This window comes from Garra rufa, chromosome 17 (assembly GCF_049309525.1).
Source record: "Garra rufa chromosome 17, GarRuf1.0, whole genome shotgun sequence".
Taxonomy (NCBI): domain Eukaryota; kingdom Metazoa; phylum Chordata; class Actinopteri; order Cypriniformes; family Cyprinidae; genus Garra; species Garra rufa.
In genome coordinates, this window is record NC_133377.1 from 38,230,265 (window position 1) to 38,345,321 (window position 115,057).

General features: G+C 34.7%; 1 protein-coding gene across 1 annotated transcript; it reads right to left on the minus strand.

Annotated features, from left to right (window-relative positions):
• Positions 1 to 11,944: 11,944 nt before the first annotated feature.
• Positions 11,945 to 76,279, minus strand: atp1a3a (ATPase Na+/K+ transporting subunit alpha 3a). The gene is made up of 21 exons (XM_073821609.1): positions 75,926 to 76,279; positions 50,061 to 50,177; positions 49,715 to 49,774; positions 45,731 to 45,934; positions 45,199 to 45,312; positions 44,729 to 44,863; positions 42,737 to 42,854; positions 40,370 to 40,638; positions 32,700 to 32,898; positions 29,770 to 30,014; positions 27,313 to 27,505; positions 24,670 to 24,982; positions 22,622 to 22,772; positions 22,325 to 22,493; positions 20,480 to 20,634; positions 20,206 to 20,329; positions 17,162 to 17,307; positions 16,931 to 17,061; positions 15,332 to 15,433; positions 14,463 to 14,554; positions 11,945 to 13,023 (listed from the first exon to the last, which is right to left on the minus strand). The coding sequence occupies exons 1-21, from the start codon at positions 75,929 to 75,931 to the stop codon at positions 12,995 to 12,997; spliced, it is 3,072 nt and encodes a 1,023-aa protein (XP_073677710.1). The 5' UTR covers positions 75,932 to 76,279; the 3' UTR covers positions 11,945 to 12,994.
• Positions 76,280 to 115,057: the final 38,778 nt, after the last annotated feature.

The window sequence follows — 115,057 nt, forward strand, 5'->3', positions numbered from 1 at the left end:
ACAATGAGTGTTTCATGGCAAAAACATAAGAATCACACCGATCTATCTTCAGTTTAATCGTAAAATGCGAACGTTATACCAATATTAATATTTGTTAAATATCTGGATAAGTCAGCCTGAAGTGAATAAATGTACTAATCAAGTAATTTATTATGCAATAATTTCACGTGGATTTTTACATTAATAATTAGGATAAATATCAAAATACGAATTTATTTTGTAGCATATGCATGCATATTATAATAAATTATTACATTAATTATATTTCAATCCTAAAACACTACGTGACACCACAGAAAAATGATCAAAAGCTTTGCAGTGAACAGATTTCACATCTTCCATTTCGAGTTTTTACCAACACCTGCACCTTCAGGTGTCAAAAATGGTTTTCCTTTTAGTTAGTTATTTGATATGGGCACATTTATCATAAAACTAAATAAACATTAAAATTAAACAAATGTATTCATAACATAAATTATCAACATGCATTTCTACAACTCTTTCTACGCAGACGCGTTTGTCTGTAACTTGCATGCATTTATGCAAAGAATGCATATTTGCATCCTTAAACTGTAATATCTAAATATTCCTTTAGTTCTTACATAAATACTATGTATTAAAGATTATTTTAGTTCTTAATCGAAATTTAACGACTGAAGTCAAATGCATTATGCGACTGAAATTAATATTCACGTTTTTACATAAATTTGCGTTTATTTTAAATTCAAGATTGTAATCTGTTCGTTACATTAAAGTCTTATGCGTAGCACAATTGCATTTTGAATATGCAAAAATGCAAACATGTCAATGCATAATTAAACATTAAATGCAAATGTTGCCATATTATATATTTTAACCATTTAGCAATAAATGAATTAAACGTTAGGGTATTTCGTGAACACCACACATTACAGCAGTAAATATATTTGAAGCAATGCAAGACTAATACATAAACTAAATCCGGATTGTAAATTCGACAATCCAGTTATTAAAACGAAAAGCACGGCACTAAATGCCACAGCAGCCAAGTTGGTTTAACATACGGGAAATTACAAAAATAAAACCTTCAGCAAACATTAGACTAAACACTAAGATAATCGGACTTATTGAAATATAAGCTAAGACAGAATCATACGAATATTTATTACGCTTTTAAATAAACGAGTGAACACAAGAAAAGTTTGCGTATTGCATTTGCTGAATAACAATGAAGCTTAGGAATCATAAAAACCTATACACACAAAGGCTAAATAAGCTCTAACATATATACACGTGTGTGTGAATGTTTCTTTTTCTTTTGACAAACCAGCAACGGAAATGTCTTATTGCTAATTTTAATATTCGTTTAACGGCGGCAAACCTACAGTTAAGCACTAAAAAATTAAAAGGGTAACACCAATCTTATACCCGTGTTTTTCAGTTCTCAAATTATGCTTAAAACTAATTTCACGACTAAACCTTTAAAACTTTAACAAATTGGAGGATTTTGCCAAAAGGAATAGTGAAAGAATAAGAAGGGGAGGAAAAAAGGTTCAACTTATTTTAAGCATTTGCGTAGGATAGTAAAAGTGGATCATTTTAAGCATTGTAATATCTATACACAGTTTTTTTAAATTTCTAGCACTTCCAAAAGACAGCCCTATTTAAATAGTTTAATAATATCTTAATACGTTTCATCGTGATGCATTTTACGCTGCCAATACAGCTTCCTGAAGACAGACAGATGGAGTTTAAACCTGGAAGATTTTCACTGCATCTTTGTAGTTGGTGTCAGCACGTCTTTCTCTCTCTCTTTCTCTGTCTGTCTGTCTCACCCTCCGTCTCTCTAGTCTAGATAGAGAGATACTAGCCGCGCGCTCGAGACTTCAAACGCGCGCGCGACGGGAGGAAGTGTCTCTCGCTCCCCTCTCGACCTGTCGATATCCCGATGGCAGTTCGCTCTTTATAAAAGTCACAATTCCATCCTTTTAATTGATTTCTCATAATTAACTCAGTGTGTTCATCGATTTCCACTCGACGGCGCATCGGCCTCTCTATCCGGGAACACACCGGTCGCGAACATAAGGCCTTATTATTTTCGCGTTAACTGAAGCCGAATAAATATTGACCACATTCAATATCAATTAAACCCTAACGGTACTAAATAACCACACTGTTTCTGCCACCGGGGTCCCGCCGACAGGTGGAGAGGTCGACAAAATGGAGGGAAAACGTGTATTTTAACTGAACTGTGCATTTTGGTCGTAGTTACAGGTTTACAATGTTCTGTCATTTGATATAAATACAATCTTCGGAAATGTAAACATACATTATGCTAATTACATAAACATTTTCATAACAAATGAATAAAACATGCATATGCATATGTACACACCTTTGTCTGACTAGCCATTTTCAGAGGAAATAAAGTAGGTAAAGAATTTATTTCACTGATGTTCAGTGATATTTAATATTAAGCACAAAATTTCAGAATAACTTATTTGAATAATTTAATGGAGCCTTTTCTAAATGTCAGTGACTTGTCTTTGATTTTTGTGGATCTTTTAAATCTTAAGCATCATTTGAATGCTTTGATTTCTATTCAAGCTATTAAAAAATATTTATCTGTGACCAGCGAAGTAGCAGTAGAAACATGGGAACGTTTTCAGCAGCTCCAAATTTCTACATTTCATTTCTAAAAAGGTAAGAAGCCCAAAATCCCAAGCTTTTGGAGAAAAGCGGCTCTAAAATTTAAGAACAGAGAAAGACAGTGAGAGAGCAAAGCAAGGACAGGAGAAAGGTTTATCACAGCTTTATCAAACAGGCACCTGACAGGATAATGGTCACTAACTCAATGTGTAATTATCAGAGAGTGGGAGGGTCAATCCTGTACGTACTCTATGCATTTATATGAAACAATAAAGGGGGCAATTGCATTGCCAAAGATTATGTTTGGATGTGCATCTGATAAAATCCAATTGATGAGTTTGAATTGTTCGTATTGTATTTTTGACTTTTACATGTTTATATTAAGAAATACACTTCTGAACAGCAAATGGCAAAAGAGGGTGAATGCAGGAAGGCAACAGAGATGTAGAAACATACCAAGGAAAGAAACAGTCAAAAGAGGAGGGGAGTGAATAAAGGAGCTGAGAGGGGAAAAAAGTGAGGCGAACAGAGGAAGAAATAAGATGGTGTAAGAGTGGATCAGAGAAAGAGAGAGGGGCCAAAGAACGCGGGTGGAGGGAGGGATGTAGAGGCCCCTTCTCTGTAGAATCAAACCCCTCATGAATTAAACGCTTTAAGGCTCTGAATAGGAGGCACGTGCAGGAGGGCCTCTGAGAATAAAAAACGCTCACCCCATCTGGCTCTTTCAGGGAGAAAGAGTGAGCCAGAAAGAAAGAGAGAGATCAGGAGAAAGTGGAAGATCAATGGGCGTGACACGGCGAGAAACCCGAGGAACAGCAACCGAGAGCCGTATATTTGGGGGCTCGTCCGGGACTATGCAAAAACGCACCATTAACTAGATGAAATGTTTAAATGTTATTAACATGAGGACCCGGACTTGAGCCTGAGCGGGGACGCAAACAGTTGTCATCACCAACCTTTAATCTGTGAGCGACCTTCAGACACTTTTTTTCCTGCCGTCCCTCACCCTCCATCGCTCCTTCTCTCACTTTCCCTTGTTGTACCCAGCATCTTGGCTGTTTCCATGACGACCGAGTAGATACTGATGGGGAAGAGGGGCACATTTGTGAGGGAGCCTGAGAGTTATTGAGGGTGGGACTCCACTTGATGGACATTGGCACATTTGAAATCCATCATACACGACTTAATGGACGAGCTTTATAATTCTGCATGTAAAACAATAGAAGCACAGGGTTATACTTGTCTATAATACTCTATTAAATTCAAAATTCACCATAGTTACATTTTTAATACAAGAATTATCGGTGCACTCTGTCCCAAAGGAAAAAGCAATGGCTTTGTAAAATGTGCAACAACTTTCCGAAGGATAAAGTCTTGCTTAACCTGTATCAATATTTTGATGCTGATATTAATACGGACAAAAAGTAAGATTCTGATAACTTGTAATTCGGGATCTTTAGCAGTATATACTACTTAAATAAAGTGCGTACAAATATCATGTCACTCTATATATCTCACAATAATATGCTTTAATATTTAGATTCTTAGTTTGATGATCAAAGCTCATTCATTTTTACTGTGGGAGGTAAATAATATAATGCAATACAATGATATTTGAGAGATGTGCAAATAAACGTTCCTCAGAAGCCTAATATATCATATCTGTGACCCTGAACCACAAAACCAGTCGTATAGCATGGGTGTATTTGAAGCAATAGCCAACAATACATTGTATGGGTCAAAATTGTCTTTCTTTTATGCCAAAAATCATTAGGATATTAAGTAAAGATTGTGTTTTATAAAGATATTTTGTAAATTTCCTACCCTAAAAATATCTAATTTTAATTTTTGATTAGCAATATGCACTGCTAAGAACTTCATTTGAACAGCTTTAAAAGGTAATTTCTCAATATTTAATATTTTTGCACCCTCAGAGTCCAGATATTAAAATAGCTGTATCTTGGCAAAATATTATTCTATATTCTAACCAACATACATCAAAGGAAACTTATTTATTCAGCTTTTAGATAAAACATGATTATGACTGGTTTTGTGGTCCAGGGTCACATTTGGTATTTGGAAAAAAAAGAAGATGGAAATCTAGGTTGATTTAGTCCAGTAATTGTGATCTTGAAGTATTACAAAAATAAAAATTGTTATACTTTTTAAAATTCAGTAAAGACTTCACATAACCTAAATCGAATTATAGAATGATAAAAAAGTATGAACTATCAATCAGACGACAGAAGGTATGTAGCAGATTGTTTACAACAGGTTTTTCAGCCAAGATTTGATCATGTTCATAATTTAGAAGCCTTAGAAATGTGTGTATTAAATATATTATTCAGTAGAATTAGTGTTAATTCCACTTTTTATTGATTCAGAGCTCTCAATAAAGAAAATGCAAATAATTGAATGCCTTAACACTAATCATGTCTTTAATCATGTGATAATCTCAGATAGACTACTGCACTTCAGGTCCTTTCTGGTCCACCTGTATCTGCTACACGGTCCTTCGAGCGCATCCGAAATGCTGCCGCTCGACTTGTATTTAACCTCTGGAAATTCTCTCATTTTCCGCCTTTGCTCAGCTCTCTACACTGACTGCCAGTAACTGCAAGAATTAAACCCAAGACACTGGTCCTAGCCTGCAATGCTGCCAATGGCCCGTAGAACCATTACCTAAAATCCTTCATCAGACTTGTACACCCCAGTCTGGTCACTGCGATCAGCCGCTTCTGGCCGCTTAAATCCCTTCGACACGAAAACTTCCTGCTCATCCAAGTCCAGATTTTCCCATCCATTTCTATCCTGGTTCCTCATTGGAACAAACTCCAAATATCAAATATCAGACCAGCTGACCGGTTAAAAGCGTTCAGATACACCTTAATATGTTTTAACCTGCCTCAAACACAAAAACACACACTTAGCTTTATATTAAACATTTGATATTGAATAAAACTTATTGTGTATTGTTTTTTTTTTTACTTAGGCCAAAGCTTTATACACAGACGACTGATATACAGTTTAAGATGGTGGCTGTGTTTTTCAGCATGGCAACTGCTTTCGAGCTTGTCATCTTTACTAACTAACCAGCTTCAAGCTGTTTAAACTTGACTTTAAAAAAGGTGGTTATTTAACTAACCAGTGACTACCTTTGACCACCGAGAAACCAGCTACAAAACACAAGCTCAACTGTTTGTCAGCGATTGTCCAGTTACATCTGAGCGCGAGTCTAAAGTTGACGAGTTCAAGTGGTTTTGAGGAGAAAACGTCTGCTGACGTCCTGTAAACACTTTATGTAATTTAAATATTAATCTAAATATAAATCTAAACAGAATTTATTTAGGTAAAACCCTCATTATCCAAGTTCCACTAGTTTATCTTCTAACAACAAGATAATGTCCGTCTTGTTGACTGGGATACCATATGAATAACTTCTTAAGATTAAATCTTGTCAGTATTTGTGTGATAACCAAGTACAAATGTGCATAAGCATAAATGTGTACCAACATCACCTGAAGAGCCCATCTAAACCAAATCTTCAACTTCAACTCGGCGTCCAGACAATTATCAACAAGAAATCACATGATTTGCCGAGTTTGGTCGCCATCTTGCGGCGTGAATCGTTCTCTGCAAGGTCAACATGTATGAACGCTCACTCTCTCCCAAAAGCCTGTGAAGACTGTTGCGGAGCAAATTAACGTTTGAATGTCCAACATAAAGTGAAAGTAAAATCTTTAGGTGTCCTAAAATAGATTTCAGTATTGTTAGTAAGCACACAAGTTAGACTAAGTTAGTTAAAGTGCACGTACATCGACGCTGAGGAGCAAGTCCAGCTCGCCTCAGAAGGTAACCATAGCAACAGTTAACCGCTCCAAGAGATTTCCGTGTCGATGATGTTTTATAGATTTAAATATAAGTATATCTCAAAACCCCTACGGAAATTAACCATGGTTCTATTATAGTAAAACTGTAGTAACCATGTTTTTTGGTGTAGGCCTATTGACTACCATTTGTATAACCACAGTTTTACTACAAATACTGGTTAAACTATAGTTAGTGTAGTCTAATTTGTAGTCACCATAGTTTAACTATAGTAACCTTTTTTTTTGTTTTACTTGTAGTAAAACCATGGTTAATTTTCGCAAGGGAAGATACACAAAGGCCTAAAGAATATATACGAAATAACGCGAAAACGACTTCCGTTTTACTTTAGCCATATTTTGTGTACCCGTTTCCTGAAATTCTCATAGTTTTGAAGAACAAAAGCTGATTTTAGCTAACTTGTAGCCGTTGATATTACTATTAAAGGATTTAAACACAAAAGTTAAACTGTTTATGTGCTGCTATATTGTGGGAAAGAGCACTATTTTGTAGAATTTGTAATCATACCCTTACGAAAATTAACTATGGTTTTATTATAGTAAAAGTCTAGTAACCATAGCTTTTTGGTGAATTGTATAACCACAGAATTACTACAAATACCATGGTTAAACAATGGTTTAACTACAGTACTACAATAATCATGATTTTTGGTGTTATTCATAGTAAAATGGTTCATTTTCACGATTGTTCCTCAAATTCTCACCTTGGACCACAAACCAGTAATAAAGGTAAAAAATATTTAAAATTGAGATTTATACAAACCTAAAAGCTACACAAATAAGCTTTCCATTGATGTATGGTTTGTTAGGATAGATATTCAATACGATATTTGGAATATCTCGAATTTAAGGGTGCAAAAAAATCTAAATATTGAGAAAACCGCCTTTAAAGTTGTGCAAATGAAGTTCTAAGCAATGCACATTACTAATCAAAAATTAAGTTTTCATATGTTTGCAATGGGAAAATTTACAAAATATCTTCATGGAATGTGATCTTTACTTAATATCCTAATGATTTTTGTCATAAAGTATTGCTACAAAAAATATACCAATGCGACTTAAGGCTGGTTTTGTGGTCCAGGGTCACATTTGAAGAACATAAGCTGATTTTAGATGGTTTATTAGAAGATTTGAACACAAAATTCAAACTCTTTATTTGAATTAAACCGCTGTATTGAGGCAAAAACCACTATTCTATAGAATATCCAATTATATATAGTCTGTATTGTGTTTGTGTGAATTAGAGCTCAGTCAAAACATGGCCGTAATGAACACGACTGCCGTCCCCACCTGCACTCACCCACCCAAACACAGAGCATGTCCACAATTACTCATCACCCAAACATTACTGGTCAGCCGGGTGACCCCTCCTCCTCCTCTCGGTGACCCCGACGACCTAGGCGCCATGGCAACCCTGTGACCTATCCGGCAGTTGCCAAGGAGACAACCTTGGAGCACATCTGACCATTGCCCCCTCCCTTCCCCCTTTCTGCTGAGACGAGGCGAGCGATCGATATTCTATCACACAGAACAGTGGAGCGAGAGAGGGAGAGGGGGAAAGGGGGAGAGAGAAAGAGAGGGAGAGAGAGAGAGATTGGGGGTCTGCATTGAGCAGAAAGATTAAAGCGGGCAGGACAGCTGACAAGGGGAGCGCGTGTGTATGTGTGTGTGTTTCATAATGAGGAGACATATTTCTGTTATTTTGGAGAGTTGGCTTCAAGGCATGTTTGTAATTCTGTTTTTAGAGGTGTGGTTTTGTGTGTGCGCGCACGTGCGTGTGTGTGTGTGTGTGTGTGTGTGTGTGTGTGTGTGTGTTTGTGAGCCCTCTTCATCATCAAAATGAAACAGCGGCTGAATGTAACCAGGGAATTCATCAAAGACTTTACTGCAGCCCGTCTCCTCCTTTCTCTTTCATATAAAACCCCAAACTGTATATATATATAACAGCTTGTATAAATATATAAGCTGTTATAGGCCCTCGGTCTCTATCTACGTGTGCAGACGGTCTTTAAACGGGGTGACCCACACCTCTAGGTGATACGTCTGTGAAAAAGCAATTTTATTTTATTTATTTATTTACAGGAAATTTTGATCTCAAATTAAATTTACGACCACCTGCCGTTATTGAAAAACAACTTCCTCAAAATGATGAATGTTGCTAAAATATTAGGGAGTGATTTGGACTGAGATGTGTTTAGTGCGATTATTGTCGTGATGTGATTTTGGGAGAAGCCTCCCCTATAAGTGTCACGCCGGCGAAACTCATAAAAGCTATGAGGAAGAAGGTTATAAACCGGCGAGAGTGAATTAACGATAGTAAAACCATTAACAGACTTGCAGAGTTCAGAGAAAAGCCATTACGGAGGTAAAAGTTCTCACACTGGTCATGTTAATCGAGCGAGTAGTTGTGATATTTTTATTAGATGACTACAATTTACTGGCTGAATTGCACAAAGCCTATCAAGAATGTGGCTATGGCATATTTCAGCCCCCAAAATACAATAATATTAGAAATTGCTAAATAAATAATGAAGTATGTATTCTAAAATAATATAAAAATAACTACAATCAATTTTATTTATTAAATTATTTTTATAACATTAAATAACATTTCTAGTATACTAATATACTTTCATATATAACATTTATTTTTTATTTTATTTGTAGAGTATTACATAATTTATATTATATCATTATATCTTTTTTTTTATTATTTGTAAAGTATTATATCATATTATATCAGTATTTTTTGACACAATGCCTGTCAAGAAGGTGTCTGGTCATATTTCACCCACCAAATAAATAAATAAAAAAAAAAAAATCAATTTATTTTATGTATCAAATTATTTTAATAAAATTTAATCCCATTTTTTAACCCAAAATTCAAATTAACATGTATTATTATTTTTAATTTTTTTATTATTTTTTTTAATTTGTCAAGTATTATATCATATTATATCAGTATTTTATCAGAATCTAAATTAAGCGAATGACACAAAGCCTGTCAAGAATGTGTCTGGTCATATTTCACCCACCAAAAAATAAAAAAATAAATAAAATAACCAATTTATTTTATTTATCAAATTATTTTTAATAAAATTTAATCCCATTTCTTAACCCCAAATTCACATTAACATGTATTATTTATTTATTTATTTATTTTAAATGTGTAAAGTATTATATCATTTATATTATATTATTATATCATTTTTTAATTTGTAAAGTATTATATTATATTATATCAGTATTTTATCAGAATCTAAATTAACTGAATGACACAAAGCCTGTCAAGAATGTGTGTGGGTCATATTTCACCCACAAAAAATAAATTAATTAATTAAATTAAATTAAATAATACATTTATTTTATTTATCAAATTATTTTAATAAAATTGAATCCCATTTTTTAACCCAAAATTTAAATTAACATGTATTATTTATTTATTTATTTTTTTTAATTTGTAAAGTATTATATCATTTATATCATATCATTATATAATTTTTTTATTCGTAAAGTATTATATCATATTATATCAGTATTTTACCTGAATCTAAATTAACTGAATGACACAAAGCCTGTCAAGAAGGTGTCTGGGTCATATTTCACCCACCAAATAAATAAATAAATAAAATAATCAATTTATTTTATTTATCAAATTATTTTAATACAATTTAATCCCATTTTTAACCCCAAATTCAAATTAACATGTATTATTTATTTATTTGTTTCATTTTGTTTTTAATTTGTAAAGTATTATATAATTTATAGTATATTATTATATAATTTTTTTTTATTTGTAAAGTATTATATAATTCATAGTATATTATTATATAATTTTTTTTAATTTGTAAAGTATTATATCAGTATTTTATCTGAATCTAAATTAACTGAATGACACAAAGCCTGTCAAGAATGTTTGTGGGTCATATTTCACCCACAAAAAATAAATAAATTAAATTAAATTAAATTAAATTAAATTAAATAATACATTTATTTTATTTATCAAATTATTTTAATAAAATTTAATCCCATTTTTTAACCCAAAATTTAAATTAACATGTATTGTTTATTTATTTTATTTTTTTAAATTTGCAAAGTATTATATAATTTATATTATATTATTATATCATTTTTTTTAATTCGTAAAGTATTATATCATATTATATCAGTATTTTATCTGAATCTAAATTATCTGAATGACACAAAGCCTGTCAAGATTGTGTCTGATTGATATTTCACCCACCAATAAAATAAAATAAAATAAAATAATCAATTAATTTTATTTATCAAATTATTTTAATAAAATTTAATCCCATTTCTTAAACCCAAATTCAAATTAACATGTATTATTTATTTATTTGTTTCATTTTGTTTTAAATTTGTAAAGTATTATATAATTTATAGTACATTATTATATCATTTTTTAATTTGTAAAGTATTATATCATATTATATCAGTATTTTACCAGAATCTAAATTAAGCCTGTCAAGATTGTGTCTGGGTGATATTTCACCCACCAAAAACAAATAAAAAGATAAAATAAAATAATCAATTAATTTTATTTATCAAATTATTTTAATAAAATTTAATCCCATTTCTTAAACCCAAATTCAAATTAACATGTATTATTTATTTATTTATTATTTGTAAAGAATTGTACCATAATATATCAGTATTTTACCATAACCCCAATTATAACCCCAAGTCTGAATGACACAAAGCCTGTCAAGAATGTGCCTGGGTCATATTTCACCCACCAACAAATAAAATAAATCAATTAAAAAAATTAAATAAATAAAAATAATCAATTTATTTTATTTATTAAATTATTTTAATTAAATTTAATCCCATTTCTTAACCATAAATTCACATTAACATGTATTATTTATTTATTTTTAATTTGTAAAGTATTATATCATAATATATCAGCATTTTACCAGAACCCCAATTAACTGTTTGCATGACACAAAGCCAAAGAACGGTCATATTTCACCCACCAACAAATAAAAAAAATAAATAATAATAATTAAATAAATTAAAATAATCATTTATTTTATTTATCAAATTATTCTCATAAAATGTATTCTTATTTCTTAACCCCATATTTGTATTATTATTATTATTAAAAAAATAAAACACAATTAAATAAAATAGTAATAATAAATAAATAATATAATAAAGTCCATTTTATTTTATCCAATTATTTTTATAACATTTAAGGACTTTTCTTAACCCCAAATTCAAATTAACATGCTACAAAAATGTATTTTATTTAATTGTAATTGTACATTATTATAGTAGGTAATGCTATTTAATATAGTAGTAGCATGTTTAGGTGTCCTGATAATGCAAAAGGCTTAAAATGTGCACAAAATATTTCATTCAATTTCACGCCAGACATCAGACACAAAAACAAACTGACGCCAAGCTGAGAAAAGAGAGATCCTTCTTTTTTATTTCATTTTTTGGTGTTGTTTCACATATTGGTACATTGCTTTTATTCCATGTTTTTTTCTGCACTTATTTAAACAATGAAATCAGAGAGAAATCTCTTTTTCCTAGGACACAGAAAGATTGTATTTTCTCTTTTTTTAACAGGGGAAGAGGGGAAACTGGGGCGGATAGAGGAGGGTGGCTTCTTCACATCGTTCACAAACAGACAAACGGGGACGGACAGACGGACAGAAGGAGCAAGAGCAGGGAGGAAGGGGGGAGTGCAGGATAAAAGGGGAGGGAGAGGAGGAGCGAGAGAAAGAGAAAGAGAGAGAGAAAGAGTGAGAGGGTGGCAGTGTGCTTTGTCATGTCTGAGAAAAATGAAACCAAGCAGCTCTCAGACACACTTCTAACATAAAAAAAAAAAATATCGAACAAAAAAAGTTAAGAATGTTTAATAGAAGCAACACTCAAAAAAAAAAAAAAACCCAACAACAACGACATGGAAAGAAAAAAAACGCTGAGAAAGAGAGACAGGTACCGGATCAGGAATGAGGAAGGCTGTGTTCCTCTTTTTCCCCAGCAGAGGGCGATAGTCTAAATGAATTCTGCTCATTAGGTTATTTGTATTTTTCCATGATAGAGATGGAGAGGAATGAGTAACAGTAATCTAGCGTGGCAGTGCTTGTACAGGAGTCCCTGTTTAGACAGACGTTATGCGACGCTAACAGCGTGTTTAACAGTATTAGTAAACCTTACTACTATAAGACTGGCAGATTCAGCTGTGGTCTTTGGGCAGAAACAAAAAGAAACAGGAGGTTTGTCATCTTCCTCTGCGGTTGGCCCTCTCATCTTCTTATTTTTTATATTTCAGTAAAAGAAAGGAGTAACATGGTTGTTTCTGTATTGGGGTTTTCATAGTGAAGGGAGGAATGGGTAGAATGTGAAAGAGAGAGAGAGAGAGAGAGAGAGAGAGAGAGAGAAAGAGCTGAAGAAAGAGAGAGTGAGGGAATGAGGGAGAAACGATGAGTGAAGTGTTTAACAATTCAGTAGTATGTCTCCTTTTCAACCCAACCTGAAGTAAAACAGAGAGAGAGAGAAAGATGCATAATTAAAATTCAGCATTAGTGGCATGGATATTACAATTATTCCTCGTTAGGGCAATCAAATATTCATAGAATGTTCATCTGAGGATCATTGTGAATGTTACAATCAGCACTTTATATTTTTGCAAAGCTTCTTCTCACTACTTAAATATGACTAAAATAAATTCATCAGGAATCAGTTTGAACTCAAATTCAGTGAATCGATTTGCATTCATTTGCATCATGAAATACATGATGTGTGTCATTTCTCAAAATATTTGATTACCAAAATATCTTTAGATACAATTAGCTTTTCATTGCAATGTATTGTTTTTGGAGGATATGAAATGAAAATGATGTAATATAATTTTTCTCTTTGGTTTATTTAATGAGAAAAAGTAAATATTAACTCTATTTTAGTTCAGGGTCAGTAAAATGTATGGAGTTAATCGGGAAAGATGCATTAAAGTGATTGAAAGTGACAGTAAAAACATTTAAAATGTTACCAAAAAAAAGTTATTTTGAACTTTCTGTTCATCAAGGACTCCTGAAAAAATGTAGCTCAAAAAGTTTTTTCAACAACAAAACTGTCTCAAAAACTGTTTTCAACATCGATAATAGTATAAAAAATGTTTATTCTGCACCAAATTAGTATATTAGCATGATTTACAGTTATTTTTTAAATTGTTATTTTTTAAAATGTAACAATTTAACTACTGTTTTACTGGATTTTTGACTAAATAAATGCAGCCTTGAAGAGAAGAAGAGCCTTCACAAACAAAGAATCTTACTGACCCCAAACATTTACATGAAAATGTAACTGGCTACAGAAAAGCCTTATGTGACTATCTATACTTATATATTGAATATAATTTCATAAGCCTGTATACGGATATATATATATATATATATATATATATATATATATATATATATATATATATATATATGGACCACAAAACCAGTCATAAGGTTAAATTTTACAAAACTGAGATATATACATCATATGAAAGCTCAATAAATAAGCTTGCTATTGATGGATGTATAGTTTGTTAGGATAGGACAATATTTGGCCGAGATACATCTATTTGAAAATCTGGAATCTGAGGGTGCAAAAAATCAAAATACTGAGAAAATCAGCTTTAAAGTTGGCCAAATTAAGTTCTTAACAATGCATATTACTAATAAAAAATTACATTTTGATAGGTTTAAAGTAGGAATTTTACAAAAAAATCTTAATGTAACATGATCTTTACTTAATTTCCTAATGATTTTTGACATAAAAGAAAAATCAATAATTTTGACCCATACTATGTATTTTTGGCTATTGCTACAAATATACCCCAGCGACTTAAGACTGGTTTTGTGGTCCAGGGTCACATATATATATATATATATATATATTTAGAGAATAATTCAAGCTCTGTACCTCCTGGGTTTCGGCGCAGGATAAGTTTTCGGATCTCATCGTAAACAAAAATTAGGAAGCTGTAAGGGAACGCACAGAACCACCAACTGGGCCTGAGAAAAAGGAAAAAAAGAGAATTTACATTAGTAAAAGTTTCCTCATACAATTTAAAATACATTTGTTCTATACAAAGTATACTTCAAATCCATTAACGTGTTTATTGACATTTCACTTAAGACATCAAGTCAACATTATTTGGAGTATTTCTTTATTGTACAATGCACATTTCTTAATACTAGCTTAAAATGTGTTTTAATAATCAAAATTAATAAGGACTGTATGATATCTGTATAATATCAGTCTTTAAATGAGATATTTAATGTGTTAATAAAGTATACTTGCAATAGTTCCATTATAGCACAATCATATGAAATATATTTTAGTAGATCTTTAATAGACTTCAGCACTACTTCTGCACAATTAAAGTGCATAAAGTACAAAATTAGTCCAATTTAGCACACTTGAAGTATACCAGCTTGGTATATCGAAAGTACAACTTAAGGGTGCATAAATATATAAATGCATTCAATTAATGTGTTTCAAAAAGATTATAGTATTTTTTGTCTTTAATTCCTTTATTGTGCATCACTAATTATAAAGCAAAAAAAAATAAAAAAAAATAAACATGAATTCTGGAAATGACAGTGATTGATGTCTCCATTGTATATCACTATTTATAAAACAAACAAACATGAATTTTGGAATGGTAGAATTCCCTTATTGTGCACCTCTTATTACAAACAAGTATTTTTTCACTAGGGAATGATGCATCTATATTACATTTGCTTTGTAATGTTCCATCAGGAGGTTTCTATCTAGGTAACACTCACTTGAGAGGATACATCCTGAGGGCCACGTCCATGCCGGGGCAGTAAGACAGGAAGGCAGCGAGAGCCGTCTCCTCGAACAGGCCGAAGATCAGGATTTTATTCCTACGAAGAACAAGTGCAGTCACTTAGCTCAGCTTATTTAGTTCAGTTACTACAAACCCCAAGCTTTACATTTGATTGAACTACTAATTCCAGCAGATGTAGAATGTTAGTGTTAATATCTGTTGATTAAAGGAAAAGTTCACTTCCAGAACAAAAATGTACAGATATTGTATTCACCTCTTGTCATCCAAGATGTTCATGTCTTTCTTTCTTCAGTCGTAAAGAAATCATGTTTTTTGAGGCAAACATTTCAGGATTTCTCTCCATATAATGGACTTCTATGGTGCCCCCGAGTTTGAACTTCCAAAATGCTGTTGAAATGCAGCTTCAAATGATCCCAAATTCAGTTGCAATACAATTTATATACTTTTTAACCTTAAACACTCGTCTTGTCTTGCTCTGCCTGAACTCTGTTTTTTCCGGTTCAAGACAGTTAGGGTATGTTGAAAAACTCCCATCTCATTTTTTCCCTCAACTTCAAAATCATCCTACATCGCTGTTTTACCTTTTTTGTTAAGGGTGTTTGATCTTCTTTGCATGTTCACTTTGCAAACACCGGGTCGGTACTTCTGCAGCAATGTAGGATTTTGAAAAAAAATTTTGAAGTTGAAGGAAAAATAAGATGGGAGTTTTTTGACCTGCTCTAACTGTTTGGAATCAGAGATGCACAGAACATCGCAGAGAGAGACAAGAAAGAATTTGAGATTTAAAAGTATATAAATTGTAATAAAAAAACGATCATTTCACTAGATAAGACCCTTTTTTTTCCGCTGGGATCGTTTGAAGCTGCATTTAAACTGCATTTTGGAAGTTTAAAGTCCACCTGAAATTAAAATTAAAGTTTTTTGGCTTTTAGTATGAATATATTAGCCTTAAGATTATCTATAGGCTAGTGTGCTTCAAAACAACGACAAAATTCGCGTTTACATCACCGTGCACTTCAGTTTCTCATCAAACGTTCTGTCCAATCAAATGCTCTCTAGAGTCCGTATTGTCCAGCCCCCTACACAGAGGCGATCTGCATGCGATCGGCATGTATTAAACTAAACAGCCTCAGCATGATTATGATCACTGTTTTGTTTTAGCAAGAGTTTCATATTGAATCTGTGGGGTAATTTATTAGACTGTGGCTGTCATGAGCTACAAATGCGGCTTTAAAGAGCTCACAGCTCTGGCCCGAGCAGATATTAATGGAACGCTATTGGCTATTCAAAATAAGTGGGAGGGGCTTGGAGAAATGTTTTTGTTTCAGTTTAAAGTATGTCACCACATAGAATAACGCTGCGTGTTTCAAGGCACTTCAGTGGACCTTTAAGCTCGGGGCACCATAGAAGCCCACTCTATGGAAAAAAACCTTTCCTCAAAAAACGATTTCTTTATAACTAAAGAAAGAAAGACATGAACATCTTGGATGACAAGGGGGTGAGTACATTATCTGTAAATTTTTGTTCTGGAAGTGAACTTCTCCTTTAATGGGACATTGTGGGAGATACTAACTTCATGCCCTGCTGGAACACAGAGTTGCGGCGAGTCTTGCAGATAATGACGTCGGCCCACTGCACCACCACAATACTGACGAAGAAGGCTGTGTGACAGGTGAACTCCACAATCTTCCTTTGCTCGTATGTCTGAAACAAAGACATTTATGATTACACACTCTCTCACATGCTCCGTATTCACATACACTACTTTTCTTGTTTGTGTAATGTATCTCTTCAGCATGTTTACCCATTGCTGTCCGTAACTGTCCTCCAGATCATTGTTAGAGCGATCGTCCCAGTTTAGCCGGATGCCCACCAGAACACTGGGAAGCCAGCCGTTCTCAGCCAGAATCACGAAATAACTGAAAAATCCTCCCAGGGCCTGAATCATACCTGCATATTTAAAAAAGGGAGACAGGAAGTCACTTTTATTCAGTTCATTTTAGATGTCATTCCATAAAATCGCTGCCTTTTGCGTCCCTAAAAAAATAATCACACATAGATTTAAAGGTTGTATCAGCGATTTCTAGCCTAAAACATAAAGTGTCAAATTCAGCTGACCTTTCTTCACGATCCGCTCGCTGCCTGCCCCATAAATTGTCTGTGAAAAAACCGCGTCTCTCTGGTCAGCCTAGGGTCCGAGATATGCCAAAAAAACAATCGGCACTACCAACCTTTCCACACATAAACAAACAGTGTTCCAACCAATCAGCGTCAGGGGTTTGGTGTTGTGGACTTTCATACTGGTGCAGGGATGTGAGGGAGGCGGAGCGAAAGTCCACAACACCAAACCCCTGACGCTGATTGGTTGGAACACTGTTTGTTTATCTGTGGAAAGGTTGGTAGTGCCTAGGGTTGTGACGATGAGGAAATTTCCCCACCGGTTAATCGGCACGTGACAACACCGGTAATACCGGTATCACCGTGGGGGTGGGGGTTTGCTCTTTTTTCTGCTTTTAAATAGCTTATAAATGCGTGCGTATTATACTTTCACTTTCAGTTTTGCGGGAATTGGCAATTCGGCGTCAATTGTTTTAATGGACGACAACGAAACTACAAAAAAAACAAAAAAAAAAACACTTTGGACCCAAAATATTGCCAAACAGGTGCTTTTGGACACTAAATCGTCCGTCATTCTCTTTCTGTAAATTCGACTCCTCGCACAGATAATTAACACGGCCAATTCACCATCAGCAATCACACTCCGTATCCAAGCACTACAAGAGAATCCCTTTAAATAGCCAAGCAGTCTTACCTTCATCATCTCTTGTTTTCAGCATCCCTCTCCCTGGGCAGGGGGAGTGCCCCGTGCTCGGCCAAACATGCTTAACTTTTACGCTGTTTATCTAAGCGCGAACTCCTCACGTGATAAATGAAATATGACGCATTGTAGCTATGTTCAGTTTTTAATTATATTGCATGCTCTCGTCTTAAGTAAATTATTTAGAATAAGATTTTCCATTCAATTCAAATAAATATTTAATAAAAAAACGAATACTAAAAAAAAAAAAAAAAAAGAGATGGTGTCACGGTGGAAAAGTGATGTCACCGGTGTTGCGTCTTAAAACCGGTAACACCGTCAAAACCGTCTATCGTGGCAAGCCTAGTAGTGCCGATTGTTTTTTTGGCATATCTCGGACCCTAGGCTGACCAGAGAGACGCGTTTTTTTCACAGACAATTTATGGGGCAGGCAGCGAGCGGATCGTGATGAAAGGTCAGCTGAATTTGACACTTTATGTTTCAGGCTAGAAATCGCTGATACAACCTTTAATATAACAACAACAAATAAATTTGCAATTTAAAAACATAACACTATGCTTGCTTTCTTCAATATTACATGAAAAAGCCAATTAAATATTACTTTAAATCATTTAAATAGCATTAACGCTAGTAAGAGTACGGTTTTTGGCCTGTTCCTCACTAGGAATTTTCTTTATCAGCAGGACTTTTAATTTGCAAACTTATATAAACATCACATTTGCATATCCTAAATATAATCCCACTGTTAAGCAATGTTTTTGGCATAAGTATGCATTTTACTATAAACTATAAATCATTTTATTGGTGTCCTCTAAACTTGTGTCAGCCCTGTTACCCTCATCAAAAAACCCTTGTAAATAATACATTCAAGTGATATCATTTCAAGGTTACATCATCTCTCAACCAGGATTCCAACAATTAAAACAGGCATGTTTCATTCACTCCTCTATAATGTTCTATTTTTGATGATTTATGAGGCGGGGCCATCATGTTACCATTTTTAAAATGAACACACATTTTTGAACAGAGACATGAAAATAAAGAATTCAACTTTAATTTTTTATAATTCATGAACGAAAACATTTTGTAATATGATTTTGATGTACATTTTCCATGTTAATACCATGTCTGATTTTAAAATGGCTTTTAAAGGGTGAATTTTGAAATTTTAAGTTTTTAACTGATATATAATTTATTATGATTTCTAAAGTGCGAGAGCGAAAAAGGCAACAACGAAGTCTGTTTTTTGACAAAGGTCAGAACACCTGTTATGAAGTACATTTTTGAGGTGCACTCGTCATAAATTAATCTATTATTTTTCCTACATGATTTGTAACAGAAAAATGTCAAATATCTATTAAGGAGTCTTTCCAACAATATATAGTTTGTCATGATTAGATTAGGATTTCTTTGTAAAATGGTGAACTTGGGGGTCTCACAGGGTGGACGGTGACAGTTAAGGGGTTAAACAATTATTTCTTATATTTAATCTAATCAATATCTACAAGTAACATCCTTTCAAAGTATATAACATGTGCTTTTTGTGAACTTGACTATTGACTAATAGACTAATCGTCAATCGTCGTTTTTTTTTTTAGAGTAACAGGTTTTGACATGTGGGTAACAGGGATGACATTGATTAGATTTGACCCTGTTTTTAAAGATTGTCTGTGTAAAATAAAAAAAAATTAAAGGTCACCCTCTGTATATTATTGAGCTAATGTCTATATCATTTAGTGGCATATGAGTTTTAATTAAACTACAGTATCTAGTTATGCTTGTGTTGGTAACAGGGTTGACAAAAATACCAAAACGCAAGGTAGAAATGCAATTTCTTGTAATTTTAAGGTGTCTTAATTTCATGGATATTTAAAAAAAAATATTATTTTAACATTTAAATTTTTTCCTCCGATTTCATGGAATGACCCTTAGGCCAGTAGACCAGTTAGTCTCTTTCTACTGCAGTTTACCCAAAATTGAACTAAAAGTTGTTGTTTTTTTAAATATATATAATGTAGCATCTTACTAACCAATCTGTCCATAGGCGATGCTGATAAGACGCTCATTCACCAGCTTGTCCCTGTGGGGGTTACGAGGCTGGCGCTTCATGATGTCACTCTCTGCTGCTTCGTAAGCCAATGAGATTGCAGGGACCTGAGATAGAAAGTAATGACTGGTTAATGTAACAAGGGAGTGTATTTCAGAGAAAAAAAAGGTGAGAATGATAACAGTTCCGGTTTCATTCACCAATATGTTCGTTATTGAAATAAAGACATTAGATATGTGTGTGTCTGTGTGTCTCACCATGTCAGTGCCCAGGTCAATGCAGAGGATGGTGATGGTTCCCAGAGGAAGAGGAATGTTGACCAAGATGAAGAACAGGAAGGGAGTGATCTCAGGGATGTTGCTGGTCAGTGTGTAAGCGATGGACTTCTTCAGGTTATCAAAGATCAGACGACCTGGGAGAGAAAGAAATAGAAACATAAACCTTACCATTTCCTGAGTCAAAGTGTTTTTCCAAAACTTGCAAGAAGTGCCATGTATGTAATTTTATAAAATATATAAGTCATATGATTGTATTTAATATTATATAATACATATTTCGAGTAATTATAATTAACTAGATGTACTTACTATGTGGTTAAAATTAGGGTTGGGCTCAGGGTTACTTGCATCTAATTATGCAAAATGTATTGTTATCCTAATAGTAAGTACACAAGTGTGTAACAAGGACACCTTAAAATAAAGCGCTACCTATATTTCAAAATCCAAACAACTATAAAAGCCTTTTTATGAAAGTTACTGTACAAAAAACATACTCAGTGTGTTTGACATTTATTGAATATAACTATAAGTCATGTGATTATATTTATATAAATGTTTACTTTGATATTCTTTTTTAAACAGTTAATATAAAAAGACACTCTCAATTGTTTACTATTTTATTTTAAATGTTCCCTATTTTTGTTCACAATTGTCTTTTTTTAATCAAAGCATTAAAATATACTATATTATTCTATAATAGAACTGTTTTTATTAGCAGTATTTATTGTTGTTTTGTATAATATTTTCTTTCCATTTTAATTTCTGAAATGTAATTCTGATTTATTTGTATAGTTTTTAACACTTTATATTTATTATATTATATTATATATAAAGAAAATTCTGGGCCGAAACTCAAAATTTTGCACGCACTTGGCCCAAAAACCAAAACTGCTAATAATTATTTACTATTGTATTAAATCATATAAAGTACTTTTGTAAGATTTTTTTACATTTAACTCAATAATTCGAATGATTAACCAAACTTTTACTGGAAATAACACAATACAATTAGACCGCAAAAAATAAAAATATTAAATATCAATATATTATTTTTATTTAGTTCTATGCAACAGAACCAGATATTTTCAACTAATTATCCAAATGTGACCCTGGACCACAAAACCACACACACACACACACACGCACACACTGCAGACTATACTGTATATAATCGGATATTCTATAGAATAGTGTTTTTTGCCTCAAAAAAGCAGTTTAATTCAAATAAAGGGTTTGAATTTTGTGTTCAATCTAAAATCAGCTTATGTTCTTCAAATGTGACCCTGGACCACAAAACCAGTCTTAAGTCGCTGGGGTATATTTGTAGCAATAGCCAAAAATACATTGTATAGGTCAAAATTATCGATTTTTCTTTTATGCCAAAAATCAATAGCATATTAAGAAAAGATCATGTTCCATAAAGATATTTTGTAAATTTTCTACCATAAATATATAAAAACTTGATTTTTGATTAGTAATATGCATTGCTAAGAACTTCAGTTTGACAACTTTGAAGACGATTTTCTCAATATTTATATTTTTTTGCACTCAGACTCTAGGTTTTCAAATAGTTGTATCTCAGACAAACATTGTCCTATTTTAACAAACAATATATCAAAGGAAAGCTTATTTACTCAGCTTTCAGATGACGTAAGAATCTCAATTTCGACAAATTTGCACTTATGACTGGTTTTGTGGTCCAGGGTCACAAATAATGTACAGTATAGTCCTACAAATGTATTATTATCAGAGCATGTAAGCAGAGCATAGCGGAAGCAGATCAGTTTCTCTTCCACATATCCTTTGCTTCCCTCTCTCTCATACCTTCCTCAACTCCAGTAACGATGGATGCAAAGTTGTCGTCCAGCAGGATCATGTCTGCAGCCTGCTTGGAGACGTCTGATCCAGAGATCCCCATAGCAACACCGATGTCTGCCTTCTTCAGAGCGGGTGAGTCGTTCACTCCGTCGCCAGTCACCGCCACAATGGCACCCTAAACGACAGAGACAGAAAGCAAGTGTACAAATATAAATCATTCGATTCTCTTGATATTATAGTTATGATTAATAAAGAACTAAAGTTAGATTTGAACTAATTTTGCTGCATTATTTTGGTGTGTACCTGTCTCTGGCAGCCCTCCACGATGATGAGTTTCTGTTGGGGAGAGGTCCTGGCGAACACAATCTCTGTGTGATTCTTCAGCACTTCATCCATCTGGTCCTGCGTGAGATCCTTCAGGTCTGAGCCGTGGATCACACAGGCTTTAGCATCCCTGACAACACACACAGAAAGAATACCAAATGAAGACTTGCTCTCTGGTTGTATCAAAATCAGACAAAATGTACAGCTGCTGTTATTTTGATAAAAATCACATTATCTGGAATTCAGTCTTCTTTGCATGACTTTCCACGTAGGTACACTGCCGCTCAAAAGTTTGGGATCAGTAAGACGTTTCTTCTGCTCATCAAGGCTGCATTAGTTTGATCAAAAATACAGAACAATGGTAATTTTGTGAAATATTATTTTAATTTAAAATAAATGTTTTCTATGTGAATATATTTTAAAATTGTATTTATTCGTGTGATACAAAGCTAAATTTTCAGCATCATTACTCCAGTCTTCAGTCTTCACATGATTCTTCAGAAATCATTCCAATATGCCGATTTATTATCAATGTTGAAAACGGTTGTGCTGTTTAATATTTTTAGAATACATATTGATACATTTTTCAGGATGCTTTGATCAATAAAAGGTTAAAAAGAGCTGCATTTATTTAAAATAGAAAGGTTTTCTACTGTTCGAAAGTTTGGGGTCAGTACATTTTATTCTTTCTTTTTTTGAAAGAAATTAATACTTTTATTCACCAAGGATGTGTTAAATTAATAAAAAGTGATAGCATAGATTTGCATTGTTATAAAAGATTTATATTTTGAATAAACCTGTTTTTCATCAAAGAATCCTGAAAAAAGAATCACAGGTTGCAAAAAAATATTTCCAACATTAATAATTCTAGTAATAATTCAGCATATTAGAATGATTTATGAAGGATCATGTGACACTTAAGACTGGAGTAACAGCTGATAAAAATTCAGCTTTGCATCAAGGGAAAAATTTATATTTTAATGTATATTAAAATAAAAAACATTATTTTATATTACCGTTTTTTTTTTCTGTATTTTTTTAATCAAATAAATGCAGTCTTGAGTCTTACCAATCCCAAACTTTTGAGCAGCAATGTAGATACTGTACCTAGAGTATTATTGGACAGACAATAAATTGCAAATATTTCGCTATATTACAGTACACTCTTAAAAATAAAGGTTTCAAAATGTTGCAGTTGCAGTGATGCCATATGAAATCCGTTTTTTTGGCTCCTCAGAGAACCTTTCAGTGAACAGTTCTTCAATAAACTGTTTATTCCTAATATGAAGAAGATTTTAAAATATACTGATGTTAAAGATTCCTTATGGAACAATCAATGCCAATAAAGAACTGTTGTTTTTAAAAGGTAGATGTTTTTTTTTTTTTATACCAGTGACCTACTTTTGAAGTTATTATAGAGAGTATTATAGTAGCAGTAAAGACATTCTTGGTTCAAACAAGCAGGATTCAATTTCGATGTGTTCCAGAATCAAGATCCGTTGTCATTCCTGGAAGCAATGTTCCTATCAAGCAAAAACACACCATATCCTAGACCTAGCCTACTTCTAAAAGCAAATGATTGGTGGGAAATAATATTATTAAAGCTTAATCCTAATGCAGTAATCCCATCGGTTAATAGGAATGCTGTTCCAGGACTAAAAAAAAACATGCTGATCCAGGAAAACATCCTTGGAAAAATCATGAAAGTTTAGTACTGGCTTCCTAAGCATCATAAAAAGGTTACAAAACCTTTACAAAAATTAAAACCAAAAACCATGGTTACTATAGGAACACCAAGTTAACCACAAAGTAGCCATGGTTTTGCTACAGTAACCATAGTCTAACCAATAAAGTCAGATTGTAAAAAACAGATTGTAATTAATCCACAAAAAAAAACTTGCTATAAAAGTAGAAACCACCAATGTTGTAGATTGTGTGCAAGCATTGGTCATGTTGAGAAGTTAGAGGACAGCAAATATGATGCAGTAGGCTTTATATAGTTAAAATTTGCCAGTGTGTTTTTATACCTGGGGTTGACTTGGCTGACGGGAATATTAAGCCGAGCGGCGATGTCCTCCACGGTCTCGTTACCCTCAGAGATGATCCCGACACCTTTAGCGATGGCCTTGGCCGTGATGGGATGGTCACCGGTCACCATGATGACTTTGATTCCAGCTGAGCGGCATTTGCCCACAGCGTCGGGGACGGCAGCCCGGGGCGGGTCAATCATGGACATTAGACCCACAAAGCACAGGTTGTCAGTCCGGAAGTTGACGTCGTCCGTGTCGAAGGCGAATCCTTTGGGGTACTTGTCCTCGGGCAAGAACAAGTGGCAGAAACCTGGATGGAAGGAGGAAAAAAGACAGAGGTCAGAAGATCCAGTGTTTTGTTTTGTTTTTTTGTGTACAGCAGACATCCCAGTATGATTTATCCCAGTATAACAAAAGGAAAAGTATTAAGACATGTTTTTTAAAGATAATTGTTTTACCAAGTTCAAGATTGAGGATGAGTGCCGCAAAACTACAGTGCCTTGCAAAAGTATTCATACCCCTTCATTTTTTTTCACGTTTTGTTTTGTTGCAGCATTATGTTAAACTGCTTTAAATTACTTTTTTTCCCCCCACATCAATCTACATCTCATACACCATAATGACAAAGCACAAAACAGGTTTGTAACAACTTTGCAAATTTATTAGAAATAAAAAAATCTGAAAAGATCCCGTTTCTGGGACACTCGAAATTTAGCTCAGGAGCATTCATATTGCTTCTAGATGTTCCTACACTTCGAGTGGAGTTAAACTGTGGCAAATTCATTTGAATGAGTATGATTTAGAAAGACACACCTCTCAGAAAAGGTCTAACAGCTGAAAATGCATATCAGAGCAAAAACCAAGTCTTGAGGTCAAGATAACTGCCTGTAGAGCTCAGTGAAAGACTTGCGTTAAGGCAATGATCTAGGGAAGAGTTCAGAAAAAAATCTGCTGCATTGAAGGTTCACAGAAGCATGTAGCCTCCATTATCTATAATGGAAGAAGCTTGGAACAACTAGGACTCTAGAAAATGTCTGCCAGCCCCCATCCAAGCTGACAGAGCTTGAGAGGTGAAAAGGTGAGGCAAAGAATGTCAGATAATTGTCAAATGCAGATGTGCAAAGCTTGTCACATCATACCCAAAAAGACTTGAGGCTGCAAAGGTGCCTCAACTATGTACTGAGTTAAGGGTATGAATATTTATGCAATGTACTTATTGTTTTATTTTTAATAAATTTGTAAAGTTTGCAAATCTGGTTTTTGCTTTGTCATTATTATGGTGTATGGAGTGTAAATTGATGCGGGGAAAAACTAATTTAAAGCAGTATAACGTAATGCTGCAACAAAATAAAATGTGGAAAAAAATGAAGGGGTATGAATACTTTTGCAAGGCACTCATTTTCTGCAACATTTTTTTAGAAAATAACTACAAGTCAAGCGGCAATACCAAACGATGCCAGCAGACCACTATACCAGTCGCCGTAACCTATATACATATCTTTTTTTCAGGATTATTAAACAAAGCAAAACACAAATTAAAAAAAGCTAATTCTAAATTTGTCGAATGTGGTGATCTGACTGCAGCTTGACATGACTATTGAACAGTTCCTCTGTAAGTGTGAGTTCTGATGACCATATGTATTTCATTGACAATAAAGTTGACTTTGACTTTGACTTAAACATTACAATTAAGTAGGTCAATAGCAACATTTGATGCTCATTCAATTTACTTAAGTAAAACTTAAGTAAGTTAATATAACACAATTCTTTTCAACCACTTTACTTAATTTGAGTTGAGAGTACATAAACGATTTTACTTGTGTAACTAGGAAGTGGATTTCCTCTTCCCATCATGCTTATCATTGTGGTGAAGTGTAGACCATGGGTTTGGTTGAGGACCTGCTAACATGAGTTGAAGTTGTTTTAATAATAAAATAAACAGCGACTATGGGCATGCCATGGATTTAACAATGCCATCTTATGGCTAATGCCTAACAAGTTGGTTAATGCCTAAAATTAAATAAATTCAGTAAATCATTTTTAAAAGTATAGAAGGATTTATGCTTAATAATTTATTTTTAGAGTTACATGTTTAAGTTTTAATTCAACAAGCATAAAATAATCAATTCATAAACATATACATTTTATTTAAACTATATTTGATCAAATTGAGTTGACCCAACTTAATTACATTTAATTGCATAAATTTGTTTTTTATGAGTTGGGGTTACACATATTTATTGGATGGAAATCCTGCTCTCACTTAAATATTTGTGTGTGTGTGTGTGTGTGTGTGTAGTGCTAGCCCTCCTGGAACTCATATTGATTGCATTGCAGTGCCTGCAGTTCGGAAAAAAAAAATCTTTGAATGAAAGTCTATGAGAGCACTCGGGGCGATTTTGGGCCAGACAGAAATCGCCCAAAATACGGGCAGAACTACTCAGAACATGACTTGACGGTGACTGAACAATGTGAAAGCTAGTGTAACACTTTCATTGAATGTGTTAGGGGAAAAAACCCTCCCTTTTGCACTTTGGTGGTGCATCGCCCTTTTGGCCTATTGCCCTAATGAAGAAACCGTCCCTGCCCAATACTGTAGTTTGATTTTGCTATCCCACGTCACATCTCTGTATTTCTCACCCAGCACTCTTTCTCCCAGTCCACCAAGCTCCAGGTAGGCGTTCTGGAAGGCCTCCTTCAATTCCTCATCCATGGGCTGCTCTTTGCCCTGTATCAGGATGGTGGAGCAGCGGTCCAAAATGCGCTCTGGCGCCCCCTTCATCACCAGCAGGTAGTGGCTCTCGGTAGTCTCATCCGTCTCGTGCACTGACAGCTGGTGAGTGTGAGAGTGAGTGTTAATGAGAACAGAATAATCTGTTCAATCTGAATAAAGATGAGCACTTTAATCATATAACAATTAAATGAAATATCTTAGATTTCTTTAGATAAAGTCACTCATAATCAATGCAATAAATAAAAAATAAAATGATTTATACTATATGGGGCCAATGAATGCTTGAATCTGTTAGGCTGATGAACATTCTGAAGGTGTGCATTATTTTCAGGGACAATAACATGGCAAATGTAGTTCCAGGCAGCTCTTGACCACATTACATGCCTATTTCACTTTGCCACATGATTTCAGTTATTTCAAAGGTCCTTACAGCCTAAAACAGCAAAATAACCAAAACCCACAATGACACTGGCCAAACAAATACAGTGAGGTCAATAAGTATTTGATCACCCTGTGATTTTGCAAGTTCTCTTACTTAGAAATCATTGAGGGGTCTACAATTTTCAGCATAGGTGCATTTCCACTGTGAGAGACAGAATCTAAAAATAAAAATCCGGAAATCACATTGTATGATTTTTTAACAATTTATCTGTGAATTACTGTGTCAAATAAGTATTTGATCACTTGAGTCAAAAAATGTTAATATTTGGTACAGAAGCCTTTGTTAACAATTACAGAGGTCAAACGGTTCCTGTAGTTCTGCACCAGGTTTGCACACACTGCAGAAGGGATTTCGGCCCACTCCTCCATAGAGATCTTCTCTAGATCTGTCAGGTTTCGGGGCTGTCGCTGAGCAACATGGAGTTTCAGCTCCCTCCAAAGATTTTCTATTGTATTTAGGTCTGGAGACTGGCTAGGCCACTCCAGAACCTTGATGTGCTTATTACGGAGCCACTCCTTGGTTTTCCTGGCTGTCTGCTTTGGGTCATTGTCATGTTGGAAGACCCAGCCACGACCCATCTTTAATGCTCTGACTGAGAGAAGGAGGTTTTTGCCCAATATGTCACAATACATGGCCCCGTTCATCCTCTCCTTAATACAGTGCAATCGTCCTGTCCCCTGTGCAGAAAAACACCCCCAGAGCATGATGCTTCCAGCCCCATGCTTCACTGTAGGTATGGTATTATTGGGATGATACTCATCATTCTTCTTCCTCCAAACACGGCGAATAGAGTTAAGACCAAAAAGTTCTACTTAGGTCTCATCTGACCACAGGATTTTCTCCCATGACTCCTCTGGATCATCCAGGTGGTCCCTGGCAAACTTCAGACGGGCCTGGACATGGGCTGACTTAAGCAGGGGAACCTTCCGTGCGATGCAAGATTTTAAACCATGACGTCTTAGTGTATTACTGATAGTAGCCTTGGAAACGATGGTCCCAGCTCTCTTCACGGCATTGACCAGCTCCTCCCGTGTAGTTCTGGGCTGATCCTTTAGAGAGATCTTCCGTGGGGCCCCAGTCGAGGGACATTGACAGTCATCATTAGCCTCTTCCATTTTCTGACAATTGCTCCAACAGTTTTTCACCAAGCTGCTTGGCAATTGCCCCGTAGCCCTTTCCAGCTTTGTGAAGGTCTACAATTTTGTCTCTTGTGTCTTTTGACAGCTCTTTGGTTTTGCCCATGTTGCTACTTAGACGTTGGCTGATTGTGGGGTGCACAGGTGTCTTTATGACAGCTAACGACTAGTTTGCCATCAATGGCTCAAGCGTCGTTACTAGGTCTAAAATTACGTTTTGGAATTAGCAACGAAGGTATGGATGAGCTGCGTAAGAAATTAATCCTACTCACAATAGCATTTTAAGGACAAATATCTTGAAATATACAATCTGATCGATGTCTTGAGGTGTGGTAGCCGCAGTATAAGCAGAATAATTGACTTCACTCCGTTGAATTCTACGAAAATAATGCACACAATGCATTATTTTCTAAGAATTCAATGACCCGTCGTCAATTATTCCTTACATCTATAATGTAAAAACTTTAAACGGTGATAAAAATGAGTAAATCATGACAGGACCTACTGTACAATATACACTTTTACTCATTGATATCAAAATAAAATCTTGTTAAAATAATTGTTTAAAAAAGTTAAAATAATATCATACTGTTTAATATTGCTCTTCAAATCTTTTGTACACCAGAACTATATATATATTACAAATACAAATTTTATTTTGCAACAGTAAATTACTATAAAAGAAATGTATATGTACTAAGAAAGTGAACGTTACATTGACTAAATGTTAACCAAGTAAATGGATTCTCGATTCAGTCAAGTAGGATACTAAACAGTAAACAAACCTGGTATTTGTTGGTGGAGTTGAATGGGATTTCAGCCACTTTCTTGTTCTTGTCCCTCATGACTTTGACAGAGCCACAGGAGAGCTCAATGCACTTGAGAAGAGCCGATTCAGAGGCGTCACCTGCAACATCACGCTTCAGGATGGGCAGAGACTCCTGTCCCGCCTTAAACACGGCTCTGTTGCAGAGAGCCGCCACACGGGCCAGAGACAACCACGTCCCAGAGCTCTTGTCAAAGGACGCACCTATTAGACAGCATACACAGAATAAATATAGAATCTATATCTCTCTCTCTCTCTCTCTCTCTCTCTCTCTCTATATATATATATATATATATATATCCAAGCAATCAGCCAGAACAGCCTAGCAACAGCTAGAACACCCTAACAATCTATTTAAAATACCATTCAAATTTGCTTTTAAACAAAGTCTCTTATGGTTCCCAAGGCTCCATTTATTTATCTGATCAAAACTGTATCATTGTACATTTATAATAACTTTTTTTACTACCTGCATTATAAAATGTAATTTATTCCTGGGATGCAAAGCTGAATTTTAAGCATCATTACTTCTTCAGAGTGACATGATCCTTCAAAAATCATTCTAATATGCTTCTAATTTGCTGCTCAAGAATCATTATTTACTTCAGAGATTTAACTTAACTTTAGTGCCTTAAGGTGGGGTCAGTTAAAGTTTTGGCTCAACTTACCCCACATTATCTGGTTTACTTTGCCCCATAGCTGGCATTTTGGAAAAAAACTAGATAGCTTACCAATTCAGGCTAATATTTAGCTAAATGATTTTATATGTTGCTAAATCACCTATATTAATCATAAATTTAGACCTTAAGAAATTACATTTCATCTATTATGCTAAAATTATATTTGACAAGTCAAAAAGTAAATGGGTGCCTTCCACTCCTCCCATGTCTCTCTTTTTCACAGAAATCATGTGTGATTTTACAATACATGGTCACATTGCAGTAAAAGTGTACATTTGCCAAGATACAGGGGGTGGGTCAACTTACCCCACACTCCCCTATATATTGGATTGTTTAACGGCTATAAAGCTGACAAGAACAACAATTATTTGAAATAGGAATCTTTGGTGCAGTGTTATTTTAGAGATAATTTACCCCTGGTTTCACAGACAAGACTTAAGCCTAGTCTGCCCTACAAAGCAAAAAGGCAGTAACTACGCCGAGTGCAGAACTGAGAAAAATGACTTTAAAGTTATCCTGTCAACCAGCCTGTTATCCAATGCAAAAACCGTCCCGTGAGGATGCCGCGAAATCACACACATTTGAGATAAGATATTTTGTCACATAACAAAGGATGCCTTGAATGTTAATGATAATAACTAATTTTTGACCAAAAATGCAGTTACTGCCTTTTTGCTTTGTAGGGCAGTAGTCTTAGACTAAAATGTAAGAAACTTGCACAAACTGATCTAAAAATATATCAGTGCCTTTGTTTTGTCTCAAGATGCACACCAGTAGTGTTTTTTCTATAACATTTTGAATTATTTTGCTATTTATTTTTAAATCTTACACTTTCATTTTTTATTTCTAATTTCTTTCATTTTTAATTTCTAATTTCTTCTGCTGATCAAGGATTTATCTACTTGATCAAAAATACAGAAAAACCTTTTATTTTGTGAAATATTATTGCCATTTAAAATAATTTTTTTATTTTATTTTAATATACTATAAAATGTCATTTATTCCTGCGATCAAAGCTGAATTTTCAGCACCATTACTGTAGTCTTCAGTGTCACATGATCCTTCAGAAATCATTTTAAATTTGCTGATGAATAATAAATGTTGGAAACCGTTGTGCTGCTTCATATTTTTTGGGAGGGACCTGTGATATTTTTTTTTAGGATTCTCTGATTAATAAAAAGCTAAAAAGAAAAGCATTTATTTAAAAAAGAAAATTGTGTGTTACAATGTACAATGCTATCCAAAAGTTTGGGGTTAGTAAATTTTTTCTTTCTTTTTTTTCAAGAAATTAATACTTTTATTCAGGAGGGATGTGATAAATGAATAAAAAGTCAGAGTAAAGACTTGCATTGTTAGAAAAGATTTCTATTTTGAACACATGCTGCTTTTTTACTTTGTATTAATCAAAGAATCAAAGAAAAAAAGTCAAAAGAAAAATCACATGTTCCAAAAAACAATATGAAGCAGTGAAGCAGTTTCAACACTAATAAATCAGCACATCTGAATGATTTCTGAAGGATCATGTGACACTGAAGACTGGAGTAATGATGCTAAAAATTCAGCTTTGCATCACAGACATAAATTCTATTTTAAAGTATATTAAAATAGGAAACCAATATTAGAAATTGCAATAAGATTTCACAATATTGTTGTTTTTTTCTTTTTTTGATCGAACAAATACAGCCTTAAAGGGATAGTCACCCAAAAATGAAAATTTGATGTTTATCTGCTTACCCTGCTTATATAAATACTGTTCAGTTTCTCGCAAAAACCGATCGTTTCGTGTCTTAGGACATCAATGTATCGTCACGAGCTGCAGGGTGTAATTTGGATTTGTCTGTGCATGTTTTTGTTTACTTTTAAAGGTCTGGTGCCCATCCACTGCCATTATTTGGCTGGCAGACTGCACTGGTTTTCGTTAAAAATCTTTGTGTTCTGCTGAGGAAACAAAGTCACCTACATCTTGGATGCCCTGGGGGTAAGCAGATAAACATCAAATTTTCGTTTCTGGGTGAACTATAACTTTAATAACATTACATAACATTAAAAACATTACCAATCTTACTGAGCGGCAGTGTGTGTGTTTATACATACTGTATATATATGCTTTGTTAAAATCATAAATATCTTTATTGACAGTACTGATACATTTATTGCCTCCTTCCTGAATAAAAGTATTAAGCATCTAGCACTTATACTAACAACTCACCGGACTGATCTTCGGTGGTGTCGGCCTCATGGATCTGATTGTCGAACCACATGTGAGCGACAGTCATGCGGTTCTGAGTCAGGGTGCCGGTTTTATCTGAGCAGATGGTGGAGGTGGATCCCAGCGTCTCCACGGCCTCCAAATTCTTCACCAGGCAGTTCTTACGGGCCATGCGCTTGGCTGTGAGCGTCAGACACACCTGAGAGATGCAAACAGAACGACAGAAAGAGAGAAATAACAGAACAAAAGGAAGTGTGAGGCAGAAGTTGAAAGGAATAAAAGAGGTGGAGAGAAAAAGAAGACAACAGAGTTTTAGTGACATGACATTATTGGTAATGTGACACAAGGCAGCCTCGTGCAGTAAAAGAATCGTGTGAAATCAAAAAGAGGCTCTGAGTTGCAAAGCGAAGCACAGCAGGAAGCAGAGGTCGAAACATACTGTACGCAATGTCTGTCTTTTATTCACACAAATTCACTTGGTCAGGTCAAAACAGGTGTGACTTGCACTTGTCATTCAAAACTCTCTAAAATATGACAAAAGATATTATATAATCCAGATTATGTTAAATAAGGATTCACTTGCTATGTGAATAAACAAACATTTGTGCAGATTTTATTGTTCTGATAGGAACGTTCAAAATGCATTTACTACACATTTTCTTTTTTTTTTTTTCAAATTTTCAAAGTCTTTTAGACATCAATTTGTCCTATGACAGACTACAATTCTAATCAGATTCAGTGTGAAAAACAGATAAAAAAATTCAATCAGAATTTAATTTAAAAAACACTGGGAAACATTTTGATTTCCAGTATTTAAAACCAAATGTCAAGAGATTTAAAAAAATCTAAATATAGCCTGTGTCATATTAATATGTATCCATATTGCTTGGCCTATGCAAGATATTTTTGTTTACTTTTTTAATAAAGTCCAATATAGTGCCCTTAAGGCAACGTTGAGAAACCAATGCATATCATTTTTTTTTTAAAATCAATGAAACATATATGTGACCCTGGACCACAAAACCAGTCTTAAGTCGCTGGGGTATGTTTGTAGCAATAGCCAAAAATACATGGTTTGGGTCAAAATTATTGATTTTTCTTTTATGCCAAAAATCATTAGGAAATTAATTAAAATTAATGTAAAATTACTACTATAAATATATCAAAATGTAATTTTTGATTAGTAATATGCATTGTTAAGAACTTAATTTGGACAACTTTAAAGGTGATTTTCTCAGTATTTTGATTTTTTTGCACCCTCAGATTCCAGATATTCAAATAGATGTATCTCTGCCAAATATTGTCCTATCCTAACAAATCATCAGCAGAAAGCTTATTTATTGAGCTTTCATATGATGTATACATCTCGTTTTGTAAAATTTAACCTTATGACTGGTTTTGTGGTCCAGGGTCACATATGTTATAAAGGGCAGCGCAACTGTTTTTAACATTGATAATAGTAAAATGATTTCTGAAGGATCACGTGACACTGAAGACTGGAGTAATGATGCTGAAAATTCAGATTTTCACCACAGAAATAAATTATATATTCAAATATTTTCAAATAGAAAAAAGTCATTTAAACTGTAAAAATATTTCACACTATTACTGTTTTTACTTTAGCTTTTGTTCAAATAAATGGTGAGCAAAATACAATTATTTCAAAGCTTTAAAAAAAGCTACAGCATATTTTTTTGGTTTCTTTTTTTTTTGTTAGTTGTTTTTTGTTGACTTTTTATTATGTGTAAGTTTTAAAAATTGCAAAATACACTACCAATCAAAAGTTTTAGAACAGTAAGACTTCTCACTAAGATTGAGGTAATCACCACTTTTGATCAATTTAAAGCATTCTTGCTAAATACATGTATTCATTTCTATAATTAAAAAATTTAATTATACTTTCTCCAAGCTTTAGAATGGCATAGTGTATAATCTTACAAAAGCTTATAATTTCAGATAAATGCTGATCTTTGAATCTCTATTCATCAAAGTTTTCTGAAAAAAAAAATGACTCAACAGTTATAAATATTGATAACAATAAAAATATATATTTTTAACAGCAAATCAATTAAATGACACTATAAAACATATTCAAATATAAATTTTGCTGTACTTTGAATCAAATAAATGCAGGCTTGGTAAGTAGAAGAGACTTAAAAAAACATTAAAAATTTTACTGTTCAAAAACTTTTGACTGGTAGTGTACTTTCAAAACTTACAAGATATATTGCTGAGTGAAGTTAAGCAACAACCTTAATACTTATTTTTATTCTTTTCAGGAAAATTTTTGCATGAATTTATTTATGCAAGAATTATTACCATTTACTGTAAATATATAATTTGTAATATAAAAATAATAAATATAAAATTTCCCTGTTTGGTCCAAAAAACACTAACAAAAAAAAAACAAAAAAAAAAAACTGCAAAATGTCTCACCATGCTCAGTGTCAGTGAATTAAGCATGCATATTTAGCATGCATATTTATATTGCATTATGCATTATAAATGACACATTTCAGTGTACAGTGATACAATAAAAATGAGTGTGACGTCTGAGTAGAGTATGTTTCAGGTCTAGTGGTGCACGGCAGCCAGAGGCACAGGCCAGCCCCAACAGCAAAGCCAGAGCCCTGTCAGTCTCTAAGTGGCAGCCACTAGCTCGTACAGGCAACTAGAGATACAACAGAGTAATACTTTTTCAGATTTTCATATTGGCCTAGTCTTTCAACAGTGAGAGTCTGTAAAAGAACACAGGAAGAGAAAGAGGAACAGACAGAGAGAGAATGAGAGAGAGAGAGAGACAGTGACAGAGTCACGAAGAGTCACAGATACGAAGGATTAGAGAGAGGGAATACAGTTCAAGAACACACAAGATGATATTCGACACTACTGGAGCGTTCACCAACACCACACAACCACAGACAAGAAGCCACAACACTCGCTAACACTGTCAAGAGTTGCACTGAAGAAGAAAAGAAACAAAATAGAGAGGAAAAAGGACAGATAACAGATTCAGAGAAATTAAAGTGTATAAATATAATGTCATGAAATGTGTTCAGAATGGCACACTACTGTAATACTTGAACTGGAGAAGTATTGTAATAGCTTGACATTCCTGTAAGCATGTAAAATGAAAAAAAAAAAAAAAAAAAAACTAAACTAGCCTAAAATGCACTCTATTGTTTTTTCTAAAAATCTACAACCTAACTGTAATGAGTAAATGAAATACTAAATGTGATTTTGCAACTTTTTATAACTTTTATTTATTTATTTAGACTAATTATTTATTTGGAATTCCAATATTTAAATTTATTTTATTATTTGTATTATTTTTTTTTTTTTTTTTTTTTTACACAAAATATCATTTAAAGGTTTGGGGTCAGTAAAATTGTAATGTTTTGGACAGAAGTGTCTCACGCTGCATTAATTTAAGTTCAGATCTTGAGCAAAAGATTTGCGAATCCGCTCCAAATTTCTGTTCTGAATCAAATGATATTTGTGATCCACGCTCCGAAGTTCTGATCTAAAGCAAAAGATTTGCGAACCCGCTCCAAAGTCCCAATCTGAATCAAATGATTCACAATCCAAGCTCCGAATCCGGGTTCGCAAATCTTTGCTTTAGATCATAACTTCGGAGCGTGGATTGCTATCTAAAGTAAAAATTCATGAACCCGAAGTTCTGACCAGTGAACCAATGTGCATAGTATTCATCCTAAATTTTATGTGATAGAAGTAATTTTTAATACCATTTAGGGCAGATGCAGATTGGAATGCAGAGCCGATGTGAATCAAATGAAACGCAATCCACGCTACAAAGTTCCGATGTGAATCAAATTAATTGCGATCCATGCTCCAAAGTTCCCATCTGAATCAAATGATTTGTGATCAATGCTCCGAAGTTCCAATCTAAAGCAAAATATTTGTGAACCCGTTCCAATGTGAATCAAATGATTTGTGATCCACGCTCCAAAGTTCCAATCTAAAGCAAAATATTTGTGAACCCGCTCTGAAGTTCCGTTCTGAATGGAATGATGATCGCGATCCATGCTCCGAAGTTCCGATCTAAAGCGAAAGATTTGCGAACCTGCTCAGACGTTTCAATGTAAATCAAATTAATCGCGATCCACGCTCCGAAGTTGCAATCTGAATCAAATGATTTGTGATCCACGCTCCGAAGTTCTTATCTAAAGCAAAATATTTGTGAACCCGTTCCAATGTGAATCAAATGATTCGTGATCCACGCTCCGAAGTTCCAATCTAAAGCAAAATATTTGTAAACCCATTCCAACGTGAATCAAATGATTTGTGATCCACGCTCCAAAGTTCTGATCTAAAGTAACAGATTCATTAACCCGCTCTGAAGTTCTGTTCTGAATGAAATGATGAATGTGATCCATGCTCCGAAGTTCCGATCTAAAGCGAAAGATTTGCGAACCTGCTCAGACGTTTCGATGTGAATCAAATGAATCGCGATCCACGCTCTGAAGTTGCGATCTGAATCAAATGATTTGTGATCCATGCTTCGAAGATCTGATCTAAAGTAAAAGATTCATTAACCTGCTCTGAAGTTCCATTTTGAATCAAATGATGATTGCGATCCACACTCCGAAGTTCCAATCTAAAGCAAAAAACTCAAAACGAGCATAAAAATGATTAAGCTCATCCGGTAGAGAGGCGGCAATGTTTATAGTAGCTGGTTCCCTGCTCCCAAGTTCTGATCTAAATGTGAATGTGAATCAAATGATGTGAATCAAAGGAATCGCGGTCCACACTCCGAAGTTCCTATCTGAATCTAATGATTCGTGATCCACGCTCCCAAGTTCTGATCTAAATGTGAATGTGAGTCAAATGATGTGAATCAAATGAATCGCGGTCCACACTCCTAAGTTCCTATCTGAATCGAATGATTCGTGATCCACGCTCCCAAGTTCTGATCTAAATATGAATGTGAGTCAAATGATGTGAATCAAATGAATTGCGGTCCACACTCCGAAGTTCCTATCTGAATCGAATGATTCGTGATCCACGCTCCCAAGTTCTGATCTAAATGTGAATGTGAGTCAAATGATGTGAATCAAATGAATCGCGGTCCACACTCCTAAGTTCCTATCTGAATCGAATGATTCGTGATCCACGCTCCCAAGTTCTGATCTAAATGTGAATGTAAGTCAAATGATGTGAATCAAATGTCCACACTCCTGTGATACACACTCCGAAGTTCCTATCTGAATCTAATGATTTGTGATCCACGCTCCCAAGTTCTGATCTAAATGTGAATGTGAGTCAAATGATGTGAATTAAATGAATCGCGGTCCACACTCCGAAGTTCCTATCTGAATCGAATGATTTGTGATCCACGCTCCCAAGTTCTGATATAAATGTGAATGTGAATCAAATGATGTGAATTAAATGAAGTCAAATGATGTGAATCAAATGAATCGCGGTCCAAACTCCGAAGTTCTTATCTGAATCGAATGATTCGTGATCCACGCTCCCAAGTTCTGATCTAAATGTGAATGTGAATCAAATGATGTGAATCAAATGAAGTCAAATGATGTGAATCGAATGATTCGTGATCCACGCTCCCAAGTTCTGATCTAAATGTGAATGTAAGTCAAATGATGTGAATCAAATGTCCACACTCCTGTGATACACACTCTGAAGTTCCTACCTGAATCGAATGATTCGTGATCCACACTCCCAAGTTCTGATCTAAATGTTAATGTGAGTCAAATGATGTGAATCAAATGAATCGCAGTCCACACTCCGAAGTTCCTATCTGAATCGAATGATTCGTGATCCACACTCCCAAGTTCTGATCTAAATGTGAATGTGAGTCAAATGATGCGAATCAAATGAATCGCAGTCCACACTCCGAAGTTCCTATCTGAATCGAATGATTCGTGATCCACGCTCCCAAGTTCTGATCTAAATGTGAATGTGAGTCAAATGATGTGAATCAAATGAATCGCGGTCCACACTCCGAAGTTCCTATCTGAATCGAATGATTCGTGATCCACGCTCCCAAGTTCTGATCTAAATGTGAATGTGAGTCAAATGATGTGAATCAAATGAATCGCGGTCCACACTCCGAAGTTCCTATCTGAATCGAATGATTCGTGATCCACACTCCCAAGTTCTGATCTAAATGTGAATGTGAGTCAAATGATGTGAATCAAATGAATCGCGGTCCACACTCCGAAGTTCCTATCTGAATCGAATGATTCGTGATCCACACTCCCAAGTTCTGATCTAAATGTGAATGTGAGTCAAATGATGTGAATCAAATGAATCGCAGTCCACACTCCGAAGTTCCTATCTGAATCGAATGATTCGTGATCCACGCTCCCAAGTTCTGATCTAAATGTGAATGTGAGTCAAATGATGTGAATCAAATGAATCGCGGTCCACACTCCGAAGTTCCTATCTGAATCGAATGATTCGTGATCCACGCTCCCAAGTTTTGATCTAAATGTGAATGTGAGTCAAATGATGTGAATCAAATGAATCGCGGTCCACACTCCGAAGTTCCTATCTGAATCGAATGATTCGTGATCCACACTCCCAAGTTCTGATCTAAATGTGAATGTGAGTCAAATGATGTGAATCAAATGAATTGCGGTCCACACTCCGAAGTTCCTATCTGAATCGAATGATTCATGATCCACGCTCCCAAGTTCTGATCTAAATGTGAATGTGAGTCAAATGATGTGAATCAAATGAATCGCGGTCCACACTCCGAAGTTCCTATCTGAATCGAATGATTAGTGATCCACGCTCCCAAGTTCAAATTAATCAAATGAATTGTGATCCATGTTTCAAAGTTCTGATCTAAAGCAAAAGATTTGCAATCCCCGCTCTGAAGTTCTTATCTGAATTTTATTTAGATGGGGACTTCAGAGTGCGTATCGCGTCTTTTGGTTCGAATCATTCAATTCACTAAATGACTCAAAAATCTATTTCGATCTAAACCAAATGATTGGTGGTACATGCCCCGAAGCCCCGACCTGAATCAAATAATTTGCGTTACGCAAAGTTTCAATCAAAATGAATGACTCACAATACACGATTTGAAGTCCCGATCTGACACAAGTTATTCGCGATACGCAATCCGATTGGAGCGCTTTGAAATAGTGAATCATTTTGCGACACAATAGTTTAACTTACTCAGACTTTCGAAAAGCTCAGTTTTACCCATTATTACGTGCTTTTTAAAATCTTTACAAGTGATGTTGAAATTTGAAAATGAATGACTCTTTTAATTTAATCTGGTTTTTGCTAGTGAATCAATTGGAGCAGTTCCAGCATAAATGTACGAACCCTGTACGAACCCTGTTTTAAACAGTAGTGTAAATTTTACTTACGGAAATATTATTGCTATTTGTTCGATATGGTATACTGTTTCACATATTATTTCATATATTCAGTAGGCAGTATGCAGTACATACTGTGCAGTACATAGTACACACTGTGAAGTATATTAGATGTCGTGTGTCCATTCCAAACAAAGCCATGAACAAAACAAGGAAAAAAAGACACACATTAAGTCACAAATAACAAAAACAAACACATACGTGTCACAGAAAGACATTTAAACACTAGCAGGGACACCGATACACACTACAAATTCCTGACACTGAGAAAGAGAGGGAGAAAGCAGGAGTCCTCACAGTGACGGTGGCCAGCAGTCCTTCGGGCACGTTGGCGACAATGATGCCAATGAGGAAGATGACGGCCTCCAGCCAGGAGTAGCCCAGGATGATTGACAGGATGAAGAAGGTGACGCCAAGGAAGACGGCCACGCCGGTGATGATTTGGATGAAGTGCTCAATCTCCTTTGCAATGGGGGTCTTTCCGGTCTCCAGGCCGGAGGTCAGAGTGGCAATGCGGCCCATGACGGTACGGTCACCAGTGCAAACGACAATCCCGCGAGCGGTACCTGACAGGAGAAGAGAACAGAGGGACTAAGTCATTTGTTATAATGATCAGATGACATCATCCCAATTATTACATGGCTATTTAGCAAGCATATAGATAAAAGGACAGGAAATGTTGATCTGAGTTGATATTATTTGATTATGTGAGACAAAAGAATGTGCTGGTTTTAGTAGTAGTATGGCTAGTTGGACAAAAATTATAAAACTTTTTGTTATTTGTTTGGCAGTAACGTTAATGTTTCTATTACCAGACAAAGTCAATCACTTACTTTGCCGTACAAATGATAAAATAATACACAAATTAATTATAATAAATACAGTTTAAAATTTTGGGGTTGGTGAGATTTTCAATATTTTTTAAAATAAGTCTCTCAAGTTCATTAAGTCTGCATTTATTTAATAAAAATACAGTAAAAACTATAATACAGTGTAATTCTAAATATATATTTTATATGAATATATTTTAAAATATAATTTATTCCTGTGATACAAAGCAGAATTTTCTGCATCATTACTCCAGTCTTTAGTGTCACAAGATCCTTCAGAAATAATTCTAATATGCTGATTCGCTGCTCAAGAAAGATTTTACATTATTGTCAATGATGAAAATAGATGTGCTGCTTAATATTTAGTGAAAACTGATTTTCAGGATTCTTTGATAAATAGAAAAGAACAGTATTGATTTGAAATAGAAATCTTTTGTAACAGAAATTAAAATTAATGTCTCATATACATTGCTGTTCAAAAGTTAGGGTTAGTCAGTTTTTATAATGTTTTTTTAAGAAGCCTTTTCTGCTCATCAAGGCTACATTTATTTAATTACAAATACAGAAACAAACAGTAATATTGTGAAATATTATTGCAATTTAAAATAGTGGTTTTATATTTTAATATATTTTAAAATAGAAATTATTCGTTTGAGGCAAAGCTGAATTTTTAGCATCATTACTCCGGTCTTTTGTTTCACATGATCCTTCAGAAATCATTTTAATATGTTGATTTATTATCAATGTTATCAATTTTTTTGGAACCTTTGATACTTTTTTTTTTTTAGGATTCTTTGATAAATAAAATTGTAAAAATAATAGCATTTATTTAAAATAGAATGTTTTTGTAACAATATACACTACAGTTTAAAGTTTGGAGTCAATAATTTTTTTCTTTCTTTCTTTTATATATAATTAATACTTTTATTCAGCAAGGATGTGTTAAACTGATAAACGACATGCTAGAAGTTTTTTTATTTAGTCTTTTAAAAGGCCACAAGTAAAAATATCCAGTATTTAGTAAACTAAAAGAGTGAGAGAGTTCTGTGTGACATTCTAGAGGCCTCATAATGATTTTGTGTAATCCTCTAATTCACCACATGGTGGCAGGAGAGCGTCACCATGTGGTGAGTCTGAATCTAGAGGAAGGACATTGTCTGAGATCACGAAACACTGACACCCTTCTGACAGCATCCTACTGAGCAGTGGCCATATGCAACATCTCCTGACCCATCAAAACAACAGCACTGCACAGCTGATATTAAGCTGCAGACACATTAATTCTGCACTAACACTTACTGAGAGGGGGAAAAAAAAACATTTCTCAGAGAACTATACATTTCATTCCTTTTATTAAAGCAGTTATTTGTTTATGAATGTTATTATGAATATGAATCATCATTCACAGCTAGAAAACCTGTGAAAGATTGGATGAGCAAACCTCATTTGGAATTCAGCAGTGATAGTGACCTGAAGTGAAGAAAATCTCATTAGTTCCTGCAGTACTATTCATTTATTCAGGCAGATCTGACTTGATTAGTGTTTTATCATCAAAACGAAGCAAAATGTGTGGAAAAACGAGGGTGGGAGCAATCGCGTGGGCAGTAGACGAGTGGCAAGATGAGGCTCAGAAGTGAGAGGTTGTTGTCATGACAACATCTTTCCTCTATAGCTGTTCTTGGCAAAAACGACCAGGAAAAAAATACAGAGATTGGAAAAAGAGTGAAATGAAAAAGCAGAAATCGATTGGAGAAGATGAGTTAATAAAGAACAGGAAATGAAATAATAGAGAGAGTGAGAGAGAGCGGTGATGCAGCTGCTATGGCAACCGTACCCTCAACGCAGTTGGTGGAGAAGAAGGCGATGTTACGGGTTTCCAGAGGGTTGTCGTGGGTGCAGTCAGGTGACCTGGTCTGAGGCTCTGATTCGCCCGTTAGGGAGGAGTTATCAACCTGAAGAATAAAATACATATATATGTGAATCAAAGTAGTGCTGATTTGTTGGAGACTTGTTGGAGTCTAAAAGAATATAAGTGATAAAATAATAAAATGATAGATACAATGATAGAACGATAGAACGACAGATAGATAGATAGATAGAAAGTAGGGATGTAACGGTATCAAAACTTCACGGTACGGTAATACCTCGGTATGAATGGCACGGTACCGTATTTATTGAATCATTTACAGGAAAAACAAAACTAATGAAGAGACACGAAAAAAGTGTTTATTAAACAGTTTACATGAACACTGAACATATCAATGGCATACACATTTGCCATCCATCTGTAAACTTTGAAACAGAAACTTTAGTAACTATTTTAGTAACAAAAAATTATTAAAGCATGTAAAAAACAGTCAAATCAGTTTAGCTGAATGAGTTGTCTGAATCTAGTTGTCTGCTTGAAATAAGATTTTTTTTCTTACCCCATTGACAAATTATTTAGCTTGTTTTAAACAAAAACTCACTTAATTTTGACTTGTTTTTACTAAAAACAAGACAATAATTTTTACTTGTCTAGAAAATCCTTCTTGATTTAATAATTTTTAGATATTTTGGCTGGAAACAAGACAAAATTCTAAGTAAGAAAAGCATTTTTTTGCAGTGCAGTAGGCTCTCATGCCTTTCTTTCGCATTAAATCTTTATTAAAAACAATCCTTTAAAGAACTTTTCTACCTGGACAAGTGCATCTATTATGTTGCCTAGTTTATTTAAAACTGCACCTTTCCTTATTTTAAACCTAGCCAAAAAGCCACGTGTTGACTGTAAAATTTATATGCATTTATGGTACATTTCTTTGTCAATCCATGTTAATTTTTACAGCGAACAATGCACTGTAACATTAATTCAGCGCAGACAGCTCAGCCAAAAATAGACTCGGTCACGGTGCCGAAACAATCGCTGCGCTGCTACAAAGGCACCGCTTCTAGGACGTACTGCCGGAGATCAACCGCGTGCAGTGTGAACGCTCTAATCCGTTAACATGGGTGCTGAAAAGAATACGTAACGCATACGCACTTCAGACGGAGCAGGTTCGACCATTTCCATCTCTTTTCCTTGCTGCTACAGTCTATAGCGACAACAGACCGCAATGGATGATGGCCACGCCTGGGCTGATGGGAAATGTAGTTCCCGCTACCTCCCGTTCGCTCCATTCGCCTGAGCAAACTTTTCTCAGAAGACCTATTGTTTTATCGAGTCATGCGACCACGATAGTATCGAAAAAATTTGTTATTGCGGTATGACGGTATTTACAATACCGTTACATCCCTAATAGATAGATAGATAGATAGATAGATAGATAGATAGATAGATAGATAGATAGACAGACAGACAGACAGACAGACAGACAGACAGACAGACAGATAGATAGATAGATAGATAGATAGATAGATAGATAGACAAAACAATAGAATGATAGATAGAACAACATATATTCAGATAGAAAGAACGATAAATAGAACGATAAAACGATACACAGAACAAAAGATAGAACGATAGATACTATGATAGAACGAAAGACAGATAGACAGCCAGATAGATAGATAGATAGCCAGATAGATAGATAGATAGATAACAATAGAATGATAGAACAATAGATAGACAGAACGACAGAATGATAGATAGATAGATAGATAGATAGATAGATAGATAGATAGATAGATAGATAGATAGATAGATAGATAACAATAGATAGACAGAACGACAGATAGATAGATAGATAGATAGATAGATAGATAGATAGATAGATAGACAGACAGACAGACAGACAGACAGACAGACAGACAGACAGACAGACAGACAGATTTTGTTCAGATACTGTACCTTGCAGCCGTGAGCAGAGATGATCCTGAGGTCAGCAGGGATCCTGTCTCCTCCCTTCACCTCCACCAGATCACCAGCCACCACCTCCTCAGCGTTAATCTGGAGCTTCTCACCTTCACGGATCACTAAAGCTTGCTGTGAAACCACACATACACACAGCAATTTCAGCCTCTAACAACTCCAAGGCCAATTGAGAGATTAGAGGAACATTAATACAGTCTGGAGGATTCAGAGACTCAGCGGGAGGGAGATAATAATTAGGATTATGACCAGAGAGGAAAACAGCGGATTAAGATTATTGGAGTATATTGGTTATTTGAGTTTTCCTTTTGATCCACTCAGACTGTTATTACCAAGTTGAGAAGCACAGCAAGAAATATGCACCGCAAACTTTCTCACTTTCGAATGACAATTTGGATGAAGTAGGCCTAGGAAATCAGAACTGAGGTTATTGAAGTGTTTTTGTGTACCTGGGGAACCATGTTCTTGAAAGACTCCATGATCTTCGAGCTCTTGGCCTCCTGGAAGTAGGAGAAGCAGCCAGTGATGATGACCACAGCAGACAGCACAATCCCCAGATACAACTGTGGAGCAAAGAGAGAGAGCCAGAGAAAAGACAGGTTATCAAATTAATGTTGAGGAAAGCCTCAGGAGCCTCATTCAGCTCAGATAATGAACTATGCTAACCAGTCAAACTCATTTAGTAAAAGAGAGACTGAAAATGCTTGTTTTTATTCTCAACCCAAGCTGTTTAAAATGCTTTCCGCTGCCATGGACTTTACTCCAAACTAAATACACCATAAAAGGGACACACCATACTTAATACAGTATCATTAACAAAAATAACACAGATTATAAATAAAAGACTAAACTGAGTACTGATTATGCCACAAACAGAGCCTCATCTTCTCCCAGAAAAAAATGTCCTAAATCTGGCACATTCTAAACAGAGACATAACACATCATTTGTGCAAAAGTATGTTTTTGTGTGTGCGTTCTCACATTGTCTCCAGCAGGCTCGTCCTCCGTGGCGGCCTGGATGGCGTAGGCCAGGAAACAGAGGATGGCTCCGATCCACAGGAGGATGGAGAATCCTCCGAAGAGCTGTCGGCAGAATTTGACCCACTCCGGGGTAGTGGGGGGAGGAGTGAGAGCATTGGGACCATCCCGAGCGAGGTACTCCGCCGCCTTGGCATTAGTCAGACCCTTCAGGGGGAAAGAGAGTGTGAGGAGAAATCTGACTCAATGAGTTCATGTCAAAAACTAGTTCACTGCCAAAAAAGCAGATGCTTACATGTGTAATTTAACACAACTATCAGACATAAAAAAGCATCAAAACCACAGATATGGAAAACTGTGTAACATTATGGAATAAAATGTCAACCCATGAAGAGGTAGCTAATAATGACTGTCAAGCTTTGGGGTGTTGATCGACTCAATCTACATTTTGATTAACATGAATAGTTTAGAATTGTTTTTGCTGTTTGTTCAAAATGTTGTTTATTTATTTAATAATTTGTATTTTTGAAACTTACCCACATTCAAGTGTTTATAAAAACCAATGCATGAAGCTAGAATAAAATGTTTTTGTCTACAAGCAGATACCCAGTTCTTTCTTTTCATGTTTCGTATGTTCTATTCATATAACAAAATATATACAAATTAATACCTAAATAGGGACATGATAGTATACTTAAAGTATGATGTAAAGTTCACTTAAAGAAAGCAGTATAAAACTACTAAACTAGTAGTTCAATGAGACTATACTTCAAAGTGTACTAAAAATGCATAAAATGTATTTAATTAGTAAACTACCAGGTGTACCTATTAGATCACTTTTAGCAGACTTGCAGTACAAACTAAAAACAGATGTAAACTAGTTGTGCACTCAGAGTTTACTATCGTTATACTTAAAAGTATGTTTTATATACTGAAAGTGGGCCAATTTAGTCCCAAGGAGTATTGAAATAGTACACTTAAAATTATACTACTATAGTACACTGATATTTGTGTACTTACTACATAAAGTATACTTCAAAATATACTTCAACTTTACTTAAGTATACTTAATAAACTTGAAGTACACTTCTTTTTTGTAAGGGAAAAGAAGGTGCATGAGAATAATTCAAGCGATGATATGAGTAGAGGAGTAGGATGACTTTCTTTTAACCTGATTTTTACAATGTTTTTGTAAAGTATTAATTATAATGGGCTGTAATAAAAAAAAAAAAACAAGTGGTCCTATACAAATACTTAGTGTCACGATTTGGCAAGAGAGGACCCAAATGCAGAATGAGCATATAACTATTTATTTATTTAAGGGACTTTTAGGGCACACAAAAGGAAGGGGCAGGAAGACAGTCCAAAAGGTAGGCCGGGGAACACACAACAGAAGAATCCGGGCAGGTCAAGGAACTCAGGAGGCAAGGCAGGATTCAAACAAACAAACAAACAAACAAAATAATTAAAAAAATGAAATAAACTAGAAAAAAGACAAAACAAGGGACGAGAAAAATAACAAACAGCAATACTAACTAGACTAGAGAAAAACAAGCTGGGAGAACACACACACAACAAAACAAACCAGCAAAGACAAGAGGGAAAGAGCACAATATAAAGGGAGGTGAGAACATGAGGAGCAGGTGTGGACACTCAGACAAATAAGGACCAGACGAGAAGAACAGGTGATGACACTAAGACAAACGAGGGCTAAACAAGGGGGCATGAAAATGGGAAACAAGGAGGTGGGGCAACAGGAGCACATGGCAGACACAAACAGAGACAGAGCCATGTGCTTACACACAACGAAAACAAAGAAACATTGAACAGAGACACAACAGACAGGGCTGTCAGGGCAGGGCAGATGAGTTTTGTTCCCACTTTTGTTGCAGTTTGCTGATTCTTGTAAAATTGCTTCTGTGTTTGCTTTTTCAGATAAAAAAGTGGTTTCAGTTTAATATGTTGCAGGCTCATTTATTGGTAATAAATAATTGATAATAAGTAAAATTGATGATAATAAATCATCAAAAAAATATTGGGCTTGTTTTTGAAGCTGCGGTTGCTTATTTGTCTCGCAGGAGTTGGCCATAGTGTTTGCTGAGATCACCGATGTCTCTTTTAAAACATTAGTGCTTCATAAGCTTATTCAGGTCAAATCGGTTCACCGTTAAAGGGATAGTTTACCTGGGTAAACAAACCGTTTGAGTACCATATGTGACTCTGGACCACAAAACCAGTTTTAAGTAGAACAGGTGTATTTGTAGCAATAGCCAAAATACATTGTATGGCTCAAAATGATGATTCTTCTTTTATGCCAAAAATCATTAGTATATTAATTAAAGATCATGTTCCATGAAGATATTTTGTAAATGTCCTGTAAATGTCCTACTGCAAATATATCAAAACCTAATGTTTGATTATATATATATATATCTCAGCCAATTTGTTCTATCCTATCAAAACATAAATCAATGGAAAGCTTATTTATTCAGCTTTCAGGTGATGTATAAATCTAAATTTAAAAAAATTTACCTTTATGGGCCCTTTGTGGTCCAGGGTCACATATTTGATATATGTACTATGAAATGCAGGATATGGAGCTCATATTTGAGAAGCAAAAAATGCATTTTGGTGCATATTTGATATTTATATTGGCAAAAACTATGATGGAATTCTGACAGTTTGTAATGTTAATTGAGAGTGTAATATCAGTGAACAATATATATCAGATTACTTACATAAAAAATCATCTGAATATCATTTGTCACTTTATATGTCCTATGTGTTAGTAAGATGATATTTAAATGCTTAGTTCTATGATCAAAGCTCTGTTTGAGTTTTCTTCAAGATTGAGAGACAGAATCAAAGTTTTGATTGTGTTCATAATTTAGAGCACTGAATTTGAGTATTAAAGATGATAAAAATAGTTGTTTTTCATTTATGCAGGTTGAAGCAACCCCCCAAAAAGTGATATCTATCCCCTGGAATGCAAATTTGATCAGGGAAACCCAACCAAAAAACATGATTTTACTTTACCCCTCTGGATCGCAATTTTTACTGCCCCACCCCCCCACCAAAATATGCCTGGGTTAGTTTTGAGCAGCAATTGGGCAGGTTTTGTAGTGAAAACTTGATTTAAAAAAAAAAATTGTAGTGTATAATGAAAGTATGTAAGTACATGTAGGTATCATTTCACTAAATACAGACATTATGTTACAAGATCAATATCATTTTATAACTAAATGGAATCAAAATAAAGACCCCAATGACACTGTATGTATTAAACACACACATTTTTCACATTTTCTTCCTTTGTGTCAGTAGAAATAAAGCATGTAGGTTTGTAGCAATATGAGGATGAACAAATAATGACTATATTTCATTTTGGGGTGAACTGTCCAAGAAACGAGACAGAAGATGTATTTTGATGTGAATGAAGTTTATATATATATAACAAAAAAAAAAAAAACAGTATAAGCAATTATAGGAACAAGGTTACAGAGTAGCCTCATCAGAGAGAAAATGGAGGATTTAGTTCAGTTAAACTTCTGCAAAAATTCACCATGACAGAAATCCCTGGTCTTTTGGCGCATCAGCATCAAGTTATCTTTAGTATCCAGACACATCCGCAGATATGAAGGAAATTTAATTTATTTAGGAGAAAGAACCAGACAGACAATCAGGAAATTGCTTTTTTTCTACAATCTCAAATGACAACCAGAATTCGACTTCACTTTGATGTTTCTTTCCATGCGATTCTCTTAATATTTCTACTTTAATCTCATAATAATATCAGGCTTTATTTCCAAAATATTACCACTTTAATCTCAAAATGTTGTTTATTCTAGGAAAAAGTCTTATGTGAGATTATTTTTTATCTTTATTCTTGCAATACTATTTCTGGATTTTAAGATTTATTTTAATGTTGCAGCTGGCTTGTTTACTTGATTTAAATTGTTTAAATTGTTACTGATGTGACAAACTCACCTGTACAATGTCAGTGCTGAATTTCCTGCATACTTCTTCAATTGACATCTTATGCTCTGTCTGGAGAAAAAAAAAAGAGAGAGTTTGAATCATAGAAAGGATGAGTTGCTATAGAGTGCAACCAGCCACAAATATTGAACCACAACAGTATCTGAAGAATCAATAAAATATTGTTTACTTCAATTAATTTATGAGGCACTGAACTTCTCATCCTAGAAAGCACTATGGCTGAAACAGTATGTACAATATAAAATGACTCACTATAGGTCAATGATGGTGAGTATTAAAAATTAGAAAGTTTCATACAAGAACATGAAGATGTATGATCTGTGTCGATGTGTCTTACCAGCGGTACTTCCTTCTTCAGGTCATCCAGGTCTTTCCCACCCTTTCCCTTCTTGGGAGACTCCTTTTCATCTTTGTCCTGCGTGGTTGCCACGCGGTAGCTGTCCGACCGTCCATACTGGAAGAAAAAAATTAGGATTGTTTTTAGATCAGCTACATAATTAGACCTAAAATAAAGTCAGATGGAACACATACAGTCGTGGCCAAAAGTTTTGAGAATGACACAAATACTAGTTTTCACAAAGTTTGCTGTTCAACTGCTTTTAGATCTTTGTTTCAGTTGTTTCTGTGATGTACTGAAATATAATTACAAGCACTTCATACGTTTCAAAGCCTTTTATCGACAATTACATGACATTTATGCAAAGAGTCAGTATTTGCAGTGTTGGCCCTGCTTTTTCAGGACTGGACATGCTCTCAATCAACTTCTGGGCCAAATCCTGACTGATAGCAACCCATTCTTTCATAATCACTTCTTGGAGTTTTTTTCGGGATCAAAGAAGGACTATGTAATTAATCTGATCACTCTTCATAACATTCTGGAGTATGTACAGTGGCCAAAGGTTTTGAGAATTACATAAATGTTGGAAATTGGAAAAGTTGCTGCTTAAGTTTTTATAATAGCAATTTGCATATACTCCAGAATGTTATGAAGAGTGATCAGATGAATTGCATAGTCCTTCTTTGCCATGAAAATTAACTTAATCCCGAAAAAAAACTTTTCTCTGCATTGTTAAGAAGGCTTCAGGGCGTCCAAGAAAGTCCAGCAAGCGCCAGGATCGTCTCCTAAAGAGGATTCAGCTGCGGGATCGGAGTGCCACCAGTGCAGAGCTTGCTCAGGAATGGCAGCAGGCGGGTGTGAGCGCATCTGACGCACAGTGAGGCCAAGACTTTTGGAAGATGGCCAGGTGTCAAGAAGGGCAGCAAAGAAGCCACTTCTCTCCAAAAAAAACATCAGGGACAGATTGATCTTCTACAAAAAGTATGGCGAATGGACTGCTGAGGACTGGGGCAAAGTCATATTCTCCGATGAAGCCTCTTTCCGATTGTTTGGGGCATCTGGAAAAAGGCTTGTCTGGAGAAGAAAAGGTGAGCGTTACCATCAGTCCTGTGTCATGCCAACAGTAAAGCATCCTGAGACCATTCATGTGTGGGGTTGCTTCTCATCCAAGGGAGTGGGCTCACTCACAATTTTGCCCAAAAACACAGCCATGAATAAAGAATGGTACCAAAACACCCTCCAACAGCAACTTCTTCCAACAATCCAACAACAGTTTGGTGAAGAACAATGCATTTTCCAGCACGATGGAGCACCGTGCCATAAGGCAAAAGTGATAACTAAGTGGCTCGGGGACCAAAACGTTGAAATTTTGGGTCCATGGCCTGGAAACTCCCCAGATCTTAATCCCATTGAGAACTTGTGGTCAATCCTCAAGAGGCGGGTGGACAAACAAAAACCCACTAATTCTGACAAACTCCAAGAAGTGATTATGAAAGAATGGGTTGCTATCAGTCAGGATTTGGCCCAGAAGTTGATTGAGAGCATGCCCAGTCGAATTGCAGAGGTCCTGAAAAAGAAGGGCCAACACCGCAAATACTGACTCTTTGCATAAATGTCATGTAATTGTCGATAAAAGCCTTTGAAACGTATGAAGTGCTTGTAATTATATTTCAGTACATCACAGAAACAACTGAAACAAAGATCTAAAAGCAGTTTAGCAGCAAACTTTGTGAAAACTAATATTTGTGTCATTCTCAAAACTTTTGGCCATGACTGTACATACTAAGTTAACACTTTACAATAAGGTTTTTTTTTGTTAACATGAACAATACATGAACAACCTTTATTAATCTTAGTTCATGTTAAGTTCAACAATTAATTTTCTGAACATGAACATTTTCATTAACTTACATATACAAAGGTTAATAAATGTTGTAAAAAAATATATTGTTATTCGCTCATGTTAGTTAATTCATTAACTCTGATTAACAAATGAGACCTTATTGTAAAGTGTTACTGTAATTGCCATATACAGTGCCTTGCAAAAGTATTCATTTTTTTCACATTTTGTTTTGTTCCAGCATTATATTAATCTGCTTTAAATTACTTTTTTCCCACATCAATACATTTCATACACCAAAATGACAAAGCACAAAACAGGTTTGTAACAACTTTACAAATTTATTAGAAATAAAAAACTGAAAAGATCCCATTGCATAAGTATTCATACCCTTTACTGGGACACTCGAAATTTAGCTCAGGAGCATTCATATTGCTTCTAGATGTTACTAAACTTCGAGTGTTTAAACTGTGGCAAATTAATTCGAATGAGTATGATTTAGAAAGGCACACACCTCTCAGAAAAGGTCTAACAGCTGAAAATGCATATCAGAGCAAAAACCAAGTCCTGAGGTCAAGATAACTGCCTGTAGAGCTCAGTGACAGACTTGCGTTAAGGCAATGATCTAGGGAAGAGTTCAGAAAAAAATCTGCTGCATTGAAGGTTCACAGAAGCATGTAGCCTACATTATCCATAATGGAAGACGACTGGAACAACTAGGACTCTAGAAAATGTCTGCCAGCCCCCATCCAAGCTGACAGAGCTTGAGAGGTGAAAAGGTGAGGCAAAGAATGGCAGATAATTGCCAAATGCAGATGTGCAAAGCTTGTCACATCATACCCAAAAAGACTTGAGGCTGTAAAGGTGCTTCAACTATGTACTGTGTTATGTACTGAATACTTATGCAATGTACTTATTTCAGTGTTTTATTTTTAATAAATTTGTAAAATTTGCAAATCTGGGTTTTGCCTTGTCATTATTATGGTGTATGGAGTGTAAATTGATGTGGGAAAAAACGAATTTAAAGGAGTTTAACATAATGCTGCAACAAAATGTGAAAAAAAATGAAGGGGTATGAATACTTTTGCAAGGCACTGTATGAAATAAAGCAAATGAAGCAAAAACATACAAGAAACCTGATACTATATAAATATAAAGGATATACCTACAAAACAATCATACATAAACACAGATTCACAAACATATACTGTACATATATATTCATGTGTGTGTGTGTGTGTGTGTGTGTGTGTGTGTGTGTTGTTTTAATAAAGTTGCATATATAAACAAAATATATATTGTTGACATATATGAATACTATCTACTATATATAATACCACATACAAAACCATCAAATAGATAGTATTTTAACATATGTACTGGACATATACAACATTTACTACAGGGATTTTATATATGTTGTAAACTTCATATACCCAAAAAATGTCTGTATGAGAAAACAATACATCGCCATATAGGTAACATATGGCAATATCCATAAATTTTCATATACAAAAAAAAGAAGAAATTTGTTTTATTTGTAACACATAAGACAGGCAGTATGAACTTCTAGAAAATATGCAGTTGGTCAACTGTTTTTATTTATTATCAAATAAAAATCTATTCTACCATATATACTGACAAATCAATTATGACTATAAAACCAAGATCTTATAAAAAGAATAAATAGTGGCTATTTTAATACTGAAATCTGTTTCCAATTAAATTGCATTTATTTTATTTTTTAGTCGTTTTAAATTTTTTGAATTCCATTTTTTCCATTTTATTTTTTTGAGACTTTATTTTAATAGTTAAATTAAAAAGTATTCAACAAAAAGCGTGTCTAATGAAGTTTTTATTTATTAAACAAACAAAAATTACATTTTTAAGGTCCTATGAAATGTTTTATTATTTTTTTTAATCAAATTCAGTTTTTATCAAAATCTGTGTTTTCCATTAATTTCTGGATTGCATTTTAATGGTTTTATTAAATTTTAATAATCAAAAGCATCTCTAATAATTGATTTATTATTATTTAATAATTTATTTTATTTTTCAAAAATACTGTGTTTTTATATTAAATAAATAATTTAATAAATCAATTCTGATAAATATTTTCCTATAGTAAAGATTCCTTAAAAAATAATTATTTTACTATTATTAGCAGTACTATCATTACATTTAGTAATATTTTTGTCTGTCACCGTTTCTTCATGTTAAACCAAACATTTATTTTGACGGGTTGCTGTGAAGGCCGTTAAGTTTCTGTTTGTATATGATATGACAATAGTTTTTCAAAAGAAACGGTAAAATGCTCACAAATAGGCTATCAGATCAGCTCTTGAGTTTTCTGTACTCCTATTTTGAGGCGGCAGAGCATCATGAGCGCTTCAGTATGTGTGTAGTAAACAAAACTGGACAATTGCACCATTCATTCACACAGAAACATATTTAAATAATATTTTTGCAGCTTAATATTCACAGACACTTGTCCATATCGCATTTTGATTGAGGTGAACTGACCTACTTTTGATTTATTCATCCAAAATCTGACAAATTCCTTGACATTCTGCGTTATACAATAAAATCCATTTTCATGCTAGGATTCCATGATCCCTTAAGGACGTTTCTCACGAATGACAGATTCAATTTCATTAACCAGAACTTCAACTAAATTTGTCCCGGCTGAAACTGCTGCACTGTGAGAGACACATGGTCCAGGAACTGAGGAGCTAAGGCTTTCCTTGACTGAGGATGAGAAGGGAAATGCCAAACTGATAAAGCTTCATCCACTATCCTGATTATCTTTGAAACCGTGAGGCTTTAAAAGGAAGCCCATGTTGGATACGGGGGGTGGTGTGAGTGCGGGGGCCGTTGAGGGTGGTCTAGTGCACTTCAATCCACATTAGGCTTTTCATTGATGTGGCGTCCCCTGATTCGCCATGTGTGCATCGGTGACCTATTTTAGCTTGCATGCACAACCAGACGGCATTACAGTCAAATCCACCATTACAGCACACCAGCATGCTTACATGTTAATGTGCAGTGCTTAAAAGTCTATAAATGAATCTGATGTTGGTTGATAATAATAGTTTTTAGTAAAACAACTGAAATATTATTAAAGGATAAACTGTAGAATTATAGATTTTAATAGACATTTAGGCCATGTCTGACAGAATGTCTGATGAACATCACCCAAAGTGGTTAATATTGAACTTTTACCATTGTTAGAACATGAACATTGAATAGGATTAAATATTTAATATTTAAAGAAGTATTTCCAAATTTATTGGCAAGTCTCTAATCTAAAATAATGTTTATTATAAGGCTTAACTTCAATGAAACAAAAAAGTATTAAATTACCCAAAAAATAAAAAATAAAATAAAATACAAATCAAATCAAATGATCCCCAAAATATTAATTTAGGTAGTTTTTATATCAGCAACTTTGTTATTCAAAACAAATTATGTTTATCATAACTCAGTATTTTACTTTTATTTAACTCAATATTTTTCAGGACTATATTATATCATTAAAACAAAACAAATTGGGAAAACTAATTAAACAATCCCTGAAAAAGACAATACAGAAAATATACTATAATTATATTTTTGTATATTTTTTTTGCTTGTTCCAGGGATATTATTAAAACTATAACCATAAAAAAATATTACTTGAAATAAATGTTAACTGAAATAAAATAATATAAAATAAAATATAAAATCTTAAACTTATTTCATCTAGTTTTTTTATTTAGTTTTATTTATCTTATTTTATTTATATAGTTTTTTTGGACATAAAAATAATACATAAAAATATAATAAAATATAAAATCATAAAATCTATTTAGTGTAGAGCATTGATTAATCGTGATTAATTGCATCCAAAATAAAAGGTTTTGTGTACATAACATATGTGTGTGTACGGTGTATATTTATTATTTATAGATAAATACACACATGCATGTATATATTTAAGAAAAAATTATTATGTTTATATATTAAATATATCTATATATAATACAAATTATATGAATATAAATATATGCATGTAAATATTTTCAAAATATATACTGTATGTGTGTGTTTTTATATATACATAATATATGTGTGTGTGTTGTGTATATTTATTATGTACGCAAAAACTTTTATTTTGGATGTGATTAATCACGATTAGTCATTGCCCAGCACTAATCTATACAGACATATAAAACAACAAAAATGAATAAAAGTGAAAAAACAAACAATAAAATTACTAAAACTTAAACAAAATTAACATGAAAGGAGAAAATATGAAACAAAAATCTAATTCAAAATATTAGAAAAAATATAATAGTATCTTAATGATACTTATATAATACTGCTATGTTTATCATATTGTTTAACAGACAGTATTTACTTTGTTAAAAAAACTGAAATGTTACGAAATAAACCCAAAATACCACAAAACACAAAAAGGCCAAAACTGTAGCATCCTTGTGGCCGTGTGTTGAAACGGTTTGACCATCTGTCAAGGGTTTTTCCTCTTTCTATCCTCTGGGTGAGACGGCAACACAGGATTAAGACTGTTTACTACAGTCTGGATTAACCTACTGAACAACCATAATCCTGCTCCTGCTTTTCTCTTATTCATTCAATCACTCAGATGCTTTGAGATATGGTCTATTTTTATATTTACTTTTTCTTAACTCATCCACTCACTTTGTTTAGAGTTTGCCATCTAATGTAGTCTAATCAATTTGAGAGCGTTGCCATATACTGGTACACTGTGTTCTTGCTGTATCGTTATTCATGAAACATCATCCATTTGACTGTCTGCGGTTCTCTCTTCATCGCTCGTGCACACGTGCATCACAGCTACAGACTCAGTGGTGACCCTGAGATCAGACGTGGCACACGTGCACATTCATGTCAAAGCCCATCGGCTGTTGTGACATAGGATGTGGAGAACTGGAGCTGCTCCACTTCAGTAAATCCAGTGGGGTTTGTCTCAGGCCTGATTAAGATTATATTCTCTTAGAGAGACCCACGACTCAATTGTAAGAGGTTTCTGGATGAGAGCTTGAGTCTGAGACCATCGTGTTAATATGTGACCCTGGACCACAGTCTTAAGTCGCTGGGGTATGTTTGTAGCAATAGCCAAAAATACATTGTATGGGTCAAAATTATTGATTTTTCTTTTATGTCAAAAATCATTAGGAAATTAAGTAAAGATCATGTTACATTAAGATTTTTTGTAAAATTCCTACTGTAAACCTATCAAAATGTAATTTTTGATTAGTAATATGCATTGCTAAGAACTTAATTTGGACAACTTTAAAGGTGATTTTCTCAGTATTTTGATTTTTTTGCACCCTTAGATTCCAGATTTTCAAATAGATGTATCTCGGCCAAATATTGTCCTATCCTAACAAACTATACATCAATAGAAAGCTTATTTATTGAGCTTCATTTGATGCATATATCTCAGTTTTGTAAAATTTAACCTTATGACTGGTTTTGTGGTCCAGGGTCACATATTACAGAAATAGTTCACTCGGAAATTAAATTCTGCCATTATTTATTCACCCTCATGTCAGTACGAATGTGTATTTTTTCTTTATTCTGTAGACTACACTAGGGTTATTTATGGAAGCCCGTTTCCGCCACTGAATACAAAAAATAAAAGAGGTAATTGCAACTATTTATCTCACAATTCTGAATTTTTTCTCACAATAAAGCTATAAACTCACAATTTTGACTTATTCTCAGAATTGCGTGATACAAACTCGAGTTATAATGTCAGAATTGTGAGCTCTAAACTCACAATTTAGAATTTTTCTCAGAATTGCGAAATATCAACTCACAATTCTTTGTACTGCGTGATACAAACTTGCAATTGCAAGTTATAAACTCAATATTGAGAGATACAATCTCACAATTCTGACTTTTTTCTAAACTCACAATTTAGATTTTTCACAGAATTGCGTGATACAAACTCTCAATAGTGAGTTATAATGTAAGAAGTGTGATCTCTAAACTCAAAATCGCAAGTTTTTCTCAGAATTGCTAGATATAAACTCACAATTCTGACTTTTTTTTCTCAGTATTGCATGATATAAACCTGCAAATGAAAGTTATAGTCAAAATTGTAAGATATAAACTCACAATTCTGACTTTTTTCTCAAAATTGCATGATATAAACTCGCAGTTGTGAGTTATAATGTCAGAATTGTGAGCTATAAACACAATTTTTACTTTTTCTCAGAATTGCGTGATACAAACTCGCAATTCCAAGTTATAAAGTCAGAATTGCAAGATATAAACTCACAATTTTAACTTTTTTTCTCAGAATTGTAAGCTTACATCTTGCAATTCTGACTTTTTTTTTCAGAATTATAAACTCAGAAGATACAAACTATTCACTATTCTGATGTTTTTCTCAGAATTGCATGATATAAACGTGCAATTGCAAGTTATAAAGTCAGAATTGTGAGATATAAACTAAATTCTGACATTTTTCTCAAAATTGCATGACAAATTCAGTTGCAAGTTATAAAGTCAAAACTGAGAGATATAAACTCACAGTTCTGACTTTTTTCTCAAAATTGCATGATATAAACTCGCAGTTGTGAGTTATAATGTCAGAATTGTGAGCTATAAACAATTTTTACTTTTTCTCAGAATTGCGTGATACAAACTCGCAATTCCAATTATAAAGTCAGAATTGCAAGATATAAACTCACAATTTTAACTTTTTTTCTCAGAATTGTAAGCTTACATCTTGCAATTCTGACTTTTTTTTTTCAGAATTATAAACTCAGAAGATACAAACTATTCACTATTCTGATGTTTTTCTCAGAATTGCATGATATAAACTTGCAATTGCAAGTTATAAAGTCAGAATTGTGAGATATAAACTAAATTCTGACATTTTTCTCAAAATTGCATGACAAATTCAGTTGCAAGTTATAAAGTCAAAACTGAGAGATATAAACTCGCAGTTCTGACTTTTTTCTCAAAATTGCATGATATAAACTCACAAATGCAAGTTATAAAGTCGAAATTGCGAGATACAAACTCATATCAGTCCCCAATCTAAATTTGACTTTATAACTCGCAATTGTGAGTTTATAACACGCAATTCTGAGAAAAAAGTCAGAACTGTGAGATTCAGTGATGGAAACGGGAAACGTGAAATCATATACCGTTTTTTTGCACAAAAGGAGATGTTTTGAAGTATGTTCACTTGTAAAGACAATTAAAGTGAATGGCGAATCCAAGAATTAATGTAGTCCATTTAGTCCATTTTGCAAGCCTTTTCTGGTCAAATTAACCACTATAAAAATGCTTTGTCAAAGTTGTAAAAAAAAACAAAAACAAAGATTACCGGAATACAAATAACAAGAAAATACAATTCTTATCAGAAAATACAGTCCTTTTAATTTAAAATTTCACATTTAATTCCATGTGTTTCTTGCAACTTCTTTGTAATTAATAACAAAATTTATTAGCAACTGCTGAGTGAAAAGTAGTTCTACACCAATTTTTATTTTTTTTATTTTTTTTATTGTAGATTTATATGAAGAAACAAATCTGCATTATGTAATTTAGCGAACATATTCAAATTTGACATTTCAAAACCAGTTACAAGACATGCAAGAACCAAAAAGTTTGGTATCACTGATATCAAAGTTTGCATGACATGTCGGTAAATAATCATTTACATTTTGGTTTGTTTCTCAAACAAAGTTGGAGACTTGCATGAATCATATGGACCACATTTTTATGCTTATGACTTTTTTTTTGTGTGTGTAGTTTCACAGCCTTTGATCAAATTAAATTTCATTGCACATACAAGAGAAATGTGAACATACTGCCTAAAGTCTCCTTTTGTGTTTCTCAAAAGAAAACCTGACATGAGAGTTTGTAGATGATTCATTTCATGAATTCATCTCTGGGAAAACTAATAATAAAAGCTAGCTGACGTCAAAAAATAAATCACAAAATGGGTTCCAGAAGAAACATGGCTGACATCGAGAGCACCTCTCATCTCTCTCTATCTCTGTCCAAGGCTTCATCTATAGACCTTGAGGACATGGAAACACGCAGTGTACTGTACTTGCAGTCAGGGTCCGAAATTAACACTCGCCACTCGCCAAATGCGAGCAAATTCTCTGTCTGGCGAGTTAACTTTAAAGCCCAATCCGCCACATGGCGAGTAAATCTTTTCACCAGCAATGTTAATCAGTATCAGTCTCATGGATCTCTGTGATGCTCCCCCGATCGGGCCAGTGCTGCCTTGTCACTAAAGTGAATACAGTCTGGGTTCACACCGAAAGCCAAGCCAATATGCGCATCGCGTCACTCGCTGTAATTTTTCCCGTCACTTGCGCGAATAACAAGAAGGCACGATCAACCATGGCAGAGATAAATACGATCGCTGCTTTGTACCGGTAGTGTAAGTCCTAAATACACAAAGCCAAATGCCGACGTGTCTGGGTTCAAAGCACAGTAATGTAACACAGATATATCTCAATAATTCGTCTATAAACAAAGTGTAGAGAGAGTGTAAATAAGAGATTGATCTTGCGGTACAGAGAGCATCGTTGATTATAATAGAGCTTTGTGATATCGGAAACTAAGATGAGTGACAGCTTTTAATATTTTTTTTATGGGAGTTTGTAAATGAGATATTGATTTAAAACAGCAGTTAAACAAACAAGAAGTTATTATTAAGTGACTTACATTGTCTGACAATAACACTATGGCTGATTTTCCGTCGTCAAAATTATTCTGGACCAAGTCACACTGCTGTGTTTGATTGTAGATGTGCAACGGCTCTGCGTGTCTCCATTCAAACACAGCGGTATTTCTTTTATGAGTGAACATGTGTTTTTAAACGAATCTTGTGAAATGATTCAATTTCCCATTCATAAAGAGAGTAACTTGCTTTATTCTTGAATGAACCAAGCATTCAAACGAATGAGTGATCAATTTCAGTTTCGTGCCGCCACCTGCTGGCATATATTTTTAGTTATTGAAATCTTAAAGTGCCCCTATTATGCCTTTTCAAATATGATATTTCATGTAGTGTGTCATGTAGCTGTATGTGAACATAAACTATCTGCAAAGTTGTGACGCCGACAGTGCACTATAAATAAAGTTTTTGTCTATCAAAAAAAAAAGAGTCGGCTCACATTCGCCTAAACGAGTCGTCAGCAATTCGAATCTTTTTTCTGTAACGGCCACACGTCACGAGCTACATATTTGCGTAATGTCCGCCCACGTTCAATTTCGCGAACAACTTGCCCGCCCACAAACAGCAGGCCTACCATTTTCACGTGGATTACATCATGTCAAGAAGACGCACTGCGCTGTGACAGCCTGTGAGAGTGAATTTGTTTTATATGCCCTTCCAAAAGATGAAACTATCAGTGGTTAACATTAATTTTTTCAACACCTCAGCAGTCCAATGCCAATCTTGTGTTGTGTTCGCGTCATTTTACTGATGACTGCTTTTCTAATCTTGGGGAGTAACGTTACAACGCGAGATTCACCAAACGCTTGGTTTTAAAAAATGGATCAGTGCCCAGTTTATTTGGACCGGCTTGCTCCTCTGAACTTCTACCTGTAAGTATGATTAATAATTGTATTTTCTAGCGATCGTTCAAAATACGTCTTTGTGTACGTTATGGTGTGTAACAACCCCGCACATGTCTTGGTAACCGGCTAACTTGCGGTTCTGTTGTTCAGCTGTGAGTGCAATGTAGTCTAAAAAGTCTTGTGATTGATGCAGCTTGACTGTCTGTCTGCCTTATGAGTTTAAGTAATGATAATGATAAACGATGGCTTAACGCAGTGTTATGGATTGTACAGTGTTGAAGTTCACAACGTAGAGGTGTGCCCGGTTCGCTTACAAAAGCAAATTGCAAACACTGTCCACAGTTAACATATGACACCCACTGAGAAACGTCCTGCTCCGGTCGTGCTTGCAAAACAGTTTCTTGTCGATGTGACACTTCAACCGTTTCATCGTCAGACTCCGGCTCGAATTGATAGGGTAAAATCGAGGCTATCTTTTCTATGCATTAACAGGTCTCCGCAGCTGTCATTCAGTTATGCCAATGGGCGTTTCGTTTTGCGCTGTAGCGGTAGACCAATCCAAAAGGACTGCACCATCTGACCAATCACAGCGGTGAGGGCTCACTGAAAGGAGGGGTTTAGAGAGACTGATTCTTCGAACTGCTTCACACGAGTCGTTTACGAATCATTTAGAAACGGGGTAAAAATAAATCTAATTTTGGAGAAAACTAAAGTGTTTTTTGAACTTGCATACATGTAAACCTGTTTTAAGAGACTATTACAACAATATTAACTACCTTTAAAATGGCATAATAGGGGCACTTTAAATACTTCTTTAATTCTATAAATTATCAATTGTATTTAAAGAAAAGTTATGCTGAATAAAAAGTGTATGTATAGTTATATTTGGCTTTTGACACATTTAAAATATGTGGCTAAGAAATAAATATTAACTTTTTTCTTTTTGGTGGGGCCAGTAAAAACTTTGGCAGGGCAAGTAAAAATCTGAACCACTCGATCCCGATCGGGCCAGTAGAAAAATTCCTTAGCGTTGAACCCTGCTGTGGCACAAAGACTGCGTCAGAAGCAGGAGGCCAGATTTCATGGACAAAGAAAACAAGTAGTCTGACTAGATCAGATAGTTCGTTAAAAACATTTCCAAGTTATAATAAAAAATCTAAAATGACCAAAAAGTTGTTTTTCTTATTGATGTTTTAATTGTCACTCCTCTCTGTCCGGAGCACACATAATATACAGGTTAACGTGTTTTGGATATATCTGTGTTAAATCGTTCAGAATTTTGGCTGGTAAAAAATAAGCTTGGCCGGTGGATTTTTTAATCCACCGGCCAACTAGGCCGGTGTGTCAAAAACTTAATTTCGGTCCCTGCTTGCAGTAATGGATTATAGCCTCCATAAACCTTTAGGAAGCCTTGCTTCTAGATAACTACACATAAAACATCAATAAGACAAACCACATATAAATGCTGAGACTAAATGACTAATTAAATGTTAGAGCTATCCATTATGTAGCAGTATAAATGCTAAAATCATGTAGTTAGAGAATGATGTGTTTAATTTAAGTGCAATGAGCCATGTCTAGAAATAAAGCATGCATTTAATTCAGCCAAAGGTGCAATGGATTCCTAAAGCAACGTTGTGAATTAAAATGTCTCTATCATGTGAACTATCACTTTAGTAAGAAAGTGTTGGATAACAAATGTGATTTATACTGTAAAAGATCAAAGTTGTGAATAAAAAAAGATTACTGGAGTATTTTTGACATGAAAATACAATTTAAGTTTTTTTTCTTCTTCAAATTTTCATGTTTAAATCAATGTGTTACTTGCCGTTTCTTGTTGTGATTTTTTTGTGAAGACAACTTTGCTTGCATGTTAGTATTTTATTCAAATGTTAAATTAAAATAATGGGTTAAATTTCATGTAACCTATTCTAATCATAACCACAAAATCCAAACATATTCAGATTTTGCTTAAGAGAGTTGAGTCTCAAATACTATTGCCACAATGCAAAAAACAAAATTTTTTATATAAATAAATTAATAAATATAAATAAATGAGCACAAATATGCTTATTTGAATAAAAAAAGCATTGCATATAGAATGATATACAGTCATACAGTAAAAATTATTGTATTACAGTAATGGGAATTAAAGAACATCTTAATTGAGAATAATAATAAATGTGGTTAATTGTTTAAAAATAGTCTAAATGCAATAAATAGTCCTAAAATAGGCTTTGTTTTCAACTACAATTTAAATATAAATATTTTTCATTTAATTTCAGGGTTGAATGTAAAAGGTTTTCTATAAAATATTTAATATACTACTTTAATATACTACTTTAAATTCTACAAATAAAGCTTAATATAAACTAAAAAAAAAATACTTGTGTGTTATATTTTTATTCCATACATGTTACCTACTCTCTTAAAGGAACACTCCACTTTTTAGGCTCATTCTCTAACACCCCCCGAGTTAATTAGTTGAGTTTTACCTTTTTGAAATCCATTAAGCCGTTCTCCTGTTCTGGCTGATAGCACTTTTAACATAGCTTTGCATAGATTAGTGCTGGGCGATATGCACAATTTTCACATCGTCCTATCGTCAGCCTGTGAGATCGCCGATACACCATACTATCGTGCTAATTTATTTAATAATATGTAAATATTTCAATATGTAATAAATTCCTTATTCGTTTTGTAAGGGTAGTATATGTGACTTGTGACACAGTTGTGCGTGTACAGAGCGCTGACGGTAGTTCTGTCGGAGAGGTTCAAGTTTACTTTCGGTTTCATTCTCTGCTATCTTCAGGGAGCGGTAAATGTGCGTGCGTGAATGTAAATGAATGTATACCACTGTTACCACTGTATGTCTAATCTTTGTCATCAGTTCATGTTGTAGTTCAGTTCATATTGAATGTGGAAAAGTGATGTGCGTGTAATTCACGTGCGTATGTTTAGCACCATTTTATCGCATTGTAATTCTAGTTAATGCATACAGATGTTACTGAGGTGAATGTTTATGTTTGCTATATACAGAAGGATTCTCATATATCGTATTTATTTCAGCCTAAACCACATTTTACTACCTCTGTTATCCTAATGACTGTCTACACTTAATCTATGTACACTGTATGATGAATAAATCTCTTACCCATTTTCACTGTACACATCTGCGGCGCTATCTACTCTATGCTTGTGTTTATACCGCAGCAAGTTTCTGAGGCATCCTAGAACCAACAAGTTTCGATATTTGTCCTATTTAAAACTTGACTCTTCTGCAGTTATATCGTGTACTAAAACTGGCGGAAATTGTAAAACTGCAATTTTCTAGGCCGATAAGATTAGGAACTACACTCCCATTCCGGTGTAATAGTCAAGGAAGTTTGCTGCCGTAACATGGACGCAGCAGGCGGAGTAATATCACGCAGCGCCTGAAATTAGTTCCCAGCTAGGTTAGCATTTCCACATGTGCTGCGTGATATTACTGCGCCTGCTTCAGCCATGTTACGGCAGCAAACTTCCTTGACTATTACACCGGAATGGGAGTGTAGTTCCTAATCTTATCGGCCTAGAAAATCACAGCTTTACATTTTCCGCTGGTATTAGTACACGATATAACTACAGAAGGGTCAAGTTTTAAATAGGACAAATATCGAAACTCGTTGGTCATTTTTGAACGCGATGCTATTGGTCTAATAGGATTCAATGATCTATGCTAAGCTATGCTAAAAGTGATATCGCCAGAACAGGAGAACGGCTGAATGGATTTTAAAATGGTAAAACTCAACTTATTAACTCGGGGGGAGTTGGAGAATGAGCCTAATGTGTTCCTTTAAAAATTAAGGTTCTTTAAAAGGTTCTTCACAGTGATGCCATAGAAGAACCATTTTTGGTTCCACAAAGGACCATTCAGTCAAAGGTTCTTTACAGAACCATCTCTTTCTTACCTTTTTATAATCTGAAGAACCTCTTGTGAAACAAAGGTTCTTCAGATGTTAAAGGTTCTTTATGGAACCATTTAGACAAAAATGTTCTTCTATGGCATCGGGAAGCACCTTTATTTTTAATGTGTACTTGTGGCTAAAAATGCCATAATCCTTTTCGTCAAATAGTCGAAATAAAATAAATAGTCCTAAAATAGGCTTCGTTTTCACCTATAAAATTTTTCATTTAATTTCAGGGTTAAATGTAAAATGTTTTTTTATAAAATATTTAATATACTTCGTTCTAGCTTATTTGAAAATGTAAAGTATGAAATTCCTTAATATAACCTTAATATAAACTTTAAAAAATATGTGTGTATTATATTTTCATTCCATACATGTTTTACAACCTACTTGTGGCTAAAAATGCCATTATCCGTTTTGTTACTAAAATTATTAAGTAATTACAATTTAAATGCATAATAATTTTAAAGCGAATTCATTTTAGCACACATCAGACTCTTTGTTGATGCAATCATGGTCCCTGTGGTTTGCAGGAAAAAGCAACCTTGCGGTGGAACAAGCTGATTAAAAACCTGCTATTCACATTTGAGGGCCAATCAAATAAGCTTGCTGGCTGACCTTGAAGGCCCCACAGGATATGACATCACGTCGGCGTCTGGCGAATCGACTGATAGCGTGTCTGCTAGCTTTGCTTTACATGACCGCAGGCTTCGACACAAAATAAGGCTTGATTGTGTGCTTTAGTGGAAAGTACACACACACACACACACACGTACATATCTAAAATCACTCAGCGAGAATGAGCTATTGAACGGCGTCCATTACACAACCATCTATTACAAGACTGTTCACCACCAGTCTCTTTTTCATTCACAGATACACAATTATCAGTCATGCAACATGTAAAGTTATGCAAACAGATATTTAAACCCCTGTGTTGCCATTTTTACTTAAAGTGATTTATTAACAAATCGAAATGGTGGCAGACAGCACAGTAAAACGACTAAAACCAGAAGCAAAGTTTACAAACCTGGTTTCACACTAGCATTTCTGCAATTCTAAACATCCTAATCACCTACAGTGCCCTTGAAGCCTTCAGACAGGCTTTTGTCTTTGGAAGCATGTCCCAAGGGCATCGCAGAGTCACCCTCCAAGAAACATTCACTTCACACTAATTGCCGACAACCCCGAGCACCTGAGCCTCCTACAACTGCTGTTCACTGCTGTTCTCAAGGTGACACCAGGTAACCGCCTGCCGTTACTCCATCGTTCACCTTTCCTACCCTGCCCACCTTATTCCCTTACTGTATCAGCCCATCCCTGATACCATTTTGAAGCTCAAAACCTTGTCTATAATGGTATATTATAAGCTTTTACTCTATAATACCAAGTATTTTTTAACTAGCATGTGAAACAGAACACATTATGCAACTTTATTAACATTTTAAGCATTGCGTCGCATGATAAATTCACTCAATTAGAATTTCTGAAATAAAAGCAGTTTACATTTTAAATGTAAAAAATGTATACTACACAGGATTTTTCTGAAGAAAAATTCAACTATTATTTTCTCTTGTGGACTATATGTAAACATCTTTTATGTGAAATATCTAATTCAGGTCAGTACTAAATAAACAATAACATGCATTTTGTATGATCCCTCTTATTTTGGTAAAATAATTAAGATTTTGCAGATTCCATGTATGTTTAATTCAATGTGTTAAATTGTTTCTACACCACATTATGATAATATAAATTAGTGAGTCTGGTAAGAGGTAATTGAGATTGAATGGGGGAAAATCATCAATACGATTGGATATGACTGGTTATGATCGGTTGTGATTGGTTCATGCGATAAATACCGCCTCTTGTGTTCGTATGCGTTCGTGAATCAGTCTGAATGAACAATACAACGGCGTATAACCACTTTGTTGGTCAAAATAAGACTTAAAACGGCATGAAAGCGTGATTTGTGGGAGTTTTTAGTGAGTAATCAGCTTGGTGAAAATTTAAAGTAAATCTCATTGTCTGTGAACAATATTTACTAGGGATGTAACGGTATTATTAATATTGTGGTTTTGAGATTGCAAAACTGTCTCGATATCATCGTGGTCACATGACGATATGAAACGGTATTCTGGGCAAAAACTGTAGTTTTTAAAATATATTTAAACTTCTTATTTTAATAAGGTCTTAAAAATTGTGTTTTGGGCCATTATGCTTTGGCACAGTATCTGTCAAAAGAACTAAAATCGAAATAACAATATGGCTTAAACGCTGGCTTTCAAGGTGAAGTGCGCACTTTGTTCAGGCGATCAGCTTGTGATCCGGTGTTTTCCGTGCCTCAAAACTGTTCAGTTCACAGTGAATGTACACTGTCAGAAAAAATGTGCAAAATTTGTACCTTCAGGGGTACAAAGGCTTGTCACTGGGGCAGTACCCTCAAGGGTACACCCGTTGTACCCTTTCACATGGGTACATATCTGTACCCTTGCAGTATGTACCTTACAAAGGCAAATATGTACCTTTGCTGACTAAATTGTACCATTTAGTGCTATGGTACCATAATGTACTTTTAAAAAAGGTACAAATTTGTCTTTTTTAAGGGTACTGCCCCAGTGACAAGCCTTTTGTACCTTATGGTGGCAAATCTGTACTATATACAACACATTAAAAAGGCCAGGATGCTGTTTATCACATTTATTAAACATTCAAAACATTACATTCTCACATTTTTCACAGGATGAATGTTTTAAGCTCTATCACAATGTCATAACAGGATGCATATTGCAAAATTTTACTTAAAAAAACAACAACAAAAAAACAATTTTCATACTCAAAACTGTTCTTATAAAGCAAAACATTTTTTCCAACAGTACACATTTCATTAATTGATTATACCCTAACATTTTATCACAAAATAAGCTTTACCTCTACCTGTCTTAAAAGGATGCAAATATTGAGCAATTATTTTTTCCAAAAACAATTGTTTATACTATTTCTAACTTTTTTTAAAACATTTTATAAAATTGTAAATATCAAGAATATTAAGCTTAATATTAAATTTTTCATAATCAATACATCCCATTAAGTAAATTTTTCTACTGCATTCTACATTTTCTAAAAACTGTTTTAAGCATTAAGAATCAAAAACAACCTTTTTCCAAAAGTACACATTTCATTAATTGTAACTTTATATGCGTAAATTCTTTTTATCACAAACCCATTTTTACCAAATGCAGTACTACACTACTACACAGTACTAATTGGAACTTTTTAAACATTCTTGAGGGTCACAAACTACTTATTTATCATAAGCAGAGTAAATGGCAAGGGCCTGAAAGTCCATCTCTTGCCCTGGTTTTATAACACTTCATTCAAAGTCAACTTTTACTGCGTATGCATGGAACTGTGAATTATACGACACTGGTATTAAAAAATACTTGCCACATTATATATGTACACTGTTGACATTTAAAATGTATTGGATTTAAATCGTCACTTTTGAAACACTGAATGTCGAAATCTTCACCCTTGTGTATCAGTATATTTGGCATTTTTAGCACAGGATATTAATTATTCGGGTGATAGATATTGGAAGGGGCTTGCCACCCACCTCAGTTATCTTTGCTATGGCATGCTGCCAGAAAGTCAGTGAATTCTTCATGTAGGGTGGACAAGCCAAGTTGAAAACAATAGTAAGCACTGAAGGCTGTGCATTGTAGTGATCCTTTCTTCAACTCCTAGTTCCTTGCACAACTCCACACCATCCACTTTGAAAAGTTGTTCCCTCTTAAAGAAAGCCATTTTCCAGTCAGTTTCTGCCAACTGTAAGGTTGGGTATGGAGTATCAGCATCACACTGAGAAGAAAAGAAAACATCAAAAATCTATCAGTAAAACAATGCAATGTGCTGTTTTAAATGTTTTAAGACAAATAATGTGAACATTTTGCCATAAACTACCTTGTAACCAATCAAGGTGTAGAGTTACATTCAAGCAATTTTAAGGCATGAAGATTTTTTTCACAAAGAAAAAACATTTAAATATCATTTATAAATATCATTTAAAAAAGCTTAATAGATAATCAATAAATAGATAATCACAAAACCACTATGTTTATGTCAATACCTAGATCTTCTGCAAGCATCTTTTCTCTTGCTTCTTGTAGACTTCGTCCAACGGAGCATTTCTTTGAACAAGCTGAAGCACCTTGGGCACAATACTGGTAAAGCCATCCCTGAAGTGCCGGCTTAAACTGACAGTTGATGAATGCATTCGGTCAGCTTCATCACACAACTGAAAATTTACAAAAAGATAAAGTTAATCATTTAAATTAACTAAAAATACTTCAAAACAATCAAATCAGACATTTTAATATTCTTTCATTGCCATTTCCCTTTAGTAATATACAAATATTTCTAAGATTGAATGCACAAATATTTGTTTACCTGAAGATTTAGAAAATTACAATGTTTCTACAAATTTGTTTTAACTGTAAATTATCATTATAGCATACTGTTTATTTATATTGACATTCAACATTCATTTTAAGCTAATAACTGATTTAAAATCTGTGATATCACTGACCCCTGAGGATGTTCATCTCTCTTATCTTGCCGGGCTCAAATTTGTAATTTTGTTAATATTTTAATTAATTTCAATATTTATTAACATAATGATAAAAGCCAAAATATTAAATGTAATAAATGTATTTTGACTGAGTAAAATCTACTGACTTCAGCAATCTACTACTACTACATTGCTATCGGTGACAGTTTAAAAATGGGAGAATCCCTTGTTTTTGCCCGAAGTTTTCAAGCCGGTAACAGAAAAAGAATTAAAGATACCTTATTAGTCTTTCAAATTTTCTTTCTTATAGCATTAATTCAGCCAAAAAGTTTAGTTTGGTCATTAATTATTCACCTTCATGTCATTCCAAACCAGTAAGACTTTATCTTCGGAACACAATTTAAAATACCTGCTTTTTAAAATATTGGCATCAGGCATTAAAAAAATCAATACGGTTAACCGCTAAACATAGGACAAATATAATACACAAAACTCAGTGTTATACTTACATTTCTGTAGTTGAAGTTTGTTGATAGGCTTCTGCTGGCACTGGTGCTAGTGTTACTGTTACCACCTCCATCTTGTGTACAAATTTGTTAAATCCACCTTATTTTCTAAAAGGAAAAAAATGCATAGTCTGTGTGAGCTTGAGGTTTTAACAGCAACAATAAAATCTCTTTTTTCAATGGACATTCATCAGTATAAAAACATTGCTTTAATTTAGAAAAATACACAATAAGTTAGTACTTATAAGTTACACTTCCAGAAAAAGGTACAATACTGTCACTGGAACAGTACCCTAAGGTACAAAAGCTAAAAGGTACCAAAATGTACACTTAACGAACTAACAGAGAACTATACTTTTTTTAACTGAGAGTGTATTATTAAAAGCCAAATTATTTAAATTTGCATCTCACAGACTAGAAACGTATTTCACGAGTTTTGATAAATAATGGTAACTTAAACCAATTTTACTTGCTGTCCTTGGAAGGGCTCGATACCAACGCCTCAAAACGACATGACAAATGATTAGGACTCTCCTGGATTTACGTTTATAACGTTAGTTAAATATGTACCAAACAAAACTGATATAAATCAACATGGATAATAATCGTAAGGTATATAATTCCAGAAAGACTAGGAGAGGCGTTAAAATAAAAGGCGTTCACTCGTGTCCGGAAGGAAACACGGGTAAGTTAACGTTAACTTAACGTTAACATTAGAGTAGTAAGAACATTTTGGTAAACTGAATTTATAAATCTATGGTACACAAACGCGATAGACCTGAGCTGTTTCTATGGCCGTTTCACCGCTGTTTTGTCAGCGTCTCATGCCATCTCTAGGTGGAGTATGAGTTAAGCGAAAAATTATATCTTAATTTCCGGCTAAATGATAAAAAATTATTGTAATAATAACAATAAGCTTAAAATGTAATGGCAATGCGTTAGTTTTGTCAGGTCAGTTTTCGAGGAAAGGTTTTCCTCACGCATCAGATAACGTTAGGCCTGGCTACAGACGCAATGTCAAGTTAACAAAAATCGAAAGGGAACCAACAGATTTTCACAGTACTTAAAATTAAACTTACCTCTAAATTTCTGTGCTTCGTCTTCAGTGACATGTATTCCAGGCAGCTTCTTTCAGTTTTTGAATAAGATCCTCTCCGTCTCCGTCGACAGCGTCAGAAATGAATGATGTCCAGAATAACCGTCCGTCATGCACAATCTCATTTTCAAAATGCACAGCGCGGGCTACAATCCCATTGGACGACACAAAAAGGCTGGCTTCGAAAATATGTATTTGAACTGAGGCAAAGTAGTACACCATATAATGTTTAATAAACGTTAAATAGTTTTGTATACTACATTGTGCTTTTGCTAATTACTATTAGTATGTGTATTTGTTTAACTCTACATTAAAAACAAAACTTAAAACAGCTCTTATATCAGTTTAAAATTACAATTAAAAATGCAGACCTACTTTAATACAAATGCTTTACATTTAAAAGTTATTATCTTGATGTTCTGCATAATCACTAAAATGTAATTTGCGTGTGTACTGTTCAGAACTGGTCAGAAAGATGCAGGCTCTTGAACGTATTTGGTTATTTTGTGCATCTCTTCCAAATAACCAACAACTCATGAAAATGATTATCTTGCTCTGTTTAATTTTGGGTCACTATTTCATACACTTTGGCTTACTCCTTTGGTCACACAAGTGATTGTACCTTTCTTTGGGGATTAAATGGTACAAACGTGGACCCTCTGGCAGTTGGAAACATATCTGTACCTTTTTTACCCCTAAATGGTACATATGAGTACTCTAAGGTGCAACTATGACCCATCGAGGGTACAACTTAACCATTTGTACCCTAAGTGTCACAAATGGACCCCAACCGTACCCTTTTTTCTGACAGTGTAGCGAACTCTTTATTGCATGTGCTGCGAGTTTAGCGTGAACACAACGGCCACCAGTTATGCTTTATTTTCACGGCAGATGATTACAGCATTTCACTAGATTTGTAGTGACGTGTTTTTGTAAGCCTGTTTTCACTGAAGCTGGAGTTTTCCCCCAAAATAAAAGCTCTACTGCCGTTTCCGTCAAAATAAAAGCTTAGAAGTGTCATATGAATGCTGGCAGCTAGCAGTTTAAATGGGTAACGTTGCTGCAGTCTAAATTTAAAATATCTCTTTCAATTGTAGAAATTATGAAAGAATTATTGTAATTGCCCTACTGTAGTGTAAAGCAAAAAAATATATACCTATGACATATTAATTTTCATTTATTTTACAGTGCAATTGCTTTACAATATATGGCTATTACTGTCACAGAAATAACAATAATATGAAATTGTTATTTATTATTATTATATTCTAATTAGTTTGACTTTCTAAAAACACCAATGTAATTTAAACTGAGACAGTATACCACAACTTAAGTTTAAGACTTAAGTTAAGAACATGGGTTGAAGCTCTTAATTTTGAACTGTCAAAGTGCATTAGATAAAATAATTTAACTTTAAAATGTACAAAATTTTCATGCTTTTCCAAGTCATTTATCCTCTTTTTTTTTAAATATTGCAATAAATATCTTATAGTGCACTTCATATGAAGATATTACCATATTGTGAGATTTTGATATTGTTACATCCCTAATATTTACCTAGCTCTGATGACTGATGCTTAAAATAGTTAAAAGTTAGCAATTAACAAGAATAGCTGAACATAAGTTCACCAATAAAATATACTGTTTAAATTGTGACTGCCTTAAGTTGTTATTTTGGAATAAATGTAAAATGCTTAAAAACACTAACTTGATGAGAGTCATACTTGGCTTTAATAACAGAATATTGATTACATTGTTAATGTAAAATCATAAAATGGTGCAATGTCTGATATCTCTCAATTGTTCACTCATTTACTATTCCCTATATAGAGAATGCCATTTAGTGCTGTGTCAACAAAAATGAGTAAAATATAATATTACGGACTTATTACATACTGAAATACAGTTTGTAGGTAAATCAGTAATAAATAAATGTCATTGTTTGTTTATTCCGTTAGTTTTTTGTTCATAATGATTATAAATATAAACAATTGCCAACAAGTATTCACATATAAACAAGTGTACATTATTGTACAGGTATTACATCCATGTGAAAATGAACACTGTATACACTACATACCGTACAGTGAAAAAAAAAAAAGTAATAAAATAATAAAGATTATTGGAGTATGTTTTACAAGAAAATGCTACTTCAGGTATTCATACTTCAAAATTTCATGTTTAACACAATGTGTTTGACCTACTTGTTTCTTTTAAAAAAAAATTCTGACATGATTTATAGGCCATGATAACCCATACTCAGAATTTGAGCAGTGAGCTGTGAACACACACCTGGAGCTCATGGGCACCTCAGTTGTGGGTATCAAGGATGGAAAAGAGTGCTGTTTGTTCACTCCCCCCACCTACATTTCCTTACGGTGCTGAAGATCGAACCCACAATCTTTGGGTTACCACAACCGCAAATGCCCCAGTTGTCTGCAAGTAAATATTGAGCCAAAATTCTACTTTTTTTCAGACAGTATGCAATTCTGAGCATAGTCAACCTCCAAGAGACATTCACCTCATACAAATTGCCAACAACTCCAAGCACCTGAGCCTCCTACAAATGACTCACTCACTCCTTTCTCTCAAGGTGACACCAGGTAACACCCTCCTGTAACCCCATCATTCACTTTCCATGCTCATTTTATTCTCCTCCTGCATCAGTCCATCCCTAACCACCCTCTCAATCCCCAAACCTTCATTTTGGCCCAGCGCATCTCGATCTCGCCAATCACGCAGCCTCTACCTATTGATTGACTGGCTCACGACCAATCAATCATCGGCGACTGCGAATATGACCCCGCCCTCGTGGCGCTACACAGACCAATCGCGGTACTTGTTCGGGAATTTCCACTCTCATTGATCAGCCTCTACTTTGACGCAGTCACCGACCGTCAAGCCCGGTTACCCCTCCGGGCATCACGACCGACATCAGCATATCAAAACGGCACAGAAACCGACATCGGGTGCGATGGGAAAAGGTATCGTTTGAAAGAGAACATGGTCTTTGCGTCAGAACATCACCATTTAGTTTCAATTCGAATGATTACTTAATAAGAATTTAGAGTAACGTTAGCCCCAGTTTATTTCCAGTGCTGGTTACTGCAAGGTCGCAAAATAACTAGCTAGAAGGTGCTTGTTGTGACAAATGAGTTCGATATATTCGCGCTTCTGTCGTGAATCAGCAGACATCCATTTTGGCGCAGTTATCCCCGCTTCACCGCCCAATTGGACTCGCTTTAAGATTTAATTTTTGTCACAAACGTGATACATGTTAGATAGGCTGTAAAACTATTGAAACGGGTCAGTCCAGATGCAGTCATCCCAAATCTACACGCTCCCCCACCCCCATCTGTGGTTAACGCCTTTCATTTAGAAGACTGACAGAATTTCTGCTCAGACTTCCCAGACTTGCAAACGACTCATATCCAGAAAATATCTGGTTCGAAAATAAAAGTTAATTTAGATTTTGCTTCCATAGCTGGTAAACATTTGTTGTCATTCATTAAAATGAAATATTAGATTTATAAATCGTTTAAAAATTTATAAATTCACAAATCCGCACTAACTAAACTAAAACGGGTCACTTTCTGGCAATGCAAGTTCTCAGGTGTCATTTTAAAGGCAGACGTAATGCCGAAACGTTCACCGCAAACGGTCATTAGTTATACTGCGGTTGTCAACGTTATTTTCCCGACGCGCTGTCAAGACGCGTTTGTGGCGCAAGCAGAAACGTTATAACCATAAAATGCTTCTGAATATGTGTTATTATGATATATTACAAACATGTTTTTGGAACAAATTAGATAACATTGATAGCCTATCATTTTTTGCGTTTACCTCAGTGCGCCTTTTTGCATCGAATACAAGTAGCGCTTATATCTTTCATTTCTAGCGTCTATGCCAAACGACTTGGATATTTCAATGCCAATATGTGCATTTGTAGCCACCAGTATTCTTTTATATTCATTTGTTCCCTTTAACTGCATCATGACGCATTGGACTGGGCGCAAAAATGAAGCATCTGATTTGACGCAATTGCCAAACGATCGAGCAGCATTATTTGACAATGTCAATGATGTTAAACCCGCAGTGTAGGGTTAAAAAGCTCACAGAACAGCTGATAAATGTTTGCTTATCATTTACAATGTTTGTAGTAGTAAGCAATACGTTAAATAAGAAATTAATGCACCTGTAAGATGGAACGATTTGGCAAAATACATACAGACACGTTACCATTTAAATCTCACAAACCTGAATCACTCTAAAGATGCATGGCTATAAAATGTGCAAGGATTTGGAAATAGATTCTTACCCCCATTTTGGAGCCGTCAGTCGCTGTGTCTTCAGTCTATCAAACTGCGTTTGGTTTCAGTCAAGCGGGAGAGAAGAAAAAATGAAGCTCTTGAAGGGATAACGACGGGCAGCGTTTGAACGACCCTCTGTTTATAAATTAAACTTATATACTCTTGAAGATACCATGCGTAATAATGGACTACAGGGGGTCGGCATGAAGAAAATACTTAAAGAATGGCCCAAGCTGCATTGGTTTTTAAAAGCATGTGGCTGCCTTTGATATAATGATAGAAGAACATATGAAGCGCAGAGGATTGTGAAGCGTCTCTGGCTGAGAATGATGCCGGTGAGATGAAGAGCCGACGCGCTCGGTCTGCCTCTCGGTGTCCCTCCGCTACTAGTGCTTCGAGCCGCGGCACACACTTCTTATCCCTCCGCGAGCGACAGTAGCTCTGTAACGCCTGTAATGTACAGACATGACAATGAGATAATGTTCCAGAAGAATCTGGTTATATTAAGAGAATACTACAAGTATGCAGCTCTAGTGAAAAATATCAGCAGACACTTGTTTGAATGCCTACCTGATTCTAAGATGGATTTGTATGCTGAATCATGGCTGAATCCATTGGACTAACTAATGGACATAGTATTTCACAAACAACTAGTACCTTTGTACATGTTTTTTGCAAGTACTATGGTATTATTTAAAATACTTTTAAGTAGCCTATACCATGGGATTTTTTTTCTGGAATCCATAAATATTAACAAAACACATCCTAAAACTTTCCAAAACCAACCATTGTCAAGGATGGTCTTTATTACTAGGGCCTGAGCACCGATGGTGCAAAGACCCTATTGGAATTACTCAGTTCCTTCTTCTTCTTCTCCAAAATAAATTTCATTTTTTAAAGCCTAAACATGCTTGAAAACAAAAGTGGTCAAAATTTACATCTGATATGGGTTTCAGAAGTGGGTGTGGCAAAATGGCTTGATAGCACCACCGATAAAATTTCAACGAAGTGCCTCTCGAGCTGCATTTTACGTACATGTATGAAATTTGGAAGACACATGTAACACACTAGGCATGCACCAAAATCCAAAATTCTTGGCTAGAGCCGAGCAAAATTACACAATGGGCCGAAGGCCGATTACCGAACACGGTTTTGCATGTTTTTTTTCCACACACACACACACACACACACACACACACACACACACACACACACACACACACACATATATATATATATATATATATATATATATATATATATATATATATATATATATATATATATATATATACACACACACACATATATATATATATACATATACACACACACATATATATATATATATATATATTTTTTACCATTGCATAAATTAAATAGCCAATATTTGCTTTTTACAGTTTTAAATTTTTAAATTAAATTAAATTACATTTAAAAATATTTAACACTGCATATGTTTAACATTCTAGTAGATTTCATAGCCTACTAACAAAGCACAATTTAACTTAAATTAATAATTTAGTAAAATAATATTATTTGGCCATTTTTAAGACCCCCTTCTTGAATCAGGCATGTGTTTTTAATGTACAAATAAATGCAGCCTAGCTGAGCAAAGGAGAATGTTATAATAATTGTATTAATAGAGCTGTTGTAATGATTGTTATGATTATTTTTGTGTTACTTTTTTATTTTATTTTACAGAACAACAGTAAAATTACAATACTAACATTAATGAATGTTGACTTTTATTTCAGTACTACTTTTTGCTGACAGAAGCAGATTTATGAATGATTCTCATCATGCAGATTTCCCTTGACTTTGGACTTTAAACCCTGGCTAACAAGCTTGTGCTGCGCTTTCAGAATAAATACAATTTGTGCGTGTGTTAGACAACATAACATTCTGTAGTTTGATTACTAATGGTTTAAGGCCATTTCGTGATATCAGTCATCACACAGTGACCAGCAACAACCACCCCTTTCTCTTCAAATGGAAGACAAGCGTGTCTTGTGCTGTCGGTGCTTGTAAAGATTTTTGCCTCTTTCTCAGACAGTTTTAAATGCTTCCACACTGCCAACATGTTTGCTGCATTAGTGCGTTTCTATATGATCGTGTCATGTCATTGTTCGGTATAATTTTTTCAGCCTTTTCGCTTATTCAGTTTTCAGTTGCCGAACATTCGGTGCATCCCTATAACACACCAATACCTACAAAAAAGTGCCCCGATACGAAGTCTAAACCCGACAGGAAATCTGTTATTTTGAATTTTCTCTGCAAGTTCTCTGCCTTTTTTGGCACACAGATTACAGATTTGATCTGTGTAATCTAAAGCCCTTTGTGGCATAAAATTGTGAAGATTTTCAAACTTCAATGTTTTGCCAGGCATACAATGTCTGATCTGCACCAAAATTTACATGTTTAATAAGAGTCCTGTCCTGAACACATGACCATGCCCATATTCTGTTATAGTCAAAACGCCACCAGCTGGCAACAGGAAGTGCCATGTTTTATACTGTAACAAACTCCTCCTAGAGATTTAATGACAACAACAACATTATATTTGGTCAGTCTAATCTAAAGGCCTTTGCCATGTTAAATTGCGAAAATCTTGAGTTTTAGTTTAAGGGCGTGTCCGAGGCGCCCTTACGAATTTCAATGTTTCGCCATGGAAAAAGAAGTTGTTGTAACTCATAACTTCACACGTTCGAGTCCTTGCCTGAATACATTTAAAGGCCAAAATTCCGTTATAATCATAGCGCCACCTGCTGGCAACAGAAAAATTACTTGTTTTACACTAACTTAAACTTGCAGTGTTCCATCTGCACCAAACTTAACATGTTTAGTAAGATTCCTGGCCAATATTCAGATATAATCATAGCGCCACCTGTTGGTGACAGGATATGTCATGCTTTACACTAACTCAAACATACCATGTTCAGTCTGCACTAAATTTCATGTTTAATGAAAGTGCTATCCTGAAGACATCTACATGCCAATATTCAGTTATAGTCATAGCGCCACCAGCTGGTAGCAGGAAGTTTGGCACATATAATTGACTTTGGCATATTCCTCCTATATTTATGACTTTAAATATTTATCACCGGGTATGAGGGCCTTTTCAACACTGCAGCTTTAATTTACACTAAAATGTTGCCATATATTAAAAAAGGTTTTTTTACTGGCATCTATGGTTCTATGAAGAACCTTTAACACCCATGGAACATTGTCTTTCCACAAAAGGAATTTTACAGTGGAAAAATGTTCTTTAGATTATTAAAATATATTTCACACTGAGAAAAAAAACGGTTCTTTGGGGAAACAAAAATGGTGTTTCTATGGTATTGCTGCAAAAACCTCCTTTGAAACCTTTATTTTTAAGAGTTTACAATGCTTTTCTTGCCTTATATTGTAGACATGTACAGAATAAATCTGCTAAACAAATTATCAAGAGATCATTTAATGGATGTCACCATAGTCTATAGCCAATGCACCAAAGCAGCCTATAATCTGAGTAAGGCTTCTCAAACTTATTTTGATTCTCAGCACATGTTCCCGAAGATCAGCCAATTTAACGGCATTATCTGATCCCCAAAATGGACTGAATCTCAAAGCTGTGTGGGTGTATCATAGATAGAAAAAGACAGAATGAATCAGTGAGGAAAAATAATAATGTTTAAAAAATATAATAATGGACTGAAAACAGTAAATATGAAGGACTAACAGTTTTTAGGCAGTTGATTCTTGTGTTCAGCGAATGTTTCTTGCAGTGAATATGCAGTGAGATGGCAGATAAGGGCAAACAGATACAGCGATCAGGTATTTTTAAATGCAGCGAGAAAAAGTGAGTCAAACGCAGGGAACGATAGAGTTATAAATGAAATGAAGAGACAGGATGAGTCAGCCATCTAACCAGTCTGGATCGAGAGAGAGGAAATAAACATAAAAGAGATGTAAAGACAGAATAAAACGGATGAAACGAGCTCAGGATGACAGGAGATTTCAAGCTTTCCTGCAGGTGCTAAGAATAGATTAATGAGGCCTAAAACAATCAGGGTCACATCATTTATCAGAGAATCACATTTCCAGGATAGATTTTGAAAACTTTACTACTGCGCCATCATTTATCACCATCAGTGATATCATATCATTTTTAATAACATTTATATTTATTTAAATGCTTATTTACAGAAAGCAGTAAACTATGGAATACTGTTTCCACTAGGGCTGCACGATTAATTGCACAATGTTGTGAGGCGCGTTTAGTCAATGAAGCCGGTACTTTGATTAGTAGTAAATCTCCATCACGTGTGTTCAGCTGGAGCGGCAATTAATACACAGAGACGTAAATCACTGACAAGCTGAACGCACGTGATAGGGATTTACTACTAATCAAAGTACCGGCTTCATTGACCAAACGCACCTCACAACATTGTGCGATTAATCGTGCAGCCCTAGTTTCCACCAATAAATAAAAATAAAAGTAGTTGTGACTTTTTATCTTACAATTCTAACTTTTTTCTCATAATTGCGAGTTTATATCTTGCAATTCTGGGAAAAGAAGTCAGAATTGTGAGTAATCTCACAATTGAGAGGTCTTGTAATTCTGACTTTATAACACACAATTGCAACCTCACATCACCCAGAATTGTAAGACGGCATTTTAGTGCCACGTAAAAAAAATCTGAGTATGAGATTGAAGTCAAAATATTACAAGAATAAAGTTAAAATATTTTCAGAATAAAGTCAAAATTATGAGAATAAAATTGACATATTTCGAGAATAAAGTCAAAATATTTCGACAATAGTCAAAATTATGAGAATAAAGTCGAAATGTTTCGAGAATAAAGTCAAAATATTTCTACAATAGTCAAAATTATGGGAATAAAGTCGAAATGTTTCGAGAATAAAGTCAAAATTATGAGAATAAAATTTAAATATTTAGAGAATAAAGTCAAAATATTTCGACAAGTCAAAATTATGAGAATAAAGTCGAAATGTTTCGAGAATAAAGTCAAAATATTTCGACAATAGTCAAAATTATGAGAATAAAGTCAAAATGTTTCGAGAATAAAGTCAAAATATTTCGACAGTAGTCAAAATTATGAGAATAAAGTCGAAATGTTTCGAGAATAAAGTCAAAATTATGAGAATAAAATTTAAATATTTAGAGAATAAAGTCAAAATATTTCGACAATAGTCAAAATTATGAGAATAAAGTCGAAATGTTTCGAGAATAAAGTCAAAATATTTCGACAATAGTCAAAATTATGAGAATAAAGTCGAAATGTTTCGAGAATAAAGTCAAAATTATGAGAATAAAATTTTAATATTTAGAGAATAAAGTCAAAATATTTCGACAATAGTCAAAATTATGAGAATAAAGTCGAAATGTTTCGAGAATAAAGTCAAAATATTTCGACAAGTCAAAATTATGAGAATAAAGTCGAAATGTTTCGAGAATAAAGTCAAAATTATGAGAATAAAATTTTAATATTTAGAGAATAAAGTCAAAATATTTCGACAATAGTCAAAATTATGAGAATAAAGTCGAAATGTTTCGAGAATAAAGTCAAAATATTTCGACAATAGTCAAAATTATGAGAATAAAGTCAAAATGTTTCGAGAATAAAGTCAAAATATTTCGACAGTAGTCAAAATTATGAGAATAAAGTCGAAATGTTTCGAGAATAAAGTCAAAATTATGAGAATAAAATTGAAATATTTAGAGAATAAAGTCAAAATATTTCGACAATAGTCAAAATTATGAGAATAAAGTCGAAATGTTTCGAGAATAAAGTCAAAATATTTCGACAATAGTCAAAATTATGAGAATAAAGTCGAAATGTTTCGAGAATAAAGTCAAAATTATGAGAATAAAATTTTAATATTTAGAGAATAAAGTCAAAATATTTCGACAATAGTCAAAATTATGAGAATAAAGTCGAAATGTTTCGAGAATAAAGTCAAAATATTTCGACAAGTCAAAATTATGAGAATAAAGTCGAAATGTTTCGAGAATAAAGTCAAAATTATGAGAATAAAATTTTAATATTTAGAGAATAAAGTCAAAATATTTCGACAATAGTCAAAATTATGAGAATAAAGTCGAAATGTTTCGAGAATAAAGTCAAAATTATGAGAATAAAATTTTAATATTTAGAGAATAAAGTCAAAATATTTCGACAATAGTCAAAATTATGAGAATAAAGTAGAAATGTTTCGAGAATAAAGTCAAAATATTTCGACAATAGTCAAAATTATGAGAATAAAGTCAAAATGTTTCGAGAATAAAGTCAAAATATTTCGACAATAGTCAAAATTATGAGAATAAAGTCAAAATGTTTCGAGAATAAAGTCAAAATATTTCGACAAGTCAAAATTATGAGAATAAAGTCAAAATGTTTTGAGAATAAAGTCAAAATATTTCGACAATAGTCAAAATTATGAGAATAAAGTCGAAATGTTTCGAGAATAAAGTCAAAATATTTCGACAATAGTCAAAATTATGAGAATAAAGTCGAAATGTTTCGAGAATAAAGTCAAAATATTTCGACAATAGTCAAAATTATGAGAATAAAGTCGAAATGTTTCGAGAATAAAGTAAAAATTATGAGAATAAAATTTTAATATTTAGAGAATAAAGTCAAAATATTTCGACAATAGTCGAAATTATGAGAATAAAGTCGAAATGTTTCGAGAATAAAGTCAAAATATTTCGACAATAGTCAAAATTATGAGAATAAAGTTAAAATGTTTCGAGAATAAAGTCAAAATATTTCGACAGTAGTCAAAATTATGAGAATAAAGTCGAAATGTTTCGAGAATAAAGTCAAAATATTTCGACAGTAGTCAAAATTATGAGAATAAAGTCAAAATGTTTCGAGAATAAAGTCAAAATATTTCGACAATAGTCAAAATTATGAGAATAAAGTCAAAATGTTTCGAGAATAAAGTCAAAATATTTCGACAATAGTCAAAATTATGAGAATAAAGTCAAAATGTTTCGAGAATAAAGTCAAAATATTTCGACAGTAGTCAAAATTATGAGAATAAAGTCGAAATGTTTCGAGAATAAAGTCAAAATATTTCGACAGTAGTCAAAATTATGAGAATAAAGTCAAAATGTTTAGAGAATAAAGTCAAAATATTTCGACAATAGTCAAAATTATGAGAATAAAGTCAAAATGTTTCGAGAATAAAGTCAAAATATTTCGACAGTAGTCAAAATTATGAGAATAAAGTCAAAATGTTTCGAGAATAAAGTCAAAATATTTCGACAATAGTCAAAATTATGAGAATAAAGTCAAAATGTTTCGAGAATAAAGTCAAAATATTTCGACAGTAGTCAAAATTATGAGAATAAAGTCAAAATGTTTCGAGAATAAAGTCAAAATATTTCGACAATAGTCAAAATTATGAGAATAAAGTCGAAATGTTTCGAGAATAAAGTCAAAATTCCAAGAATAAATTCAAAGTATTTCAAGAATAAAGTTTAAATGTTTCAAGACTAAAGTCAAAATATTTTGAGAATAAAGTCAAAATTACAAGAATTAATTTGTAGCGATTACGAGATTAAAGTTACAATATTTTGAGAGTATATTCTAGCCTATTGCGCATGCAAATGGCTCAGATTGGGAGCACTGGGAGATATTCCAAATGTCAGTTTTATAGCGAAATACAAACAATATGTCTTACAATAATGTGTTTTTCACGCTCTTTAATGTGGTGACAGATCACTGTATTTGCCTCAGTTTAAGCGCCATTTGATTCAGTCATACAAATAGTGAATAGAAGACATTAAATATTATTTCCAATCATTTATTGTATTATACTGCAACAATTTGAAGTCCACTTCAACCTTTAGAATGTTTTATTGTTGTTTTTAATTCAATACATGTGAGGAATGAAAGATTGGACATAGGTGGTGGAATTTCACAAAGAAAACAGTATAAATTAATGAAACGATGTCTCATTGTAATCAGTAAAGACGACTGATTCACATGAATACAGCAATTTGTCCCGCCACATTAAAGAGCATGAAAAACACATTATTGCAAGATACACTGTTTGTATTTTGCTATAAAACTGACAGATTTTTAAAGCTGAGATTTTGTTTTATATTAAAAGTATCAAAAGCACAAAGCTTATTGCTATTATCAGGTGGCTGGTGCACTACAAATAGGCCTAATGAATATAATCGAAGACGTAAAATAATACTTCCAAGCACACTGTCCCTGCGAGTACAACACATGGTATGATTTCTGCTAATAATCCCACATATATTCAAATCAGTTTGGGTGGCCTGGCAACTTCTCCCGGTGCTCCCAATACAGGCCATTTGCATGCGCAGACTATACTCTCAAACATTGCAATATAATAACTTTAATTGCTACGATTTAATTCTCATAATTTCGACTTCATTTTTTAGAAACATTTGGACTTTACTCTCGAAACATTTAGACTTTATTCCTGAAACATTTCAACTTTATTCTCATAATTTCAACTTTATTCTCGAAACATTTCGACTTTATTCTCGTCATTTGGACTTTATTCTCAAAACATTTCGCCTTTATCCTCTAAACATTTGGACTTTATTCTCAAAACATTTTAACTTTATCCTCAAAGCATTTAGACTTTATGAAACATTTGAACTTTATTCTTGTAATTTCAACTTTGTTCTCGAAACATTTCGACTTTATTCTCGAAACATTTAGACTTTATTCTTGAAACATTTGAACTTTATTCTCGTAATTTCGACTTAACTCTCGAAACATTTTGACTTTATTTTCATCATTTGGACTTTATCCTCGAAACATTTGGACTTTATTCTTGTCATTTCGACTTTATTCTAATAATTTTGACTTTATTCTTGAAACATTTTGACTTTGTTCTCGAAACATTTCGACTTTGTTCTCAAAACATTTCAACTTTATTCTCCAAATTTTGACTTTATTCTTAAAACATTTTAACTTTATTCTCAAAATTTCGACTTTGTTCTCAAAACATTTTGACTTTGTTCTCGAAGCATTTTGAATTTATTCTCTAAACATTTCGACCATCCTCAAAACATTTAAACTTTATCCTCGAAACATTGAGACTTTATCCTTGAAACATTGAGACCATCCTCAAAACATTTAAACTTTATCCTCGAAACATTTAGACTTTATCCTCGAAACATTTAGACTTTATTCTCGTCATTTTGACTTCATTCTTAAAACATTTCGACTTTGTTCTCAAAATTTCAACTTTGTTCTCGAAACATTTTGAATTTATTCTCTAAACATTTCGACCATCCTTGAAACATTTCGACTTTATTCTCGAAACATTTCAACTTTATCCTCGAAACATTTCGACTTTATCCTCGAAACATTTTGACTTTATTCTTGTCATTTCGACTTTATTCTAATAATTTTGACTTTATTCTTGAAACATTTTGACTTTGTTCTCGAAACATTGAGACCATCCTCAAAACATTTAAACTTTATCCTCGAAACATTTAGACTTTATTCTCGTCATTTTGACTTCATTCTTAAAACATTTCGACTTTGTTCTCAAAATTTCAACTTTGTTCTCGAAACATTTTGAATTTATTCTCTAAACATTTCGACTTTATTCTCGAAACATTTCAACTTTATCCTCGAAACATTTCGACTTTATCCTCGAAACATTTTGACTTTATTCTTGTCATTTCGACTTTATTCTAATAATTTTGACTTTATTCTTGAAACATTTTGACTTTGTTCTCGAAACATTGAGACCATCCTCAAAACATTTAAACTTTATCCTCGAAACATTTAGACTTTATTCTCGTCATTTTGACTTAATTCTTAAAACATTTCGACTTTGTTCTCAAAATTTCAACTTTGTTCTCGAAACATTTTGAATTTATTCTCTAAACATTTCGACTTTATTCTCGAAACATTTCAACTTTATCCTCGAAACATTTCGACTTTATCCTCGAAACATTTTGACTTTATTCTTGTCATTTCGACTTTATTCTAATAATTTTGACTTTATTCTTGAAACATTTTGACTTTGTTCTCGAAACATTGAGACCATCCTCAAAACATTTAAACTTTATCCTCGAAACATTTAGACTTTATTCTCGTCATTTTGACTTAATTCTTAAAACATTTCGACTTTGTTCTCAAAATTTCAACTTTGTTCTCGAAACATTTTGAATTTATTCTCTAAACATTTCGACCATCCTTGAAACATTTCGACTTTATTCTCTAAACATTTCAACCATCCTCGAAACATTTCAACTTTATCCTCGAAACATTTCGACTTTATCCTCGAAACATTTTGACTTTATTCTTGTCATTTCGACTTTATTCTAATAATTTTGACTTTATTCTTGAAACATTTTGACTTTGTTCTCGAAACATTGAGACCATCCTCAAAACATTTAAACTTTATCCTCGAAACATTTAGACTTTATTCTCGTCATTTTGACTTCATTCTTAAAACATTTCGACTTCTCAAAATTTCAACTTTGTTCTCGAAACATTTTGAATTTATTCTCTAAACATTTCGACCATCCTTGAAACATTTCGACTTTATTCTCTAAACATTTCAACCATCCTCGAAACATTTCAACTTTATCCTCGAAACATTTCGACTTTATCCTCGAAACATTTCGACTTTCGACAGAACTGTGAGATAAAAAGTTGTATTACCTTTTTTATTCAGTGGAGGAAACACGCTTCCATAGTAAAGCTCATAATGTGGTAGATGTAAAGCAGGCGTGCCAAACCCTGTTCCTGGGGATCTACCATCCTACAAAGTTCAGCTCCAACCCTGATCAAACACACCTGAACCAGCTAATTAATCTCTTAGGTAGCACTTGATAATTACAGACAGCTGTGTTGGAGCAGGGCTGGAACTAAAGTCTGCAGGTAGGTAGATCTCCAGGAACAGGGTTGGGCATCCCTGATGTAAAGTAAACCATTTTATAATTTATCTGCACCTACCTTTTAGTAGTGGTGCAAGTGGTGGTCGATCTGTATTTACATACGATTAACCGAAAGACACTGTGCAATCCATAATATTACTTTTCAACTGTGTTCTCAAGGCCACATGAGAACCCAACTGCAGTATTGTGATCAATAAATCTTTTACAATGATTTTTAGCAACCCGATATTGCCATTCACATAATCTGTTTATGTCCCAATGAGTCTGGTAAACAAAGTTCTTCTTTTTCAGAGAACAAATTAGTCGACACTATCCAAACCACACTATACTTAACCTCCTTTTCATTTCATCCTCCACCAGGTCCCCATAGCAACGGCTGCTAAGTAACCTTGCCCCCTAATCAAGCTGGAAAGATTTTGAGAAAATGATGTGGAGATGCAGTCGGGGGGCTGAAGGACGTGTTTAATTAACCTCTCCAAACCAAAACTTCTAATTTAAGCAAATACTTCAAATACTAATTTTGATTGCTGTAGAAGTTTCAGGTAATGAGGCTAATCATTCGGTTTAGCATGAAAGTGCAGTTAAAAACAGCGTCTGTTCATATTCCTTTGACTGAAGTGCACTCATTATGTTACCTAAGACTATTGGCTCATATTATTCTGCTTTTTTCTTAGTTTTTCTTTTGCTGCTCTGTAGAACCCTGCAGCTAGTGAGACATTATATATTTATGCAAAAGATAAATGCTTTAATGATCCCTGAGATGAAATATAATTGGCATAAGAGATAAGAATTAGAGCTTGGGATATGACACATTGAGCTATCATGAACCAGTGTTCCTTTTGCACATTCAGAAAGTCTACTAACATGAGTCATTGCTACATCTATATTTGTCTCCGTCTATGCATCCAAGGCTGTCAAAACATCTAGTTTGTACTCCTTTATACATACAGATGCCTAAACATCTCGCTGTTTTTACAGTTGGATTACATTTGCTTTTTTATATGCAACTTTTCACTAAAAAAACACATGCAACTGTGCAATACTTCACCAGCTATATATGTTAAACATTATAAACATGGCACAGTATTTTTTTTAAGTGTCAAGAATATGTTAAATGTAGTACAAGTGAATGCATACTTATCAGACTGGTGATTTGAATTGTGAGATATAAACTCACAATTCAGATTTTTTTTTCCTCAGAATTGCGAGTTTATATCATGCAATCAGCAGATTTTGTTCTAAACATTTTTTTATTGAATGTTGATGGTTTCCATATGTTCTCGCAATTGTGAGAATTATGAGATACAAACACACAATTCTGAGAACAGTGTTTTTTTCCCCTCAAAATTGGACTTTATAACTTGTAAACTTTCAATTGCGAGAAATAAAGTCAGAATTATAAGATAAAACCTCACAATTCTAACTTTTTTCTTGCACATGTGAGTTTATAACTCACAATTCTGAGAAAACAAGTCAGAATTACATGAAAAAAGTTGGAATTGCGAGACATGAACTCGCAATTGCAAAAAAAAGTTAGAATGAGACTTTATTTCACGCAATTGAAAGTTTATCTTACAATTCTGACTTTATAACTCACAATTGTGAGTTCATATCACATAAATCTGAGAAGAAAAATAGTATGAATTGATTTTATATCTCACAATTCTGAGAAAAAAAGTCAGAATTGCATTAAAAAAGTCAGAATTGCGAAATATAAACTTGCAATTGCAAAAAAGTATAAATAATAAAGTGATAATACATTTTATTTATAAAGCACTTTACAATTTAGAAAAAAAGTGCTATTATGATACAAACTCATTTGTGAGACAAAAATCTGAATTGTGAGGTATCTCACAATTCTGACTTTATTTCTCGCAAGTGTGAGTTTATATCACGTAATTCTGAGAAAAATAGTATGAATTTTGAGTTTATATCTCAATTCTATAAAAAATGTCAGAACTGCAAAAAAGTCAGAATTATGAGATACAAACTCACATTTGCAAGAAAAATGTCAGAATCGTGAGGTTTTATCTTACAATTCTGACTTTATTTCTCGTAATAGAAAGTTTATATCATGCGATTCTGACTTTTATAACTCACAATTGTGAGTTTATATCACAGAAATCTAAGAAAAATAGTACGAATTGAGTTTATATCTCACAATTCTGAGGAAAAAAGTCAGAAATGCATGAAAAAGTTGGAATTGTGAGATATAAACTTGCAATTAAAATAAAGCCAGAATAACGAGTTACAAACTCATTTGCGAGACAAAAGTCAGAGTTGCAAGGTTTTATCTCACAATTCTGACTATTTCTCACAAGTGTGATTTTATATCACGTAATTCTGAGAAAAATGGTATGAATTTTGAGTTTATATCTCAATTCTGAGAAAAAAGTCACATTTGCGAGAAAAAAGTCAGAATTATGAGGTTTTATCTCACAATTCTGACTTTATTTCTTGACATTGAAAGTTTATATCATGCTATTCTGACTTTATAACTCACAATTGTGAGTTAATATCATGTAATTCTGAGAAAAACTGTATGAATTTTAAGTTTATATCTCTCAATTCTGAGTAAAAAAAGTCAGAATTGCGAGATATAACTTGCAATTGCAAAAAAAGCCAGAATTACGGTTTACCTCACAATTCTGACTTTATTTCTCACAAGTGTGGGTTTATATCATGTAATTCTGAGGAAAATGTCAGAATTGCATGAAAAATGTCAGAATTGCAAAATATAAACTCACATTTGCAAAAAAGTCAGAAATATGATAACTTGCATTTGCGAGAAGAAAGTCAGAATTGTGAGGGTTTTATCACGCAATTCTGACTTTTTTTTATTTGCAATTGTGAGTTTACAACACGTAATTCAGAGAAAAATAGTCCGAATTACGAATTTAACAATTTTACAATTCTGAGAAATTGTCAGAGTTGCATGATAGAAAGTCAGAATTGCGAATCTAGATCTTGCAATTTTGGTTATTTTTTAATGCAATTGTGAGTTTATATCATGCAATTCTGACTTTATAACTCACAGTTGTGAGTTTCTATCACGAAATACTGAAAACAACAGTCTGAATTTTGAGAAAAAAGTCAGAATAGTGAGATTGTATTTTGCAATTTCGAGTTTATAACTTGCAATTGCGAGTTTATATTATGTAATACAGAGAACACATTTGCGAGACAAAAGGTCTCTCAAAAGGTTTTGTCTCACAATTCTGACTTCGCAAGTGTTTATATCACATAATTCTGAGAAAAAAAGAATGAATTTAGTCAGAATTGCACGAAAAAAGTCAGAATTGCGAGATATAAACTTGCAATTGCAAAAAAATCAGAATTACGAGATACGAAATCTCACAAAGTCAGAATTGCGGAGTTGTATTATAAGGTTGTTAGAACAAGAAAAATTTAATTGCGAAAAAAAATATGTGCAATAACCTTTTTCTAATGGAAATGGGCTTCCATAGTTTTCCTTGTCAGACTATATGTTGTGTTTATAATGTAGCTTTTGGGCCTATCCAATGCTCTGTAATGTTAATGCATTTCGATTTTCTGTCAACTTTAAGAGTTTTTATTTCTTTGCATGATATACAATTTTGGTCTTATGTTGGGTGCTGAAGCAAAACCAGCTGAGAACAACTTCTGGTGTAAGTACACAAACAGGGCAGTTCCCTGAATAACTTATAAAGCTTTTCTGAAGACCAATTTCACGGTGGCTACAAGAAATTGGAGCTGAAGCTAAGTGCTTAATGGATCCCATACTAGAGCATTAAATGCCTATGACTGTTTATCCACATGTTAGGGAAAAGTTCTTGAGGCATTTGAAATATTTATTGAGAAGTTGAGTACACAAAAAAATAATTCAAGCACTTTTAGTTCTACAGTGGAGCCAAATCTAAAACGTCTGTGCTATTTACAGACTTACATAAACCAGATTCTTTCAATCGTTACTAGATTTGTGCTTGAGAACTGCAGATTTGTCTTTTATTTGTCATATTTAGTCTTTAATTATTAGAATAAATCTCCATGCAATCATGTTAAGGGTTGAAACGATGTCAACTAATGACACAGCGCCATTCTCAACAACTCAAGACAGCAACAGCTCTCTGGTGCTAATCAATCATCTTGGGTGTCGTGACTGTGACTCGAAACAGCAAATTAGTAGTGTAGTACGAGTCCCGAAGAGCCCTGACCACCACCCTACTTATGACTAAGACTGAAGAGGAGTGCATGTGCAAAAGTTATCATGAGGGGAATTCAAGTAAATTGAGCCACATTTTGTCATTAAAATCAGCATGAAACAGAAGCTGCAATTGCCTTTGCTTCCCTATTGTGACGTATATCTGAGTAAGATGGCTTCTAAAATTAGAAAAATAATTGGGTGGCACTTGATTTTGTCCATCGGGAATTGACTGGATCATTTGATCGTTATCATTTGCTAATGCTGCGATCTCATGTGAGTGACAAGTTGCTTGAGGGAAGAGGTTATTGTCCCGAATGGGAAGTTATTTTGATTGAGGTATTAAAGGCGTGTCACGGGTGAGAATGTATATTTATTAACAAAACAATAACCAAATCAACAAACAAACAAAAGGCCAACACGGCACAAACACGACTAGGCAAGAAACACAAAGACAGGAACCAGGCAATAGAGACAGGAAACAAACCATACGGAAGACAATGCAGACTCACAGAGTGGGGAACGAGTGGTGATTATAAAGACAAATCATAATAGTGATCAGCTGGGGCAGAACGGGTGACATAATCAAGACAGGTGTACACGATCAGGGAAGTGAAGGTGCGGGAGTGAGAGAAACAGCGACATCGTGTGGAGAATGGAAAGGCTGCAGCCCAGAGTCATGACAGTACCCCCTCTCAATGGAACGGATACCAGACGTTCCTTGAAGCCGAACAAGTCTGGAGGGAGGTGGAACGGGGGACTGGGGAAAACAGGGGGAGGGATGGCGGGCCAGGCCCGTGCAGTTGCAGCAGGGCCGGAGAAGAATGTTCTGGGAGGCTGGGCGAAACCAGCGCAGGGCCCGAGAACTTGGGCAGGGCACGACCGGACCCAGGAAAAACGTCCGCGGGCATCGCCGCCAGGGGAACGTCAGTGGGCACCGCCGCCAGAGGAACGTGAGCTGTCATCGCCGCCGTCAGAGGAACGTGAGCTGGCCTCGCCGCCAGTGGAACATCAGCGGGCATTACCGCCAGAGGAACGTCAGCGGTCACCGCCGCGTCAGGAACAGAGAGAGCGGTCACTGCCGCGTCCGGAACAGAGAGAGCGGTCACCGCCGCGTCCGGAACAGAGAGAGCGGTCACCGCCGCGTCAGGAACAGAGAGAGCGGTCACCGCCGCGTCCGGAACAGAGAGAGCGGTCACCGCCGCGTCCGGAACAGAGAGAGCGGTCACCGCCGCGTCCGGAACAGAGAGAGCGGTCACCGCCGCGTCAGGAACAGAGAGAGAGGTCACCGCCGCGTCAGGAACAGAGAGAGCGGTCACCGCCGCGTCAGGAACAGAGAGAGCGGTCACTGCCGCGTCCGGAACAGAGAGAGCGGTCACCGCCGCGTCAGGAACAGAGAGAGCGGTCACCGCCGCGTCAGGAACAGAGAGAGCGGTCACCGCCGCGTCCGGAACAGAGAGAGCGGTCACCGCCGCGTCCGGAACAGAGAGAGCGGTCACCGCCGCGTCAGGAACAGAGAGAGCGGTCACCGCCGCGTCCGGAACAGAGAGAGCGGTCACCGCCGCGTCCGGAACAGAGAGAGCGGTCACCGGCGCGTCCGGAACAGAGAGAGCGGTCACCGCCGCGTCAGGAACAGAGAGAGCGGTCGCCGCCGCTTCGGGAATAGAGATGGCGGTCACTGTCGCATCAGGAACGGAGATAGCGGTCGCCGCCGCATCAGGAACGGAGATAGCGGTCACTGCCGCATCAGGAACGGAGATAGCGGTCACTGCCGCATCAGGAACGGAGATAGCGGTCACTGCCGCGTCAGGAACGGAGATAGCGGTCACTGCCGCGTCAGGAACGGAGATAGCGGTCACTGCCGTGTCAGGAACGGAGATAGCGGTCACTGCCGCGTCAGGAACGGAGATAGCGGTCGCCGCCGCGTCAGGAACGGAGATAGCGGTCGCCGCCGCGTCAGGAACGGAGATAGCGGTCGCCGCCGCGTCAGGAACGGAGATAGCGGTCGCCGCCGCGTCAGGAACGGAGATAGCGGTCGCCGCCGCGTCAGGAACGGAGATAGCGGTCGCCGCCGCATCAGGAACGGAGATAGCGGTCACTGCCGCGTCAGGAACGGAGATAGCGGTCGCCGCCGCGTCAGGAACGGAGATAGCGGTCGCCGCCGCGTCAGGAACGGAGATAGCGGTCGCCGTCGCATCAGGAACGGAGATAGCGGTCGCCGCCGCATCAGGAACAGAGATAGCGGACGCCGCCGCCTTCCCGCGGAAGAGCGTCTCCGCCCCCGCCGCAAAGTAGGGGCGCATCTGCGCAGCCTCGGCCCTATAGGCGTCCATCTCTGCCAGGCAGGCGTAGATGTACTCGAAACGAGTGGCCGACGCCGCCTCGAAGGACATCCCCGCCGTCTCGGGAACAGAGCGGGTGGTCGCCGCCGCCAAACGGGGGGACGCCGCCTCCCTGAAAAAATTCCTCCCCGCTGGACCCATCTTGGGAGTCTGCATTCTGTCACGGGTGAGAATGATGAGGTCTGGGTCCAAATGCATGTGAGTGGTAAATATATTTATTAACAAAACAATAACCAAATCAACAAACAAACAAAAGGCCAACACGGCACAAACACGACTAGGCAAGAAACACAAAGACAGGAACCAGGCAATAGAGACAGGAAACAAACCATACGGAAGACAATGCAGACTCACAGAGTGGGGAACGAGTGGGGATTATAAAGACAAATCATAATAGTGATCAGCTGGGGCAGAACGGGTGACATAATCAAGACAGGTGTACACGATCAGGGAAGTGAAGGTGCGGGAGTGAGAGAAACAGCGACATCGTGTGGAGAATGGAAAGGCTGCAGCCCAGAGTCATGACAAGGTGACATATCATGAAAATCTGACTTTGTCTGTGTTTATGTGGTATAATTGAGTCCCCAGTGCATCTACCAACCCAGAAAATGTGAAAAAGGACAACCCAATAACTTTGTTTTAGTAAGACTTTCTCTGCAAGCATGTGAAAAAACCAGCACGTCAAATTTTGTATTATACTATTACCGCCCCTTATTTGCACGTTTTGTTTTCGCAAGTGACAACAGTGTATCAGTTCTAACGTCATGGCAAAAGTTCGAGCAAAGCCTGCTAACTGTTCTGTCATTGGCTGCACAGATGATCACAGAACACTATTTAGAGTCCCAGCCTCGGTGGAAATGGGAGCAGTGCATTATTTACTGTGTATTACGCTGCTGCCAGACAGATCTAATATAAACATGTGATTTCTTTCCCAGCTGTTTACCTTTACAGACATAACTGACTGTTTTTAGAACTCATGTGTATTTTTTTAACATAAACTTCTGTGTATTTGACAGTTGAAGCGCAATAAGACATGAAAGAAAACTTAGTTTAGAACTCACATGCCGTGTTATAGACACTTTCTGTGCATTCTCTTCTGATTTGTGCATTAAAAAACCCTATATCAGAAGTTTAAACTAATATGGCCTTAAAAAGCTTGATTTCAGTGCGATACACATAATAATCAAAACCGAACAGACATTTTTTTTTTAACAACAGCTCATTTGCATTTAAAGAAACCTGCAAGAAAACAGTGTGTTTCTGCTTCCACTCAAAATAGGCATTTTCAAAATGATATGATAAATGATCTGTGGGGTATTTTGAGCTGAAACTTCCTAGACACATTCTGGGGACATCTGAGATTTATAATACACCTTGTAAAAAGGGGCATAATAGGTGCCCTTTAAAATATGTGTTGTCCCTTGAGAGTTTTTTTATTTTATTTTATTTATTTATTTTAAATATGCCTTAAGTAAATAAATGCTTTAGGGAAATTTTGAAATATTTAAAGTGATTTTCTATCATCTACAGTACCTCTAAAAATATTTTTATTAAAACTTTTAATAAACAGTATGTTCATTAAGCCGTTTCCCTCATGGGGACCGCTGGCTGGTCCACACAATACTGTAGGTAATGATGGTGCCACACAGATCTTATATAAACATGCAATTTCTTTCCCAGCTGTTTACCTTTACAAACATAACTGACTGTTTTTGTAACTCCTGTGTGTTTTTAACATAAACTTGTGCATTTGACAGTTAAAGCACAATAAGACATGAAAGAGAACTTAGTTTAGTACTCGCATGCTGGTGTGACAGCCGCTTTCTGTGCGTTCGCTTTGGATGTGTGCGCTCTGAAAACCCTATATCAGAAGTTTAAACTAATATAACACCTGAGACTTATATTACATCTTGTAAAAAGGGTATAATAGGTGTCCTTTAAAGATAGGCATTATCCTTTAAGTTTATTTCATTTTATTTATTTATTTTAAATATGCTTTAAGTAAATAAATGCTTTAGAGAAATTTTGAATGATCTAATAATTTTTTTCAATGAGATTTCTTTCCCAGCTTTACCTTCACAGACGTAACTGACTGTTATTGTAACTCCTGTGTGTTTTTAACATAAACTTGTGTGTATTTGACTGTTGTCACTGTGACTGTGTGTATTTGACTGTTGAAGTGCAATAAGACATGAAAGAGAATTTAGTTTTAGTCACTCGCATGCCGTGTGACAGCCGCGTTTGTTTCAGATGCGTGCACTGAAGAAAACCCTATATCAGACGTTTAGACTAACATGGCTTTAAAATACATGATTTCAGTGTGATGCACATGATAACCTAAACCAAACAGATGTTTTTTAGCAGAGTACCTGAGATACAAGCTGTAAAGGTGATGTAAAGGCAATAGGTGATTTCAGATTTTACCATTCTAGTGAAGACCACTGCAGTCAAAACCCACACACACACACACACACACACACACACACACACCTGCTGTTACATAACCCGCCAGTGAGGGCTGAGATCTGAGTTTGGATGTGTGCGTATGACCAGACCACCAGAATCTAACCACATGCATCTAACCAGAACACTCTATGATGTCTGAATATGAAAAATATATGACTCCTTAAGATTGCATATACGTTTTTGCATCCAAAAGCGCTGTCCTTCCCCTGTTAATATTAATGCTGAAACTATTCCACAAGTCTAAGATGTTCACACTTCCTCTGACATGAACATGACTAAATTGCTAATGTCTTTTATTCTCTTTCTCTCTCTGTGGTTTTTCTAGAGCCCCTAATATGCCTTCAAGCTGTTTTTTTTTTCTTTTTTTCCATTTACCCTCCTCTTCCCTTTCTTTCTGAGCACCTCTTCTCGCTCTCCTTCCTCCCCTCCACTCATTTTGTCTGGAACGCTTCCTCTACAGCAACTGTGAAAAGAATTAACACAGATTATTTGCATGTTCTCTTTTTGAGAATGCACAGAAGACTAACGTAGTACATGTTACCAGATCTACTCAGACAAACAAAGCACGCAGGAGGATGCTGCCGTTTTGCATAAAAGATGCAGAGGAAAATGTCATTGGATAAAAAAAAAAAAAAAACTCTTTTCAGAAGATTGAACTGCATGCACATCTAGCCATGTGTTGATAGCAGGCACTAAATGTCAAAAAATTCAGTAATCACACATGAAGATTTACTACGCATGGAAAAGCAAAACAAGTGCAACTGGATTTCTGTCCAGCCATGACAGATTCATGTATGTGGCAAGGTTAAATTCGATCTGGATATTCGATTTACATGCCAAAATGTACACTATATAGTAGCCAAAGAGGCTGTCTCCTCTTTCTCAGACTGTCTCTGCCTTTCTCCTTCATTATTCCTCTGGGTTTGCCAAGCTGATATATCTGGCACAAAATGTGTAAGCTTCAGTTTCTCGATAAAAAACATTGATTCTGTGCAAGATGAGTGAAAAAGCACAGTACTTTAAACCTAGACCCTATCCTTGCGCAAACCTGTTTTTTAATTTACATCAGAAATCACATAACAGCTTTCACCTTCTTTTTGTTCACTTGTACATCTGCGAAAGATACGGTCAGGTCATGGTAATGCACAATTTCCCTCATGATCAATACTGTAGTCTGCTTGTGAATGCAAAAGCCTTATAACCTTGTCCTGTCCTTTGACTATTTCACATATGCTTACATTTCTGAAAAAGGCCATTTTGGAGCATTATGATGAATGGTATATGCTGTTTATGTTGTTGGAGATGAAACAGCATTCGCTTCTGATCATTTAGGTTTAAGTTTGATTATTTTCATCTAATGTTTGCTCTGTGAAGGACTAAGGATCCAACATGGCTGGTGTTTTTAATCGCTCTTGTCTCTTTAAGCCCCAGCTGGCGCCTCAGCCAATCAGAGAGGAGATGCTGCGAACGTCCTTGCAGGCGACCTTGATGAAGAGAGAACAGGACGACTGAAAACCAGGCTTTATGAAAGGCAGTGATGAATTGTTCTCAGCAGAGAGGAAGAGGAAGGGGTAAGATTGATGGCGGCACGTTGATCAGGAAACACACCGATCCTCCAGCGGATGGCAACTGTGCTCGGCATCCCCCATCCATCCCCTTCACGCCCCTCCGTCGCACCTCCTCCCCCTCGTGCTCACTACATCCATGTGCGTAAATGTTTCATAATCTCTGCATTTGTAGTCAAGAGCTTGAGGCTGAAAAAGAAAAAACACATCAATGAATGAGCTGCACTTGCTCGCTCACTTCTCTCCCTCTTTTTTATCTCTCTTTCTCTCTCGCCTCCACTCCTTGTTTCACACATGGATGGGTTTGACAGGTGGTCTTCCGGAGCAATGACACATTATTACTTGCAGGTTCAGGTAGGACAAACACACACATGCGTACACAGGGGATAGCCTGCATTATATGCTACCTCATTTAACAGCAAATGCATTCTGTGGAAAGAGGGAATGGAAGTAGACTTCAACACATTGCAAAGTTGCACTTGCTCATACTTAGGGAAAAGATAATTTATGCAAACTTAGATGCAAATATCACTGCATTGCAACCATGTAATCATTCTGAACATACATATGTTCTTCTGTTGCAATGATGGCAACAAACTACAGGGGGCGATAGAAATACCTTCAACATGTCTTTAAATCAAATGCAACACGCATCAAATGTGTTTTTAAGCTATATTTTAATAAATTGCACAGCAAATCTCCATTACAAAAACAAAACATAGTTAATCTTAATGTGTCTGCTATAGTGCCTCTTCTGGCAATGCTAAGAAGGCAACTGAATGTACTGTTCAAAAGTTAAACTATGAATATTTTTTAAAAGAAATTAATACCTACACTACCAGTAAAAGGTTTTTGGACAGTAATATTTAAAAAAAAAAAAAAAAATTTAAGAAGTCTCTTCTGCTCATCAAGCCTACATTTATTGATCCAAAATACAGCAAATGCAGTAAAAGCATTTATCTGATACAGAAATCTTTTGTAACATTATAAATGTCTTTATGATAACTTTTGATCAATTTAAAATATCCTTGCTAAATATTTTTTTTTTTTTTTTTTTTTTTGAGTTTCAGAACCAATTTAGAATATTAGAATGATTTCTGAAGGATCATGTGACTGGAGTAATGATGCTTAAAATTAAGCTTTGAAATCACAAATAAATTACAATTTAAAATATATTCAAATAAAAAAATAATGTTATTTTACATTGTAAAAATAATTGCAAAATCATACTGTTTTTGCTGTACTTTGGATCAAATAAATGCAGGCTTGGTGAGCTGAAGAGACTCACCAAGAGACTGTCCAAAAACCTTAAATTAAATTGTAATATTATTTCACAACAATAATATTTTTTATTGTATTTTTAATCAAATAAATGCAGCCTTGGCAGGCATAACACTTTTTTTAAACGTTTTAAAATCTTACTGACCCAAAACTTTTAATTCAAATTAATGTGTTTTTATTTTTATTTAGTCCTTATTTTTGCTACATTTTAAATAGCGTGTAATTTGGGTGCAAATGCAAATGCTGAAATATGAAAATCTATCATAAAATATGAATTACTACCTTTAAACAATAATCATCTAAACAATAAGTGAATTAATCATTATTCATTGTGTGAAAATGATTAAACATTTTAATTTCATTATGGCTGTCAAATTTTACCTGATCTCATGACGAAAACGTACATGTGGGAACTTTTTCGCAAGATGCGAAATACGTACCAATAAGTACATATCACTGCAGTTTCCAACAGAAATGAACACTATCCATATGTTTCGCTTTCCGGACATAACAAGCTTGCTCAGTAGCTCAGCCGGCACAGAATTGATCTTAGGATGTGGAATCCTTGGGTACGAATCTTGGTTATTTAAAAACGTCACGAAGCATTAGTTATAGCGCCACTCAATGGACATTTCAAGTCAGAACTGTGGTGACACATACAAAACCAACATCACATAAAACGTACCATATGTACGTTCATCTGTTCCAGGGAAAGAAACAAACTCCCTTTTAGCACCATACAGTGGACATTTCACATGTACGAAACGTACATGGCGGTACGTATTTTGCATCTTGCGAAAACATTTCCACGAGTACATTTTCATCAAGAGATCAGGTTGGTCAAATAATACACTGTAATAAACAATTTGTTGAGTCAACTTAAAATAATTTATCTGGCTGCCTTAAAATTTATGTTTAGTCAACTCAAAAAAAGTTTATTCAACTTGAAATGTTAAGTTGTACTAAGTGACAACTTAGATATTTGAGTTGATTCAACTTAAAATTTTAAGGCAGCAGGGTAACAAAATATTTTAAGTCGACTCAACATTTTTTTTTACAGTGTAAAAAAAGTCTAAACATTATAAATTGAATCTATTTGTGATACATTAAATTACAATTGGCAAAACAAAGGATTCATTTTATACCGTTCAAAATGTAATTTCTATTACAGTCATTTTACAGAATTTTACATACAAAACATAACCACTTACAAATAGACGTGACAGAAAAAATAGTGACAGATTTATCCTATAATGCATGCAGCCTATTTCCAATGATGGATATTGTTAGCCGACCAAAATAAACTAGTGGGAATTTTATCAAAATGCAAAGTCTGAGAAAAGAAAACAAAAAACAGGTTACATTGTGATTTCAATTTTCATTTTAAAATGCACCGATGTACACAGTTAAGCTCAGCTAGAAACATTTGTGCAACCCTCTGACCGCTAGCAGCCTAGCAACCTCAAATCAACACTAAAACATTCTGAGCAACCGCATAGTGAAGTTAAAAAAAAACACTTAGAGCACACTAACATCATGCAATGATGAAAATCTAGTTTAGAGTTAAATCTATCGATGGATTTTGTTAGCATTAAACTGTAATTTACCCATCCTACATGTCTGCTACATGCTGTCTTTAAAAAAAAAAAAATCAATCCAGTTGCAAATGAAAGGGGGAAGAGGCAAGCTAAGAAACCTGTCCTTTGTCATTGCGGGAGGTCAATCAATCAGACTGTGTGCCACAAGCCACCACAAGCAACAGCAGCAATGGTGAACCTCCCATCATTATAAACCAATCAACATCTTCCCACAAGTAACAAAGGCCTCTAATTACATGCTTACAGCCTTTCACACCCCACTGGGTCCTAGTGCTCAGTTTAAAAAAAAATCCTATCTAAAAATGGTTCCATGCCAGTGATCACACTAACAACAAAAACAACTGCAATCAGTTTCATCACGCAGAAAATATGTGGATGCTCAAACTCATCCCACACCATTCATAAATGGATTTTTGATGGAAGCCAAGCTACTATTTTAATCATTTGACGTGCAGATTCACCGTCCATATCTGGTTTTTATGTTTATAAAGTGCGCTTTAGTGTTTCCTGCACACTAGAGTAATGTAAACAGTGCGACCTGTGATGTCCGAATCACAAACACTACCAGTCATTCTCTTATGAACTGGCCATATTGGTGGCACTGAACGTAAACAATGCCACTGAACCGAACAAAAATCGCATATTTAGCTGATTATTACTGGGGAAAGTGGTCAATTATTGCCATTTTTTGGGCTGTACTAATCGGTCGGACCGGGAAAAACATTTGGAGTTCTATCCATTACATTTATCGTGCATCCATGCTATTGTTTACATCTGAGTATCTTCAATATGGCCATGCATCCTGGTAATTGACCAAACCCTGACGCAAGTGCAAACCCTCTATAATGGTTGATTCAACTATGACTGTACAAATCGGATACGGAAGTTCACAACAACTTTAATGATAATGACACAGACGGACAATATCGTTGAAATCACTTTCAGAATGATTTTCAACTGCAGAGTAATGCAAACATTAAAATCCATCCTGTTGTAAGCCCCTATATAATCAAAATTGTTGAAGCTGTTTGATTTTTTTGGCTTTTAGTGTGACTAAACATTATCTAACCTGGTGTGTTTCAAAACAATGGCAAAATTTGCATTTACAAAATTCAATTGAGGTCAAAAGTTTACACCCCCCTTTCAAAATCTGCAAAATGTATGTAAACTTTTGACCTCTACTGTATATTATATTATTAATAAACAAAACTCACTAATAAGAAAGTCACTATATGGTGCCATCATCACAGTAAAACAGCAGAATTTGACTGCTTTGAAGCATGAAGCTATGAACCCAATGAACTGGAGTGCGATTCTGTATTTGTCAAGAAATCATGTCTTGCCGCATAGCGACACCCTGGCGCTAGTTAAAATACCGCTCACATTTTCATCAAACCATATAAAAAAAACGCACATCTTTGCCCTCTAATGCACCTTGTGTTCTTGGCACCCCTCCTTCATTTATCTTCCCACTCCCATCTTTAGTGTTATGAATGGAGCTTGCAGAGGAAGGGAGCGTTCATGTTTTGTGTGCGCGTAAAGAAAAGACTAGATAAACGCGTAATGGGGGGATGGCTGGGGCGATGTCGTGAGAGATGGTTTAATTTTAGCAAACACGAAGTTCCCCCACCACTTATCCATCAGATCTATAAATAGCCACGTTCCTGGATGGTTCACTCGATCCCAACCACTCCCACGCACACACACACACACACACAGAATCCAGCGAGGGATGGATGGAGAGGGGACGGCACAGAGGGGGAGGGGATGAGGTTGCTAGGAGACCACTGGCAGGCAGGTCACATGACTGGAGATGACTGGCACTGGTATAGAACGCAGTCTCACGACACACACACACCCATCACAGACAGTTTTATATGGTGTCTTTTCAGCAACAAGAACTATTAAAGCTATATATCTGCTCAGTTTCACACAAACATTGCACCAGCTCAAAAATGATACAAAACAGTTGCACAGAAACAAGCGATAGAAATATTTGGCCACTAAAAACTGATACACAGTGTGAAGGTGGAAACAATAAAGTGTTAAAACAATTAATTTTGCTGCACATCAGAGTAATGTAAAAGGGATATTGAGTAACAGAGTAAACACTTACACTAACAATAAACACTCACAAAGCTTCTGCCTGTCTGTATTTTAAGATCATTACAGGAGCGATGGCTTTAGCAGTTCATTAGACCATGCAACTGGACTGTATGTGGGTTGAATTATGTCATCTGTTTAGTCTTTAAACCAGAGGCATCTAAACATGACCCAATCTAAAAAAAATAAAAAATCTTCTGTGAACTACTTGCTTTGACTTTTTTCTGTTTTAGTGATATGCATTAGTATTACTTGAGACCTTGATTATATATTTGTCATTAGGTTATTGTATTTGTAACAAAAATTAAAAGGAAATCTACAGTGGGGCCCAAACGTCACGTTGCACTGAATAGCTGGGATTCTGCAGTTAATATAATTCTGGAAATGTATCAGCTCCACACTTGTTATGGTAATATATTGCTATATATAGTGCTATTAAATTTGCGGCGATGTTTTAGTGCCGCGTAAAAAAAAAAAAAAAAAATTAAGTCGTAATATTTTGACAATAAAGTTGAAATATTTCTAGAATAAATTTAAAATTGCAAGAATAAAGTCAAAATATTTTGATAATAAAGTCGAAATTACGAAAATAAAGAATTTTTCAAAAATAAAGTCGAAATGTTTCAAGAATACAGTCGGAATTACGTGTATAAAGTTGAAATTATGAGAATAAAGTCAAAATGTTTCGAGAATAAAGTCGAAATGTTTCGAGAATGAAGTCGAAATTATGAGAATAAAGTTGAAATGTTTCGAGAATAAAGTCAAAATTACGAGAATAAAGTCAAAATGTTACGAGAATTAAGTCGAAATGTTTCGAGAATGAAGTCGAAATTACGAGAATAAAGTTGAAATGTTTCGAGAATAAAGTCAAAATTACGAGAATAAAGTCTAAATGTTTTGAAAATTAAGTTGAAATGTTTCAAGTATTAAGTCGAAATGTTTCAAGAAAAAAATCTACATGTTTCAAAAATAAAGTCGAAATGTTTGAAGAATAAAATCTAAATGTTTCAAAAATAAAGTCGAAATGTTTCAAGAATAAATCTAAATGTTTCAAAAAATAAAGTCGAAATGTTTCAAGACTAAAGTCGAAATTTCGAGTATAAAGTTGAAATTACGAGAATAAGGTTAAAATTACGAGAATAAAGTTAAAATGTTTCGAAAATAAAGTTGAAATGTTTTGAGAATGAAGTCGAAATGTTTCGAGAATGAGGTCGAAATATTTCAAGAATAAAGTCTAAATGTTTCAAAAATAAAGTCTAAATGTTTGAAGACTAAAGTTAAAATTACGAGAATAAAGTCAAAACATTTTGAGAATGAAGTCGAAATATTTCAAGAATAAAGTCTAAATGTTTCACAAATAAAGTCGAAATTACGAGAATAAAGTCAAAATTACGAAAATAAAGTCAATGTTTCGAGAATGAAGTTGAAATGTTTCAAGTATAGTCTAAATATTCCAAAAATAAAGTCTAAATGTTTCATGAATAAAGTTAGAATTTTGAGTATAAAGTCGAAATTACAAGAATAAAGTCAAAATGTTTCGAGAATGAAGTCGAAATGTTTCGAGAATGAAGTCAAAATGTTTCAAGCATAGTTGAAATATTTCAAAAATAAAGTCTAAAGGTTTCAAGAATAAAGTTAGAATTTCGAGTATATAAAGTAAAAATTATTACCCTGGAAATCCAGAGGTCTCGCGAGAGCACAATTTGAATTGTCTCTGCAAGACACTCTGGCATCGAGCAATGATGCAGGTTACTGCAATACGTAAGCAATTGTGGGAACCAATCAAATCGGTGCATCTGATGTAGGCGGGCCAGAGGCGAGCTAAGCTGATGATGACAGCACTGCGACGTTCGAATCATTTAGTAAACTTTGAAAGATCGCTGTCGCTACAGATGAACAACAAGTTGTTTAAAACGGCTTTGGCCGCTACAATGAACGAGTTAGACTTGGCTTTCCATATAAAAGAGGAACAGAAAACCGACAGCTGTATTTAAACCTATGGCGCTGATTGACTTGTGATGTTTACGCTAAGCATCTGACGCGCTTCTCCCGAACTTTGTTAATGAAACATCATTTAGCTCTGCTGGTAGCTAAGCGTGTATTGTTGTGATTGGTCGTGGCGTTATCCAATTGCGTGCAGTTAGAGTTTCAAATGCATGCTTGGTGCCGCCCCTCGAGTTAGGCAGTTTTCATTGCTCGATCCCAGACCCTTAATCTTAATAGATTAGGGTCTGGATTTTTCCAGGCTAAAAAATTATGAGAATAAAGCTGAAATGTTTTGAGAATAAAATCTAAATGTTTCTAGAATGAAGTCAAAATGTTTTAAGTATAAAATTGAAATGTTTCAAGTATAAAGTCGAATTATTTTGAGAATAAAGTCTAAATATTTCGAGAATAAAGTCTAAATATTTCGAGAATAAAGTCTGAATGTTTGAGAATGAAGTCGAAATTTCGAGAATAAAGTAAAAATTACAAGAATAAAGTGGAAATATTATAAGAATAAAGTCTAAATATTATCAGAATAAAGTCGGAATGTTTCGAGAATAAAATCTAAATTACAGTTTACATCTTAGTAATTAAATAATATAAAAGTGAAGGGACATCAGAAGGAATTTAAAAAAAACAGTATAGCCTAATGTAACGAAACTTAATTTTCGAAACATTTTGACTTTATTCTCATAATTTTAACTTTATTCTCAAAATATTTTGACTTTATTCTCGGAATCTTTTTTTTAACGTGGCACTAAAACGCAGTCGTATAAATTAAATTAATTTGGGTTTCAAAATTATATATTTTCAAATGAATAAATTAATTTAATTAATTTGGGATTCAAAATTCATTTGCTATATAACAAGGGCCCTGTGATTTCCGTGATGGAAAACGTGGACAGAATTGTGGAATCCAGTTATAAAAATGGAATTTACTGTACATCGCAGAATGTCATGGGTTTTGCCCAATTTGGGATGAGTAAATCAAAAGTAGGTCAGTACACTTAAATCAAAAACGCAATATGGACTAATGTCTGTGAACATTAAGCCGCAAAAAAATACTATTTAAACACAAACCTGCATGTTCTGCATGTCAGCTGTTTCGTTTACTACACATACTGAAGCGCATGGTGTTTTCAGCCTCTGTTGTCTTAATATATGAGTACATGAACAAATAAAAATAATCTTTATAACTGCTCTGAAAAATTACTTCATGAGCAATTTACCATTTCTTTTGAGAAAAACTATTGTCATATCATATAAAAACAGAAACTTAAAGGTCTTCTACCACTAAAATTATTATTAAAACATTATTTTTAAGGAATATATACCAGAAAAATTATTTATAAAATTTTATTTACCAGAATAATGTAAATTCACAGTATTTCTGAAATAATTAAAATAATAATGATTTTTTTTTTATTAGAATCAATTAATTAGACATGCTTTTGATTATTAAAATTTAATGAAACCTTAAAAATGAACTGGAAATTCATGGAAAACTGAATTTGTTAAAAGAAAAAAAATAAAATAAAATGAATGTCATAGTCATAATTTAATTTTTGTTACATTTTTAATAAATTGCTGTTAAATTGTGTATGGGTCATGTTTTCCATTAACCTTTTCATTTAACCATTAATACAGAGTCTAGAAACATGGAAACAGAAAAAAAACTGAATCAAGAAACATTAAAACGGAAAAAAATAAATTAGGAAAAAATAAATAAAACGTAATTTTGGGAAAAATAAAATGGATTTCAAAGAGCTTTTAAAATTTAAATTTGTGTTACATTTTTATTAATTTGCTTTTGAATTGTGTGTGTTTCATAATTTTAATTATTCAGACATTCTTTTTGATTCATATATTTTTTAAAATAACCATTAAAACAGTCTAGAAAAATTAAAATGGAAAAAAACGGAATTAGGGAAGAAATAAAACGGAATTTGATTGTATGGAACTATAATCAGTTTCTCAATATATTTAACAAAAAATCCTTTGAAATTATTTATTGTGAAAAGCGCAAAGGAAATACATTTGTATTCAGGTCTATATATCTAACATTTCTAGATAATATTTCATGCTTTGATTTTGCTTCAGTGCACTAAGAATCTTATATATACTATAAGACTAAAGAAAAATAAAGAATATAAAACAAATCAATACACAATTATGCAGTTATCCACATGTGGTCTCCATCACTATTGTTTCAGAAAGCAGCTCTACCAATCTAACTTACATCACGCCTCCAAGCAACACCTATAGCTGTCATGCACTGTCATGTAACAGAAAAAACATTTTGCATCCACATTATTCAGAAGCACAAGAAGAACGAGACAGAGATTGAGTGGAAGAGATATGCGGTGATGCTTGCTGCTAAATAAACCAGAAAGTCAGTGCTCACGCCTGCCTGAGCATTCACCTTGAGCTCAGCAGCCCACCACCACCATTGGAGGAGAATCCAGGACACCTCACACTCTCATTGGCCATGAGGGGCCAGCCTGTTGCTGGGCTGTTTCCATGGAGATGGCTTATCGAAAGTGTCGCTGCAGCCACCACTGGGGAAATAGATGGGGCAAAGATGGTTAATGAGAAAAAGTGAGGATTGCTTGTGCTTGTGCTTGTGCTTGTGTGTGTGTGTGTGTGTGTGTGTGTGTGTGTGTGTGTGTGTGTGTGTGTGTGTGTGTGTGTGTGTGCGTGTGTGCGTGTGCATGCATGAGAGACGACGAAATGGATTGAGGGTAATGATGCAACAAAAAGACGGATGAATAAAGAAACAGGCTGGTTACGTGTGGCTGCTGGCGAATGTGCATGAATCACATTAACATGTATGTGTGAACTTTAAAGGTTGATGTTTCAAGACGAGGAGAAAGCCCAGAAAGAATATCTTCTAGCAGAGCTGAGGCGTTCTGATGTTTAAAAATTGAACAAAATAGCTGATCAGTAAGCTGCTAAAGCCTACATCTCTCTATATTTTAACAGCCACTGCTGTGGCTTGAAGCAATGCTCTATAGTGAATTGACCAAAAGTGAACATGAGGTTTTTACTGAGTGAACTAGTCAAAAAGTTCCCCCAAAAATGAAACTTTCCACCATTGCCTCTGGCCAAAATATGAGTCTATAATTCATAATAATGCTTCCTCCAGTGAAAAAGTCCATCCCCTGTTGTCCTCCCACATCAAAATCCACCAAGATATTTGTTTTGAACTGTTTATGGAACTGTTGAATCTGCAAAATGTTAATTATTTTAAAATAAAAGGGATCATACAAAATGCATGTTATTGTTCATTTAGTACTGACCTGAAAAAAAGATATTTCACATGAAATACGTTTACATACAGTCCACAAAAGAAAATAACAGAATTTATAAAAATTACCCCACTAATTCCTAATACTGTGTTGTTACCTTAGCTGTGTGTTTGTTTAGTGATAGTTATTCATGTGTTCCTTCTTTGTTCTGAACAGTTAAACTACCAGTTGTTCTTCAGAAAAAGATTTTCAGGTCTCACAGATTCTTTGGTTTTTCATCATTTTTGTGTATTTGCACCCTTTCCAACAATGACTGTATGATTTTGAGATCCACCTTTTCTGAGGGACTCATATGCAACTATTACAGAAGGTTCAAACGCTCACTGATGCTCTAGAACAGGGTTCCTCAAATCTTACCCTGGAGGTCCAATGTGCTGCAGAGTATAGCTCCAACCCTGATCAAACTCACCTACCTGTGATTCTCTAATGATCCTGAAGACCTTGATTAGCATTTTCAGGTGTGTTTGATTAGGGTTAGAGCTAAACTCTGCACCTCCAGGGTAAGATTTGAGGATCCCTGCTCTAGAAGGAAACACAATGCATTAAGAGCTGGGGTGAAAACTTTTGAATAGAAGAGAGAATTCTTATTTTGCCTAAATATCATATTTTTTTCATTTAGTACTGCCCTTCAGAAGCTACACAAGATGCTTACATATTCCCCAGAAGACAAAATAAGTAAAATTTACCCTGATCTTCAAATTCCAAAAGTTTTCACCCTCCGGCTCTTAATGCATGGTTTCTCCTTCTGAAGCATCACTGAGCATTTGAACCTTCTGTAATAGTTGCATATGAGTCCATTACTTGTCCTCAGTGTGAAAAGATGGATCGCAAAATCATACAGTCATTGTTGGAAAGGGTTCAAATATACAAAAATGCTTTTGAAAAAAGAATTTGTGGGACCTGAAGGATTTTTCTGAAGAACAGCGGGCAGCTTAACTGACAAACAAGGGACTAATAAACAGCTATCACTAAAAAAACAGCTGTGGATCATTCAGGTAACAACACAGTATTAAAAATCATACATATGTACACTTGGTACATGGTAATTTGTTATAAATTTGACTATTATTTTCTCTTGTGGACTACATGTGAACCTATTTTATGTGAAATATCTTTATTCAGGTCAGTACTAAATAAAACATAACATGCATTCTGTATGATCCTTCTCATTTTGGTAAAATAATTAACATTTTGCAGATTCTGCAAGGTGTACGTAAACTTTTGACCTCAATACAAGTAATAAAGTAAATAGACCTAAGAGGGGGTAGCGCCATATTTAATTTCTTGACAGATAAAAATGATCTGTGAGGAATAAGAAGTACAGTGTGTTTAATGGAGTGTGATGTGTTTTAACAACATATCAATTGTTCAGCTGACAAAATATCTTTCTGAGAGAAACTATAAGTAAACAAAAACTTCATAAAACAGTTTTGGAAAATTGCATGTTATAGGACCCTGATTCAGTGACCCTGAGCCATTATAAAGACTGCAAGTCTAATCCCTCCTTTATGAAAATTTACCATAGTTTTACTATAGCGAAAGTACAGTAATCATTTTATGACCACAGTTCTATGTTTTGGACTGTTGACGAAATAAACAGTGCTTGATCTGTGCATATTTCTCTCCTGATTCAGACAAGACAACTTTTTCACTGTACAAAACAGTTAAAAACTTGAAGCTGAAGTTAAAAACTTCTTAATAATGGATTTGTTTCTTATAATTACACAGCTTTTCGCTTCACAAGATGTTAATTAATGGACTGGAGGCATTTGGATTACTTGTGGATTATTGTGATGGTTTTACCCCATGAAGAAACAAACTCATCTACATGTTGAATGGTCTGAATGAGAGTAAATTTTCATTTTTGGGTGAACTGTTCCATCAATAATCTGTTTCATAGTACATACAAAGAATCTGCTGAGAGGCTTATAAAGTAATCCTACAGCAGAAAATGGAATTTGACAAACACAATGAGAAATGTAGTGAGGTTTTGCTCAAAACAAATTAAAAATAGTTTTAATTTTGTTTCTCTGAATAATAAAGATTTTTGATTGCCATGCAGACATTTTTACTGACCAAAAAGCCATAAAAGGTGACATATCATGAAAATCTGACTTTTTCCGTGTTTAAGTGCTATAATCGGGTCTCCAGTGCATCTACCAACCCGGAAAATGTGAAAAAAGACAACCCAGTAACTTTGGTAAGCTATTTTCTTCAAGCATGTAAAAAAATGAGCTGCTCAGATTTCGCTCCACCCGTGACATAAAAGGGGATCTTATTATAATATTACCACCTTTTAATCTACACATTTCCACAACTTCCACCATTTTGTTTTTGCAAGTGACCATGGCAAAAGTTCGAGCAAAGCATGCTAACTCTTCTTTCATTGGCTGCACAGACGAGTCCCAGCCTCAGAGGAGACAAGAGCGCAGTGGATTTATTGATTTATTTACTGTGTATTACACTGCTGCCACACAGATCTAATATAAACATACAAATTCTTTCCTAGCTGTTTACCTTCACAGACATAACCAACAGTTTGTGTCTTTTTAACACAAACTCATGTGCAATTTATATTTTTAGCACAAAAAGATATGAAAGAGAACTTAGTTTAGTACTCAAATGCTGTGTCACAGTCGCTTTCTTCGCTTTCGGAACACGAAAAACCATGTTCAGAAATTTTGTTCGGCTTCGGCCAAGAATTTTCATTTCGGCGCATCCCTAGTTTTTTTGCAAAGTATCAGAGCTACGAGCTTTAAAAACACAGCCATTCTGGAAAAGGGGGCGGGGAGCAGCAGCTCATTTGCATTTAAAGAGCCATGCACGAAAACAGTGTTTTTCTGCTTCCACTCAAACTTTTTTCCAAAATGATATAATAAATGATCTGTGGGGTATTTTGAGTTTAAACTTAAGAGACACATTCTGGGGACAGCTGAGACTTATATTACATCTAAAAAAAAGCACATTTAAAATAATAAAAGACATTTTCTAGAATACAAAATAAAGGTTCTAATTACAAAAATACTTTTTGCAGTGCATTTTATTTGCATTTTGGTGTCAGAGAAAAGTTGTACTGGAAAAGAAAAAACGTTATTAACTCTTACAGAAAGAAAGTATTTAGGACGCAACTGAACAAAATGATAATAAAAAGCTTTAAACTAATATAACTGAACATTTTCCAGACATTCTTCTTCTAGTCATCACTATATCTGCGTCTGTTTTTACGACGCCTCATCAATCGGCCATATTGGCAGCACTGAATGCAAACAGTGGCACTGAACCAAAAGAAACTCACATATTTAGCTGATTATTGCTGCTGAAAATGCTCAATTATTGTCATGTTTTGGCCTGTACTAATCGGTCAGACCAGGAGGAAAATTTGGAATATTATAGACTGCCAAAAGTTATAACTAATCAAGGAGAAGAGTGCAAAAAACTGTCTGAGGAATAAAAGGTTTGTGGTTGACCAAACTGAACCAGGATTTCCAGAGCAAGAATCTTGACAACATTTGTGCTTGTTCTTATCATTTCCAGTCAGCTAGGTGAAATATTAGGCTAATATCTTAATTAATACATATTAATACTGCTTGTACATATCCTTACCACCTATTAACTTTAGTTTGCCAAAATATCGCACGCTTTCCTGCTTACTAAGTCCTTCTATATTTGATTTAGAAGCTCCCACACGTTTTCTGTGGTTTAGACAGCATAAATTAGCAGAACAACGTATTCAGTAGTACATTACTTATTCAAACCATGCTGTCTTTTACATCCAAGTATCGCCAATATGGATGTCCATCCAGGTAAATGACCAAATCATGATGGTAGTACTCTATTCCATAGCAGGTGATAGTTTAGATGTTGAGGGCTCAATATCAACACAATGTGACTTTACAAGAAAAAGCCAATCGAATCATTCAGCTGCTTGTACAGCCTCCGTTATCCTCATTAGTGTGCACTGACCTTCAAATGCGTTTCCTATATCAATCATTCCCAGCAATACTGAGGGATTCGCCATGGAGACCAGCTTCTACTCATGCAGCACTGAAGCACATAATTAACTGTGATCAGACCCAGTGGCTTTAATAACTGAAGATGTGTTGAGCAACACCATTCTGATTCATTAAAAATCTAAGGATGACTGTAATCACTCCATTTACTCAGACTAGCATTTGATCTTGGGGGCCTTAAGGGTTTATATGTAATGTATGTGATTAAAATGACATAAGTCAGTTTTTAGCCAATAATTATTTTATTCATTTGAGGAAGAATTACTTTTATGAATTATTAACCTAACACCAAGTGGACACATATCATCATTTTACTGCAGGAGGTGGCATAAAATACATTGGAGATGATGGCAAGCCCTGCTGTTTGACATGCATGCTATGAAACGCAAGTTGGTCACACTTTATGAGATTAAGGGCACTTACAATGGCTTTACCATGCTTTCATAAACAATGACATATTTCAACTCAATGATATGAGCCCGACAAACATATTTGCCTCAGAATTGTAAGGCACAACACAAACATAAATGACAGGAGACAAACAGTGCACATCTCTAATTTGATTATATATTCACTGGGGGCTCTGAAGCAATCATTCTGAAGGTGCAGCTAAATGACACAGATTGATTTTGAATGGACAGAGACAATTCAATTTAACAAGCAATGCCAATAAAACTAAAGCAACGAAATGGTCGAATGTACAAGCATAGACATATAGGAATTTTAGGGCAATATCAGAGGAATGACCTTGACGGTCCGTTCCAGGACGAGGCCTGCGAAAAACGAATAAATTAATCGAGAATGAAGTGTTGCAGAGATTGAGCTCACTTCCGTAGAACTGCGCCCTCTGCTGTTTTTGAAAAATAATAATATGCCCTGATCATCTCTTCGTAATGGCTGCAATGTTTTATTAGCCAACGTTTTTTCAGAAATATGTGATAAATACATTAACTGAAACGATTTTTTTTTTTCTAAATCCTGTTATACACGACTTAAAACGCTACTTAAAACGAGTTTATCGTCAAGAGATGTGGCGACATCTTGTGGTCGAATGATATTTGACAACATAAAATCACCTCAAATCTGTTCATTATCTAATTACTATCTTAAAGACTAGTTGAAATGAAAGGTAATGAAGAAAACGCAACTTAAGTGGAGCCACAAAATAAGAAACGGACATATATATAGTTGAGGTCAAAAGTTTACATACACCTTGTAGAATCTGCAAAACACTAATTATTTTACCAAAATAACAGGGGTCATACTAAAGGCATGTTATATGTTATTTAGTACTGATCTGAATAAGATATTTTACATGAGAGATGTTTACGTATTGCCCACAAGAGAAATAATAGTTGAATTTATAAAAAACTATTACCGAAGGTTCAAATGCTCACTCATATTTTAGAATGCATTAAGAACCAGGGGTGTAAAGTTTTGAACGGAATGAAGATGTGTAAATTTTTCTTATTTTGATTAAATATCATATTTTTGTCATTTAGTACTGCCTTTCAGAAGCTACAGAAGATACTTACATGTTTCCAAGAAGACAAGATAAATTCAATTTACCCTGATCTTCAAATTCAAAGCATTTAAACCCCCTGGCTCTTAATTCATTTGTGTTTCCTTCTGAAATATAATGTATGTAAACTTTTAAACAGGGTAATTTTTATAAATTCAACTATTATTTTCTCTTGTGGACTATATGTAAACATCTTTTATGTTAAATATCTTTTTCAGGTCAGTACTAAATAAAAAATCAAATTTTGGTCAAATAATTACCATTTTGCAGATTCTGCAAGGTGTATGTAAACTTTTGACCTCAACTGTATTAAGTAAATAGTCGGGTAGCACCATATTAAATTTTTGACAGATGAAACCAAATTGTGAGGAATATAAGTACAGTGTGTTTAGTGGATTGTACTGTTTTTTTAACAACTTATTGATTGTTCAGCTGATGAAATATCTTTCTCAGAGAAAGTTCAAGTAGACTTCATAATTGGGAAAATTACATGTTTTATTACCTTAATACAGTGAGTGCCATTATAAAGACTGCAAGTTTAATCCCTCCCTTATGAAAAATTAACCATGGTTTTACTACATTAAAAGTGGAGAAACCATGTTTTTTTTTTTTGGTGTAGCCTATTGATTACCGTTTGCATGACCACAGTTCTACTACAAATGCCATGGCTGACCTATGGTTAGTGCAGCGAAAAATGGTTAATTTGTAGTTACCATGGTTTAACTATCCATCTTTTTCTTAACATAAGTGTGGGTACGGCCATTTGTAAAAGCTTCTAGCTATTTTTATAAAAATAGCAACTGCAAAAACAACTCATTTTGCTGCTTGACATTGCAAATTGGTGTGTATTACCATATTATTTTAATGTATTATCTTAATTACGAGCACACTGGTTTGTAGGGCAAACAGTTTTACTGTTTACTGCATGTTGTTATTCATCTCGTTATTTCTCTATAGTGGATAATAAACCAGAAGTCTCACCAATATGTTTACTTCCGCGTTGAGGAAAAATGTGGATGTTTTTTAGGTTTTATTTGTAGTAAAACCATGGTTAATTTTAATAAGGGCTCTTAGCCTTGTTTTCATCCTAATCTGATTAAAGTACACTGTAAAAAATTTGCTGTAGTTCTGCAGCTGGTTGCCAGTAACTTACTGTAGATTTTTAATTTATGTTATTTACTGGCAACAGTTTGTTCAAAGTTAAATGAACATTAAACATTAACAAGTCTTTGTCTTTACAGAATAAAACTATAAAATATCAACCTACTGCAAAGCATTCTGGGAACCAGAAACCTTCATCAACCTTTTTCTGTTTTTTTCCTTCAGATTTTGGTTCCCAGAATGCTTTGCATGAGGCTGTTATTTTAGTTTTATTCTGTAAAGATAAAGACTTGTTAATGTTTAATGTTCAATTAACTTTGAACAAACTGTTGCCAGTAAATAGCATAAATTAAAATCTACAGTAAGTTACTGGCAACCAGCTGCCAGTAATACTGTAATTTCTACAGATTTTGTTTACAGTGATGTTGTGACCTCAACAGGGGCGCATTTCCCAAAAGCAACTATGGTCGCAAGTTCCATTGTAAGCAATAAAGTTCAATGGAACTAACGGCCATAGTTAGCTAACAATGCTTTTGGGAAATACACTCCTGTTTGATTAACAATTACAGTGTCAATGAAAGCTCTGCATGCCATGTTATCACCAGAAACACCAACCAACAAAAGCCCAAGTTAATCCAACCATAGTTGTCATCAAAATAGCATACCCTGTTAGAAAATCCAAATTAAAGGAGAAATTCACCTCCAGAATTTTTACAGATAATTTACTCACCCCCTTGTCATCCAAGATGTTCATGTCTTT

Coding starts and splice junctions, on each gene's coding strand:
- atp1a3a (XM_073821609.1), bottom strand. Junction 40,639..42,736: donor CTCCACCAACTGCGTTGAGG/GTACGGTTGCCA, acceptor TTCTCCTGTCAG/GTACCGCTCGCGGGATTGTC. Junction 30,015..32,699: donor CACCACCGAAGATCAGTCCG/GTGAGTTGTTAG, acceptor GCTGTCTAATAG/GTGCGTCCTTTGACAAGAGC.